Here is a 144179-nt window from a genome sequence, read left to right on the forward strand (position 1 = left end):
AGGTGACCTGAAATATATCATCACATTTTTTTCTTACAGTACTTTTACAACATATATACGTTTGATATTTTAATCTGCCAGTAACCGTATTTTTACAGTATATATATATATATAGAGAGAGAGATAGAGTGTTGGGTTGGCGCATGTTACAAAAACATTGGATTGGGGTTTGGGCTATACCATAATAATCCTTGCATTTGATACAGCGCCTGCCTTATCATGTTGTCGAGACGTCTCAAAGTGCTTCGCAGGATTTTACTGTTAAGTGGTTGTATGGCTGTGTGCGTTTTGTGGGCGATCATAAGATTGCGAAGGTTCAAAGAATTGATCTGTTTGGGTCAACTGAGCACAACTGGCTCTGTAACTAACTCCAACACAACTGTTATTTTATACAATATATAGTGCCTTTGTTTTAAAACAAAAAAATTAAGGGAGTTAAGGGACTTTTAATCCATTACTGTTAATCCCAAAGAAGGATTGTATCGATCTATAGAACTCTGATGTGTCTATCATTGACACAGGTCAACATCAAGATGCAAATTCAACACTGCAAAGAGGGCGCTGGGGATGAAGAGAGGAAGCGTGGGGGCCAAGTTCTGTCAGACACTATATATTATGCGAGCAAAATAGATGGCACCACTTGTGCCACAAATTTACAACACTTGCCTCTTAAAATAGATATCATACATGTGTGTATCATATATATATATACTGCAGCTTTAAATAATAAGATTAGAGCTGCCTTTAAGGGAATGGTATTCAGTAGTAAACACAGGAGTTTAAAAATTAGGATCCTATCAGCATTAACACCATAAAACAACAAAACTTCCCCCCACCCCCCTCCTCCAAGTACTCCAAAAATGTACTAGTTTGAACTTGGAACATCTTTTATTTTTTTTTAAAAAATGTAATTTACACCAAAAAGTAGATTAGCTTAAACCTTGAAACGCAGATCTGTTCTGAACAGCAGCAATAAGCGTTCTTCCATAAGAGTTCGTACTTTTTTTTAAAATGTTTTTTTCTTGCGCTTTTACATTTATTCGATAAATGACAATTGTTACAAAAAAACTTCATCATCAAGTTAACAAGATTGACATTTACAGATACCGTACAGCATTTAAAAGCACAAATATCTCGAATCATTTGCAACAGTTACAACCAAAAAACGAAGGTCAGAAAAATTTACAAGGAGGAAAGTTTATAAAACAGCAACAGGCCCACAAATTTTTGCATTTTTTTGTGTGTTTTTGATTTTTCCCACTGGATCACTACACTCATTCACAACATGATTTAGTTTCATTACAAAACCTCAATAAAACGCTCGCCTTTTTCCTCTCTCTCTCTCTCATCTCCTTCCTATACCTCTTCCACTTCAGTATTTTGGTTTTTTTCCAGAGCAGTTAATGTAACTTCTACGTCCTTTTATTAACACCCTGAGGAATAAAAGGGTTACTCGCACGTCCAAACACATCACGTCACTTCTAAGAAAAATATACACTTACAAAATATATTACAAATTGGCACACATGAAAAATATACAAGAATTTATAGACGTCAATGTTCATTTAGAATAATTTTCAACTCTACAGATCAATATTTATAAAGCTCATTCTAAAGAAAGGCAATCAATACTAAAACATTTTAGCATTGTAGTTGTAATACATCTCGAACGTAATTTTTTTTACATTCCTGTGGAATAGTTTCTTTCTCTCTGTAGTTTAGGAAAATGCATCTCTATAGCACCGTGAAACGCTAGCAGCTCAGTGGTACCTCTGCTTCTATTTAAGCTTGTGTATGTACATTCAAATCTCAGTAGGCAGAAGTTCGAAAGGCAACAAGCAAAATAATGGCCAGCACTGTTGGCAGCTGAGTTCAGTGTAGCAACCCATTCAATTTCAACCTGGTTCCTGGTGTGCGTGGAAGCAAAGAAACAAAAAAACAGTAAAGGAAAACGGAAGACACTAAACACTAGACTAATAACCCAGTATAAACACAAGTCAATTGGAATCCGTGAGACCAATCTATCATACAGTACACAAGATCCTAAAGATGACAGATAAACCGAGCTCTAATGATATGTTTAACACAAGTCAAAACATCTGCAACAAGGGGACATGGGGCTCAAGCTCGGAAGAGAGAAGGTGAACAGAAAGTTTTGATTTGACCGGGGTTACATAGTTTGTTTCACCAAATTCAAGTGTGAATTAACTTAGATCTCTATGTGGCAAAGATGTTGATTGACGGGTATAAGAGAGAGAGGGTTTTAGGGCAATGTTTCTCCCCTACTTTGGATCAGGCAAACGGACATCAATGGCCTTTTCCAGTGCTGCACAATCCTATGTTCCCTCATCTTGCTCCACATGCTTCTTGGAAGGTTCAGGTAAATCCACTGCAATGGAATCAATGTCCTTTCCAAAGTTTTACTCCGTTGTGTGGCTTAGAGACACCTTGGGACGTCCTCCCGACGTGAAAGGCGCTATACAAATGTAATTTTGTACTGTATTAGATATTTTTAAAAAATGACCTCCAGGAACAAGTTGACTGGAATCTGAATCAGATGAGACTATAAACCAAGATTCTGTCTTCCTGTTCAGGTGTACGCGAAAAGATCCAATAGTACTACCCGAAAAGAGAAGGATGCTTTTCCACCGGTTTCCTGGCCATCAATTCCCCAGATAAAACTGGTTATTCATTTCATAGGATGGATGGTCAATGTCCATTGTAAAATAAGGGGGAAAAAAAACTTATAGCAGCAACGGATTATTTTACCGACTGGTCAGATGGACCGCAATGGTCCTTTCTAGCTCCATACGTCCCTATCTATGCTTTCTGAGAGGAACATCACACATTGTTTACTAACACTGACTGACAATTGTTGAAAATGTTAGCAAGTCTCATTTGGGATGGAACTAATAATGGCTCTAAAACTGGTTAGAGGGCAGAGGCTGCTGCGTTAAACCAGAAAATGGCAACCACTGGAAATTTGAACCCCCTCCCCATTAAAACACTGGACAAGCATAGTAAACGTAACTCTCCCCCCTCCCTCACCCCACAGGACCCAGGAATGAGCAGCTCCATCTGAGAAATAAAGTCAAGAGACTTGAAAAGAAATGGGATGCGCACAGTCCCCTGTGAAAAATAAAGATTACACGTGGAAACGTGCAAATATGTGTAGTTAGTTGCCCGGATCATTGAGTATCAGAAAGACTGGGCATCGTTTTGGGAGAGAATCTGAATCAGAATGTGATTTTCGCTGGGTGGGAGAGAAAGAAAGATGGGGAGGGGGTGGTTATGTTTTGGAGGAAGAACCTTTCTGCTTAATTGCAAGAAACAACCTCCTCTGAAAGCTCAGCTCTGCCCGCACAGGGAGCTTCACCCATTTACTCAAGCAGATGTTTGCAGGGCTAACTGCTGCATTGCGGTTTTCAATAATTCTTTCATTGAGGAATAGATTCAATCAGCCACGCAATAGAAGGAGGAGAGGGTTAAATCCTGTCTCTTTCCTGCAAGGTGGGGAGGGTGTCGCCTGCTCCAGGGTAAACAACCTTTCTGGATATCGCTCCTCTGCACTTCCCACAGCAGCACTGATGAGACGGGTCAACACAAGAGGCGCACGCAAAGAGGTACTTGACTCCTCGCATGCCCTCCTCACTGGCCTCTCACATTCACATCATCTCACATCCAGCTCACCCAAACATTCGGCGCCTGCATCCTTACCCACGCAAAACTTGGCTTCCTTCACCTCCCATCACCACCTAATAAAATCCAATCACTCCACGTCACAGTAAAAGCTGTGAAGTACTTTGAGACATCCTCCTAATTATTATTCAAGAACAAGTGAACTCCTGATAACTCGACCCTGGATTAACTTGTCAATACCACTTAAGTCATCATACTATCAATATTCCAGCCATATCTATTTATGTGCTTATACATGTGCCTAACTCGTTACTCCAGATAACTTGTCACTGAGCCTGTTCCCCCAGGAGTGATGAGTTATCAGGAGACTATAAATACAAGTTATTGCTGTTGGTTGGCAAGGCAAATAAAATGGGCAGAAAGTTAAGTGACAAAGACAACAAAAGGGTTTCAGTGCCCTTCATTTTGGGTCATTCCCACACAAATCTAGTAATAAAGCAGATGTGGAGCCAGTCTTACTTGGTGCATGAGAATAATAGGATTTCCACAAAAAGGACACAATGGTGGAAGAGAAGAAAATGCACTGACTGTGTTCTTTGGAAAACAAGCATTTCTGAGGGAATTCAGAGCTGTCCAGCTTTAAAGTGTGAGAAGGGACTGAGGTCTCAAAATGACTACCTCACCCAGCCATCATTCTTGTTTTTGATTCCAGTCCGATTTCCTTGTGGAAATTAAAATTTGCAAGCAACAGTTAGAATCGCAAGGAAATATTTGCTGCCTCTGAAAAATATTAAATTTTTGAGCGCTTGGTTCGAGTCCACGGGGAATTCTTTCACTCAATTAACTTCCAACTCCCTACAGTAATCGATCCACCAGCAGAGATTCTCATTTATATCTTCTTCATTCCAAGGTTGAAATGCAATGAATTAGATTAGTGTTTAGTTACTGTGTTGACACACCCTCCCTGCAATGTTTGACTTTTTCCCCTTTGAGACAATCGGTGGCACTAACACTCCCAACAATAAGATACTGTTTGCGCTGAGTAAAAAACTACCACACAGTACTAGGTAGGCCAGCATCAGAAACAATGTCAAATAATGATTCCCCCGCCCACATTTTAAACCCTAGTTAAACCTCCATTGTTTTTTTAAAAAAAATTAAAAACCACTCAATGCACTACAAACAATTCAGAAGCAAAAGTTTAACTTGAAGGACTCTGGGGTGAAAACTGCAGCAAGCAGTATTTAGAACAACAGAGAAAATTCCAACCTGCACTCTCTCCCCATCCCAGCACCCAAACACAACACACTCTCCCCCACTGTGAGTTAAGTGTCGAACACCTGCTTGGCAAATTGTTACCGTAGCACAGGTGAGACCAGCGCTCTGGGATGCTACCCTGTGTGAAGGACACTATATAAATACAAATTGTTGTTGTTGACTCCTGGCACGAACTGTCCTCTACATTTCCTACAAAAGAATTAAATGAGAAGGAAACCAATGGACAAGCTACTCTTTTTGTGGGACTCCTAAAATGAGCTTCCAGGTGATGGAATCTACGGTTCGGACAGTTATGAATTTGCGTACTTTTTACCACCCATCTTTTATTTCTTCACCCCCAACCCACTTCGGATTTTCCAAAATTTGCACGTACCTTTGCCAGCCTCCCATTGTCCACTGTGATCGGGTCACAGCATACGCACTGTAGGAATGTCACAACTCGGCACGCGGACAGCACTTCATGCTTCTTCCCAATCTGTTCCAAACACAGAATGTTCACTGCTTGAACTTTCAGCGAAGTTCAGACTGAACATGAGCTGTTTACAGTCCAGACTCTTTTTACAGAGGAGAGAGAGGGAGACGCACACATACACCGAGTTTGCATTTTTACGTAAAGATGAGGTAAGCACATTTTGGCAAACTGGAACCACAGCTGAACTTGGGTTAGTTGGCAATGGGTTTCTTTTTGGCAATGATTTTTTTTTCCGAGGTGCCATATTCCACTATGAGCTGAAGCGCCTCAGGGAACTTTCCGTAATATCACTGGAATAACAAGTTCAAGTTGTCCTTATTTATTTTTTCTTTCTCTTATCATTTGTTTTAAAACATAAAGAAAAAAATTACATCAAAGCTGGTACGCTCCTATAAGTCGTAAAATGTTAGTTAGCTTTTTACACTTGTTCGTGGTTTGGCACAGTTTGTTTTTTGCAAGTAGTGCACTGTGTGATCGTAACATCATCATCCTCATCAACGGTGAATATAAAGGAGCTCTACGGCTCTTTGGAGTGTAGAGCCTTGCAGTCTTTAACTAAAACCTACTTTTATCCTGTAAGATGCACAATAGTAATCACGTCTCTCTCGCTCTCTCTCTGGATTTTTTTTTCCCCCTCACTTCCCCATCGTTTTCCATTTTGTTTGATCACTGACAAGGCCTCTGAAATAACATCTTCTTGTTTTTTTTCCTTTTTTTGCGTAAACATGATCCGAAGTACACTAAAAACAAAAGCGCTAAAGAAAAGTGGGGTGGTTTTTTTGTGTGTGGCCAAGTAAGAAATTAATCTTCTTCAAACATTGGGAAAACCCTCAAAAAAGGCCCCTTTTTTGCTTTATATTATTTTTATACATAGAAAAAATTACAAGCAGCTCTGCCCTTCTGCAAGGAAAACAAATCAATTCATCCTGTGGTTCAAGGAGTATTCTTTTTTTTTTGCAGAAACTGTAGAAAAGTGTTTTTTTTTTAAAAAGAGAAGTGAAAAAGCAGGTGCTAAAATAACCATCGGTAACCGAACCACAGTCAAGCCAAAACAAAAAGACTACAGCTTTTAATACTATTATTAGTGGGGGGAGAGGGGGTTGTCGTTCGAAGAAGGATTTGTTTTTCCATGCAAAAAAATCATTCCTTTGAAATGGGGATGGGAGAGAGGGAAGGTGGGGAGCAGAGGGGGGGTGGGGTGGTGGTGGTGTGGGTGGAGGAGGGGGCAAGTAAAAGGCTACCTCTGACATGCAATCGTGCTCCAAAAAAGGTAAGGTAAGGGGCAGTGCCTCGGCCAAAAAAGTGCCAGGGAAAGTAAAGGGGGTGCGTTTGCAGCCACTGTATTACCTCAGTTTTTCAAGAGAGGCTGTCACACACGGCTCCTTACGGTGCTGCTCTTGCTCTGCTCGCTTTACCTTACTTTTCTCGTCCCCTGACAACTTTAACGTTGCTTTGTGGCGGTACATTTTTTTGTGGACGGGGACGCCGGGGGCGGCGGCAGGCGGGTTGGAGCCCCTGTCGGCAGCGCCCGCCCGCGACGAGGACGAAGTCGACCCCGGTACGAAATTCAACCGGCCGCCAGCCGGATCGGCGGGCGACACCTTGCTGGGATTCTTGCTCGAGGCCTTGGCTGTCGACCGCCGTGTCTTGGCGGGCGCCGACACCGCCGGGGTCGCCATGGTTGTCACCGCCGCCGCTGGGCAGCTGGGTTTCCTCTTGACCTCGGACGGCGTGCCGGCCAGGATGTTGAGCGTTTTCCACTTGAGACTGTTGGCCTCGAGCGAGTGGCAAGCGCCCGGTGCCGAGGCGGCCGGGGAGACGCCGTGCTCCCACACCGGCTCGATGGACGCCATCATGAAGCGCTGCACCTCGGCCATCCCCGAGGCGATGTTGGACAGGATGTTGCTGGGCTCCTCGAACTCCCGCTGGTCGTCGAGCAGCAGCTGGGGGCCGGGAACGCCGTGCTCCGACCAGCCGGGGCCGCTCTTTTTACTCGAGGACCAGCCGCCGCCGCCGTTCTGCTGCCTTTTACCCCGACCCGGGGGCGACACGTGCAGCGACTGCGACTCGCCGTTCGCGGTCTCCGAGGCGGTCTTCCCTTCCTCTGCGGACAAGAAATCGCTCCTCTTGCCGTGCGCCGGCCGTTTCCCGCCTTTGGGCGCCGCGTGAGCGTCACTCCTGCCGCCGCCGCCGCCGCCATTTTTCTCCGCTCCTTTACCGGCCCCTTTCGGCTTCCTGCTCTTCTTGGCGGCTTTGGGGGCCGGGTTGGCGGTGCCGGCAGCGTGCCGACCGGAGCCGCCTTTTTTCCTCCCCTTCGGGCCCTTCGCCGGTGCCGGTGAAACCGGGTCCGCCGCCTTCCCGAAGATCGCTATCCCCTCGCCCACCAACTCGCCGGGGTCTTCGTCGTCGAACGTGTGGAACTGAAAGTGATCGCCGTTCAGCAGGAACCGGCCCGCCGCGGGTCGCCCGTCACCGCCGAACGCTTTCCTGGGGTCGCCCGGGGCGCAGGCCTCCTCCTCCTCCTCCTCCGCCGCCGCCACCACCACCGTCACGCCGGGCGACAGGTCGGGCGTGAGGGGCGGAGAGAACTCGGACAGCGAGGCCTGGCGGAAGCGGTCGGGGGTGAAGTTGGAGATGTCCAGCAGGTCGGCCGATTCCTTCAGCGGCGCCGCCTCGTCCACGCTCTGCGGGATGACCAGCTTGGGGCTGCAGTGCGCCAGGAAGTCCTCGCCCATGTCCTCCTCGCCGTCGTCCTCGCGCGGCGGCTTCAGGCTCAGCGAGGCGAAGCCGATCAGCCCTCCGTCGCCGGTGGCCTCCGCCGCCGCCGCCGTCGTCGTCTTCTTCGGGAGCCGCCATGGCGTCCCCCGCGGCCAGCCCGAAACCACCGTCAACCGGGAGGTAATCGGCGCCCGGCGGCAGCGAGTAAGTCTTGCTCAGCTCGTCGTCGTCGTCCACCTCCACGCCCCGCCGACGACGACGACTTCCATCCCCATCGCCCGGTAACCACCGCCGGCTTCCTGAGGCACCGGCGCCCCCAGGTCGGGGGGTTTGACGCACCACAGCTTCTGGAAGCTTCCGTCCGCCCCCTCGTGCCGCTCGAGCTCCGTGGGCGGCGGCGGCGCTGACGTCATGACGCACGCCTGCCCGAGGCGCGAAGCAGCGAAGGCCTCGTGGGCCTTGGGGACGGCCATGGCGGTTGGAGGAAGAGGAGGAGGAGGAGGACGGTGGTGGTTTTGGTCGGGGAAGTAAGCGATGCCGGCGGGGCCGATGGAGTCGGACGAATCGAGCAGCGTCTGCAGGTAACCCCCGGGGATCACGCGAACCGTCGTCGCAGCCGCAGCCCCGCCGGTAGTACAAGATGGCGGAGGCTTGTGAGAACAGCAGGCGGCCGGGTGGAAAGCACAACTCTCAGCCGCCGCCGCCTCCTCCTCCTCCGCCTGGCGGCACGGTTCAGACACACGGGTGCCGGCGGCGTCGGCCCGGAGGCTGCCCGGGCTCCTTGCGCCCGACGCCATCTCGCTCGCGTCCGTCACCCCCTCGCCGCCACCTTCGCTGGCCGCCATTTTATTCCTCTTCCCGCCGCCCTTCGGCTTCACCCGCCCGAGCGGCCGGCTCCTCTCCTTCGCTCTGCCCTCGCCCTTCCCGCGGTACGTGCTCCTCGCCGGCGGGCTCCCGGGCGAGGAGGAGGCGGCTGAGGGCAGGCCGTCGAGGCAGCCGCCGGGGATCCTGGTCCCGGCCGTCGCCGACGCCGACGCCGCCCGGTCTTCCTCCTCGTCACCCTCCGCCTCCACCCGTTTCGGCCCCCGCGGCCGTGGTCGCCGCCGCCGGGCGCCCGCCGCGTGGAAGGAGCAGGCGACGCGCTCGCTGGGCGCCAGCTGCAGGCGGACCCGGCGGCTCCTGTGCCGGTCGGCGATCTGCTTGCTTTTCCTCTTGGCCGGGTGGGAAGGGAAGTCGCCGGACTCGGCGCCGCCCGCGCGCAGCCGCCGCCGCCGCCGCCTCTCACCGGACGCCAGCGCCCGTTCCCGCTGCCGCTGGCGCCAGAATTCCTTGAGGGGCGCCAGCCTCCGGTACCGGCGCAAGGCGTCGTCGGTCAGGCGCACGCTGTCCCGGGCCGCGTCCACTTTGCCCACCTTCACCCGCATGTCCTTCTGCCCCTTGAAGCGGTTGATGATGATGTACTTGATGATGACCGGCGGCTCCCGCCGCGCCGACTTGCGGCGCTTCCTCGGGCACCACTCGTCGTCGTCCTCCTCTTCCCCCGCCGGCTTCTCCTCCTCCCCCTCCTCCCCCCCCGGCCCGCCGTCTGCCGGCCATTCCTCCTTCTTGCCCGCCGTCCTCTCGCCCTGGTCCAACGAGTCCACGTCGTACAGGTAGTCATCGCTGTAGCGCACCTTCCTCTTGGCACGGAGGGCGTAGTTGGGCCGCCCCGAGCCCGCCGCCGCCGCCGCCCCCCCCCACCACCCCCTCCCCCTCCGTTTGCCCCGGAGACGTGCTCGCGCCCTCCCGCCGCCTTCACCGTCTCGTACGACGACTCGGTGCCGTAGCTGTCGTCGCTGAACTCCCCGGAGTCGTCCGCCGAGCGACCGGGTTCGAGGAAGTGGCTCCTCTTGGCGGGAGAGGCGAGCGCCTTCGCGTTCGCGTCGCCAGCCCTCTCGCCGGTGTCTTCCCAAGCGTCCGCCTCGTCCGGTTTGGGCGGCGGGGGTTGGGGGGCCTCGGAGCCCCTCTTGGCCGCGGCCGGGCTCTTGCCGTCTTTCTTGGCGGCGCAGCTGGCGATGACGTTGGGGAAGAAGTTGAACTGCGCCTCTTCCTGGAGGGCGTTGCTCTTCTCCCTCACGTTGTCCTGGAAGGACTCGTACCTGATCTTCAGCGAGCACACGTCGCTGCTCAGGGTCGACTCGTCGTCGAACATGTAGTTGTCCACCTCCTCCTCGGCGAAGAGGTTGACCGACAGCTCGTTCTTGGAGCACAGGTCAAGCAGCTCGATCTTGCTCTCGCTGATGAAAGACTCGAAGTAAGCCCAGTCCTGGCTCGGATTCGCCAGCAGAGCCTCCTCCCCGTTGCATTTGTCCAGCAGTAATCCCTCGTAGTAATGTTTCTGAGCGATATCCTCTGACTCGCTGTCAGATTTCTCCACGTCTCTTTTGTCTGTAGTCCTTGATTTGTGCACGGTAAAACTCAATAGCTGGTCGGAGAGCAGCTGATCGCCGTATCGTCCGCCGTCCCCGGTGCTCATGCCTATATCTGAAACAGAGCAGGTTTCGCAGTCCCTGTTCATGTCACCTATTTTCATGCTTATCCCAGGCTCTGCATCGACGCTTTCTTTCGACTCAATGAAGCAGCCCAAACAGGTTCTGCTCTGTTGCATCAAACAATCGCCGGCCAGAGATGAAATGCCTTTGGGCTCCATGTACGTGAATGGAGCTTTGTCGAAATCCTCTGGGACAGACAAATAACTGGCACCCTTTGTAATACAAGATGTAAGGGAAATGGCGTGAGCAGAGGAATCATTTGAAGTGTGCTCAGACACATCGGCGAGTCTCAGCGGGGAGGGAGGGTCCAGCACGCAGGAGTCTTTTGGTGTCGGTACCGGCGGCGGCGGCGGCACCCTGTGCCCCGGCTCGCTCTCCTTTTGTGAAGTGGCCGAGGGCAACCCAACCACAGGGTCCACCCCGCCATAAGGCTTCACGGTGCTCCCTGTGCCGCATGGTTCTACGTGGGGGAGAAGAGGGGGTAGGGGGAGGAGGAGGGGAGAAGAAAGTTAAAACTATTTCAAAAGCTAACCTTGGCCTTTTTGCAAACAAACTTTCTTCCTACAAAAAAATTAGTAATAAATAATTCTTGCATTTGATGCAGCGCCTGGTCACGACCGAAGGATGCCTCAAAAGTCCTCACTTGCCTAGAAATCGCTTCAGGTTCTACAGCCTCCCTTTCCCATCTCTGAAAGATGCCATAGGCTGTTGCATTCATCCACAAAACACATTTGTTGCACCTTACCGTATATCTTATGAAGCGCTTTGGGGCATCCGATGCGGAAGTTGCTATACTAAATGTAAGGATGATTATTATTATAATTTAAAAATACTGCTTCAACCATGATTAAGCATCACTTTCTGTATTANCCCCCTTCCTCCACCCCCAAAACGCTTCGAGATGTTCTTCTACATAAGGGGTGCTGTATAAATGCAAGTTGTTGTTGCTTGTTACATACATTTGCTCTGGATTTCTAATTCTCCTTCACGAGCAGACACCAAAAGTATGAGAGAGAATAAAAAACATCAGCTCCAACGCCTTTCGCCATAAAACAGAACAGATTCCTGATCAGCTAAGACCCAACTCTCATGAAAGATAAAAGCCATTAAGGGCCAGTTAAACAGCAATGGTACATCTCAATCCTTTGCTCGGTTCTCTTTGAAATGATGGCTTTAAAGTGCCACGATTTGTATGCAGTGCACACCATCCACAGTCTTACTTAACCACGCTGTTCGAGGTTCATTCCGCTCTGTGCGCTCAATGTCACATTTCCTTTGATGAAGGCTAAGCGCCATCATGCTACGTTCGTTAAGTTTGGTGTTTTTTTTTGTCCCCATGTGCTTATAAATAATTAGAGTGTAATTTCATCTGCATCATTTAATTCCCATTTATTTATTTTTATTTTTCTGCTGTCACTCTAATAATTTCACTGTGCTCCTCTTGGGAAAGGCAGTGGAATTTTTTTTCCTTTGAAATCGTGCCCCCAGCCCAACTGCCTCTCTCCCCCACACCTCCCCTGCGTCACTCAACCCCCCCCCACCATCAACCGACTCCATCACCCCCAATTTTCCACCCTGCACCCTTTTAACTTGGGGTGGAATTGGGATGACATTACAGAGTGAATTCAGTGGAGGACGAAGGGGGAGAGGAGAATCAGTTACCACACTGTATTTAAATATAAGTGTATAGGTCCGTGTGCGCATTCAGCTATTTCTCAGTGACAATGGGTCTAAAATTTCAGGACGGACTTGTGGGCCGTAGACTGTACAGGTAATCTCTGTCAATGGTGGTTAATTAAGTAATTAAGGGACCTGAGCATGTTCAGCCCGTAGGTTATTAGCCCATTATTATATTATTATAACACAGTTTGTTTAAGCCCATTAATTCCCCTTACAAAACAAAAAGTGTGAAAATTCAAATTGCTTTTGTGAGATTTTATCTTTCTCCGCAGTGGCGACACGCACACCACAAATTCAATTTTCTCATTTCAAAAACAAATATTGTATGCGTTGGTGGCAGTGATCAGTGGCTTACCCTCGTCATCAACCCCATTAGGTTCCACGGTACTTTGGTCCTGGTCCTGTGCATCCAAGTCTTTTTTTTGTTGGTCATCCATCAATTGCGCCTGCTAGTCTTCATTCCACAACTTACTGGTCCCATCCGCTCTGCAAGTGCATTGAATAGTCCATTTTACAAAATACACATTTTAAGAGCCACACAACAGGAGCAGCTGCTTCAAGAGGAGCAGGAGAGAATATCCCAGGCACTAAACCATGACGCCTTTTGAGCTAAATAATTCTGCCCCCAAACACATTCCTTACATACCATGAGCTCATTCTCTGCAGCAATTAATAATAATAATAATCCTTGCATTTGATATAGCGCTTTTCACGTCGGGAGGAAGTCCCAAAGCGCTTCACAGAATACACTGTAAAGTGAATTGACTGTATATTTTGCTTGGATTTAAGACTTTATTGGGGGTGGGGGGGCAGGAGAGAGATGGGGAGGGCACAGGTTAATAATTGTATTGTCATGAAAAAAATACGAGTGTAATTACTGCCACTCTACTTCCAGCACACGTGAATAAACGTATAATTGAACCTTTCTTTCTCAAACCACACGTGTGCCTACCTACCTGTTTGCCATAGCATTTGTGAAACGAATTGGCCACTCAAGCCCAGCTGAACAAAATCAGCATTTCCCTCTCTCTCTCTCTCTCATTGCCGTTTTTCAGTGTCATATTCTTCGCAAATAAATTCTTTGTTTGGGTGTCGGCGTCGTGCTCCGCCACTGTCAAGCGCTCTGGGATGCTACCCTGAGTGCAAGTTGTTATTCTAGCGCTGTGCCAAGTCACCTGATCCCTGTGGGCTCAGCAGCAGAGGATTTCCTAAGTTGGCTTCAACAGCACTGAGGTAAAGAGAGATAAAAGCACCCATGGCTGTGCCTGTTCAGGTGGACAACAACAACAACAACAACATTACATTTCTTTAGCCCCTTTCACATCGAGAGGACGTCCCAAGGTGCTGGACGGACAGAATTCAGACAGGAGCTGGGGTCGGGATCGGGGAGGGTNGGGGGGGGGGAAAGCAGGGTGATCGAAAGCACGGTCGAAAAGGAAGTTCTTGAAGGAGGTAAGGGAGGGACTGCGGGATGGTGTGCGAGGCGGAGGGACTGTGGGAGGGTGGGGGCAGAGTAACAGAAGGCCCGCCCGCTATGTTAACTATCATGGGACTATTCCATAAGTAGGAGGAGTTTCTCCAGGGATCCTGGCCAAAAACCCTCCAGATATTTGAGACATTCCCTTGTGCAAATGTGATGCCAAGTTTGCCTAAAGTCACTCCATTTTACTGTAAAATCCTGTGAAGCACTTTGAGATATCAACAACAACAACAACAAGATTCCATTTATAGAGCACCTTTCACGTCGGGAGGACGATCCCACGTCCCAATCCTCCCAACATGAAAAGTGCTATATCAAATACGAGGATCATTATAATAATAAATTAGCCATCTTCTTCATGGCTGTCTGCAAGGCTGGTCACTACATTCGATGCCAATGACCTGTAAAACACTTGCAAGATGTTTCATCATGAGCACTGAACGCCGCTATAAATTTAGAGACTTCAAACCAAAAGACATCTTCCTCATCGGGGAAAAGAAACTCCTTTATAATAAAGTGAAGCAAGAATCTACTGGCACGAGTTTAGCACTTCATCTCTGTCAGAAGAGCAGACTGCATTCAGACACTAATTACCTGCATTAACATCGGTTGCCCACACTTCTGCTTTCACACATTAGGCTGGTGCTGACCTGGGGAACCTGCCCGGGAACCTGCCCCTGAACCTTTGCATGGTAACACACGGGCAGTGTTCAGACTGGGATTATGTCACGCCTCCCGTTGGCAAAGACAAATGAGATACTGATGTGAGCCAGTTTTATCCAGCACCTGCCAGGTTGGATTAGCGCACAGGGAGGAAAAAACACTCTACAGAAACAGCAGCTTATAGAATTTAGTTTTAATTTTTTTCCCCCCACAATTCCTTTCGTAAGATTCCATGCCCTTCGCTTGCAAGTTGTATGCCTGATTCCCCCCGCTCAAAAAAAAGCATGCAGACTGAGACCAACAAACAACAGTGGGGACGAGACGGAAAGACATTCTAGAAATTACTTTTGGGGTCTCTGCTTCTTTGGAAGATAAGTGGGGGGAAACAAAGTGGGGTACAGGAACAGCCTGTTCCATAGATCCTTTACAAGCTTTTCTCCATACTTCTGTAGGCCCTTAATTCTCAGGCAACTACCTTCCTTTATTATTAATGATAATAATCCTTGCATTTACGAAAGTGCCTTATTAAGTTGTCGAGACATCTCAAATAGAATATGGTGTGAAGTAGATTGACTGCATATTTTGTGAACAAAATGCGGCAGTCATTTTGCACACTTCATTGTCTCACAAACATCCACGGAGTAACCAATTTAATTTGGAGGATTGTTGTCCAGGACACTAGAAGAAACTCCTCTTTTTGAATGGTGCCATGGGATCTTTAACATCCACCTGAACAGGCAGACAGCGGCTTCGGTTTAACTTCTCATCCAAAGGATGTACCTCCAACAATGCAACACCCCTCCAGCATGGGATTGGAGTGTCAGCTTAGACTATGTGATTCCAATTTAGGGCTTGAACACACAACCTTCAGACTCCCAGAGGCGAGAGTGCTACCACTGATCCAGGCTGACACAATAATAATACAAGAATACATTTGTGTAGAGGCTTTCACGTAATAAAGTATTCACATTTAATTTAGTAATCAGTAGCCACATCATCTACAATTTCTTAAGGCCTTCAGGGCAGAGGGTGTTAAACAACAATGACTTGCCAAAGGGGTTGATTTATTCACCTTCCTTTGGCCCCTCCAACCACAGGTACCTAAGATCACAATGACCTTGTATTCTTGTGACACAGTGCAAGTGTCATCCCAACATCCGTACTCATGAGTACTGTACAAAGCAGCTTAAACACAAAAATTACAACCTGGTCAAGTAGTATTGGACCTGAAACTCTTCTTCATCTGTTCTGACTTTTTTTAAAAAATTGGGCTCTCATTTATTGCAATATTTATGTAACCGTACATCAATGCCTAAAAACTCTACCTTGAATATGCACTGTGTGTCCTTTTCAAGAGCTGTAGCAAACTGGCTACTAAAGTTACCAAAATTGTATAGAATGTGAAATTTTTAAATAATAAATTATAATAATAATAATCCTTACATTTGATATAGCGCTTTTCACGTCTTCTAGACGTCCCAAAGCGCTTCACAGGATATACTGTAAAGTGAATTGACTGTATATTTGTGGGCGAATCACTGTTTTACTCTCTTCCACTTGTTTTTTCACTCGATATAAACTTCCTGTCGTCTGTTCTGATATTGTCCTTTGCAATGCTAAACCTATGTCCTTTTTTTTACTATCTCAGTCCATCCTAAAGTATTGATCTGGGTTTACCTTTTTAAGCCCATTTAAAATGTTATCCACTTCTTTGAGATCCTCTTTGGGTCGTTCACTCTTAAGACTTTCTTTGAAATAGTAGTAGAACTTTCAAGAAGTGTCAACTGTGGCGGTGGTGGTGGTTGGGGTGTGGGGGGAAATAACAAGAAAGGTCTCGGGAGGAATTTGAAGCGAGCCGTGAAAAGTAAGAGCCAACCTGCAGATAGCAGGTTAAAAATTAAGACTCGGAGGAGTCCAACGGAATGAGTAAAACCCAATTAAAAGCTGTTGGCTCTGGCAAGTTGGGTCAGGAAAATTAATGATGAAGGGGAGAGGGTGCTGCGAATTATGGAGGAGGAGAGAATATTTGACCTGAAGAATAATCATGGTGACAGGGATTGCATTAGAAAACACCAGGTGTTTTTTTGAGCGGGTGATATGAACTACAGGAGACCCAGGCAGAAGTTAGAAGTGTTCACTAACAGGAATTAAAATCATTCTGACCGAGAATGCGCTCACTTTGTTGCTCCCGGGAGTACTGCTGAAAGGGAAGAGTGGCCTGATGAATTTGTTCTTCAACCTGGGCCGATTCGGCCTGGGCCTTCCTCCCGCCGCCCCCCAAGTTAGTCCATTGGCGGAAACGGCACTGAATTGATGGAAGGAAACGCAGCTCGAGTCTTCTTGCGTAACCACAAAGCCGATTTGCTGGAAGCTACCCATCCACCACTGCAGTCTGAGTCAATCTTCTGCCTGGAAATGGCCCTCGAAAAAGGTGCTCGGAGTGATTCACTGAAGAACCTAAGGTCTCAAAGCACTTCACAGGATTTTACTATGAAGTGTATTTTGTTGGTGAATACGGCAGCCAATTTGCACATAGCAATTTCCTGGGGGGTGGGGGAAGGAAGGTGATTGTTGGCAAGGTTTGGTAATTCAGGAACAAGGAGTGACAAAGCTGCACTTGTGGAGTACATGTGTAGTAGCACAGGTTGGGTTGGACCAGCTGTTAATAGTTCCAGTGCCAAATATAAGTGGGCAAAGCATTCAGAGGAACATGTTGTCCCAGCAACTGAGATATAACCTTAGGTAACCATAGTGTCCATCAACCAGTTAAGTGCATGTTCAAAGTACTAATATTAGCGATAGCGTGCATCAGAACGGTCCAACCTTTTGGCTGCTGAGGGCCGGAAACTGGATTTGACAAATGCCCGCAGGCAGCATAAGCAATCTTTTTGTGTTTCCATTTCCAGAAACACAACCCGTAAGAATCTTATAGAAATCCTGTGTTTTAAAGTGTGTAACGATATACCTTCATTTCCCTATATTTTAGTTGCAAATTTCAAATAGGCAATGTAAAAAAAATTCATACAAATTTTAAAACGATAACACACTTACCAATAAAGTACATACAAGAAACATTAAATCCAGAGTAAATAATGAGTGTGAAAGAAGTAATTAAGTGAATTAGAATGCACCTAATTTAATAGCCCTAACAATAAACAAAATGATGATAACACTGTGAAAAATGAACCAGAGCTCAAATGCCCTCTATTTTCCACATCTAACTTGTGTTTCTTATTGAGATTCATAGTTTTGTAGTTTTAGAATTGCAAAATATGTAAAAATATCTTTTTAAAATACTCCTGCTGCGTTTCTCTTCCTGTCACTCTCCACGCTATCTCTCACAGGGTTGTAAGGTGGTGCGGAGAACGAAGGGAAGAGAGGTGCGGCCGGGAAATAAAACAATGAAGTTGGAAATAGTTCGCGGGCTGGATGAAACCATCCCTCTGGCCAGATACGGCCCGTGGGCCACCAATTGGACCACCCTAGTCAACTTGACTTTTATAATCCGAGTACTGAATTTCCTTCAGAATTCAGAAACCATGCATTCGCTCCAAAGACATGCCAGTAAAACTGTTGTCTGCAAAAATTTCACGTCATCTTTTGCCAACCAGCACTGACAGAACTACGTATCTCAAAGCGTTGCAGAATTTAGTGAGTTGTAGATTTCACTCTCAACTTCAAGATTGTTTTTTATAATGAGTATGTGTGTGTGAACGTTTTTTAAAAAATTTTAAAAAAAGCTTTTACAGAAAAAACCCAGCTTCAAAAACTAAGACTGGTTAGTGGTCCAACTGGTCCAGCTGGTCCAACCCAACCTGTGCTACTACACATGTACTCCACATGTATTTAAGAATCAACGAAAACTCCAAACATTGAATGTCCTGCCTTTGTCCAGTAATATTGATTCCACTCAACCCTCCACACCCCTTGATGAAGACTATGGAGGAGATTAATATACAGATACTAACACTGTGAGAGCATAAAGCTTTTAGTTCTCCAAGGGAGATGATTACTTTTACATTTTTATTGGTGAGAAAATTCTAAAGACTAGTGGCAAATGTCACAATTATTTCAAAGCAACCTGAACAATACCGCTAACCTTTTTTTCTTGGCTATCAATTTAAGTATACTGCGGAGGACAACTTGCAGGATTTTACCATCATCTGTAATCCAGTAAATATAATTTTGTGATGAAAGGAACCAAAGACCAGATTGTCTGTACTGCAGTTTTTCTGATCTCTGCTCAACTACAAATGAGTCGAAAAACGAACGGTTTAAAACATATTGAGCACGGCCTGCTAACCTCTTTTGTGCCCATAGCAACATAACAGACAGCCTTCATTTCTATCACATCCTCCCAGTCGCTCAGAATCGCCTCAGTCTAACACTGTCGTCAAGATACCAACCCAACAGATGGTTTAGGAACCGAAGAGCACGTAATTCCGGTCTCTCAGTACAAATGAGTAACGTTCGCCAGTTTCCTGACATTCCAGTGAATGAATTTTGTTTTGTCTTCTCTGCTCTTGAAAGGCAATGCTGGGCACAGTTCGATCGCTGTCAAAGCCCTTCTCGTTAAATCCCACCTGAAAACCTATCTCTTCGACCAGGCCTATATAGTCACCTTCCTTCACCCCCCTTCTCCCTTGCTTGGTGTCCAACCCCACTAACTGCAACCACTCTGAGACTTATCCTATGTGAAGGGCCCTATGTAATAATGCAAGTTGTTGCTGGAAAAGCAGCCCCAAACTGTAACTTGTACACGTGGCGTAATTGCACCTCAGGGAATTATGCACAGAAAAATAAAAATGTCAACATAAAATGAAAATTCTGCAAAATCACATTTTTAAAAATCATTTAAAAACAGAAAAACTGTCTTTAGAAAGATATGGAAGAATTTTTATGAATTTTGTATTTATTTAGCATATGTTTGTATTTATTCATGAAACATCTCCTGCTCTGTGTTGCCTTCAGAGGCAGCATGGAGAGCGACAGGAAGAGAGGCGGCGCAGGATGTATTGGACAGTTTGGCCACATTACGTAATATTCCACGCCTACACGGAGTGAAATGTATAATGCGCGAAATCACGCGGGCACGTAATTGCGTAATTCCCTGGCGTGTACATAATGCTCAACAGTGTGGAGATATCTAAGGGGTACAGTACATAAGGTTGCAAAAAAAAAGCCAAGTAGTGACTTAGTCACTCAATTATTAAGCTGCCACCAGCTGCGCTATCAACCCCTATGCCATCACTTGGCTCCAGTCACACTGTGCTGCAGCCAAACTCCGACAGCAAGTCAATTGGCCAAGGATACGACTGATGTCAGCTTTGGCGTTATTCCAATGCCCCAAAAACCTACTCATGTGAAAGCCAGGTTCTAGATATCACAATCCCTCATTCGAAGGTTTTCCGCCCGTTACTTGAGTTATTTGGGAGAAGCCAGAACTTAAGCTCACAGTCCACGCTGACATTCCTACAACAACAACAAAATTACATTTGTATAGCGCCTTTCACGTTGGGAGGACGTCCCAAGGCGTTGGACAATTTCAGACCCGAGCCGGTGGAAGGATGATCGGAAGCACAATACTGGGGTGAAGTCATTCTATTGTTGGAGGTGGGGGCTGGGGAGGTTGAGGATGGATTAGGGTCCTTCGGGATGAGGCATTAAAACTGGTCCTGTCTTAAGTGTTTAAGTTGAAAGTTAAAGATACCAAATGAAGAGAGAAGGGAAATTTCTCCCAGTATCTTGACACAACACAATCCCTCTGGATAAATAAAGTCATTCGTTTCGTAGCTGCTTGGGGGACCTTGAGGTGCACAGTTTGGACACAATGTTTCCCTACAAATGCTCAGTCACTAGAATTGGGGGCAAATCCATGAGAACCATTTTGCGACATATCAGTGTTATAGGCGCTGTACGAAAATGCACGGATGATGATGATTACAAGAATAATAATCCATTGTTTCAACCAACATTTGAACTTCTCTCACTGCCCAAGTTTCAGATATCCTCGTCTAACGTGCCTTGTACGTTGGCCTGCAAACACGCAGTCACGACGCTCGAGACTCAAAACTGCGACGTTCTTCGGGACAGCTGGCGAGGCTGTTACGAGGCACTGTACCAAGTGCAAGGATGCACGATTGGATTTACAACACTCGTTTTGAGGTTTATTTCCATTACTGTTTGCAACATTTTACATCTGGTGCCAAATCAATTACCAAAAACAGCTGTTGGTTACAACACCACCCGCGACAGCTGGGTCCTCCTGATGAAGACCAGGGTGGAGTCAGGAAGCGGATTGATGGCTGTAAATCCATCCATTCAGTCAGTTTTTGATGTTCCGATTTATTTTTCCACAATAATGACACTGCAGATCCAATCCAGATCCAAAATCCTTCCAATAGGGCTGAATTCCCAGATAGAATTCTCTCCTCAACAAATTCACTGCACGTCCCTCTTTTTGTTTGTCGTTTGATATGTTATTTGTCTGATGCTCATAATCCTAGCTGGGAGCTCCTCCCAGATTTAAATGTAACACGTGTTTTTTTCTAAAATAAAAAATTACCTGTCCATCATGTCAAAAGTTATTTTAATCATGAATCTATAAATTATTATTTAAAAAAATTCTAAATCTTTTTGATTAATACCTTTGTATTAATGAAAAAGTCAACTGAGTCAACTGAGAGTGTTAGGAGGAGAGAGATGCAGTAGATACATCCATAGATATGTGGGAAGCGAAGGATAAGAAGAAAAGGCGTGGGAAATGGAATTAAAAGGTCTGCTACGATTTAATAAACTGGCAGAAAAGGCTTGATGGGCTGAATGGTCTCCTAATTATAATAACAATAATCCTTACATGTGGTACAGTGTTTTTCACATTGGGAGCACATCCTAAAACGTTTTGCAGGATTTACTGAGACCTCGCTGCCTCATGTGCGTTTCTGCTATCAACCCCCTTTCTAAAAATCTAGTTTCTTCAACTGTACCGAGTACCACCTCCCTCTTACCCCTCCGACCTCTCCGTCTTGGGCCACTTCTGCCACAGCAATCTTGGAGAGGTGTCAGAAAGGAAAGGCGAGGCTCCTCACTTGGAGACCCAACCCAAAAAAAACGCAACAAGATCCCCTGTGCAAGATTTCTCCATCTCCCAGAGATAAGCATAACATTTGATTGACGTCACCAGACGCCTGGGATCAGGACACTTGTGTGCTGTATTGGGAGGGCAAGGTGATTGATGCAAGGCACGACCTGGGCAGGTGGCAGGCAAAGCAATTTTTATATGAAAGGGAAAGTGCGAGTCAATATGTTGAAATCACTCTGCAAAGGCGTAATGCACTTTTCCCAGCATTCATCAAAGGGGCTAAGTGCAGAGATGGGTAGGTTTGTAATTAAGCAGCAACGTACAGTAAAGATATAGACCACATGTTGGGTCCTGCAGTTGACCTACCTTGACTCAATTCAGTCCAGCGCAGTGCATGATTGCAGCCATTCAATCAAACCCTTTCATGGTTCAAAGCAAATGCTTCCAGCTATAACAAAGTGAGTCCGGCCTTTAGGATCTGAAAAGCAGCACTATGCACCTCCACAGAAAGTCCAATAAGAACCATTGTACCTTAAAAGAATTAAAAACTCTTCAAATGCTACAACAAACACACACAAGCACTTGCCAGCGCCCATTCAAGTAGGAGGAAGTCTCAAAATGCTTTAACATGGATGGCCTTGGGTTAGTCCTGCAAAGCGCGGGTGGACAAGCAGTGGCAAACGTGATAGACGAAGTAGTGTTGACAACAGCAAGCTGCATGGTTTTAGTCAGTTAAAACTCCTACAGGATTCCCAATGCACACTCTGCCATTCTATGGGAGGGTCAGCCTAGACTGAGCTCAAATTCTTCCACGTGGAGGTTGAACCAAAACCTTCTGACTCGGGAGGCGAGAGAGCTACTGATGAGGCCAGGCTGACACCTTTCACTGAGATATCGAACACCTTGAAATTCCTCAAAGCTCTCGCCTCAAAGCCTCCAGACTTGAACGTGAAGAGCCGTGCAGAGTTCCGAAAAAATCTCAAATTCAGATCTTTCCCCCACTCGCCACGAACTGCGGAAAACCCTCTTCCAATGTAAGAATTTTTCAAAATTCTGCCCAATCATAAAATTTGAAGTCCGCGCTCTCAAGGTCGAGAGCATGGGGAATTTGGACCCCTTGAGTTCCGCACACAAGAACCCAGCTTCATTAAAAGCTCATCACATCAGACAGTAGTTGCAGAAATGTATGGAAGCGTAGGATGTCTTCTCTCACCCACCCAATCGACGATATTCTCTGAACGAATTAGACGTAGAACAACAGGCACCTGAATGCGAGGCTATAATCCAATTGATAGGTTCAGATGTCAAGAACAATAGATTTCATTCTTTTTCAGCTGTATTGCTTGCTGATGACAGCTGACAGCCCCTTTTTTGTGCTTTATTTCATGCCAAAAAATTTAAGGAGTGAATTATTTGAGGACTGCAGTTAGCTTAGTTGATGAATGTACAAGCCACTCGTTTTATATACATACAAACACTGACAATACAGAACAATAAGTAATAACGATCCTTGTATTTGATGGAGCGCCTACAATATCTCAAAGTGCTTTCCAAAGTTTCTGCGAAGGGTGGTGAATGTATTTTTGTGGATCAATGCAGCAGGTAATCTGCACACGGCAACGTCCCCACAAACAGCCGTTAAGTGAGCGATCAATTTTATCTGAGGGATTGTCGGCTAGGACACCGGGAGAGAGAAATTCCGTTCTCTTTTCGAACAGCGCCGTGGCATCTTTAATGCCCACCTGAACAGGACAGGAGCTCGATTTAATGTCTCATCTGAAGGACCCCTGCAATGCAGCGTTCTCCCCTCCCCCGAAACTGCATCGAAGCGGCAGCCTAGACTGTGAGCCTCAGGTCCTGACCGAGGGCTTGAATCCACAACTCTGACCTGGAACCGAGAATGCTACTAACTGAGAGCCAAGCAGTGAGTATACTGTGGCATTTAACAAGTGTGAAATAGTGCTTCCTTCTTTTGGTTAGAATTTATTGCCAAATGACAAGAGCAAAAGAAAAGCAGCTGATTACCAGGAGATAATACTGTAAATACAGGATTATGTAGGGTGGCTAACACTGGAGGAAATTGAATGGGAATCCTGCTGTTAATTTACTGATTGCCACTGTTCTTATTAAAATTGTATGCAGATGAGCGAGATTTGTTTTTGACACTGAGAAACTTTGTTGTGGTTCTGAACGGAGCACAGGTTTACGGGCACGGTGGACTAAATAGCCCTCTGTCTGTGCTCCATGCACGGTCAGACCTGGCTGACAATCCCTTCCCCCCACCCCCCGATACAATCGACGGTTCACATCGCGGCTTACGTTGCACATTGCTTATATCCAAATTGGCTGTGCTTGTTCACCGAGAAAACGCACAGTCACTATACTTTACCGTAAAATACCATGCCAGCGCTTGGGAGGCGTCCTCCTGCCGTGAAAGGGTCCGTTTCAAATTTGAGGATGATTATGAAATAATTAATGATATTATTAATATTTATTTTACCCAAAATTACACAGCGTATTAAGAACGTCAGTTCCCTTCAGACACAGCGTTCAAAACACATGAACACAACACACTGGGTTTTCAAAGCAATTTTATTCCCTAGTAATATTGGTTGCTTCTCTCTCTCTCTCCCTCTGTCTCCACTGCTCACAGACCAGCGCTCACCATTTGTTCCCACTCCCAATGCGTGTCAGCAGGAATGACAGTGCCCTAGCAGATTAGTGCTGGTCTCCAGACACGGATTTCACCTGCTCACCATTGACAATACCTGTCTGGAAACTCCTCGGCACTCCTGCCAAATGGAAGTGCCAGTCTCCGTGGGATTTCGGATGCCGGATAGAAATAGCCCTGGCCCTCTCCCAACTCTCCTGGATAACCGAGGAGAGACGATAACCTTCAGTTTGCAGTCTTGTAATTTTGTGGGTGAACGCAGTAGGTAATCTGCACGCGGCAATGTCCCCACAAACAGCTGTGAAATTCTGTTGCTGTGCGATTCCGTCTCTCCTCCAATACAATGCAACACGATTTACATTCACACAGCGCCCTGCACATCGCCAGGACGCAGCAGGGCATTTCATAGAGCTTCTCCAACTGCATTTTACAAAGAATCCTTGCGTTAGATACAGCGCTTTTCACGGCTTCGAGACGTCTCAAAGAGCTTCACAGAATATACTGCAAAATGAATTGACTGTATATTTGTGGGCAAAATTATCATTTATAAATAACAACAATAACCTTGCATTTTGATATAATAATAATAATAATAATAATCCTTGCATTTGATATAGCGCTTTTCACGTCGGGAGGACATCCCAAAGCGCTTCACAGAACACACCGTAAAGTGAATTGACTGTATATTTGTGGGCGAACGCGGCAGCCAATTGTGCCCAGCAGCGTCCCACAAACAGATGTGGATTGAGTGACCACATATTTTTTTCTTTGGAGGGATTATTACCCCTGGAAAGCGATCCGCCAATCGACTAACAACGGGGTTCCTACGTCCTGCCACATAAACAGATGTGTACGGAGTAAGGAAACTTGCCTAAGGTTTCGCCCCAGAATCTTCTATGAGGAGCAGGTACTCAGTATATCTGTCAGTAGAATAAAGTGGTTGCCTTAATCATGTACAACTGAATTGACACCAGCAAATCCAGTACACTTCTGTAAAATGTGCATTCCAGAATCAACAATAACTTGGATTTACATAGCGACCTTCACGCAGGATGGTGTCTCGGTGCGCTGTGTGTATGCGAGTTGTGAGGTGTGAGCAATTCACTGCACTGCGTCCCACTGAGCCCCCTTGGAGGGATAATAAATGTTGAGGACCCGAGGAAGGAGGGGAAGCTTCACTCTAGCAATGGCATGCACCTGCTTGCCTTAGAAACACACTATCATCCATTAATTAGAAGTTCTATCGGCGGTTTTAAATAGACTAAATTTACGTTGAGCTAAACTGTGTCTTGCCACATTGAGTTAGCCTTGATTCACGGCCCAACTCCTTCCACTCATTTCCTTTGGGTAAAATTAGTGGATTTTATTTTGTGCTGGAAGTTCACACAATGCTCTGCTCTACGCAGTGTCTGTCTATCAAAATCCCTGACTGTCCAGCGCCTTGGGATGTCCTCCAGCCATGAAAGGCACTTTACAAGTGTAATTTGTTGTTGTAACCAAACTGCAACCACAGAGGGGTGAAGTGAGCAATCTACTGTACTACGTCCCAACTGAGCCAAGACCCAAGGAAAGAGAGGAAAGCTTTAACTCCAGCAAAGGCTAGCTTTAGAAATACAATACCGTCTATTAATTAGACGTTTCCATCACAGTGCAGGTCATGCACAGCGAGTTACTGCCAGATTTATAGGCGGCCCTAATGAAGGCAATATTCAACGGGGAAAAAGGAGTAGAGATCACTTAGAGGCATCATTCCTGGTTCAGTGATCAGCGCAGACAGATTTACGCTTCCTCTTACCAACCAATCTGCTCTCCGGTTAGATTAAAATTACAGAGATGAGTATTCTACAGGCAGAAAGTTCATCACTTCCAGTCCTCGCTTTCCTCCCATAATCTATAGGCTTTTGAGACTCAAACTTTGGTGTAATGTGACCACAGCGTCTCCATTCATCTCACCCCCCACCCCCCCCTCCCCCAGATATCCCTTCTCTTCTAAATTGGACCCAAGGTTAGGGTGGGTGGGTGGATGGGTAGGAATCAGCCAGGGTTCCTACTGCTGGTACCTCTTCACCACCCTCTACTGGTCGTTCACTCCATGGCCCTGCCCTACCTCTCCGACCTCTTCACTCCGCAGTCCACCACCCAATGCCTCCGCTGGACTGGCACTGGCCTCTGCTTGTCCCTCGCACCCTCCGCTCTACCATTGGAGATCGCGCTTTCAACCACTACGGCCCGAAGCTTTGGAACACTCCCCCTCAATCCCTCTGCCTTGCCCCCACCCCCTCCCCTTTTTCAAGTCCCACCTGAAAACCTTCCTTTTCGACCGTGCTCAGTAGGATTGAGTCTGGAAACCATTTCCTAATCAATAAGTCATTTTCGATCAATTCAAAGCCCAATATTTAGATCTATCGTTTGGTACCATGAAATAAGTAAACCAGCACATCATCCCTGTTCCGTTTCGCCCACAAAATATACAGTCAATTCACTTTACAGTATATTTTGTGAAGCGCTTTGAGACAACTCCGAGATGCAATAAGGCGCTGTATCAAAATGCAAGGATTATGATTATTATTATTGATATACAACTTTTGCGACAACGAGTCAAAGGGCTTTACAGGATTCAACGTAAAGCGTAGTTGACTTTGCTTTTTGCAGCCGGACGCGGCAGCCAACTTGCGCAGAGCGATATCCGTCTTCTCCGACGGGGCCAAGGTGATCCGGTGATACCATTCGCAAAGAGGAGGGAGTTTCTCCCGGTGTCCTGGTTGCCCACCCTCCTGACAAATGGAACATTCCTTTTGTGGTTGTTTACTGCAAAATGCCCACCACGTTTGCCTACAAATGCAGTCCTTACGCACGTGACAGACATTCCCCGTGAAGCTCTTTGGAGAAATTTCGACATATTAGGCGCTACGTCAAATGCGAGGATTATTAAAGTGCAGTGCAATTAGGGGGGAAGTGTACTGCGCTGAATTGCTCTGTAATTAAATGTTATGTTGCAAAAGCTCTCTGCACTTACTGTGTCTCATACTTGCCTCTCTCCACCAGAGTTCAGCTGCTGGTTAAAAGGTATAGCAATAATAATAATAATAATAATAATCAGCAGCAACAAAATCCTTCCCTCGACATTAATTTTGATGTAGCATTTGCAAATCGAAAGGTCTCAAAACAACCAAAGCAATTACTGTCAGGTGTAGTGACTGTGTATCTGTTGGCCAATTTATTCGCTACAACCTTCTGCAGGAGCAGCAACAACAACTTGCATTTATATAGTGCCCTTCACATAGGGTAGCGTCCCAGAGCGCTTAAACAGCCAGGAGGGAACTGGAAAACCTTCCTCTTCGACCGTGCCTACGGTCGCCTCCCTCCTCCCCACGGCTCGGTGTTGTGCTCCACCGTCAAACTCTCTGGGACGCTACCCTGGGTGAGGGGGGCTATATAAATGCAAGTAGTAGTTGTTGATGGAAGATCTGTTGTTGACTAGTATATTGGTGAAACGCCCTTCTCTTTTCGAATAGTACCAGAGGATTTTTAACGTTCACCAGAGCCGGGTTTTACATCCCATTTGAGGGACGGCACCTCCGACGTCTCACTGGAGTGCCAGCCGCCTGGACTGCGAGCTCAAAGTCCGCCAGACCGGTACAGTTTCAAACCCACTGCCCTGCCCTGCCCCAATATACCTCCAAGGTTTCATCTTTCATCTACTTCCCTCTTGAAATCCACAGGAACTGAAGGAAGGGAGGGCAAAGGGAAGAAGAAAATGGGAAGAGGTTCGAAAAAGGAACCAAAGTGCGTTACCATCATACTTAAATACACAGGAACAGCTGTGCTTAGTGCGTCTAGCAGTAAAATCAATGGTTGGCACAAAATCTGCATAGCTTCCAGCTGTTTAAATACCAGCACAAACAGCACAGGATCACGTTCAACAGATGGGGGAAAAAAAAATGCTCCGAAGATAAAAATAATAATAATTCTTGCATTTGATACAGTGCCTTATCACGTCTTTGCGACGTCTCAAAGCGCTTCACAGAATATACAGTAAAGCGAATTGACTGCATATTTTGTGTGCAAAACACGGCAGCCAATTGCGTACAGCAGTGTGCCACAAACAGTCGTGGATTGAGTGACCTCATATTTTTTTTCAGAAGGGATTATTACCTCTAGAAAAGCGATCCGTCAATCGACTAAGAAACTGGGTTCCTACTTACTGCTAGGTACCCAACGTTTCACCCTGCCGGGAATCAAACGCAGGTCTTCTTGCTTGCGAGGCAAGTTCTCTAACCACTATGCTACTAGACTGATGGATAAGGAATCAATCAGTCTTTCAATGATTCTGGGCTTATTCAAGGTAGTTGTATAAAAGCTTTTGGTTACGTGCCAGGTTCCCTTTCATAAAGAAATCCGCTACCTTTCAATTAAATCATCCTCCAAGTACAATTGAATCCAACTCCAGATGCTCTCAGGCAAGTAATCACATAGGTGTGATTGATCATCAAACAATAATCCTTGCATTTATAATTTATAATAATTTATGAAATCAAAATGCTTTGCGATGTCTCAACAACGTGAAAAGCGCTATATCAAATGCAAGGATTATTATTATTATTGTTATATTAAATGCAAGGCTTATTATCATTATTGTATTTGATGCAGCGCCTTTCATCAGTGTTGGGAAGACGTCTCAAAGCGCTTCACTGTGAAGTGTAGTGGAGCACTGCATTGCAGCATCATTGGGTTTGAACCCACATCGATCAGACTCGGAGGGGAGAGTGCTAGCGACTGAGCCAGGCTGATTGACACCTTTAGGCTGCAAGCAGTTAAACGTGTGCATTAACCACAGAGAGCTCTGCAGCCACACGACTTGCCTGCCTGTGTATTCTAATTGAGGCCAAATCAACAAACGCTTTTACCTTATCCACGTTGCTCACCATAATGTGAAGTTAATTTGCTCGGGCGAGGCGGAAAATCTACTGAACGACTCGGTTGGGGTGAGAGCTTCTGTTTAGATCTGCTCCTTTGATTGCCTTGAAAAAATCAGATTGTGTGTGTTGTGCTAACAGCAGGCTTTGCAGACGGGAAACACACACACACACACTAAGGGTTTGGGGTTGAAATGCACATTGCACCCCCAAAACACAAGAATAACATTCCCCCCACCCCAATCACTGACACTGTGAACGGTGGGGGGGGGGGGGGTCACAGGTGTCAGTGATGGGAAGGAGGGGAATAACCGTGTCACTGCTAACCATGTCTCCCCCTACACGCACATGTGCCCTCTCCACAGACACACACATGACCAACACCTCTCCCTACACGCACACTACCAATGAAAGATTAACCCTGTAATCACCACCAAAGCCAAGTCACAGGCATAAGCTTCACAGGCAGCATCACAGTCTCATCATTCATGTACAAAATACTGTTTGATAGAAGATAAACTAAAGCCTGCAAATTACTCCGGCTAATGAAGAGGCTGCTGCATGTTGCTGCGAGGCACTGCAAACAACACCACAGACAACTTTTACTCACACAAAACGCGGCTAGCTATTCTGAATGCGAGTAATAATAATAATAATCCTTGCATTTGATACAGCGCCTTATCACGACTTCTAGACGTCCCAAAGTGCTTCACAGAATGTACTGTAAAGTGAATCGGCTGTATGTTTTGTGGGCGGAAGTATATTAATAATTCTTTCTTCACATCAGGGTCTCAGATCACAGTCGAGGCTGACGTCACAGTGCAGTACTGCTGCGTTGTTGGATGGCGGGAGGGGGCGGGTGGTGGGGGGCTCTGCTGGGTCGGGATTCAGTCAAGATGTTAAACCGAAGTCTCTGTCTGTCAGGTGGACGTCAGATATTCAGAAGATTAAGGTAACTTTTCCTCTCTCTCTCTCTCCCCCCACCCCCCGAGTCGGGGCCAACAAATCCCCCAGATTAATTTGTTTGTTCACTCGGTGGGTGGGATGTGCTTTCACTCCGAGAGGGATTGATATGGCTGCGCACAAAATGGCTGGCTCGTCTGCCTACAAGAAGAAAAATAACCCAGTCCTTACGTCTATCCCCGCACAGTATGTTAATTACTGTGAAGTAACTGGAGACCTTTCAACGTTAAAGGTGCCGTGAATATTCAAGTCCTTTCTTCCTTTCTGTGCCAACATGTTCCAATCTTTGCATTTGATATAGTGCCTTATTACGTTTTTGAGACGTTTCAAAGCACAGGGAGAAGTTTTCAAACCTTTCTCTTTCTGAACATCTTTAACATCCCCCTAAACAGGCAGATGGATCTCTGTTTAATGCTAATGACGGCACCTCATACCACACCCAGCACTGCATCGGAGTGTGAGCCTGGTACTGTGTGAGGTCAGAGCCGCAAAGTGGGTGCTCGAACCATACTATCATCACTCCAAGCTTAATGGTCCCATCAATATGGTACAAACTCCAGGGAAAACACAAAATAAATCAAAAGATGGCAAAAAAATTTAAGATACAAAAAAAATTCTTCAATATTTGGAGGAAAGGATCGAGACAATATCTCATTTACAGCTCTGCCTCGAACACCTCTTGACCTAACACTACGTAAGAACCACAGCTCTCTCCAATGAGCGCTGCCCTGCTATCGCAGGATGAGGGTATTCCTGGGCTCCTCTCCATTCTCAGACTAGTTCTCAGTGGTTGCTAATGAAGCCTTGCCAGCTCTATTGAGCTTTCGTCCTTAGTCAAGCCAATCTGTCCCATTCACATCTCTCTGGCAAGCAGAGCCAAGCCACTGCCTTGAATCTCTCTCTCTCTCTCACACACACACAACGCTCTGGTATCACTGAAATTTTTGGCTGAGAACTGGGCACCATCGCCGGGAACTATGTTTGCAGTTTTTCATAGCTTCACTGAGCCATTGAGGCCTGACATCTGAAACATTACCCGGGCAAGGAGGGCAGGGGAAGAGGAAAGAGAGGAAAAGGGGTGGGAGAAGAAATGGAAAGAGTGAGGGGGGAAGGAGGGGTGTAATATTTGCATTGCACTCTCATTTCACATCCCAGAACAGAACAAGAGTTCAAACGTGCTTCTTGGCCAACAGAGACTCAGCTCAGTCTGCACAAGAATACAAAGTGGAGAGTAGAAAAAGGTCTTTCAGCTTTGTGAGTCTAATCCTTCCAAAGGCCACGTACAATTGTATCGCTCGTGGACTCCACCCAACACCATTTAGTCTTCTGAGAAAAAGCTACGCCAACTTTCGCTCGAGCCCCCCTCCTCATCACCACAGAATTAAGTGAATTTGGTGAAATCAAGGTGTGTCAGCCTGGCTCAGGTCAGAAGCACTCTCGCTTCCAGGTCAGAAGGCTGTGGGTTCAACCCCCCCCATGTCAGGATTATGATAATTTATCATAATAAATTTCCTTGGCAGGCAGGTCCACAGTACTCCAGGGCACAGCTGATGGCAGATCAGCTTATCGATAGGACTTGAAAGGGTAGATGGAGGTAGGTTTCCTTCCCACTCAGCTCCTGTTAACCCTGCAAGCCAACGCCCTAAAGGGTTCGGGTGGTCCGAGCTGGATAAGCAGTGGGAAGCTCGCCAGACAGTGCCTTTGAATGGCAAGCTATGCAATCTTAGCTGGTTACACTCCAGCAATTACCCCCTTAGGGGCACACTCTGGGGTCCCTAAAGCTCTTGCCAATCTGAGCCTAATACTCTCCAGAATTAGATAATAAAGTGCGTCCCTCCGGGGGAAGAGAGTGGGCATTCCATTCCAGACACAGGAAAACTTCCACGTGGAGGTGGGATACATGGAATTCTCAGTTTGGTTCGGATATTTTTAAGCACAGTGATGGGTTTCCGCGTGTGTCAGACACCCGGCTGAGCAAAAAAAAATCTGCAGTGCAGCTGCAGTGATACTGCTGCACAGTGCCTGGCTGTGAAGCACTTGTTCCCGATCACTACATTAATTGGAATTCAACCAGTGTCCTAACAACTATATATACTGACCAGTCCAGAAACAGCTTTTCTGTTTTCCAACACCTGCAATCTGTAAGCTTTCAAAGAGTTTTCCTGCTCAAATAAATCCTTTTTTGCTGCAGTATTTTCAGCAAGCACGCGGGGGGGGGGGGGGGGAGGATTCAGCGCTAAATTCTCTCTGCACCCCTGGGGTTGAACGACAGCTTTTCCTTTGAACATACGGAGCCAGCTGAAATCTCAAGACACATTGGTCTGGCATAGTCACTGGGCAGCACTCTCACCTCGGGTCAGAAGGTTGCGAGTTCAAGCCACCACTTGAGCTCTGGACTTTGAGCTCCCGGTCCAGACTGACGCTCTAATGCAGTGTTGTCGGAGATCTCGTTCGAGAGATGAAAAGTTAGACCAAGGTCCCACCTGTGCTTGTTCAGCTGGATGTTACAGATCCCTTGGCACTATTCGAAAAGAGGAGGGAGTTTCTCCCTGCGGCCTGTCCAACAAATCTCTATGGCTATTTGTGGGGACATTGCTACGTGCCTAATCGCTGCCTACAAAACACACAGTCACTACACTCGTCAATGCTTCCCTGTAAGCGCTTTGAGAGGTTGCGATGTTTACAAATGCGAGATCAAACCCAAGGACCCTGTTTTTTGTTGGAAGTTTGGAATATTTTTTGAAGCACATTTGTTCTGATGGTGGTGCTCTGCGTTTGCAAAGAGCCTCTCGCTTGTAGGTCACGTTAGCAAGAGCGGGGGCCAATTTGCGCCCAGCGATGTCCCCACAAACAGCCAGCAGATGAAGTGACCAAATTGTATCTGGAGGATTGCTGGCCAGGAACACTGGAAGGAAGAGATACTGTTTTGATCAGTGCCGTGAGATCTTTAACAGGGTGTGTGGGGGGTGGGGGACGCTATATCAAATGCAAGGATCAGTATTATAAATGAATACCTCAGCCTCTCTGAGGAGACAGAGAGGGAGGGAGGGAGGGAGGGAAAGGGTGAAGGAGGGAAGGAGGGAAGGTGGAAATCCCACATAGCCTGCCTTTTGCACAACGCAGGTATATTCATTATCACAGTGCGCACATTTGCAAAACGTCTCAGATGGTAGGAGTGGCCTTGTTGCACCACTTAGCACCGAGAGAGCCATGCTTCCTTATAATGCGGCTCTTTCTCTCTCTCTCTCTGTCCTCCTATAGGCGCACACACACACACAGAGCAGCTGCAGGCACTTATCCAGCACTCGCTCGGAAACAGCCCCCCAGCTCCCTGGCTTCCTTTTCATTAACCTCACCACCATCAACCAAAAATAGACAACCACCGCAAATCTCCTCCCGAACCAAAATCACAGCACGCTTCATAGCTGGTTTTCTCCAGCAGCCAAAAATGACATTTACGGAGCACCTTTCATGTCGGGAGGACGTCCCAAGGTGCTGGACAGTCAGCAATGTGGACTTGAGCTGAGGGTTGGTTATCAGGAGGGGTAGAGGAGGGGGTTAGGAGGGTGACCCAAAGGCATAGTTGAAGAGGAGGATCTTGAGATCTCGCCATTCCCTCCTCCCCCCTATATTTTTTATATATTATATATACATATATATTTATATTTATTTTTTTAAAACATGCAAACACACATCGGTGACGGCTTGGGGAAAGAGGATCAATCTGACAGGCAGATATCTCCCAGTGCGAGGCATTTGCACGTTTGTTTTTAAATCCAAAAAATAAGCTGCACCTTTTGCACCACCAAATCCATGAATTCCACGCCCCCCCCCCCCCCCACATTCAAAACCTCGAATGAGTCTGGGCTAAGGTGGGGGAGGAGAGAGAGAGAAACAGCCCTCACTAGAATTCAGCAAAAAAAAACAATAAATATAATAGGCAGTGTGTGGGGGTGGGGGAGAGGTGGGGGGGGGGAGAGAGAGGCTGAAATCTCCCAGCATTTGTTCAGAACAATACTGCAATAAGCAGAGCCCTGTGAATACACTGCAGAGGCTTCAGCGAGAGACAGCGGGAGATGCTGTTTCAGCTTCGTGTTATTTCCGGAATCATCATCGACGGCGAACCATTCAAGCAGACAGCTGACTGGTCTCCAGTTAACCGAGCACCAAAGGTGAATATTTATCCGCTGAAAGCTCGGAGCCGCAACACACCGTTTGTCTCACAACCTGAAGACCTCAGGTCTCCAATGAATCGTCTGTCTGGGTTTTTCCTTTACTCTTGCACTGGTGCGGGGAGGGGGCGGGGAGAAGAGTCCGCTCTTTTCCCAAAGCAACCGAGCAACCACCGGCTTGCCAGAGAGAGAGCCCCCATGGCTGTCACAGCTCTCTGGCAAGCCGCCCAATGTGACAGCATTGACCGAATCCGGGGAGAAGGCTGGAGCCTGTGCGAGAAAGCTTACAGGCTGGGCAGAGAGTGTGTGAGAAAGGAGAGAGAAATTTAGATAGATAGAGAGGGAGAGAGAAACAGACAGATATATGCAGAGAGAGACAGAGACAGACACAGAGACAGACAGACACAGAGACAGATAGATACAAGCAGAGAGGGAGACAGATAGATAGAGACAGACAGATACAGACAGAGGGGCAGACAAATATATAGACAGATACAGGTAAACACAGCCAGACAGAGAAAGAGAGAGACACATACACACACAGACAGACAGACAAAGATAGACATAGATACAGGAGGAAAGAGGGAGACGGATAGAGAAAGGTGACAGATAGGCAGACAGGGGGAAAGCCTGAGAGAGAGACACACACACACACACACACACACAGAAAGAAAGAATGAGACAACAAAGGCAGAAATAAAACCACAAGCTAAAGCTGCAGAATCATTAATGTGAAAAAACGTTATTTTGAGGCTCCTGACTGCAAAAATCAATAAACACTGTTAGATGGTTGGGGAGGTAATCCATCTGCATTGACATCCGCTCACCAACCTGGTTTCTGCCTGCAAAGCCTGAGTGATGTTCAGGTCTATTTTCCATTGTTCAAACCAGACCATTTCTCTCCCAGTGTCTGAACTCACTCCGAGTCGACGGACAGCCGAGCAGACAGAGGATGGCACCAGCCACAGCCACCGATCAGTGTGACGCAACGACAACGTACGTTTATGTAGCGTCCTTCACCCGGGGCAGCGTCTTGGAGTGCTCGACAGTGGCGGAGCCTGACGCACGACACACGAAACGCGCGGTGTGTAAATGGTGAGGTTCAATCTCTTGAATAGCAAGATTGGAACAGGAGTAGGGCCATTCAGCCCCTCTGCCATTCACGGCTGAACTCACTGTACCTCAACTCCAAATAACAACAAACCCCGACATCTGAAATAGCATCTTTTGCGACGTCTCAAAGGATATTGTGTAAAGTGCAGCGACTGTAAAATGCCTAGACTAAATTGAGGCATTTCACACTGGAGCAAAGGTATAGGATGGAGTTCCTACTCTTCTGAGAGGGAAAGGCGAGGGTAGAGAGGGGGAAAAAAATATTTCCTGCGCTCAGTTTTACACACAGCAAAGCCAGAAGTCTCAAGTCATAAGGATGACGTGTTCAAGCCCCACGTTGGGAACTTTGAGCTCACAGTTCAGGCTGATGCTCCGGTGCAATGCTGGGGAGGGTTTGGGTGGCAGAGGACAGCAATGTTGGGAGGTGTCGTCCTTTGGATGAGATGTTGAACTGAGGACGCGTTTGCCTGTTCAGGCACATGTTAAAAGACCCCGTGGCACTATCCGAACCGAATGGAGTTTCTCTCTCCCAATTGATTATTCACTTCGCTGCTCTGTGCAAACTCGCTGCAGCGTCCGCCTATTCATACACTTTACAGTAAGATTCCTGTGAAACGCTTTGAGACTCGAGAAGTCTCCCAACCAAAGGCAAGGTTTATTGTTGTGTCGAGAGAGGCCGAGCTAAATTGAGGTATTTCACAATGGCGCAGAGGAGATAAGGAGAGGGGATAGGATGGAGTTCTTTACGATTCTCAGAGGGCAAAGCAAGGGGGGAAAGGGGGTGAAACTATATTGCGGAATTGGTGCATTGATATAGCGTGGGGTAGAGGCTCGGATCACCCAGTGAAACAGAGCATAGAAAGAAGCAGGAGGAGACAGCAGGGCAGAGATGGGCAGTAACCCTTCACTCCGAGGGCTGTTGGGTTGCGGGATTCATCGCCACAAGTGGCTGTTGAGGCTAAATCGATAAAATCGTTCAAAAGGGAACCGGGTAGGCATCTGATTTGCCTAACAAAAATCTTAAGATCTCAGTCTTAAAAATGTGAAAGGATCCAACACCTACAGCCTTTTGGGGGAGGGAAGAGAGTTTCAGATTTCCACTAACCTTTGTGTGAAAAGCTGCCTCCTGATTTCACTCCTAAATGGCTTAGCTCTAATTTTAAGATGATGTCCCCCTTGTTCTGGATTCCCCCAACCAGAGGAAATAGTTTCTCTGTAGGACTTGAGGTACAGATCGGGGGGGAAAGGGAGCATTAGCTTTAAGGAGGTCGTAATGTACATTGTGAGGAAGCTGAATTATCAGTACAGACAGTCTTAACCCCAGGGTGCTTGAGCATCAATGGTGTATGTTAATACAGCTCCCTCGCATTGTTGGGTCCACAAACCCCTTCAAGCCAGATGATGCCAACAGCGCTTACTGTTTTAGGATTTTTGGTTAAGACAGGAAACAATACCGACATAATACAGAGAGTAATTCTAATCCTTCTGAAACTGTACGATGCCATCGATGCTCAGTGTTCTTTTGTGCGGATTTTGATTGCCTGCTATTTTTGGGATAGTAATAATACAGTATTTGCATTCAGTGTAGCGCCTCATCACATTGCTGAGACGCCTCACGGGATTTTACCGTGAAGTGTTGCAACTGTGTGTTTGTAGGCGAACGGAGCAGATGACGTGGGGCCTGAACTCACAACCTTATAATAATAATAATAAACCTTGAATTTGATATAGCGCCTTATCACGTCATTGAGACCTATCAAAGTTCTTCACAGGATATACTGCAAAGTAGATTGACTGTGTATTTTGTGGGCGAAACAACATGTTCCCCCCCCTCTTTCCCAAAGCCCACCCAATGAAAAGCTAAATATTAATTATCTGCAGATTAACACGGTCGTAGTTCCGATCCATTTTTTTTCCCCTTCCTTTTAGCCGAATGCAGCTGTAGATTGCCTGCCATCGCTCCCCCGCCAGGCAAAGATAGCAACAGAGGGGCTCAGTCGGGGAAGGAGGGGGGAGGGGAGGCGGTGGCGGGGGGGGCGAAGGGGCTCGTCCATGTAGCTGCAGCAAGTCGGGCAGAAAACGCACCCGTTTCCGTTCACACATGTTTTTTGGGATGACAACCTCACGCTGAGACGCTGATTCCGCTTCAGGTGCGAGGAGGCAGACACCAACAATTAAAACAATTCAGCGCTAATAACTATACTCCACGCCAACAAAACACGTCAGGTAAAAAGATACAACACGGGGAAACTGTGGTTCGTTACTCGTGAGAAACACACAAGGATCCAAGTGTCCAACCACCTGCACTGAGGAGCCTTTGCCTTCAAACTACTATTCCTGGTAACCTGTACCCGTTGTTAAGCAGCCTCTGTAAAGATAAGCAAATTGAATGTACATTTTGTGGGCGAAACGCGGCAGCCAATTGCGCACAGCAGCGCCCCCCACAAACAGTCGTGGATTGAGTGACCAAATTTTTTTTTTTTTCAAGGGATTATTATCCCCGGAAAATAAATTTCTCCCACACCACAGCCACAATCCGCTAGATAAAGCAGCCATTCCCCTCATCAGCGTTTGCCTACAACAGTCACTGCCCTTGACAGCGTTTGTGATCGGAGCAGTTTCTTTTACAATGAAAGGCAACACAGCGCTGGGGGAGAGCTACACTGTCGGAGGTGCCGCCCTTCGGATGAGACGTTAAACCGAGGTCCGTCTGCCTGTTCAGGCGGATGTTAAAGATCCCACGGGGTAATTCTAAAAGAGAAGGGCGTTTCTCTCGCTCAGTGTCCCGGCCAACAATCCTCCAAATAACATTGGTCACTCACTCTGTGGCTGTTTGTGGGAACACTGCTGTGCGCAAACGAGCTGCTGCCTTTCACCCACAAAATACAGTCACTCCACTTTACAGTCTATTCTGTGATGCGCTCTGAGACGTCTCAGCGATGCGATGAGGCACTAAAGTAAATGCAAGGATTATTGTTATTATTATTAAAACAAACAGTCACAGGCAACAGCGAAGACAAGAAGTTTACTTAGACGGCAAAAGTTTGCTCTCGACGTGTTATTTAGCCGCAATGAAACCAATTTAGATCGGTATTGTCAAGATAGGGTTTGCTGGTAGGAGACAAACCCATTTACTGCACTGTAGCCTCATTTAAAAGACCCTTTTGTCCTTTTTGTTTCAAACAGACGTTGGTTTAGTATTCAGCTCATAACCACAGTGTTACAACAGCAACTAAGATATGCAACAAAAAAAAATCAAAAAAAATTTGCACAGTGTTTTGACTTGGTGAAATGTTCCCTCCCGATCTTAACCCATTGAAAAGAACCATTTGTTTCAAAGTATTAAAGCATACCTAATTACAACAGTAACAGCTTCTAGAAATTATGCCGGCAATTCAATAGCGTTTGTTGAACCTCTGTTCTACCACTCAATTACGCCACCAAAGCTCTGGTTTAATATTGATTAAAATGCTGCATAGACGCCTATAATATTGCAGCACAGAAGGATTTTTTTTCATATTACTCCAGCAAGGCGGTACTGTAGTGCTGCAGTGTTTTTCCGAGTCAGATCAAAACGCTGTCTGACAGGCACAAGCAATCCTGAGCTCTGGCTATACCACACACAACCACCCACCCACCCGCCCACACACCCACCTATCCACCCACAAACAGGTGCGCACAGACACACACAGTATCTCAACCTGGTTGAGACTATCCTTGCAAGAAAGTAAGGTGGGGTTCATAAGCTTAGATGATTGCCAGTTTGAGCCCCTTTCCCCCAACACCCACCCCCCACATCAACTCATGCCCAAGCCTGACTGCTCGAGCAGAGGATGCCGGTGGAAGGGGACAGTGGTGCATATGATAACAATACTTATCCTGCATTTGATATTGCGCCTCATTACGTCATTGAGATGGACTGACAGTGTGTTTTGTGGGTGAAACGCGGCAGCCAATTGCCCACAAACAGTCGTGGATTGAGTGGACAAATGATTTTTTTGTTTGTTTCTGAGGGACTATTAACCCCCTGGAAAGAAGCACAAACTCCGCAAAACCCTCCCAAACCCAGAAGCAGGAGTAACCGTGTCCCGATCTGCTGTCCCAGCCACGAACGCAGACACGCATGGGGACGCGTCATTCTGGTCTCTTTGACCATCTTGCCTCTGAGCCACCGGAAGAGAGTTTACCGACCGTATTTGATTTAGCAGCTCTGGAAATGTCAGCAGGAAACTCATGTCAGGGAGACAAAATAGCAAAGATCCTACAGAGTGTGTGAGGCAGGACAGCAAATGTCATACAGCATCTGCACAGTTACATCTCAGCCTTACACTTTGAAGTGTTACATTTGTGTTAAAAAAAACTAAGCTACAGAAAAGCCTATAGCTGAATCCATCTGCAATGGACCAAACGGGATATAAAGTGTTCACAAAAAACATTTCTAAATAAGGCTCGATAAGGATTATAATATATATGTATAGTATTATTTTATTTTGGTGTGTCTGACACATGCGGAAACCCATCACCGTACTTAATAGTCTCCAAACCAAACTGAGAATTCCATGGTCCCACCTACACATGGGAATTCCAGAGATAAGATTGTTGGAATGGAATGTGTGTGTGTGTGTCTCTCTCTCCCTGGAGGAATGCCTCCTGCTTAACCTAATCGTATTATAGTAGTACAATCCTCGCAATACAACTCAAAATGAGGGCAGGACGTCAACCTGCGTACGCCAAGGTTGCACGAAGAGCCACGAAAGACGGCAACTCCTGACAATACGGGGGAGGCTCCTCTACAGCACTGCTTCATCCACAAAATATACAGCCAATTCACTTTGCAGTATATTCTGTGAAGCGCTTTGAGACGTCTCGGAAGACTTGATAATATCGCTCTTATCAAATGCGAGGATTATGGTTATTATTACTGCGCTCGAGTGTATTTCAGCCCAAATTGTGCAACCTCACAAAGTCGCTTAAAAAAAAAACCCAAACTGGTAATTTGATTTTTTTTTAATCCAAAACTTATTATTAAGAGCACGGAGAGAAATTGGTCGAAACCCAGAGTGGAAGCTTCAGAGTCATGGCCTCTCCTTCCTCTCCATTCCTCCCCCCCTCACCAACACCCACCAACCTGGATCTCAGCCCATTTTCTAGAATGAAAAGTCACGTTTTCACACACTTCTCGTTGATCAACATTAATTTGCTATCGCGGAACACAGTATCCACTCACAGGGCTCTCTTCACACCTTTATCTGATCGCTGCTCAGAGGATTGTTTCACACCCTCAATTTTTTCTGGCAACACACCTCTTAATTTGAACACGCAACATAAATGCCACTGAAGCAGTGAAGCGATGGCACGGCAGCTTATTGGGGTAGTATCGATCGGTGAGCCTCGGGGCGCTTGACAGGGGTACAGTTTGACGCTGAGCTGGAAAGAGAAGAGGTGACCGAGGGCACGGCCGAAGAGGAAAGTCTTCAGGCGTGATTTGAAGACAGGCGGTGGGGGGGGGGCGGAGAGGGCAAGATGGAAGGGTTGAGGCAGTTGAGGTTGGGGCGTAGTGACTGAAACCACGGACCGCGGAGTGGAGGAGGGATGTGCAGCAGAACCGAACCAGCTGAACGAAGGCAAGCGGGTAGCGGAGTGGGGCGAGCAAGGTGTGAGCAGATCAGAGAGAGAGAGAGAGAGAAGCCAAGAACTTCAAGGAAGGAGGGAGGAAGCCGACGTAGGTCAAAAAAAATATTGTAGTGGGAGAGAGAGGGAGAGAGAGAGAGAGAAAATTGAGATGCAAGCACACGACGTCTAAAGCAACGATACGATGATCCTTTGTTATCCGGTTTTAATCTGCTCGAGCGTAACGACAGACAGGTTTCCAGCACATAGACAAGTTTAAGATCTGAGAAGATTAAAAAGACACATTAATTGATATTCCGCAGGGAAAGGCGGGAAAGTTGTCCAAGTCTGTGGAGAACAGAGATCGCCCCCTCCCCCCCCCCCACCACCACCGCACTCGAGCTTGAAAGGAGACTGCTGCTCAGCTCTCTAAACTCCTTCCTTATGTATAAAAAATTAATTAACAGTAGCTTTGAGTTTTTAAATTAGTGAGGTTAAAAAAGATCACCTACCTATCAGCACACGGAGACACGTGACTGACTGTAGCCCAAATCACAAGGTAAATTTAAAAAAACTCAATACGGAATATCGCTAACGGTGACTTCTCGCTTAGTTCAACGAGGAGGGAGGGAGGGAGGGAGGGAGAAAAAAAAATGAACGTCTTCCCTTATAGGTGCATAGTTCAGAGGAACTTCCCGTTTGCTCAAACCGTCTCCTTTCCTCAGTTTCCTGACCGAAAATAACAAGGAAAAAAATATTGGGCATAAACAACAAAATTGGATTCATACAGCGCCTTCAATGTTGGAAAGACGTCCCAAGGGGCTGGACAGTTAAGGCTTGGCACCAGCAAAAAAGAAAAAGAGGGGGTGTGGGGGGAGGCAGAGGGTCATAGTAATTTGTTTTATTCCTGACATTCCTCTCCTCTTGCACCACAATCCGCCACCGCCAACACCTCACGCAAAGATTATTATTAATTATTAACACGACTGAAGGCAGACAAATCTTGTAGATCAAATCCTATTCTAGATACACACAAGAAAAACAAAAAAAAATCTGGACCTGCATTTGAGATTTGTAGGTTTGCTGTCTCTCTCTCTCTCTTTTTCTCCGTCTCTCCCTCCCTTTTCTCTTCCCCTTTTTATCTCTCTCTCCTCCCCACCCCGTTTCTCTCCCCCCTCCCCCCGTATTTGGAATTTCAGGAATACAGCTTACGTTGATCGAACCAGTGTAACATTTATACAGTATGCACTTGAACTGTGTAAAAAAGAAAACACAATTTTAAGCTTGGCCTTCGAATGCGAAGCTCAGGAGTCTGTCTTTCAACCAAGACAATGGCAAAATGTTGGCTGCAGGTCTGACAGTCACGGCGGGGACAAATGAAGTGCCTTGTACATTGAATGGTCCTGGTTTTAGTGTAGTTTTCCCACACTACACAGGCACCTATACACCATACTTGATTCAAAATCACCGGATTCTATATTCTGGATCACACGGAATTTATAAATGTTATATAACAGTCTCTGTATCAGACGGGTTTACGTGCTCTATGTTGCACTAACGTACAGATTCCACGCAATATGCTGCCTCCCACTGAGTGACATAACATTCCACACTGAATCTATGCAACATCCTATGTTACACTGGGTGATAGCTCGATAGGATATCCTATGTTAGACTGGGTTTATATGTAACTGTATAGCATCCCGTAAGTGGAGCCTTGTGGCGTATTGGTTAGAGCACTCGCCTCGCAAGCGAGAGGACCCGGGTTCGATTCTTGGGCAAGGCGAAACCTTAGGCGAGTTTCCTTACTCCACACACACACACACACGCCTCAGTTTACCAGCAGTAAATAGGAACCACGTGCTTGACAGTGGCAGAGCACGACACTGAGTTGGTGGAAGGGGAGGTGACCGTAGGCACGGTCCAAGAGGAAGGTCTTCAGGCCCGATCTGAAGATGGGGAAAGAAGGGGCAAGGACGAGGGATAGAGGAAGAGTGTACCAGATACCCAGCGAGGGTATCCAGGTTTCACAGAGATGGTGGGGAGACGGTCAGCTCTCTCCACAAGCGCTCGAGCTAATGTAGAAATAAATATTTTCCAACACTTGCTGGTGCATTTTACAAGGTGTTGATTTGCGACAACACATCTGGTGGATTTTTAAAAAAAAAAAATCATTTTGCAGCGCTAGTGAAACAGAAAAAAATTGTCAAATCATTTACAATTTCACCGACGGTAGGTAATGTATAATGGGAAAGAGAGCAGTTTATTGTCACTGTGAGGTAGGACAAATAATAATAAAATAATAAATAATAACCCGGGCATTTGATACAGCGCTTTATCACGTCTTCGAGACGTCTCAGAGCGCTTCGCAGAATATAATGTGAAGTGTAGTGACTGTGTATTTTGTGGGCGAAACGCGGCAGCCACTCGCGTACAGCAAATCTTTTTATTCACGTCTATATTTGACAACCAGCTTTCTCAAGCCAATTTTTTTTTCAAACGCTTGTCATTTTAGGCCCAGACGTGTGTGATGTTTGCAAAGGGTTCGTTTGCTTTGTAATCGCGTTGCAACGTTGTTCAAAACGTTATTCTTCACCTCAACTGCGAAGGGAATTAATTCAATTCAAGGCTACAAAGTGTCTCACTCTGGTTTCTTCCTAACAAAAATACAAAATTACGCCACTGTCAAGCGCTCTGGGACGCTATCCCGGGCGAGGGACAACGTATGAAAATGCAAGTTGTTGTTGAGATAAAGAAAAAAAAAAAAATCCTGACCCTTGTTCAGTGAAACGAGGAATCCCGATGCAAGTCAGAAACTGTCGGGCAAAAAAAAAGGTATAAGTTTCACATCACTTATCGCACACCTGTACGTTAAAAATCTACAACATTATGTACAATATCCCTCTTTATATGTGCAACAATCATCCCACTTGGCACTCCGCCAGGAACAGGAACAGCAGTGGACATTACACAATGGCTTTTTCAGTTAGTGAGTGAGTCCAAACAAAGACATTGGTCAAGTGTAACTTATAAGACAGAAGCAAGAGCAATTAACAAGAGAAGACCGTTTGGCCCTACGAAGACCACACACATTCATCTACTCGCTGCCCAAGGATATAATAAAGGGCAGCGTTTTGTGCGGTCCTACCAGTGATCGCAGGAACGAACCGTTATTGTGCGACCATCATAAAACCGCGGGGTGAGGCTATGTGCTTAGGACTGGCTCGTGCTCTCGAGGATTGGTTTTATGATTTCTCATCAGCATCAAGTCCCCCGAGGTAAAGTGATTGCTGCAACCGCGATGACAATTTACATTCGTGCAGCGCCTTTCACGTGGGGAGGACGTCTCAAAGACCTTTGTGGAGCTGAGTGGACTGATTGCAGTATCTGAAGAGTGATGTGGATTCCGCATTTTGCAGAGGAAACTGCAACTTGTATATGCACAACTATCCCATCGTGGACTTTCTCTCTCTCTCGCGTTCGCTCTCTCTCGTCTCCCCACCCACCCACCCACCCACCCTGGAAGTACCCCTCCGTCTCTGCTCAGCCCCAAGGGACATCAAGCAAATCTTAAGAACTTCTATCCTTTCTCCACCTTCGACCATTCTCCAACATACACTGGGTTCAACAAAACATGTCCGGAGGAGTTAACCAATCCCCTCCCTCACGATAGAGCGAGATCTCTAATCAATACTAGTCTACAGGACTTCACAGTGGAACACATTTCCAGACGGAGCCCAGATCAGTGCAAGAGACAGATCGTAACAGTAACATCTGCAGATGAAGCCCATGAGTTCACATTTTCTGTTTGGCTTTCGTTTCCACGTCAGGATTTTAAGCTGTGCCATCCATCAGCAGGATCGGGGGAGAAGAGTCAGTGTGGCAGACGAGAGAGGAGATGAATGTGCCCGCCCAGAACTATGGGGTGCCAATTTAATTCACACAGCGTTGGAAGCAAGAGGACCCATTGGTTGGGGAGTCGGATTGGGTGGCCTGGCCGTGGATCACTGACTGTACAGAGAGCTGTGAAGTCTTCAAGCAGAGAGTGCAAGGAAGCCAACACTGGGAAAGCCAACGAGTACGGGTGAGGATTTGGAAAACTTTGGCTCCGACAACCAACGTTGAAGAGAAACGACAAGGAATAAAACCCCACAAGAACAGTTAAACCATGAAGGATGCCGGATGGAATTTATGTTTAAAAATATTTCCTTGGAAAGTAATAATAACAATCCTTTCATTTGATATGATGCCTTATCACATCATTGAGACATCTCGAAGCATTTCACAGGGTATATTGTAACGTGTTACACTGTGTATTTTGTGGGAGAAACATGGCAGCCAATTCCGCACAGCGGTGTCCCACAAACCGTGGTGGTTTGAGTGAACAATTTTTTTCGAGGGGGAGGGATTATTACTGCCGCAAAGTGCATCACTTGGGGATCGAGCCCAGGTCCTCTGCGAGATGGCTACAGGGCTCAACAAAGTGCAGAACTCCTGCTAAGTGCTTGGCCATGAGTGGACTCCAGTACCTACCTGTCTGCTTGATCACAGAGAACAGCATGAGAGACTGAGCACACACTGAGCACATATGCGAGTCTTCTCGCTGCTGTGCCAAGAATAAACGGGGATGAGGCAAGACTACAAAGCAGAGCAAGGAAGGAAGCTCAAACTAACTCTTCCAGGTCACACTCACTCCACACAAAGGTGCGCTGACTCCTTTAATGATTTGGGCATGAAGATCTTTATTGCAGTGCATATTTCACACATGGAGTACCGTACTATCGATCATTAAACTTCACACCCATTCCAACAACGGCACAAAGAATAAATGCTACTCTGGATCTATCCATCCGATTCCGGTTCGATTCCCGGGTGGGGAGAAAGTTTTCGAGCAGTGAGTAGGAACCCGGTTGGCAGTGCATCAACTATAGATCCTGATTGGGATCAAACACCAGAAAAGATTATGTGTGGCACGGAAATCTGTGGAGACACTGGGAGCCCCAGATGAGGCTTAGTGGTGGCAGCAGTTCCTGATTATAAGTCATGACATATGTCCCATATACTACTGCACTGTTAAAAGTCTGCAATACACGGCAGGTCAACAAATCCTGCAGTTAAATTGATCATTTACCTGTGCGTAGGATATTGGTGTAACGCAAATTGTCTACAAATACAGTCAACACCACTAACAGTAATTACTGTGGTGCACTTTGAAACATTGAGATTGCGTTCAGACTTATTTTTTCAAAAATTCAGAACCAAAAGTCTCCATGAAAATATTGTACATCTCACCAGCAATCTTGCCTTGTATCAATGTGCAGCAGAAAGCATTCAATTCACACAGGGGAAAAGCAACACCAAATTGCTATTATTATTATTATCTTAAATTAAACGATTCAGCTGCAAAATCCAATACATGATTAACATCCTGAAACCTGTTCTGTATCTTCTAAAAGGTTCAAGAACATCTGGGCAGCTCAGGTTGAGGTTCAGCACTCAACTCATTTGTGGTTTTCAAAATGAGCGTCAGATTTATATCGTACATGTTACATATACCGTATATAATATCTTTGGTAGAATGGAATTTGAGTTGGCCTTTGAGGAGACTAGCCTGGCAAATGCAGCCGTGCAAGCTCCGCAGTAATCCAAGGCACTGTTGATGCTTAACCCAAGCTGTAGACAGGTTCTCCAACCTCGCAAGCCAAACTCCTACAAGTCGGGAGACGCTGGCTGGATAGTACAGTCACAATCTGGAGTCAGCAAGATGACTAGTTACCAGTCTACCTCATACCATTTGGGGAAAAAAAGTCAAGACACTGAGACAACTTGCGATCTTTCCAAAGGGGCAAGTCTGAGAAAAGGGTGGGATAGGTTAGGGGTGGAAAGCTTAATGAATATGGACTTGCAAATGGGATAAACTATTATGGGGTTTCCACACTTGTATTCAGACATGACCGGGAGGGGGGACGGGGGAGGTGAGGGGGATCCATAAGGGTGCACTGCAGCCTATTTTAGGTGCAAAGCGTAAAATATTGCTTTGTAATATACAAAAAATAGAAAGAGATGGACTGGGTTTACATAGCATGGCTCCCAAAGCAAACTAATAGACATCCATTCACCTTTTCGCTGCTCAGGGAGTCAGTTCTAAGAATAGTTTTTTTTAAAAAAAACAGAAAATCAGGAGAGAAAATCATTTTTTTTAAAAAAATATATATATATGTACAACAGTGCTGAGCTTCTAAGTGATGTAGTGAAACCACACCTCCCACCCACCCACCCACCCACCACCCACCCACCTCGGTTGCAATGTGAGACAGACATGCACTGAATCCACTATTTCTCTCTACCAGAGTACATGATGTGCTTTGTCTGAACGTTGCAGATGTGCAATGTGTTGTGTGCTTTCCTTGTCCGTTGATGACCGACTGCTCAACCACAAATATATTACACAAAAAAAACACTTCCATGTGTGAGTGTGTGTGTGTGTGAGTGTGTGTGCACCTTGTGTGCAGCTCAATCGTCACTCCAGGACTCTCTCCCCCACTCCCTCCCTCCCATCACACCAGAAATGAAACAAATCCACACAGAAACAGGCGTCGCGTTTGCTATATGTATATATATATATATGAAAATAAAAAAAAATCAATTACAACCATCGTCACCATTTTTCTCTCTCTCTCTCTTTGAAAAGGTTTTGGTACAGCAGCAAAATATATATATATATATATATATATATATATAACCCCCACCTCCAAATGCATTGAACATAACGATCGATAGACTCAAGACCTTTCTGCAGTCTATTGCTACATCACACGTTAAAACTCCCATTTACCGATATGGGTAAAGAAAATCTCATTCCCTCTCTTTTCTCTCTCTCTCTCTCTCACACACACACACACACACTCACACTCACACCAATTCAGATCTGTTGTAGGCCATTTATATTGCAAAATAAAGTCAATGGAACCCAACACTGCGGTTTGCAAATGAATAGATTACAAACGGGAATCATTGCACTGCAGATACACACATAACACACGACACACACACACACACACACATTGCACACACATTGCACACGCACTTGGACACGCAGCAAACACACACATTGCACACAAAACAGACTGCAGTTTTAACGTTGTGCCAACCTTCCATCCAGTCTGAAAATCACATCCCCATCACTGACAACACACACAGACATACATATCACTGGCATCCACTGACCTGGACCCCCACCCCCCCCCACACACACACACACACCCCCACACACACACACACCCCCCCACACACACACACCCCCCCCACACACACCCACACACACACACACCCCCCCCACACACACACACACCCCACCCACACACACCCACACACACATACACCCCCCACCCACACACCCACACATACACCCCCACCCACACCCACACACACAGGGCATTCCAAATAACATCATGACCATTAAGATACGTTTTGCTTCCAAACCAAGAGGGGGAAGAGGGAGGGGAGGGGTGTGTGTGTGTGTGTGTGTGAAAAAAGCAGAGAGAGAGAGAGAGAGAAAGGAGATGGAGAAGAGAGGAAGAGAGACGAGAGAGAGAGGAGCCACAGGCACTCAATGCGAGTGACCATCCAACAACAAACAGTATCAGAGGGGAAGGGAGAGGAAAGAAACCCTCGCAACATTGTTAAAATAAAATAGTCAATAACATAACATAACATAACAACTGCGGGTGTATCAAATAGCAAAGAGGTTCCCATACCTGTAGATCCCAATGCAGCATTTAACATCAGTCAGACTTGTGGATAGGGGGGGGGGGGAGAGGGAGGGAGGGGGATGGAGAGGGGATGGGGAGGGGGGGATGGAGAGAGAGAGAGAGGAGGGGGAAGGAGAGAGGAAGGGAAGAGGGAGTAGGAAGAGATGCCAGGAAGCTGGGGGGGAAAAGGCCTCTGGCAGTGTCCAAGCTCCAGAGCTTTTTTTTTCCTTCCACGCCTGTTCCCCCCCCCCCCCCCTTTAGTGCAGGTGTCGCCTCTCTCTCCCTCTCCCTCCCTCCCTCTCTCTTTTCTCTCTCTCTACAAATGCAAAGAGGTTTTCCCCCCCTCTCCTCCTTCCCCACAACAAAAAAAAAGGCTTTGCTTTTTCCCCCTTTCTCTTCGTTTGTTCCTATTTTTCTCTCTCTCCCTTCACCTCTCCTCTTCCCCTCCACACAACAGCACAATAATAAATCCCAAAGCAGTTTTTTTTCCCCCCTTCCACCCCTTCCCTCCCTCCCTCCTCTCTCTCTCTCTCTATATATAAATATATATATATATTAGATAGACATTTTTTTGGAAAAAAATACAAACACTTCAATTATTTTCCCTGTGATGACTGTAACCTCAGACTGCAAAAAAAAAGACATCTGTAATTCCTTTCTCTCTCTCTCTCTCTCTCTCTGGGTTGGTTATTTTTTTCCTCTTCTTTTTTTCCCCCCTCTTCTCTCTCTCTCTCTCTTTCTCTCTGCCCTATTGCAAAAGGTGGGGGAGGGGGAGGGGGGGGGGGTGTTGATGGAGAGAGGGAAAGGGAAAAAGGAGGATAAATGTGGTCGTTGTCTCTCTCTCTCTCTCTCTCGTTGCTATATGTGAGCTTCTGCCATTGTTCACAGCGTTGTTGCTGCTGAATCCCAGACTCTCTCTCTCTCTCTCTCACTCTGCACCTCCTGTCTGGCAATGCTCGTCCCCGCCCGACGTGCACCCACCTACGTGCGCGCCCCCGCCTCCTCCTCCTCCTCCCCATTTGCGCGCTCCCGACAGCCAAGGTGCACGGACACGCGCACCCAATCCCCAACCCAACCCAACTCAGCCCATGCACCTGCCTTCACTCACACAGGACAAGACCTTTTGCTGACTCAGCGGCACCCAGGGGTGGGGGGTGGGGTGCGGGGGGGTCTCTCTCTAGATTTCCCTAACACAGCAAAAGCAACAACAGTCTTATCCCCCCACCCCCACCTCCCCCCTTTCACTCACCTCCATTCCCTTCTCTTTTCCGATAGCCCTGCGGGATCTTTAACGTCCACCCAAACAGGCAGACGGGACCTCGGCTTAACGTCTCATCAGAAAGACAGCACGTCCGACAGTGCGACCCCCCCACCCACCCACCCCCCAACCCCTCCCCACTTCCGCGCGCACACACACACACACGCACACGCACGTACACGCGCACAGCGCTGCATTGGAGCATCATCTTAGACCGTGTGATTCCGAGTCACGGTAGGGAGGAGACGAGATGGGGGAAAGAGCAGCGCTATATCAATAGAGAGCGCCGGTGGGTGGTGGGGTGGGGGACTGGTACCAACACACAGAAAAAGGTCAAATGGCCTCTTTCACGACTGCAAACGGCTGCGCAGTTTTACAGAGCGTGATGCTTAATGGGAGATGCAGTCCTGGAACGAGAAAACAGAAGAGCAATTTATAACTTTTTATAAAATAAAAAACCTTTGGGATATACGATCTTAAGAGCTGAGCCAAGTCAATGCACGCCGGGCACCAAACCAAACCACTACCCCACTAAACAGCACCTGTCAGCCTGCGAGGCAGGATTTTCAGACTCAGCATGGTTCTGTTCTGCAAACAAAAAAAAAAAAAAACCCCACAGATCGACAGTTTGTCACTTTATGGCCAACCCAGACTTTTGAGCAAACATTTTTTCTTTTAATAGGAGAACTCAATCGGAAAAATAAATCACACATGGTAAGGTGACAATAAAAACGACAGCTGCTCTCCTCTGAATTAGGTGTACAAGCTGCTAGTAATATACCTGTAATTGCTCTTTCTCTCCCCTCCCTCCCTCCCTTGCGTTGTCGTATTAATCATGGTAAGAAAAATCCAAGGAGGCAAATAAGGCGTAACTCAACTTTGGTCCTTTTCAATGGCATTTCCTTTGGATGAGACGTTAAACTCATGTTAAAGATCCCACGGTACTGTTTGAAAAGGGGAGTTTCTCTCTCCTGGTTTCCCGGCCAACAATCTCCCAAATAAAATTGATCACTCACTCCATGGCTGTTTGTGGTACATTGCTGAGCGCAAATTGGCTGCGGCCTTCAGCCACAAAAAAACAGTCAAACCACTTTACAGTATATCCTGGGAGGCGGTTTCAGACATCTTGATGAAGTGATCAAGCCCTGTATCAAATGCAAAGATTATTATGATTCGGAACACCTTGCACCGTAAATACCATTGGTTCTTTCACTTAATTTGGACACCTCGAAGCACTTCACAAAGATGGAGAGAAAATCCAAGGAAGGAGGAGGAGCAATTTAACTGGGGAGACAAATTGTTATGCTTTAAGATGGTTGTGAAGGTTGGGAGAGAGGGCACAAGGCAATGGGGATTTGGGAGAGTTCGAGTGAGTGAGGGCACTCATCGTTCCATTGAGACGAAAAGAGTGAAGAACAGTAGGACCCAAGTACTGGCAGAACAGTATAAGGTTGTAGAAGTAGGCCAAGATCGCAGAGAGATTTGAACACAAATTGTAGTCTTATAGAAATAAAATTCCTTGGCACCAATCATCCCCGACTGATGCACTGGATTTTATTCAACTAGTCCTTACGTGATTTTGCCAGAACAGAAACACATGATTAACAAACATGCCCTGAGAGTATGGAGTGTGAGTTATTGCCCTGGAGCTACAGAAAGCTCGGATTTGTAAATCCAAAAGAAAATAGTCTTTTGTATCAAAAATGTTATACGCCAGGGTAGATTAAATAAAAGTAGGAAAAAATTGATATGGATTAAGAGACACAGAAGACTTGGTGGGGGGGGGGAATTCAAGTATCCCCCCCCCTTGCATCTCCTAACTAGACTGTAGCTCATAGTTATTAAATATTAAACATTTGAAATGCTTCAGCCTCATTTAAATATTCCACGTGCCTCCTGTACATGTTCAGTTTAAATGCTACCATATAGTTTTTACTACCTCTATAAAGATAAAAGCAGCCTTTCTGCAAAGTGCCTTGGGATTATAGCACTGGATGATCCACAATAGGGCAACATCAAATCCAGTTGTTAATCGACTGGCAGAACCCTTTCTGGGGGTAATAACCCCTTCAAAAAAAAAACGCTCAATCCACGACTGTTTGTGGGACACTGCTGTGTGCGATTGGCTGTCCCGTTTCACCCACAAAATATAGTCAATTCACGTTACAGTATACATCAGAATTTAATGAAGTAGTGTACAGTGCACGGGTTTACATGTGAGAATTCGATCGTTGGTCCTCTTGCAAATATCCTGACCGCAGCGCACATTAGTTCAGGTCAAATCGAACAAGCTATTAATTGTGGCTGCTTTGCAAGCAAGAAGCCACTTCGGGATGACTTTAGAAGAGCACGTGTTTCCAACTTGGTTTTAATAAAAAGTTTCTCCGAAAAAGTCCGTTGTCGAAGTATCATTTGGCGCGACTTACGCTTGATACGTCAGGTGCAACTCGTGGGAAGCCCAGTGCAGTAAATCAGCGACCGGGCATTTGAGTTCAAAAGCAGAAACAAATGGCAAACGAGATTTTATTTGAGGTTGAGCAGTCCTATGAATACAGTACATATTCCAGTTTTACAGGCAAAGTGTACTTTGAAAAGACAAGCGGTTCCCATCTGCTCACCTGTGACAATGCAAATGGAATTCATCTGTAAATTGAGATTACAGTGAGGGAGAAAGTCTTTACGACAGGAACAAATACCAATCATTTTTACCATTCCACACTTTCAACACTTCCTTTCTCCCCGGGTTCCTTCAGCCTTTTCCACTGAGGGAGTAGAATGGAAAGGCACAATGTCTGGTTAAGAAACACAAATCTAATTCCCTCCCCAAACCCCACCCCACCCTCAAAAAAAAGATACTGCAGAGCTATCCATTTACTAGTCACTGCCTTGAAATTGTTCACAGAATCGTGCAGATTAAATGCACTAAATGAAGGATTCTCGATGGTTCAGACTGAACACTGCCTACTTGGACCAGTTTTGAATTAACACACACGATAATAATGATACTTACATTTGACACAGTGCCTTATCACGTCTTCGAGATGTCTCAAAGCGCTTTACAGAATATAATGTAAAGTGTAGAGACTGTGTGTTTTGTGGGCGAAACACAGCAGTCAAGTGCGCACAGCAATGATTTGCCTCAAGGTGTGCAGGATGGCTCAGTCTGGGTCTATAAACAAAGCTTCAAGTGATGCCCTTCCCTTCGCCCCTCTCCCCCCACCCTCCCTCAACCTGCCCAAAAATAACCCTACAAGTCATGGTCAGTCTCACAATTAGTAATAAACAAAACATTTCCATTTCCGCAAAGCTTTGGATTGCACCCTTTTTTTTCCCCTAAAATTACTTATTAGTTTGTTTTAAATTGCAATATCCCAGGAATAGGAACAACAGTCCTCGCAAAGTGTGCTCACCACCTTCAACCCAATCCAGTCTGTGTGGATGTTGCATTCCAACCCCCACAGTTCTGAGTCCACACTAAGTCACGGGTCAAAACCATTGCACTCCTCCCCCACCCACCATCTCGTTTTCAGCAAAAACTGGACCTTGACACGGTGAGCAGGTTTGAAATGGGCAGAACTATGTCACAACTAATAATAATAATCCTTGCATTTGAACAGCACCGTATTACGTCTTCAAGATGTCTCAAAGCGCTTCACAGAATATACTGCGAAGTGAATCGACTGTTTATTTTGTGGGCAATTCAGGGCAGCCAATTGCGCAGAGCAGTGCCCTACAAATTTGTGGATTGACTGAGTGACCAAATTATTATTTTTCTTGTTTGTTTTTTTATTAACTCCGGAAAAGTGCTCTGCCAATCAACAATCAACCAGGTTCCTACTTACTACAAGGTAAACGTTTCGCCCTGCCCGGGAATTGAACCCGGGTCCTCTCGCTTGCGAGGCGAGTTGCTCTAACCACTAAACTACAGAACTCCACAAATAAGGGTTGCATGCTGCCATTTGTAACCAGCACACTGCAAGTCAATGTGCATTTTTATGAAGTCCATCTGAACAGGCAGACAAGACCTCCGTTTTATGCCTCTGGGAACGTGGTGCTGTTCCAGCAATGCCCTGGAGTGTCAGCCTGACCATGAGCTGTAGTTCTGATGCGGGAACTGAATTCGCAACCTTCTCACAAAGTAGTGAGAGCGTTATCAATACTGAGCCAAGCTGGGCACGACAACAGAACAGCTACAAGATCCTGAGGACAGAAACAAGTCTGATTTGATTTCGATGCTAAAAAGAAAAAAAAAAAGAAAAAAAAGGAGGAAATATTGTGCAATTTAATATTCCTAGCCAGGGCCACGTCTGAATGTGTTAGAATTTGCATCCATTGCAATATTTAACACAACCGCCATGTCACACCTACAGGGGAAAGAAAAGCACAGAAAAACACACTGGTGTAGAAACTGGAAATATGTCAAATGTTTAGTAAAGTAATTTCAGAATTGGCTACGGTGCATTCATAATGTCGAAGAATGGGCAGGTTAGTACTGTCTACGTAAATACCTATAACTCAAAGCATCTGAAATGGAAGGCTGGCAAAGGAACCCAAAGAATATTTTTGCCTCCTCACGCACAACCGCATTACTCTAAAGATTAGAAAGATGATCTTGGCATCACAGAGGTTAGTTTCATAACACGCTGTGGGGGTGGGGTGGGGTTGAGTGGTGGGTGGCGTGGATTGAAATGGCTGATCTTTGCCCCAGAGTTGCCCGGAGAAGCCAAGATGCAAGGCGCGTTCCCAGATGGAGGGAACAGAGGAGGAAAAAAAAAGGAGATGAGAGTACGTTTCCTTACATATATACAAGCTTAAAAGCTCAAAGCAAAACAGCACTGAAAACCCATCGCATGCCCATTCAGTACACGGTGTCCATCCACAAGGACCTAACTCAGAAAAAGGCTGTATCTTAAAAAACAGAGTTATGCAATGGTCGTGGGCTAAACCCCGGAAAAGATAAACCTTTTCAAGCCTTTATATGATAATAATGTCATTCTTTCCTTTCAACGCAGTCACCCTGAATGAGTAACCCGCGAAAATGATCCATCCTTAGTCAAATTGCTCTGGAAGTATACCCGAAACAAAGGCAACGTTCAAAGTGCGTATTATTATTAAAGCAGAGTTTGTGAGGATGCAATCCATGTGTACAGCTTTCCTCAACTAGCCCCACATGGCGCAGTCCAGTGTAGCAAATCCCAGTGTACGAGATTTTACCAATTGGAAGAAATGAGTATCGTGGTCGTACAACACAGTGTGTACCGGGAGTGTCGAACTACTGAACCTTCACGTGTATAATTTTACAGGATCCTAGTTACCCTACTTCTCTCTCCTTAAGGTACGTTCGATAACGAATAAACGCAAGGCTGCCAGTATCAATCGCCCTCACCTCACAGGCCGAAATTCCGGTTGGCGTTAGGCGCCTTTGGCGATGTGCAATTATACTCGAGGAAATTCCATTAGCAGCCGACATTGCCAAAGATGCCGCGCCTAACGCCAAACAGAATTTCAGCCTCTTAGCCAGTCCGCATCCTTGGTCCACGCTAATACTGATACAGTACTGGCTCATCACTACATTGCAGCAATGTACATCCATTAGCTCCAGGGTACATTTACAACACAAATGTACAAGATGCAATCCACAATAGAATTGTTTGCTTGATCCGTCTCTCTCAAACCAGGCTCCAGTAAGGCATTTGGACCTGGCTATAGACTCGCCTCACGTAATCTCTTCAAACACACCAAAGTATTTTTCGACCATTTCTTTTGGCTACAAAAATAAATTCCTTTGTTAAACATTTAGTTTGGTTTCTTTTAAAATTGGGGTTGACTGTTTGTGATGAGATGGTCTATCTATAGGTATGTACCAAAGTGTGACTCCAGTGCAAAATGCCAATAATAGTCTAATCTCGAGCGGACAGATTTCTAGCAGGAGCAGTTTCCACAGCCTTTTACATTGTTCATAATCTCCTCCATCACTTTCTTCCTCTCCTCTTCTTTGGATGGCATGGTTCTCTTCTCGTCCTGCTGCTGTGTGCTTATCAATACTCTGCTGTGCTGTGTGCGCCACAGTTCAGAGTAGAGGCTGTCAGCCTTGCTCATTAGATCTAAATGGGTTCCACGTTCCGCTACTTTACCCTGCAGTGAATTACAAAGTGTTAGAAAGACACCGACTATACTGTAATCTGACATTTAATTGGGAGACGTCAACTTCCTTTCAGATACGATTAACGCTTCCACAAACCTATGACAGTTTTAAAGTAAAACGTCTCCGAGAGTAAAGGTCTGAAATGACTCAGAAGAACACAGGTAGTCGCTGAGACTACGGAAAGGTGCTCTTAACGTTTGGACTCAATACCTCCTGTGGCTAACTAGCTGAGGGGTCGAGAGAGAAAAAAAAACATTAGTCAGTTCCCTCTCCTCGCTTGCTACTGGAACACTCATGGTTATGAACATTTTGAGCAAGGGAAGGATCGAGTTCTTACTGCAGTATAAACGGGGTGCTATTGCGAGGAAATACGTTCACACACATTCGCTGTAATAGAGAACGGACAATGAACTGATTGCACGCTGTGTGAGAAGCGTGTTGAAAAATCATGCCTCCGACATTGAAATAAGGATATTTCAAATAAAAGACGCACAAACCACAAACACTTTGTAAAGTGCTCCCCTCCCCTATCCCACTCTNAAAAAATATTAGACACTAAAGCTCCAGTTATCACCCAGTAGTTGGACGTCTATAAAATCCCAACCAATATTGCCCCAACGGGGGAATATTGCTGGTCAGCACTTCCGCAGTCAACAACAACAACTACTTGCATTTATATCGCGCTTTTCGCCCAGGTCAGGTCTTGGGAGTGTTTCAAAATGCCGGCTGGGTCATCAGGCTGCTGATACCCAGCTTTCTGCACACGTTCTGGATTGTCTTTTATTTTTGTAAGTAAATGTCGGGATCAGCAACACTAATTCCAAAGGGGTTCGTTCTCCTGTAATCTCCCTGGAGTTTCATGTCTTCGCTCAGGCACCCTAGTTCTATAAATATTCTAAGAGAGAGAACCTGGGATGCCTTACCTGATGCAGAACGAGGATCTCATCTGCATCAACGATTGTCGTCAGTCTGTGCGCAATGAACACAGACGTCCTGTGCTGAACCAAGTTCTTTGTTGCGTTGAGAATATGCTGTGCAAAGGAGAATAGAAGAAGAAGAAAAAAAAATCGGTCCCTTTGACTCTCAAAAGCTTATACATCATGCACCCAGACTGCAAGGCTTTGCAGGATGGAATTACAGGGTTGTAATAAATCTTGGAAGTTAATGCTGTTTATTTGTAAGCCCAAAATCCAGTTTACGAATATTAACTTAATCCTAACTGCAGTCTGTCATTATCATCTGTTTTATTTCTAACAACACAATTGTTTTTCATCACAATTTAAAAGCAGCTTCCACTGCCCTAATGATAATAATCCTTGTTTTTGATATAGCGCCTTATCACATTAGAGACGTCTCAAAGGGCTTCATAGGATGTACTGTAAAGCGACTTGATTGTATATTTTGTGGGCGAAACACGGCCCTCAATTGCGCACAGCAGCGTCCCACAAACAGTCATGGACTGATTAACCAATAATTTTATTTATTTTAAAGCGATTATTATCCCCCAGAAAAGCGATCTCCCAGTTGACTAACAACCGGGTTCCTACTTACTGCTTGATAAACAGAGGCATTTGGAGTAAGGAAACTTGCCCAACATTTCGCCCTGCCCGGGAATCAAACCCAGGTCCTCTTGCTTGCGAGGCGAGTGCTCTAACCATTGAGCTACAGAGATTTTAGCAGATAACTTCAAGGCCATACCTCTTCCGTGATTGAATCTAAGGATGAGGTAGCTTCATCATACAGGATGATGGGAGGGTTCTTCAGCACAGCTCTGGCGATCGCAACTCTCTGCTTTTCTCCTCCTGAAAGAAGCAAAGAGTCACTTTAAAGATCACTCCATTCCCTCCTCCCCCCCCACCCCCCAGCTACAAAAGGCAAAAGGCATCAGCTCATTTCAACAACAAAAGAAAAATTGGTGCCATTCAAGGCAGAAGCAAAGAGAAGAAATCAAAAGGTTTCAGAAACTTACAAGGCCGTTAAATCACATTATATTCCTCATTGGTTTTCCATAATGCTCAGTTTTAAAGCAATGCAGGTTACAATGTGAAGCAAATCTCTTTCATCTTCCTTTCCCCCCACACCCCCGAACATGAATTGATCTTTACATCATTTCCAACACTAGACTGTATATGAAGGTAGTGATGTGATGATAGCGGATTTAATCAGCCAATGACAGTTTGGTGACGGATTTGATTCCTTCTTGATGCACTGATTTCTTCTCTTTTTTTTACAGATAAAAAAAATGATGATATCCACTGAAGACATTCCTGTTCTTGTGTAATCACTCACAAGGATGATTAGGCACAAAAAAATTAATGGAAACAATAGCTTGCACTCAAACCGCCCCCACTTACCGCTCCGCTCAGTACAAAGTACTTCTCCGGGGCCGCGTGTATAGAGAGCCCAGCTCATCTTTACCCCAAGCCCGCGGCAGACTTGCTCGGCCATCAGGGCTGAAATTCAGTGCCGTTCCCTCCAGACTATTATTCCAGACTCTTGAACATTGTGGCAAAACAACTGTAATTCACATGGCTCTCAACAGCCAACAAAGCCATGCTGCCAACTTTTGCTGCTGACCCCATTGATTCTTTTATACCCTGTGCTTTCCCGCTCGCCACATCAGGAGTGCGGTTTGACGAACACCCAATGAAGGCTGGAATAAAATGGTTTCCGAGGACAGCGAGTTGTCAATCGAAGGAAGGAAGGCAAGGAAGGCACATTCCCTCGTGCACAGGACAAACAGGTCAGGCTGTCCTACTAGTGCAAAGCCCCACCTAGTGGTGTGGTGGAGAACGTTATCTTGGAAATCTTAATTCAATAGGAATCAAGACCACCAATCCAATTGGAGACTCTTAGGCGTGGTGATGGGTCTCTGCCCGTGTCAGACACTCGGCTGACAAAATAAACCCACATGTTAGTCCAACACCGCACATTGCACAGGCGCCAAAGCCGCGGTGTGTGACCAGTTGTTCTCGTGTGTTAAACTCACCCGACAGCTTCAGTCCCCGTTCGCCAACCTGAGTGTTGTAACCATGTGGCATTCGGTGAATGGCGTCATGAATGCCGGCAAGCTTGGCCACGCTGTAGATCTCTTCGGCTGTCGCGTTAATGTTCCCATATTGGAGATTGTAGAAGATAGTGTTGTGGAAAAGAACAGCATCCTACAGGTGGAGCAGGAGAGAATTCCAACTTCAATAGTCAAACATTATAATATCCTAAGCCAAAAGCACAGCCCGACCCTGACACCCAAAATACGATGAAACCTCCACCAATGTCACTCAGGATTCATTGTTGGCCTCGTCTTCAGCAATAACATTTCATCTTTTACAGCACAAAAGAACATTTCACACTGACGTCATTAATTTCTTCCGTGCTTATAACTAGACTATTTGACATTGTCTAAAGAACACTTTCCACGGCCCCAGAAAGATGGCGGGCAGCGACCTCACCATAGAGATACAGGACAGATTGTCTGTACTGAGAGGAAGAGTTAACAGGAGAAGTGCCAAGTCTACTTGAGGTTGTGAAGTTTTGGGAGATATCAAGTCAACGCAAGGTCACAACACTGACAAGAACCCAAGAGCCCCGACCCGATGCATTCAAAATATACACAGCCCTAAATCTGAACCGCCTTCCGTGGGACACTTGTCATCTACTTCTACATTAAAATTTGCAGGAATAGATCTCAAAACAAATCTAATTATAGCATTGACTGCATTGAGAACATCCATCATGAATATTTATTGCAATATTTGTGTGCCTTAAATGAGCACAACAGACCCAAGTGAATATTAAAATTCCAACAGCTGTTTCCCTTTCATCTGCATGCTACAGTAACCACTACACTAAGCAACACTGCCTTAGCCTTCGAACTGCCACTAGCCAACAAGAGAGCCAACTTAACCAACTTAAATGATCCTTAAATCAAACAATATAAAGCCTTGTAGTCTCGCTACTTTCAGATGTTATCTTCTCTCGTGCCTATCTCTATGTTTAAAAAAAAACAATAATTTGACCACTCAATCTACGACTGTTTGCTTTACGAGAGGACCTGGGGTCGATTCCCGGGCAGAGCAAAAGCAAAAGGTTGGGCAAGTTTTCTTACTCCACAAGCCTCTGTTTACCTAGCAGTAAGTAGTAACCTGGTTGTTAGTCGATTGGCGGATTGCTTTTCAGTTCGTAATAATCCCTTCAAAAAATAATAGTTTGGTCACTCAATCCATGACTGTTTGTGGGGACACTGCTGTGTGCAATTGGCTGCTGCGTTTCAACCACAAAAATATACAGTCAATTCACTTTACCGTATATTCTGTGAAGTGCCTGTGAATGCTTCTTTTATTAAACTTCCAATATGCATTACCTTGTATTTTTATTGATGCTGAACTGCATCTGCCAATAATCAGCCCGGGTGCCTAACCCCGTCGAAAGCTCTCTCGGCTTCCTTCATTAATACCACGGTCTCTCTTAGGTCTTAGGTCTCTCAACATTCTTGCATTTTGACTCCACGTCACTCACAAACATTAACAACTATCCTTGTGTTCGATTAAGAGCGCCCTTCACACCGGGGGGACACCTCGAAAGCGCTTCACGGGATTTTACTCTGAAGTGCGGCGGCGGCTGTGCGTTTCGTACACTTCGTGTGCATCGTAAAGAGGAATGAGTGACTTTGCTTTATACGTTTGCAGTTAGAAACCGGACTCCGACGTCGCCTTCCTGACGAGCGCACTTTCTGAAGCGTAGACACTGCAATCACCACAATGCCCGTTCACTGTACGTAGCTCCATTGTGTGGAGCTCCATCTTGTGGCCTGGCCAACACCTGAAGGGCTTCAATAACGAGATCCACACCGGGAAGATTTGCTCCATGGAGCTGTTTACACGTTTCAAAGCCCCAGAAGATTAGCATGCGAGGCAGATTCTACCAGCACAGTTCGTCATACCTAATGTATTTATGCAGTTAAATTATTCCGACACAGAAGAACAACAGTCCACCATCTGTCATTGCAGTCTTAGCATCAAGTTGGGCTCCCACTTTTAGCAGGTTAAGATTGCCTGGAGCACAAATAATTCAGAACATTGCCAAGCTGCCAGAAACATCTAACCAACTGTTTATCATCTCCCCCCACCACCCACCCCTCCTAAAGAAAATATTTTATTGGAATTGGCTCGAGTCTTCAAGGCACTGAGAAAAAGTCATGTTATTTATTCAGCTCAAGACAAATTGGCTTCTTCTACCAATTGCCAAACTGTTTCTTCTCTCACCACTCTCTCTTCTCCCCCCCACACCCCCCTCAAAAAAATAATTATGGTAATTTATGGATGTAAAATCCAGACAGATTCTGCGACTCTCTCACATTCAATGTTTCACGTTGCTCTTCCTTAAACCATGTTATTTAAACACTTTTAATGGATTCCAGGAGAAGCCTTCCCCTCCCCACACCCAAAAAGACACCCACAGAAATAGTGTCACAGTTGTCATTACCTGTGGGACTATCCCAATAACTCTCCTTAGGCTATCCAAGCTGACATCTTTGATATTCTGACCAGCCACATAGATGTTGCCATGTTGAGGTTCGTAGAAGCGGAACAGCAGCCTCACAATTGTGCTTTTCCTGAAAGCGACGTAAGAAAAGGTTTGCAGAATTATTGTTCACAATTTATTTATCCAAACAACACTGGGGACTAATAACAACAACAATGACTGTTGACTAATAATAACTTGCATTTGTATAGCACCTGTTAAAAAAAACATTGTGAAAGATTTACAAAATATAATTGATTAGAATTGTGTCGTAACGCTGACTCAGTTAGTAATAGTCTTGCCTCTGACTCAGAAGGTTGCAGGTTCAAGCCCAGTATCGGGACATTGAACTCAGTCTAGTCTAGACACATCAATACAATGTTTGAGGTAGCATCCTTTGGATGAGATGTTCAGCTGAGTTTCTGTCGTCCCATAAGGACATTTTAGTGAATTCCGTGAAGCGCTTTTGAAATGTCCTCCCGACATGAAAGGTGCCTATCAAATGGAAGGATTATTACTATTATTAATAATTTTTTTTGATAATTATAATGATAAATCATTTATTAATAATAGAGGATTTTTATTAATAAGTGAACCTTGATTAAGCAGACAATACCTTATACAAGGACTTCTCAAATGTCCGTAAAGCTGCTAGCTGCACTGATATACAGTGATGGAAGGGGAGAAAGGGGAGCACACACACACACACACACAGGACAAGGTCAGGTATATGTAAAATCATATAATTGAATTCGGTTTCAGACTTTTTGTTAATTAACAGAATAAATGAATGTTTGCATTAATGAACATCTAGAGAGCTTGTGCCCTTACCAGGATACAGATTGGCAGCTGGTAGCATTAGACTTTGATTTCACTCTGACCAAAGCTCCTAGTTTCAGACTGGTCTTTCACCAAAATGTTCAAAACATGTAGCTTTGTGTGTTGTGTTGTGTTGTGAATGATTAAACGCAGCCAGAGAGAAGAGTTTCAAAACACTGGCATTGTGGAGATGCTTTGCTAAATATAATAAATATCGTCTACTCCAGAAAGCAATTATTCAGCTAATCTACATTGCAAAATACCACATTAAAAGTACAAAAGCCCTGGAACAAAGTACAAATAAACATGGTGATATTTTGCAGCCCGCCCTCCCCTCCCTCCCATTTCTGAAATGGATTATGTGTGTCGCTTAGTTAAAAGAGCAAATTTTTTGAACAAGTGAACAATGCATTTGGGAGCACAACATTTATTCCCATGTAGTTACATAGAAACTACACGCAATCTGTGTTCAAAATTATGAAAGACTTCGAGAAGGTGGACATAAAATAGGTTGTTTCCACTTATTGATGAGTCTCATAATAAGGCGGCATAAGTACAAGATAGTCACAAGCAGACCTGAAAGAGTTTAACAGGGAACTTCGGTTATACAGAAGGGGGTGGGAATGTGGAACTCACTACTCACTGATGGAAGCTGTGGTTGAATCAATGGATTCAAGAGAAAAGTTGATGCAGACACAAGAAAGGAATCAAGAGGTGTGGGAGAGGAGATTAGGATGAGTTGATGTTCATGTGGAGAATAAACACAAGCACAGAGTAAATTGGCTAGTTTCAGTGCTGTGAAGTCGAGGTAATTCCACCCGCATAAAATTAAATAGCTAATAGGGAAAAAAACAAAAATAATTAACAGCGAGATATCCCAGTGCACTGTTGATCTGGTCAGTAAACCCTTATAAAAGAAAAAAAATCACTTCAGCGACACGGAACGGAGGAAATTTAATAGAATTTAACCGTTCAAAATTCTTTAAAAATCAATTCGGCTTTTAGGCTTTGGGGAAAAAACTATTAAATCTCCCTCCCCCAAAAATGTATTATTAAAAAGTACATTTGTAAAAATTTAAATCAAAGCAAGTGATGATAGTGACACAAGGGATTTAAATCCACACAGAGGCAGAGACCTGCCTGCAGGGGAGGGTCCGCATTCTGCGGCAGAAGGCGCAGTCGAAGACGAGGGTCTTGAGATGTGCCTTGAAGGAGGCGAAGGAGGCAGCAAGGCGAAGGGACTGAGGGATGGAGTTCCAAAGAGAAAGTCATGAGGCATTGGCTTAATACAATACAACTGAAGCTCTGGGGTCTTGCTGTAGTAATCATGTCCCTGATGAAGAGCGTGCCAAGGGTAGGATGAATTGGAGCCGTTGAGAAAAGGCTTTGTAGATGCAATCCTGCACGTAAAGGTTATGTATGTGCAACACTGAGCCAGGGTACAACTTGCTTAAAGATCCAAGATGTCTGTATCGCAGCTCCATTCTACAACAAGAAGCGCAATTCAACACAAAGCGCGTTCGGTATTTAGGATATTCGACCCAACAAAAATAAAGTGGCACTTAATTTCCATTTTGAACTCCGGTTTCCCAAATGTCTCTTTCATTCAAATTTGGCGGTAATTTGGCCCTTCTTCACGACTCCACACGAACCGAAACAGCACGTTACTCACGCGTCTACTTAAGAGCCACAAACTTTCTCTGGGGAGTCGTGTCTGTCAATGAGGTATTAGCGGTTCGACTGCTAGCGGAGTGAGAGATGGATATTTGTTTAGCAAAAAAAAAGGGATCGATTTGCTCTTGGATTTCCGCCAAGCCCACCAAATTTGGACGAGCACCAAGTTGAGAAGCAGCAGCTGTGCGTCCCTGTCCCAGTGTAGCTGAACACAGTTGCCATGGCAGAGCACAGTGCAAAGAGAAAAGACCGAGGAAGAAAGACTCTCTTAGTTACTACACACCACACAACATTAAATCACTCCAGAGGTGCGTTAACCCGGCCAAACCTGAGGCCACAGCTGCCCTTGGTTTGGAAATGAACCCAATATAAAAATGCTGTGGAAGGATAAGGTGACGTATTGCTTTTTTAATAAAGGAAAATAGTTTGCAAACTTGGGATTTCATTTTTCTCGGCCTTTCAATGTAGATTATATTGGCTCTCATTTCACCGATGTCTATTTTTATCTTTTCATTCCTCGGCTCTGTGCAGCACTCATCCCCATCTCTCTTTTTTTAAAAACAATAACATTCTCTCTCGTTTTCAGTTTGGAACATTGGGGTTGCCGTTTGGGAGATAATAATGATAATCCTTGCATTTGATATAGCGCCTTATAATTTCCCACAAACAGTCGTGAATTGAGTGACTAAATTATCATTTAAAAACATTTTTTTTAAGGGATTAATACCCCTGAAAAAGTGATCCGCCAATTGACTAACAACCGGGTTCCTACTTACTGTTAGTAAACAGAGATGTGTGGAGTAAGGAAATTTGCCTAATGCTTCACCCTGCCCGGGAATCAAACCCAGGTCCTCTCGCTTGCGAGGCGAGTATTCTAACTACTAACTTACAGGATGCAATGGGAACACAAAGGCAAAGGTGGCAATGTACAATGCACAGTGACTTGAGTGAGAGCAGCTACAGAAGATTTTCTATTCTTCACAGAATTTTATAAACTAATAAAAAAAACCTTCATTTGAATGGTACAAAGGTTGACTGTATCCAACGATATATCACACGATATTAATTGACTGTTTGCGAGACCTCGCTTTGTGCAAATTGGTTGCTCCGTATATCTACAAAACCGATCATCACACTTGACAGTAATTACACATCAAGTACTTTTGCCATTTCAACATCATAGGTGCTGTGTCAAATGCAACTAATATTACTGTGAAAGTATTATTATTGTGAAAGAAAGATGGGAATGTAAGTGGCGTTGTTGGAGATGGGTTTTAACTGCAAGTACTGTGTTTAAAATCGAAAACCAAGGCAGTCAGAAAAAGTAGTAGCAATTGGTCGGTCAGCTGTGGTGCAGCTTAGAATATTACGTATTACAGTACATTCATTGACTTGCCTGTACACTGGCCTCGAAAGCGATTTGCTGCATTAACATGTTTCTGCTTCACCCATACATAACAGTCAGTTCAGTGCCTTACTCCCAGCTCTTACTTGCATCTGAATCAGGCATCCTGCACTGTGCAAGTAAATAATTACCTGGTAAAATATGACTGTCACTTTGAATGCTTTTTCACAGACACACTGTACTCTGTGGGAGATGGATTGGTGGAGGGGTTGGAGCGGAGAATGCTCAGACACTTTAATGGAGTGCCTTATAACAGCTCCATGGCAATTTTTGTTTTTTAAAATGTGGAAAATGGAGACAAAAAGAGAGCGATTTTGGAAGCAATTTTTAGCACTTGCGCTGCCCAAGTACAATTAAATCACATCCATATCTTAACAGCAAATCCAGAACACTGCGGCATTAAAAAAAAAATGATTGGCCGGTGAAGAGGACCAAATGCACTGAACGCTTGCTGTTTGGAGATCAGTCCGAGGATTCAGAAGGGTTCAGTTTGAATGCTCAAGTCGACTGATACACAATCAGCAGAGAACCAGCAAGAACGTTGGTAAATGGCAAAACGTTGGGAACGGTTTCAGATAGAAACCGAGACATTTTCAGCCCAGGAGGAAGCCATTCTGTGCAACTGTTACCTCGGCACACAGAATGATATGGGGGATGGAAACAGGCCACTTGCCAAATTGCCCCTCTTTCGTGACAACAGCAGGAATCAACAAGAAACAGCCTTCAAATCTCACATCACCAACGCGATATTCTTGTATATAAGTACAACTTGCATTTATATAACGACTCTTCAAAAAACAAAGCAGAGTAGCGCCCCAGAGCATTTCACAGTGGCGGAGTCTGGCAACGAGCCAGGGAGAGAGGGAGGTGACCATAAGCAGGGTCGAAAAGGAAAGTCTTCAGGCAGTCTATTAAAGCTTCCACCCGAAGATCACAATTGTAAAGGAATCTGTTACCATCACCTACCCTGAGCCACTGCCTCCCACGATGGCTACTTTCTTCCCAGCAAGGACTTCAAATGAGACCCCATTGAGGACTTTCTGCCCGTCGATGTACTGGAAACAAACATCCTCGAAAGTGATGGTCGCGGTCTGTGGTTCAATCTGAAGAACAGGCGCCATATTCTTTTCCTACAAACAGCAAATTCAAAAGGAAAAAAAGACACACACATCCCAGGGAGTTACAACACAGTTTTTTTCATGTAGTATGAAAACAAATCAGCAGTAAACTTACCTTGATTTTGAACTGAATGTAAAACGGTAAAACATTCATTGAATGGGGCAACCGTCATCTGGCTTGCAATCCCCAAAGTGGTGCATTGGCAAATAGCAAAACAATGGTTTTGAATAGCAACACAGAGATTTTTAGCACAGAAGGAAGCCATTCTGAGTGACTTTTACCTCTTCACACAGAATGACAGAGGATGGAAACAGAGCACTTGCTGAACTGCACGTCTTTTATGACAATACAAATTATTTACACAGCGCCTTTCACGTCAGGAACATGGCCCAAGGCTCTGGACAGTCAGGGATTTAGACCTGAGCAGGAGGTTGGGATAAGGAGGTGTAGAAGGCAGGGAGGATAGGGGTAGGAGGGTAACTGACTGGGATGACTAATCCCATTTACAGCCATTTCCCTGCATCCCTTATTATTGCGTGCAGCCAAATGTATATCATACGATTTCAGGTAAAAGAAAATGCCCAACAGCGCTGGTTCTTTAACACTCCAGGATAACAACAACTTACCTTGATTTTTGGGTCAACATCCAGCAAAGTAAACAGCGTGTTCATGTCAATCAGAGCCTGTCGGGTCTCTCTGTACACAGTGCCCAGGAAATTTAGGGGGAGAGACAACTGAAAGAGCAGACCGTTCACCATAACTAGGTCTCCTACAGTTAGGGTACCTGCAAGAGGATAAAATCCTGAAGTAAGTTTCTATGGATTCCCCCAAAAAATGTTTTTTTAAAGAAAAGTTTCATGGAGAAAGACAGTCTTCTAATGTCACATCACTAACGTGATACTCTTGTATAAAAACTTCCACCTGAAGATCACAATTGCAAACTGCATTGCTGAAAGAAATCTATCACAATGAATGTAATAATACTCCTTGCATTTGATATAGCGTTATAGCGCCTTTCCACATCGTTGAGACGTCTCAAAAGTGCTTCACAGGATATGCTGTAAAGTGGAATGAAAGTGTATTTTGTGGGCAAAAGCGTGGCAGCCAATTGCACACAGCAGTGTATGTAGTGAATGTAGGTAGCACAAGAGGCTTTTACACCAGCTGTTAATGTAGAAATGTTGGATAAGCACCTTTCCAGGTGCTCGGTGCTAAGCTGTGCTCCTATGAGAGACACGCTGTCAGCGCCCGAACAGCTCTCTTTCACTCAAGACCCTACCTGGTACATCGTCAGCAAGTTAACATGAACCATCTTCTAATGCAGAGGACGCCAAAAAAAAAAAGGGCATTGGTGTGAAGTATGTTTTACAACACAGATGTGAATCTCTCTCCACCCCGTTGCAAGCCCGCCCACCCATATGTAACCGCTCACTGTAAGGTTTTGGGAGCTTATAAAACTTCGAACCGATTGCGCTTTGAATGCAGCGGTACCTGCTAGGATCTCCTTGCTTGCAAGCACCATGATTCCAGTCAGGCCCAGGCTGAAGATAAGATTCTGTCCAAAGTTCAACAAGGCCAGGCTGGTGGTGGTTTTCAGTGACGAAACTTCGTAGGTCTTCAAGAAGTTATCGTATCGCTCGGCTTCATACTTTTCGTTGTTGAAATACTGTAAGAGGAAGTAAAGATGGGATTCCTTTGCCGCTGAGCCAAGCACGGTCATCATACAGGCTTGATAATAATAATCCTTGCATTTGACATAGCACCTTGTCACGTCGTTGAGACGTCGCAAAGCGCTTAACAGAATATACCGTAAAGCGGCTTGACTGTGTATTTTGTGGGCAAAACGGAGCAGCCAAACACGGGAACCAATGAAAAGCTTAAACAGTGGAACGTGTGAGGCCCATCTTGTGCTGCCGGATTTATAGTTTGTTCCATTATTTCATGATAAGTCTGCAGCACAGATAATTTTATTAAACAATAGCGGGGAAAGAGAAAAGGAAGTTAATTTACAACACTTCAAAGCCTTACACATGCTCTACCTTAGATACAGGATGCCCGGGACCCCATAAGCGCGAGTTGTGCTACTTTACCTTCACAGTCTCGTAATTGAGCAGCGAGTCGATGGCAGCGTTACCTGCGTCATTATCGGCTTTGTTCATTTCGATCCTGAACCGAGTCCTGCAGATGAGAAATGACACTGGAGCTGTAAAGCCATTGCATCAAGGCACTGATGTGTATGAAGTAAAACCGTGAAAACCTTCAGTCTCAACTAATTTAACGTTTGACAGTACCTCCACTGTGTGACGCCAATGGTGAAAGCTGCATAAGCTGCCAATGTCCCCAGGGTTATTAATGCATACTGGGCACCGCACTGATAATACTGTGAAGAGAAGGCGTAAGAAAAACACACACATTAAACGTGAGCACTTTCCAGCTCATAATTCAATGCTTCCAGCAGTCAAAAAAACACTGGTCTTTTGCTCAGTCTGTGATACTTAATGACCAACTCTGGGAAAGGGCAGACACTCCAAGGCTGAACATGAATTATGCATTCCTACAGCGTTCATTTGGGCCGTGTGTTTATGCATAAATGCTCTTATTAGGGACACTGAGTCCCGATTGCTGTAGAATTGTGTTTCAGCTTCAATTATAACCTCCGAGCAACATTTTTTTTTGCAGCGAATTGTATTAGGCGCAGCTTTTCACACCAATGCCCGTCGTTCAAAAAACACAAGGCAAATGCTTAAAAATCACACAGCAGTCCAAAATGTAGCATCATCACAATATAATTGCACATTATCGTTTGCAAACAGTCAACTTCAACTCAGGCTGTGCTACCTACACTGATAATCTCTGCTTGCTCACCACTCCCATATTTTCTGCTGATGCCAACCTCTGCCAACATTTCTTCTGTCAGCAGACTATCTGAAGCTGCAGTGTGTGTGGAAATGCACTGTTACGATCTTACTTTTGAGTTTCGCTGAGATTGTAAGTTCTGCTGTTTCACAGCGGGGACTAGCTGAGCAGCGGAGACATGCACCCAATGAGAGTAGCGACAGCCAATGCTGGGATTTTAATTTTAATTTGTGTTGAATGGGTGGGGGGAGGGGGGGGTTAGGACACTGCTCCACCATTTAATCAGAGACTTTGAACAAGGAACCCAAACAACAACAACTTGGATTTATGTAGCGCCCTCCACGCCGGACGGCATCTCAGAGCCACAAAGTGGCTTCCGAGAGAGCAATGCTGATTGATTTCTTTAAAATTGGTTTGGTTTCTTCATAAAAAAAATTCAGCCTGCATCTACTGAACAGCATCTCTCAATAGGAACTGCTTAACAAGGTCATGTTGCAGTGGGTTAATGCGCAGTGAGCGATATGATGGGAGAATCCAGACCGAAACCTTAGAGATGAATAACTTGGGTGATGAATAGTACTAATCCTTGCATTTGATACAGCGCTTTTCACGTTTTCGAGACGTCTGAAAGCGCTTCACAGAATATACTGTAAAGTGAATTGTTTTGTAAAGTGTATATTTGTGGGTAAAACGCAGCAGCCAATTGTGCACAGTAGTGTCTCACAAACAGTCGTGGATTGAAAATGACCAATTTATTATTGTTTTGATTTGGAATGCAGTATCCCTACACCATGGGAAAGAAAATACAAGTGAATAAGTCACTCGAGGCAGCACTTAACCATCATTAGTCAGACAGCAACACTGTCAAGAGAGGGCTTAACAGCAGGCTGCTAGTGTGGGCTGATGATAGTGTACATTGATGCCTGAAAACTGGGGAGAATGTGCATTAAAAGCGACTTTGATAAAAGACGGTGCTCCCATTAAGAGATTTCTGCTCTAGCAACCCGGTTGGAAACGGACTGCTGCATCATTCGGTGCAGGCAATGTTGGGCAGGATCACCAGAGTTCAGCTCCAGCATATCACATGGCCGTGTGGGTTAGTTACTTACCAGAAGGCTGCTGACGAGGGCCACCTCAAAGATAGTGGGGCCCAGGTTGAACACTAATGCACTCAGCACAAAACTGATTCCCCTTGTCCCTCGGTCGATGGCTTTGGAGAGAGCGCCGGTCTGCCTGCTTAGGTGGAAGCCTAGATCTAAGCTGTGCAGGTGCAAAAAGACGTTCTTGGCTATTCGCCTGATGGAACTTTGAGCTACTTTCCCAAAGACAGCATTCCTAAGCTCATTAAAAAGGGCTGAACCCACCCTCGACACACCATCTGCAAGGAAAGTTACGATAGATTTGTTTTATATTCAGAGAAAAAACAAACTATCTTTAATACTGCTTCCCACAGAAAAAGCATGGATTATAAGGAATAAGGGACACAATTATTTCACTTTCTTAACCTTATAAAACCAATTCTATTCATAAAATTTAAGATTGCGCAAAGTAATAACGGATTAGAAATTCTTAAATGTCACCTTAGTTTGAATGCCAGTTTTCTTAACAAAGAAAATAACTGGATTTCAATCGTATTAACACTAATTCCTGCAGTTGTGCACAAACTTACATTTCCAAGAGAAAATGGATTTACACTGACATTATTAGGTGTAACGTCTGGCTTCCGATTTGTTACATTGCCCTCAAATTATGCACTCATTATTTTTATCATGAGAATTGTGGTTGCATGTGTGTGCGCGTTTATACATCAGCGTGGTTTTTAAACACACTACACACACACACACACATATATACAGACACACACAAAAAAGACATTGTTTTACTTACTGCACTGGCAGCAAGGGAGTCAACATCTGTCAAGCAAATTAAAACATTTGACTTACAGCCGATAAGGATGGCCGTTGTCATGGTGATGACCGTATTCGTAGCGTCGTTTAGGTTCAAAACGCCACCTGACATTTGGTTGAGTTCATTGACTGCATATTTAAATGTGAAGGGCACCACTATATTCATCAGCTGCAAAGACACAAGAGCAAACATCACAAAGGAAGAATGCTGTAACCTGGTGAATAAAGATGACGGATTTAAAGCTCCCTCAATAATGGTCCTGGAGGCATTTTGAAATGTCAAGTCCTTAACGCTGTAAAAAGTTGGCAGTGAAGATTTAATTCGCTGCAACGTCTCATAGCTGGCAGCTAATCCTCGTGGTATCATCACAGCAGTGCTGTATTTACACATTTGTTTTCGACAACAAAAGAACTTGACAGCTGCAGCGTCTTAAACATATATGAAAGCATGCAGTTGTGCCTTACTTGTCTACCTTTATTAGAGGAATACATCCATACCTGTAGTGTACAAGGCATTTATTTCAGTATTACATCTCATCGTTGAACAAGCCAATATTTCCAGGCTGGTGCAGGTATGTACCTGCTAGTTTTTTTTATATAAAAACAAACATTATATAGAAACGATATATAGAAATATTGACATCCCATTTGTTGCTGGCAATGAATGCTTTTAAACCCATAAGCAACATAAAGTCATTGCATTTCTTACTAACTTGATATCAATGACAACTGAGAGACAGAACAGCTTAAATACAGCGCAAAACTATAACAGCGACAACATCAATCACTTGAATTTATATTGGCTTAAAGTGATAAGTTACGGGTGCATGTCACATGCTTAAAATTAAACTACTTCGCCTATTGCATACATTGATACTGAACCAGACCCCATGAACCAGTGGGAAAATGTATCCACGAGATCAAAACGCACAAGTGGATTTTGGTGCAAACATCTTATCCAATTTTTACCACTGAGTGAAGGGGTTATCTGGCAGTCAATTTACTGAGATGCCCAATTAACAGATTAGCAAGCGCACTGTGTATACAGATTGCAACACTATGCATTTAAAGTCAAAATTATACACAAGAGATCAGGCTTCCTCAGAACAGATTGGGGGTGGGGGTGGGGGTGGGGGGGGTGATTGCTGCCACCTCCTTAAATTGTGGTACACACATCACTAGAGTGACGGCATTCTTTCATAAACATAGTGAGTTGGAACAAAAGAGCGTGAGGTCGAGAGAGTGCGAGAAATATGTTTGGAAGACTACAAATTATCAATTCATGTCAGCATTTAAAATAAAGGCAACCACAGTGCTTGCATTAAAAAAAATTATCCATTCATGTGCAGAACAGAGAACGCCACACTGTGCTGTATAATGAGATTTAGTCCAGAAGGATGCAAGATCAAATTGCTTCGGGGCAATGCAGTCATGTGGATATTATGTAAATCATGCTCCCAAGTGAATGAAACTAGTATTTCAGGGCACAAGGTATACAGTTAATTTCATAATCACTTTTCATAACTGTAAATAAAATACCAGCGTGGCTCTGGAAAGTAGCGTTAATGAGTAAAAATTACACATTCGACCAGAAAGAGGTTTCAGCAATAATTGGGACAGGTTGCAGGATTCTGCCATAATGAGACATTACAAGACTTATAATGCCCAGCTTGAGCAAGGCAAACTTGACAACACTTTGTACACCGAGATTTTTCAGTAAATAATTGAAAACGGTAAACTTCTCTGTTGACATTGGATATGCAGATTAAAGCTTCTCATTCTTTTCAAAACAATAAAACTCTCTTCCTTGGTTACGTCTCCTCTCCCTCCTCTCCCCCCCCCCCTCCACCCCACCTCATTTCACACACAGCTCGACGCACAGGGAAAGCAAACAACTCGCTTTGAAGGCTTCTGCTAATGCTCCACCACTCGCAGCTTCCGATCGGACATGCGACACTGACTCAGGGTTGCGCTTTTCCCTCAAATCAAATCCTCCCTTTGCTCTTGATCCTCACTTGGGTGTTTTGTTTGCAGGTGCAAAGCCACTTTCTTCTCCAAGTTCCATTGCATCTTTGTCCTGTTTTCTCCTGTACTCATCTTCTGAAGACATGGCCTCTCACTGCGGTACGGTTCAGTAGAGGCCGACAGCTTTACAGTAGCCATCGCCGGCAGCAATTTCTCCTCTATGGACTTAAGACGGAGGGTTGGCAGAGTGTGCACGCACCACTGATTACTTCTCCCTGTGCCCAAACCAAATCCTGGCCCAATGTTTTGTCCGCTAACATTCTTTCCCAACACTGCAAGACTGTGTTATGTTTTATTTTCCCCTGGTCTTTCTTTCCTCCTAAAATCTGCTGAATGTTTAAAACTCAAGCTCAGCTAACCACCAATTTCACTCTCTCTCTCCTGGCTTTTATTTTTCACCTGAGTGGTGCCTTGCACTGGGTTCCTCAAAGTATTCTTTTGTTCTATTCATTAGAGTTGGGCATTTTTTTCTTCTTGTTATTGAATATCTCTGTTGAAACAGCGAGTGCTAATTACATCATCAGGGTTGGAAAGGTTAAGGAGCCAGTCCGTGTGAGCGAACGCTGAATTATCCGTGGGTGTATTTCCACTAATGATATTTCAACTCCCTGTTGGCTTGACTCCTTCAAGCTGCTACTGCCAATATCAGCTATAATAATAATCCTTACATTCAATATAGCGCCTTATCACATCTTTGAGACGTCCTAAAACGCTTTACAGAATATACTGTAAAGTGAACTGACTGTATATTTTGTGGGTGAAATGCGGCAGCCAAATGCGCACAGCAGTGTATCAGATGTCACCATTATAAGCACCCAAATAGTGACCATTGTACCTTTATACACATCAACTCCTTCCTGTCCTTTACAGGAGAGGCTCATTCAGACACTCAGTAGGTGAATGTCACTGGCTGGGAAAGTATTTGCTGAAAGGACAAGCTTCTAAAACAAAATTAATTAAGGCTCTCGTACAGATCTACGTTTAGATACAAATTACTAACCTTTGCGCTCACTAAAAGACCAAGTGATACCGCCACTCTTGCTCGAAGATCAGGTCTATCCTTTGGCCACACATGTGATAGCATGGCCTTCAAGATTTTCCCAGAGCCAGCCTCTTTGAACTGGAACAAAAATATATACATATATATTTTAATTATTACCCTTTTTATAATATAAAATCTATTTAGCCATCGTGCGGATTCTTTGGTGAATCATTTTGAAACTAAACCTCAGTTATAACCTGGATTATAACCAAATTAGAGCAGGTGGCTTTCACTCGATTCTACGAAATGTGCAGATTTTCATCACAATTTTGAGCTGTAAAGGCGAAACATGAATCAATGGCATGGATTTACAAACAAAAGTTTTTTATTTTAATTGGCAAAAATAACTATCAATTCAACACACAGCAATTGTTGTAGTTCTAAGCATAGCTCAGTCAGGGATATCTGTGGGTTGCTCACAAACAGACAGATACTCTGTGCCTTGCGTGTTACCTACATAAATGACTGCTAGCATTGTTTAGACTGAAGGCTTTCTCGCTTGTCAAATATGACCCAGGGAGGACTGGGGCCATATTTAGTGGAAAGGAAAGACGTTTGACAGTACTTTTGAACAAACGCCTCCGACAATGCTCCTATTTCAACAAATGTGGCACTTAAAGATAATGAATTGTGGCTGAGTGACTGAAGCAAGATTACCACAACGGTTTGCACTTGCAGGTTTTGATTGCAGCAGTTACTAACATCACACTTAAAATATTTAAATTCGCTCCCAGCCCGTGCTATGTTTTCTTCTCTGGCCGAGACACCAGGCGCAGGCACATCTACAAGGCACCAGCAATACTGCTCTGTGTCCAGTGATGAAATAGTAACTCGCTTTTATCTTTTCTCCACATGCGGAAATGCACTCCACAGTAGAGTGAATCCAGTTACGCCCAATCCTTCTCCCACCCCAAAGACAATATCCTCCTATAAAGTGTAATTACGCACAAGATTTTAAAGGCAAAGAAGTTATTAAATCGGCTGCATTTTGTACACTGTCAAAACTCCATACAATGGTTACCTTTTGAGGGTCAGTGTGAAGGTTTCCGCCTGCGTTCCCATGCCAGCATGTTCGTTTATCTACCAGCTGCCACCAATGGAGTCCCTAAAATAAATCCAAAGGATTATCATTAGTCACGTGCTACATTTCCTAAACGAAAAATCGATCCAAGGCTTGGATAAGAATTTGTGAACTGTCCTGAAAGTTTCTATTCAGTTGTTAAACTTCTGCCTCTTAAAGTTCCAAGTTGTTGCTGTTGTATACTTGAGAACGCGTTCTGAAAAAGCATGCATGTGCAAAACAGCCTTTATTTTAACCATACTCACAATGACAGTGAAAAGGCAGGCATAAGCACTCAATAAACCTCAATATAACACGGTCCTCTGGGCCTAAGAGCTCAGAGGGTGTGCTTTAAGTGAAGCGCAATAAAATGGCCAACTTCCAGGGCATCAGCAATGTCACTTCCTTTACAAAGTGGCATCAGAGATCCTTCCTCTGCGCAAAGGAAGTGATGCCAGTTACTGATCTGACGAGCCGGACGTTGACCATTTCATAGCTGGCCAGACAATGAGCAGGGCTCTGCAGCCCACTTGTCAAAATATCGCAGTGCTTTATAGCAACTATTGTTTCGTGTAGTGACTTGTTTTTTGAGGGCAAAGGATTTTTTGAAGGCTGTGGATTATTAAGTATAATTCAAAGGCTTTATATATTAAGGGAAAGATCACATTGAGGTGTACAGTGCACAGGTCAGGTCTGCAAACTAGTGGAACAGCCGTTCAATCATTCTTACAGACAATATTTGAAGTCTGTATATAGCAAGACTAATTTAGAAGAGCCTGACAGGTGCCCTCACATTCTTGGGAGAGTCACTCATGCCATTATTTCCCAGATTGCAGAAATAATAGTGCACATTTAACAAGATATCTGGTTATTCAGCCTCACATTCTAAGCTCTCATTCCACCTGCACCACTATGTGCGTCAGACATCATTCCTCAGACACACAATTAAAAATACATGAGCTGTCCACTGAATAAGGTCCAAGCAATTCACTAATGATTTTAAAGGTCAAGCAGTCAAAGTTTCAACACCATTTCCTCTTGCCTAGCAATGTTTCATGTCGTGCTCTGTAGAAGTGACCGTTATTAAAAAAAACTTCAATAACAGAAATTGCCGAAAGTGTGACTTTTGAGACTACTTAAATTATACGTTGATTAACAGATGTTCACAGTTAGTGACAGCTCCCTACCTTTTAACCTTACCTTGCTTGTGCTATTCTCCCACCAGTTACAATTATGCCCTATGCTCGGAGATCACAATTTAATCTCCATTTTCTACCGATTCCTTGATGTACAGCTAGCCACACTATATAATGCATTTACCCAGTGAGCCACAAGGGAAAGGGCAAGCCATAAGGACAATGAAAACTTAAAGACTCCATTATTTTAAAACACTTAAGGCCTGAAATTTTCACATAGTCAAGCTATAAGACCACTTAAATTTGAAATTGTGCAGAATTGCAGAAAATTCTTAAAATCCTGATTTAATTTGAAAACAGATTCTTTGAGAATATTGGAAGACCAGTTTCTAGATTAATATTCTAAACTGTAAGACAATACACTGTCCGCCCTCCCCACCTCGTATTATTGCCAGCAAGGATTCAGGGCAGAGGAAAGTAAATTCATCGTATCTACCTTTCCAGCTTGCAATATCTGCCTTGCATTTCCTCCTCTGTGACTGTGCCATGTTCCATGTCTTGCACGTGTCAGAAAAGCCTAGAAAAAGCAGAGGCAAACTAAATGAGACCACAAAGTGGTTTGGATAAAGAAAGCCCTTCGGCCCATTTGTACTCTTATTGCACTATACGCATAAATTACTGTACTGATGCCATCTTTTCATGATACCATGTTCCACCCAAAATATTCATGATGTTCACAGCTACAGCCCAACAGACATGCTTCTTCGTATTTAGTGAGACCAACTAATCACACACACACACACACAAAAAAATCTGGGTTGTAGATTTAAATAGTTAGTGAAGCATTGGTCACAAACTGAGAAGAACAAATAACTCTGACACCTAATAAACAGTCGAAACGAAGGAATATATAATAATCCTTGTGTTTGATATAAAGCCTTATCACATCGTTGAGATGCCTCAAAGCGCTTTACTGTAAAGCGTAGTGACTAAGTATTTTGTGGGTGAAACAATAACCAATTGGCACAGCAGTGTCTCACAAACGATAGTGGATTGAGTCACCATTTTTTTTTTTGAAGAGCTTATTGCCCCCGAAAAGCGATCCACCGATCGACTAACAAGTGGGTTCCCACTAACTGCTGGGTAAACAGTCATTTAATAGGACTTTGGATACTGCACATTGTTAAAAGCATCTAAAAATCACAAATTCTCTTTCAACCTGCCTAAAGGTGGTGTGATCCTTCTGCAACAGAGCGCAGATATTTCTCAAGCAGCCTCAAAATACACAGCCAGAGTTTAAAGTCTAGAGTCCTGGACTTTCATCACAATAACCTGTACTTTTATAGCACCACTTGTGAAGAAGATCGCAATGTGCTGTCCATGGATACTGTGGGACGTCATGCATGGGGGGGGATGAAGGTGGTCGGAGGAAGATGACATGGTCAGAGATAGTTTTCGGTTGTACAGTCCACCTCACCAAGTCAGGTGGGAACCCAGGCGTCTTGTTTGACTCTCAACTGTCCTTTCTCCCCCATATCCGCGCCATGACCTGCTCTGCCTTCCCCCACCTTCGCAACATTGCCCGACTCGGCCACTGCCTTACCCCTCAGGCCGCTGGAACCTCATACATGCACCTCACCTCAAGGCTCGACTACAGAAACTCCCTAACTCTTTCCTCCACAAGCTGCAAATCCACAAGCTGCTCATGTCCTCCCTGCACCAGGCTCCGTAACCCCATCACCCCCACCCTCGCCCGGCTCCCCATCCCTCAGAGGATAGAATTCAAAATCCTCGTCCTCACTTTTAAGGCCCTCCACGGCCTTGCCCCCTCCTACATCTCTGACCTGCTGACCCCCTATCAATCTGCCCACTCCCTCCCCTAAGCAGGCTCCTTTAATTCCTGGAACCAAAGACGAAGGTTTAAACGCCAAAATGTATGTAAAACGCTTGCCTTTCAACTGTGCTATGGTATGAGTCCTGAAACACCTTCCATCAAAGTTTGCACATGGTAACCAAGCAGCCACTCACCGAAACTCTCTCCCAAAGTCCTACCACCTTGGGTCAGTAAAATCTTATTTGAGCAGGACTTTGGTCAGCGTCCTCAAACTCCCCCGACTTTCCTCAGCGCTCACAATCCTTGTAGTAAAACACTTCATTCTCTCTCTGCAGCAGCTGAAGTCTCAGCCCTTGCTTTGTTATTCTTCCTCACGAGTCTCAATTATGCCCAATGCCACTCGCTGGTCTCAGTGTGGTGGTGGGGGTGGTGGGGGTTGAGGGGAGAGGGGGGGGGGGGGGTAAGACGATGAGCGAGAGATGAGAGCGAGGAGGGTAAGTAAGTGAGGGTCGGTGAGTGGGTAAAGAGGAGGGGGAGGGAGGGAAGGGAGTAAAGAGGAGAGAGGGTGAGTAACAGTGAGGGGGGGGGTCGTGCGAGGAGGGGGAGTGCAAGAGGGGGGGAGTGCGAGGGGGGGAGGGGGGAGGGGGAGGAGGAGGGGGGTGAGGGTGAGGAGGGGAGGGAGTGCGAGGAGGAGGGGGGAGTGCGAGGAGGAGGGGGGGGAGTGCGAGGAGGAGTGGGGGGAGGGTGAGGAGGGGGGGAGTGCGAGGAGGAGTGGGGGGGGGAGGGCGAGGAGGGGGGGGAGGGCGAGGGGGGGGGGGAGGGCGAGGAGGAGTGGGGGGGAGGGGCGAGGAAGGGGGGAGGGCGAGGAGGGGGGGGGGGGGGAGGCGAGGAGGAGTACTCACGGAGCTGATGCTGTGGCGGTTGCTCCCCCGGTGTCCGTCGCTGCGGCCCGGCCCGCTGCTGAGGGTGTAGGCGGAGACCGGCGGCCGGAGCAGGGCCGCCAGGAGCCGCCGTCTCGGGAGCGGGAGGCCGAGGCCGCACAGCAACAGCGCCGCCATCACCGCTCAGCACTGTGGGAGCGGAGGTGACGCACCAGCCACTTCCGGTCTGAACCTGAACCAACCACGTGACAATAGTGAACAACTGCTGTCACAGGGACAAACCGTGCAGTAGTGAGCAGAGCCCTGCGATAGTGAGCAGAGCCCTGCAATAGTGAGCAGAGCCCTGCAGTAGTGAACAAGCCCTGTAATAGTGAGCAGAGCCCTGCAATAGTGAACAAGCCCTGCAATAGTGAACAAGCCCTGCAATAGTGAGCAGAGCCCTGTAATAGTGAGCAGAGCCCTGCAATAGTGAACAAGCCCTGCAATAGTGAGCAGAGCCCTGCAGTAGTGAACAAGCCCTGTAATAGTGAACAGAGCCCTGCAATAGTGAACAAACCCTGCAGTAGTGAACAAGATCTGTAATAGTGAGCAGAGCCCTGCAATAGTGAACAAGCCCTGCAATAGTGAACAAGCCCTGCAATAGTGAGCAGAGCCCTGCAATAGTGAGCAGAGCCCTGCAATAGTGAACGGAACCTGTGACTGAACCAATAACAGACAATCCCGGTGACAGTGAGCGAGGGAAGGCGGTCTCTCCCGGGGTACCGGACAGCAGTGCCCCCCCCCCCCCCGCGCCCCCCAAATGCAATGCTTGCGGGACGTCGCTGTAGGCAAACTGCCGCTGCGGGTCACCCACAAAAACAGCAGCTCCTCTCTCTCGGGTCAGGAGGGGCGGACGGCCCAAGGCACTGGACAGTCAGCGATCCGCACACTGCCACCCGCCTGCGAGACGATCCGCCCGTGACAATCTACGGCTGAAAGGTCGAATAGAGGGACGGTCGGGATCGTTTTCACTTGAACCAAAGGCAAGGATTGCCGACATTTACCGATCCCCGGCGGCTCTACCCCAAACTTCACAAAGGCGCTCCGCAAAGCTACCTTGCGGTAAAGCGTCGCGACTTTCGAGCGCTGGCAGCCACGCGGGAAGAGTTTCTCGTTAACTTGTTTTACTGGCAGGAAAATGTGCTCCTTTTACAGTGAGAGAGACACACAAACAGACGTACACACAGACACACACGCACAGACAGACACACACACACACACACAGACAGTCAGACACACACACAGACACACACACAGACAGACACACACACACACACAGACATACACACAGACAGACACACACACACAGACACACACACCCACAGACAGACAGTCAGACACACACAGACAGACAGTCAGACACACACACAGACAGTCAGACACACACAGACACACACACAGACAGTCAGACACACACACACAGACAGACACACACAGACACACAGACAGACACACACACACAGACCCACAGACAGTCAGACACACACAGACAGACAGTCAGACACACACACAGACAGACAGTCAGACACACACACACACAGACAGTCAAACACACACACACACAGACAGACAGTCACACACACACACACACATAGACAGTCAAACACACACACACAGACAGTCACACACACACACAGACAGACAGACAGACAGACACACACACAGACAGTCAAACACACACACACAGACAGACAGACACATCACCAGGACCAGCAGGTGGAGCTAGGAGAAGAGACAGGCAACAGAGAAACGTGGGTCTGTCTCTCTCTCTCTCTCTCTCTGTCTGTGTCTGTCTGTCCTTCTGTGTTAAATATATTTAGAGAGGGGGGAGTGTGGGGGGGAGTGTTGGGGGGGGAGAGGACATCGGGATCTGAGAGAAGGGCTTTTGCTCTTTTCTTATGGAAACGGATTATTTCTCCCCTCTCGACAACAACAACAACAACAACATGCCCTGCCACAACGCCACCCCCACCCCACAGCAGCAGCTGAGCCGCCCCGAGCAGAGCAGCCCCCCCCCGCCCAAACAGGTCAGGTTCGCCCCCCCCAGCCCCAGCCCCAGCCCCAGCCCGGAGGGGACTCCCCAGCCCGGACCCCAACTCAAGCTCCTGCCCATGAACGATCAGATCAGGGAGCTTCAGACCATCATCAGGGACAAGTAAGTAAGGGGGGGGGGGGGGGGGGGAGAGGGGGGGGAGGGGTGGGGGGGGAGAGAGTGGGGGGGAGAGGGGTGGGGGGGAGAGGGGTGGGGGGGAGGAGGGGGTGGGGGAGAGAGAGGGGTGGGGGGGGAGAGAGAGGGGTGGGGGGAGAGGGGATGGGGGAGAGAGGGGGGGGGAGAGGGGGAGAGAGGGGGGGGGAAGAGAGAGGGATGGGGGGAAGGAGAGAGAGGGATGGGGGAGGGGGGGGGGGGAGGGAGGGGGGGAGAGAAGGAATGGGGGGGGGAGAGAGGGATGGAGGGGAGAGAGAGAGGGATGGGGAGGGAGAGGGGGGGTGGGGGGAAAGGGGAGAGAGAGGGAGATGGGGTGGGGGAGAGAGGGCAACAGGGAAGGAGAGAGGGGGGGGGGAGTAGAGTAAGAAGGAAATGCAGCCATTGCGACCGATTTGTGGCCTCTTTTCTTTTAATAAAATAAAGAGAGGGAGGGGTGGGGTGTGTGTGGGTGGGGAGGGGTGGGGTGGGGTGTGGTGTGGGGGGGGTGGGGTGTGTGTGGGGGTGTGTGTGGGTGGGGGGGTGTGGTGTGGGGGTGTGTGTGGGTGGGGTGGGGAGGGGTGGGGTGTGTGTGGGTGGGGGTGTGTGTGGGGGGGGGGTGGGGGGAGGATTGCAGCCTCCAGGCCTCCTCTTGGCTGCAGACAGTGGCACAATGTGCAGGATATCCGTTTGCTCTCACAGAGAAGGCGAGGGATTAAATAAAATACACTGCAAACACTTCCTTTTGTTCACACACAGACAGACAGACAGAGACACAGACAGACAGACAGACACACACAGACAGAGACACAGACACACAGACACAGACAGACACACACACACAGACAGACTGACACACAGACACACACAGACAGACAGACACACAGACAGACACACACACACAGACAGACAGACAGACACACACAGACACACACCACAGACAGACACACACAGACAGACAGACACACAGACAGACACACAGACAGACACACTCCCCAGTTAAACAAACACGTTTCATTTCCATGTGGGATTTCATGATGACAACAAGTGGTGGTGCAATCCCATCACCATTTACAGCAGTGCAGTGCAGTTTTATAGCATAGCTTATGATTTTAAACACACACACACACAAAAAAAAATGCCAAGTATGTACATTGTGATTATCTCTCCCCCCAAAAAAACTCACACCCACACACACACACACACACACACAGTGAGACAACAACAAAATGAAAGCTCGACAAAAACCATGGTTTTTCTGCCAGAGTTTTGAACAGGTTGAGTTGTAAACCCTGGACCTCTGACTCCCAACCACCCACGAGCAGTTGTTGTTATTATTATTATTATTATTATTATTACATTTTGCTACCAATCCCCCCTCCCACAGTAACAATTTCCTGCAAAATAGCGTCGTTTGATACAATTCCCCCAAACCGCAGGACCGAACAAAACTCAAAACTCAAAGCAGTGCCCCACAGACTGCAGCTGTTCTGTGTTTTCTGATAATATTTACACGAAAGAAACGTTCTCGTACCAGTCTCTGGATTGGTAACAACACTGTAAATCAAACAGATTGCGGTTCATTCAATGAATTGATTGATTGATTGATTGATTGATCAATCTTCCTTTAATGCATTGTTGCTAAAGGTGTGTGTTTTTGAATTCCACTGACCCACTGGATGAAGTCTCTCTCTCTCTCTCTCCTCTCTCCCATCTTATTACAAGAATAACTCATTTATTTTTCCAGCGAGTCACCGGGGAAAATAACACCCCGATGATTTGTGTAAATATCGGTGTGTCGCCGTATAGTTACTTTTCATTATTAATAATCAAATCCTTAGATTTGATGTAACGTCTTTCATGCCCTAAATGGAACGGTGTTGTTGTGAAATTCAGATTATGGAAACGCTGTGTTGTGAAGCAACCACAAAAATACAGTTACTATATCTCACACTAAACTCCCGTGAATTGCCTTGAGACGTCTCCACGACGTGATGAGGTGCTAAATCAAATGCAAGGATTATTATTGCAATAAATTATTTAGAGCGCTACTGCCGTTATTTGCAAGCTGTGGAGACTTTTGAGTTAATAATAATAATATGGACGTCTCGCAAGTGCTTCACAAGATATACTGTAAAGTAGCCTGATTTGTGGGTGAAACACCGCAGCCAGATTTGTTATTATTTGGTCATTAGTAGAGAATTGGTGCGAGGGAAACTGTTAGCACTAAAAAGTGACAAATCCCCTGGTCCGGATGGTTTGCATCCCAGGGTTTTAAAAGAGGAGCTTATGAGGAAGTGGAGGCCTTATGTCTGATCTTCCAAAATTCCTTGGATTTTGGAACAGTCCCCATGGATTGGAAGATCGCAAATGTCACACCACTATTTAAAATGGTGGAAAGGAAAAGATGGGGAACTATAGGCCAGTTAGTCTCACATCAGTGATAGGAAAAATTTTAGAATCATTGATTAAGGATGTGGTAGTGCGGTATTTAGGGCACAATATAATTAGGTCAAGTCAACGTGGCTTTACAAAAAGGAAGTCATGTTTGACAAATCTCAAGGAGTATTTTGAGGATATTTTCAGTAAACTAGATTAGGGGGAATCGGTGGGTGTGGTCTATTTGGACTTCCAGAAGGCATTCGATAAGGTGCCGCATAAAAGGTTAGTCCAAAAGATAAGGGCACATGGAATTGGGGGAGCATATTAATGTGGATTGAGGAATGGTTAACGGGTAGGAAACAAAGAGTAGGGATAAACGGGTCCTTTTCAGATCTGCGGGATGTGACTAGTGGTATTAGTTCAATACTTAAATAAAACTATTGTAAAAAAAAAACTTGTTTCTCTCTCTCTCCCCCTCTCAGGACCACCAGCAGAGGGGACTTCGTCTTCTGTGCTGACCGCCTGGTAAGCAGCAAACAGAATAGTTTGCTCCATTTGCTGATTTGGTTGTGGAAAACTTAACATTGCTGCCAGGATTCCCCGGGGCAAAACGAAAGGAAAAAGTTGGGGAAGAGAGGGAGGAGGAGAGAATGGGTACAGTGGACAGTCACTACATTTGAGAGTGAATCCTGTGAAGCGCTTTGAGGCGTCCTCAACGACCACCACAAATTACATTTGTATAGAGCCTTTTGTTTCAGCACCTTAAGAGTTAGGAGATGATTAATACAAGATGAAAAGCACTGTCTCCAATGTAAGGATTATTAAGAGAAGGGAATCAGATTTGGAGGGAATAATAGGCTCGGTGGCCTCCTCTTGCGCTGTAAAGTATAAGATTCTGTGCTTATTGAGACACAAGTGAACCTGGAACAGTGTTTTCAGACAATGCCTTAGTTGCACAATGGTTTGTGTTTGGGAAGCTTGGGGTTATGTGTGTGCTGGGCAGAATCGAGGTGTCTTCAGTTGGGAATGTTCTCTTTCAGATCAGACTGGTCGTCGAAGAGGGCCTCAATCAGTTGCCGTACTCGGAGTGCACAGTCACAACCCCTACAGGTTAGCGACAGTAAAACTCCCAAAAGTCTTACCTTTAGAAATCGTATAATCGCTGAAGTTGTAGCGTACATCTAACAGGGTCCCATTCAGTTTCCTATCAAAACCACTTTGATTTCTTTGCACTAGTCGGATTAATCATCTCCTAACTCGTGATGCTGCTCCCCTACTCACCCTCCAGCACTCTCGCACTTACCGGCTGCGTTGTACCGTGGGAAATGACATCCTGAACTGTCCCTGAATGCGCATTTCCTGGCTGCATTGAATTACACTCGCGCAGTGTAGATTATTGATTGAATCGGATTTTATAAGACTTATTCAAGTTTGGCTGTAACTCGGGACTTCATGTGAGTCATTAAATCTTATGGTCCTGACTAATACAAATTACGTAAGTGTTATTGTACAAGTTACGTGAGGTGGATGTATCTCATCAGGGAAAAGCAGCAAGGTGGCGTTTGGTGAGGGGTGGAAAAGGGAACACACGCCATCAACAGGGACACTAACCCTTTGCTTTAATTTTAACACAGGCCACAAATATGACGGGGTGAAGTTCGAGAAGGGAAACTGTGGTGTGAGCATAATGAGGAGTGGTAAGTTACCCACTGCTGAGTCTTAGCTGCAAAAGTTCAAAATGATCGCTGGCGTCACAGCCAAAAGTCTTAAATATGAGCTGTGCTGGTTAACTGATCTGGGTGTCGGTGGGGAGGGAGGGAGGGACGAGAGAGGGAGGGAGAAGTGAGGGACACCCCAAGGTGTTAAATGCTGACACCAAACTATCCCCTTCTCTTGCAGGCGAAGCAATGGAACAGGGTCTGAGAGATTGTTGTAGGTCAATCCGCATTGGAAAAATCCTAATACAGAGTGACGAGGAGACCCAGAGAGCCAAGGTGTACTACGCAAAGTTCCCGCCCGACATATACCGCAGAAAGGTCCTTCTGATGTACCCCATACTGAGTAAGAACAAGGCCAAAATAGCAAAACTTTGCTTTGCAGCCAGTTTAGATCCGTGGTGAACACATCCGCTTGTCAAAAGAAATAACTAGGAACTGAAATACATATAAAATGTCTAAACGACACACAAAATATCACTGTTTAATGAACACACAAAAGTTATAATATCCGTGGTTCCAGTCTGTATAACTTCAATTAAGCATCTGTCTACATTTGCAGGTACTGGTAACACAGTCATCGAGGCAGTAAAGGTCCTCATTGAACATAGAGTGCAACCCAACCACATAATCCTCCTCAGTCTTTTCTGCACACCGCACGGTAAGTGAGCAGAGAGGCTGCTTGTAATTGTAGTTTTGAGATTTACAATTTGCGTTGAAAGCATCTGTAGTAAGTGCCGAGAGCTGAGGGCAAACAATTGTCTAATATTTGTAGAGTCCTGTAGGGTAGTGGTTAGCGCACTCGACTCGCAAACGAGAGGACCCGAGTTTGATTCCCGGTCAGGGCGAAACCTTAGGCAAGTTTCCTTACACCACTCACCTCTGTTTGGTGCCCTCCTGGTCCCCCGACTTGAAAGGCGCTTTTGTTGTTATTTACCTAGCAGTAAGTGGGAACCCAGTTGTTAGTCGATTGGTAGATCACTTTCCAGGGGTAATAATCCCTTCAAAGTAAATAAATTGTGTCACTGAATCCACAACTGTTTGTGGGACACTGCTGTGCGCAGTTGGCTTCTGCGTTTTGCCCACAAAAATACAGTCACTGCACCTTACACTGTCAGCCAAGTCGTACAGGTTTCTCTACAGGATCCGGGAGCGGGGTGGGGGGTGGGGGCTGTTGCAAGCCCAGCTCCAGGACGCTATCCCATGTGAAGGGCGCTATTTAAATTCAAGTTGTTGTTGTGTTTCTCTGCGCGTTAATCTTTTGCTTTCGCTTCAAAAGGCGCCAAGTCCATTATTGACGAATTCCCCGAGATCACAATTCTAGCGACCGAGGTCCACCCAGTGGCACCCACGCACTTCGGCCAGAAGTATTTCGGCACAGACTGAGACCAGGGATGATCCAGTGCAGTTTTTACCCGGGACAAAGACTGCAGCGACACCCATTCGTAACAAGCATGTTTCTTTTGTGGAGGGAGGGTGGAGGTTGGGGAAACAAGTTTTTTTTAAGTGTTTAAACTGATCTTACCTTATGCGTGACTGGGGGCATCCGATGTGAACTTATTACCTCCCTCCCTCCCGCCTTCCCTCCCTGCCGCCCTCCTTCCCTCCGTACTTTTGGGGATTTTTTAATATATGATATATATATTTAATAGCCCCAAAAAGCCTGCTTTGAAAAGCACATTCCAATTCGATCAGAATAATTCACGCTGTGCTTGCTTTGAATCTTTGTGGCGTTTATTCTCTTCCATCTATTTATTTGTTTGCAAATCGAGGCGGTGCCCATTCGCATTTTAAAAATCAATAAAAATAAATTATTTTAAAAAAGGTGGGGGGGGAGAATTCTTGGATTACAGTCCGAGCTCAATACCCAAGCTGACACGTACAGTGCAGTGCTGGGTGGGTTGGGCTGTGGAGAGAGGGCATAGCATCTTCGGAAATGCCATCTTTTGGACGAAACGTTAAAGCCGGGGACCCACCAAACAAATTTCTATCTGTATATGGATACGCATTTGTTAGATCAGGGTATTAAGGGGTATGAGGCGAGAGCGGGTAATTGGACTTGGAAGTACAGATCGGTCATGATCTTACAGAATGACGGAACAGGCTTGAGGGGTTGAATGACCTACTCCTGTTTCTATGTCTTTGCCTGTTCAGACGGCGATAAAGATCCCACACCTTTTAGATACTATTGGAAAAGAGAAGGGAGTTTCTCTCTCCCGGTATCCTGGCCAACGATTCCCCAGATACAGGGAATTGGGCTTAGGATACAGAGCTTCACTGGAGGAGTGAACATTGACGCCAATACAGTGAACCAAAAGGCCTCTGACTGGAGAGAAATTCCACCTGGGCAGAATGGCTGGATGCCTGTCCACCAGTGGTGAGGCAGATAGAGCAAGGGCCATAAAGCAGGTCAGTGTTCTCAGAGTCTTATGTTCACAGGATATTGAATATCCTGCACGACTGAGTAAGCTGGCATTACCCCACGAGTGTCTCAGTAAGTGAAATACATAACTTAGTAAATATTTCACTTACTGCAACTCACTAAGTGAAATATTCCAAACAGGCCGCAGGTATACTTTTAAAACAGTTTATTTCTTGTAAACATTTTCTTACAATTATTCAAAAAAGTGTTACAAAGTGCAGTTAAAATCCTGTGAAGAACCCATGAGCCTTTCACTGACAAACGCGCACACAGACCCAGGCACTGATTTGGAAAGAAAAAGGACACCTCACGGACGGCCACTGGCTGGGATTCGGCTTCTCTTACAATTCCACATGTTTGGGGCACAAAATGGGGACTGAGAGAGAGAGAAATCCCAACTCCTCAGGGATCACTATCAGCATTAATATCTACAATGCTCAATTATAACGGTGCATTGTGCAGAGTGAAGGCAAGAACTCTTGGGACAGTCCAGCTAAGAAACTAAATCCTGGTGTCCTGACACCACAGAAGCATGTCGAATGCTTACTACAGCAATAAATAGTAAAAGTAAAGTATTATTACCCCCCAGCCCCCCAATTATTTTCTATTGCATTGAGCACCGAGAGCTTCAGCCGACAGGATGATGGCAAATATCTGCCTGACGGGTTGAAATGGCTAAGACTCCTTTGTTGCTATTCTATTTACATGACAACCTTCAAGAGGGTGCTAGACTGGGTCCATCTGGTAAAGACCCAACTGGTTTGCAATCGGCCTTGGCCTCTTCAACTCGAGAGAAATGATTTGCACGTCACTGCCTCAAAAACAATCTCTATTTACCCCTTTAAATTAAATATATCATCCGACTAGGAACCACTGTGCAGGAAGTGGGCTGGTTCAAAGTTTATAGGGGACTTTCCACTTTTTTTTAAAAATCATAATGAGAAAATACTGCACGGGTTTATATCTCGAGACTGAGCCGTCACCTGAAAGCACAGGCATCCACACCCTAAAGTGGTTTGTCTTTTTCCCCCAATTCAATACAAGACAATACCGGTAGACTCGACAAAATAAAAGTCACAGACTTGGTCAGGAATGCACTGCAAATTTTTCAAGCGCAGTTGAAAGAAGGGAAAATGAAGGGAAGAACGTCCAACTGTAGGGGAGGGAGAGTGGGGGGACAAACACACACGGGTTGCAGCGAGAGAAGCCATCTATCTATCTTTTGTAGGTCAGTGGAACTCATTTAGAATTCAGACAATTGGAATACAGAATCAGAAATATCCAGCGAAAAATAGGTTTAACCAACTTAGAAAAAAACAGGGCAGTAGTCTTTTAAGTTTTCAATCTTTCTGATACTAACCAGACCAAAGCAGTTGAATGGTGGTATTGAACAACCTGGGCTGTTTAAAATTTAACACTTTCACTTCCCCATTCACCCTCAGAAGGTCAACACATGGTCCTTTCTTTAACCTAACACCTGGATTCCGAGCACGGTCACAATATTGGAATCGTTGAAAAATTATTGCTTTGCCGATATATAATGTGGGACACGACACGTCACGCGACTGCCAGGATGGTGGAAGGCAAATTGGATGGACCTTGGTCATGTGCCTCGCAAATTCTTCTGAGCTAGTGCATCTCCACCTTTCCTCTCCCCACCACCAAAATTAACTGCTGTGACGCGAGAGGGAGGGTTCCAGTTGGGCAGCTACAAAAATCCCACCACTTGGCAAAGAAGGTTTCTCTATTGATAAAAACCAAATCAAATAACAAAGGCTATTTACCTCCAACTTACAGGACGCATCTCTCTCTCTATATAATGCATATTAAAATTTATATTCCAAGTCTTAGGTGCTGCATGATTTTTGAAGGCTAAAAAAACACATGAAAACAAACGGGGGCAAATTATTTGACCTTCATTTTTCACACCCGACACGCACAAACAGACCTGTGGGCCAACATGTCATTTATGTAGTAGATGCGTATTACAAGAGAAAACATTGTGCGTCAGAGCAAGAAGGCATACAACATCCTCCTAGAATGTGCTTGTAAGCAATTCCCTCAGAAACAAATGATCTCTTCTGCCATCAACCTGCTGCCCCAATCCACCCCCCACACACACGCCATTGCCCAGTCCTCGACAACCAAAGTTACTGGAGAAAACACAGCGATGAGTATAAAACACACGATTTGTAGCCAAACTGCTACCCAGATTGCTTCATTATTTACTGTGAGCTTTTCACTCGAACGTGTCAAAACAACAGAGTAAACGACTTTTTTTTAATGTGATTGCATCAGCCGCAGCTGCTTATTTTGAGGGAGGATCATCGATTTGACCCGAAAGTAGAATTTGAGTTTAATGCAGATTTAAAAATACTCTCTCTTTCTCTGCTTCCCCCGCATTCAACTCTGGTTAAGTACCTTGGGCCCTGCACACCTTCTGCTTGATACTCAAGTAAAATATTGTTCCGCAATTAGCCAACAGGAGGAAGTCCTTTTCTCTTTTGCTCCTCTCCTCCACCTCCAAAGAAACAAATCCTCCACTGCGAAGTTCAATGAAGAAATTCCCAAACTAGTCCATTCAAAGCAGCTGTTTTTCAAATGCATCTATAAAAACCAGTATTGGGAGCGCAACACCTTTTTCTCTAACCACTGAGCACCTTCTAGACATTATACCTTAACCGATAGAAAGACTACAGATCCGGTTAAATTAGTGAGCAGGTTAAACGGTGTCTAGAAAACGTATACAGTAGCTTTAATTAATAATCCTTGCGTTCAATATTGAGCCTTATTGCGTCTTCGAGACGTCTCAAACAGCTTCACAGAATACACTGTAAAGTGAATTGACTTTGTGGGTAAAATTCATGTTAAGATGCTGCAGTGGGCAATCCTGTAAAAGCTACTTATGGTAGACAAAGGAGGTGCTTAATAATCGCAGGCAGAGTTTGTGCCGTATCGTATGTTTTACGAAAAAAGAACTTGAAAAGAACACTGGACAATAATTCCACAAGCGCTTTGAGACATCCCCCAGACCTGAAAGGAGCCATATCAAATACATATTATTATAATTACCTGTGAATTGCTTCGACGCATCAGTGTTACAAGTGCTGTATCAAACGCAGACATTAATTATGGGGGGATTATTATTTTTAACGAGGCTGAAATCACACAAAAAAAGCTGTTCATCATGAACTATTGATTTATAAGTTTAAACACAGAGGGCGACTAAATAACCCACCCAAAGTATTCATTCAGAACCAACATCTTAGTTTAAGACCGTATTTGATGCGTCAGAAGGTGATTATATCTCAAACACACTATGATGTTGACAGCTTTAACAAAAATAATTTTCCACTAAGTGAACAGCTGTTCCAGGAATTTGGGAATTGGAGGCTAGAATATAGCTCGATTCCCCATTCACTCCAATGGATCAATTCATTCCCAATTAACCAGCAACTTGTCCCACTTCAACAATTGTATATTTGCACTCTGCCGTCTGCAGAGTTTCATTGAAAACTTTGTTTTATTTATGAAGTTGAAAATGTAAGTGTAGGTAATGGTTTATATGCACTCGACAAAATCCACTGAAATGTTTGCAAGTCCTCCAGTTAGTGATTTTTATTTCCACTTCTATTTCGCTGTACAAGAATTAAATATTTTATAGACTTAGAACCTAACATGAATTCTCTGATTCACACCTTCCTGACAAACGACAGTAAAAAAAAATCCCGTTATCAAATCTGCGCTTTACAAAATATAAACTGTTGGAATTAAGTCGCCGTTCCATCTGTTAAAAGTTATTCAAAAACATTTAAGATTAGCCATAAAAAAAACCACCGGCAGTCGTAAAATAAGCCATGCAGCGCTCACCGACTGCCACTAGACGTCTCCACGGCATTGAAAAATAATTAAACATAAAACGTGCATCATTCAACAATTAATAATAATAACACTGGAAAATATAGCTAGAAAAATACATTGCTCCTTGTAAATTTGGCCGCTGGTTGATTAATAGTGAAGTGGTTTATCCCGTGTCAGGAAAGCTCTTGTAAAATTGAGCTCTCGTAACGAGTCCGTACCTTGCACGCCCACCAAGGCTGTTGAGGTTTACTTCTTGTGACAAGAGAACATATTTTAATGAAGGAGGAGAAGAAGGGGGAAAAAAAGAGAAAATGCATTTTAAAAGTGACCGTAAGGTCTTTGTAAAGAAATATTCACAATCCTGTCCGTTGCTACAAATCCAATACAAGCCTCTTTAAATACAGGTTAGCTGGTAACAGAATCTTCATTCAAGCGAGCCATTAGATAGACACTTTGTGCGTGTACGTGAGTGTAAAAAAATACTTAGCATGCCAGTCACGCACCAGGAACATTCACTGCAGGCGGTGACTTCGCTTAAACGTTCATTAAGATAATTGTGTTTTTAACCTGACTTGCATAAAGCACATATATATATATATTTGATGCACGACATAGATGGAAGCTGCTCTGTGCATTAATAAGTCCGTTCTTCTGTGGATTGGTTTGAAATCGTGAAGCCTACCAGCGGGTTACTCGGCCCTTGTGGATCAATCAACACGGTGAAGTCTTGCTCCGCCTGAAACAAGCACCAGTCAAGCAGTTCTGGGAATAGCAATGAGACAGTTCCACACAGCTCCTTCCCCCCCCCACCACCCCATTCCTCTCTGAGGCCTAAGGTTTAACCTGGAGCTGAATGATTCACTCCCCACCCCACCCCACATTCAAAGCGATTCAGTGTCACACACCTGGAAGCTGGGTGAAGAATTTACAAATTGCTCGCAGCAACAGCCGGTCAGGTTAATGACCACCTTATAACTCAATCCTCAACTGATCCACAGCCACTTTTGTTAACTAAAAAGGCCTTTGTGCTTTAAACATTTTATGGGGAGGGGGCACGGAAAGCAAACCTCAACTCGTCTGTCCCTCAGCAATCTGAGTGAGATTTTGGGGGATAAGGAGAACTGATGGGAGAAGATTATTAAAAGAAAAAGGAGGGGCGGAGGCAGAAGGAAAAAGGGAAGGTGAAAGAGGACAGAGGTTTTGTCCGGAAATAAATTTTCTACAGGTTTTTTTTGTCAACCATTTTTATCAATCACAAGCGAGGTAAGATGGGGAGGGAGGCAGGGAGAGAGAAGGGATACACCTTGATAAAAGAGCAAAGAATATACTGCCCGTGTGCTCTACTCTTGAGTTGAGCACATCATCCCAATCGATTAGACAAAGAAGTCAGAGCAATTTCTGAATTGAGACCAGTTTCCACCTCGCTAATCTTTGGTCACTCTCTGTACCTGTTAAAAAAAAACTCCACTTTCCGTTAAAATGCCAACTTGGTTTTTTTTCTCGTTTTCTTTTTTAAAAAAAAGCCGCAAACATCCCTGCATCTTCCTGACAGACCCGAATTACACATTTTCCGGGGGGGGGGGGGGGAGAAGAAAAAGACGAATTCAGTCCAAGGACCTTCCAACTCAAACAAGCGTTAAAAACATTCGAGAAATGATCTGATTTGAAATGACCTACTTGATAATAAATACAAAAAGACGAACACACAGTTCTCTTGTTGCAACACAAGGGAGTGTTCCACTGGACACCTCGATATCTGTAGCCCACATTGTAAATCTTATGCAAGAACCCCCTTTTCCTCTGCACTTTGCCCCTCTCCAATGAGTTAAATACAGCACGTTGATGTATGTTAAATGAATTTTTAAGATCTCTTTGATAACGCTCATTCGCACACACTATTTACATCAGAAGTCCACGTTCAGTGTTACCCAGTTTGCAACTGAATTCACAACCCTCCAGCCCCCTCAAAATGGAATTATTCAAGAACGTAAGCACGCATCTACAGTATACATAGCAAAAGGTCTTCAGCTGACTGCCTTAAATAAGGCATGAATACTCCAGTCTCATTTTGTATGAAGTGCCTCGGGGATCTTTGGTTCTCTCATTTGCACATCAAATGACAGCTTGGCCTCTGGAAACAACCTGAAAGAGATGATAATCAGCAGCGATGGTAATAGTGAGATTAGTGTTGGGAGATTTTAATGAACAATAATCCGTACATTTGATGCAGCGCCTTTCAGGTAGGAAGGAAGTCTTAAAAAGCGCTTCACAGGATATGCTGCGAAGTGGAGTGGTTTGCATATCCTGCAAGTGAACGGGGCAGCCAATTTGCACACAGCATGTCCCACAAACAGCCATGTTGTGACTGACCAGTTAGGGATTGTTTTGAAGTGATCTCAGAGGCATCCTGACCTAGCAGAAGTTGGCAATCTTGTTTAATGCTTCTCGTGTAAAGCGAACTCTAAGCTGTTGGATTCGGTGGATGGCATTATGATGGAGCTGCCCTGCGCTTTCTAGCCAAAGGGAAAAGGCCATTAGAACTCAGCTAGCACTACTGAGCTCCGAGAATCATAAATTCAGCAGAACACTGACCTGTTTCAGCTTAAAAACAGCCACTTGACTGGTCATCTAATTCTCCATGTCTACAGTCACAGAGGAACTGACACTCTGTCCTGTGAAATAAATGAAAAAACACAGCATCATCTTTCCTGTGCGTTCTCTGGGTTAAGTCCTCGATTTCCTGATGTTGCTTCAGATTAACTGCTTCTTCAACCTCAACCGGTCACATTTTGCTTCCATTTTTACAAGCAGTGAGTCACGATGGGAGTGCTCCTGACTTATGTTGGCACACAGCATCAAGTGTCTTCCTGCACCTCCTCCAGCTGACCTTTCTTCACGTGTCAGCCCAACCCAGAGAGGCCGCACCATGTACAATCTGCCCAGAGAGAGAAGCGAGATATGCTGTCCTTTCACCTGTGAGAGGTGGGATTGAAAGCAGCCCTGGGCAAAGAATATCACAAGGTGTTGTCCCGTGTTTTATACAGCACTTTGCAAGTGCGATATCAATCAGGGTACCAGACTGGGCTTGGAAAGTGAATGGAGCTGGGACCTCACTGTCCCAAGCCCCCTTGAGATGAATATTAACAATAATCCTCACAATCCTCACGTTGTTGAGACCTCTCAAAGCGCTTCACAGAATACATTGTAAAGTGTAGTGGCAGTGTATTTTGTGGGCGAAACGTGGTAGCCAATTGCGCCCAGCAGTGTCCCACAAACAGTCGTGGATCGAGTGACCAAACTATTATTATTTTTGGAAAAAAAAACTTCCAACTTTCACTATAAACGCAGCGAGTGAGAACAAAAATGGCTTCACTCCCAAGTGATGTCAGGAAATTTCAACTCTGTGAGAGATCAACAATGATGGCCAGCACACACTGAAGCTGCAGACAGTCAAGCTTACCCAGGTTCTCTCCGTCTGATTCGCTTTCATCCGAGTGCTCCTCATTCGCCAGCAATGGGTTTCGACTCTCGTTCATCGACCTCATGGGGAAGAAATGCCCGTCTCCCTGGCTGACGCGAACAAAAACGAAACAGATGTCATTTCATATCGTAGTAATTCTTGAATTTCATGTAGTGCCTATAATGTCAAAACGCCTCAAAGCACTTCACATCCAATTGCTGCCAAATGTAGTGACTTAGTTGTGTAGCAGTGTGCCACAGAGTATCGCGGAAAAGCTACCTACTCTTTCCAAAATAGTGCTGTGGAAACTTTACTGTCCACCTGAGCAGATTGTAACTCTGACAACACGGTGCTATTCTAGCAACGCACTGGATTGTCAGCCTTGCTGGCAGCTCAAAGTCTCGACCTAGGGCTTGATACTTGCAACCGCCTGACTCGGAGGCGAGAGCACTACCAGGCTGGCTAATCTGCGATCACTATTAAACAATGGAAGCTGACACTCTAGGCGGGTTCTGTTAACGGACGCAGAAACGACACGTAAATTAACCCTCCCTCTTTGAACAGTCTGGTTACTCAGTCCCACATCTGTGCTACTGTTATAGGTACATAACGTCCTAATGCACACATAATAACTGGAGTCTGCGTGGCCGGAGGTCAGTACCTGGTGAAGGTGGGCAGAAACCACTGCGTCTTTTCTTGCCCGAACACTTGCTTTAAATTTTTCCCCCGGCCCAGGTTGAAACCGTTTTTATCTGGACCGTAGTGAAAAACTGGTGCGGAGAAGGCCTCTGGAAAGACAAAGGACAACGTCAAAATGAAGAGTACACTTCAGCTGTCACCAAACTTTTAATGAGAAATTCACTCGTAAAATTTATTGGCTTATAAAGTATTTTTAAGTTACTGAGGAAACAGGCCAGAGTAATATACACCCAATGAAAGTTTAGTGGGACAGTGTTACCAACAGCGGCACTGCACATGTAAATAAACCTCCTGTGTTGCACGAAGTAACACTCGACGGCTGAGACGGTGCTTAACTCTTACCTAACGTGGATCTGTTTAAACTGACCAGCCAGCAGTGATAGCTGAGGAGGAACAGGAGACTGAGGAAGAACATGACAGCCACAAAGAGGAGAAAGAGCACGTGGAATTTAGCTCGGCCGTCGGGCAGGCCACCCTGTTAACCAGAGAGAAAGGAACATCTTAGTATCGATTACTTTTGTGGAATCCTGAAGCTTAGCAGTTAGAGCCCTCGCCTCGCAAACGAGAGGACCCGGGTTCGATTGTGAGTGAGAGAGAGAGAGATAGAGAGGGGTTGGGGGCGGGGGGATTGGCATCGAACTTACTGTCCAAAATTTGATGAAATATTGCATAACGGTGGCAGCCACAAACAAGCAATACACAATGGAATAGCCCAAAAAGAGAAGGAAAAACTTGTAGTTTGAGAAGCCGATGCAGTTATTCACCCTGCGGGGAGAAGAGCAGCATTAGTCTTTTTGTTCGGAGTCACGGCCCAATCCAGCAGAATTTCGAATCTGAATTCCAACACCTGCCAAAATTCAAACGGAAACAGGATCTGAAAATCAAAAACACCCTTCACTCTGGGCATGCGGGAAAGGGTTGCAAACTCAAAATTCTTTCTTTAAAATAAATCTTGCGGTAATTTGCCAGGAAATAGCTGCAGTGGAAGGTGTATCTGTCTGAGTCAAATATCCTATTTGATTTAGTAAGAAACCGAATTAATGGACCATGGCCAAAAGTACAGGACATCACCAAGGTTGAAATGTAGGAGAGACGATAAGTGAGATAAGGCATGTGGTAGCTAGGGGACACCCAGCTTGGATATTGCAAGCCTGAGGAGGAAATGAAGACTGAGGGTGATCTGGGAGTGACTGTTTTTTGAATACATGCGATCAGATATATGCAAATAGGAGACAGCCATTTTGAGCCCTTTCTAAAGCAACCATAGCATATAAGTTAAGATTCCTTCAGGAAGGGCGAATCCTAAATTAAATGTTTATTCTACATAAATGTTTAAATTCTCCCTATTAATAATAATAATCCTTGCATTTGATACAGAGCCTTATCACGTCTTCGAGACGTCTCAGAGAGCTTCACAGAATATACTGAAAGTGAATTGATTGTATATTTTGTGGGCGAAACGCCCTCATATTATTGATGAGAGTGCGAACAGCTCATGAAGTGTCTGACCTACCAAGGGCAATGATGGTCCATTTTCAGCACACACCTAAAATAAAACACAAAGGCAGAAAAATATCTAGTTACTGTTACATCCGGCAACAGTGAATTTAAACATGAGCTCCCAGTCGGGAGAAGCTTTATTTTGTCAGTGAAACGGATTTCAAACTTAATATTTAGGGTGGCTTCCTGGCTGCTCGTCAAGTTTATCCAGTGCCTAGCTGCTTGATACAGAAATGTCCCTGGAAAGTCTCAGGTTCGATACCTGATATGTGCTGAGTTAGCTGATTTCACTGGGAAGCAACAGAGACTCTACAAATGGCCTCAGCTCCTGGAGGAAATACTGAGTGGAAAATCAGCCAGGCTTCTTGCTTCTCATCGCCATTCAGAATCCTCTGCAGGAGATTCATGTGCCCGGACCTTGGCTGAAGACTGACTAGGGCTCACGTCCAATACCGCAAAACAAAATAACACACGTGGCTTGTTTCTGAACACTGTATCAGATACATGATATGACAATTCCAGTCAGACCCTGTTTAACATGGTTATCAAATGACCAGCTAGTGAGGAGAGGAGGGGGAAATGTGGGTGGGGGGCGGGGGTGGTGGGTGTTGGAGGGAGAGGTAGCAGCCTCTTCTTGGGACTGAGTTGGCTCCAAGGTGATGCGCTGTCAATGGAACGACGGAATCAAGTGTGCTCTGAAGGGCAAGCTATGCAATTGTAGCTGAGTAAACTCCAGCAACTTCCCACATGTATACCCTTGTACATGGAACTCTCCTGGCTTGGAGTGCACAGTGATGGATTTCTACATGAGTCACAGACAAGTGGATACCCAGAAAAAAATGTGGTGGTTTGAGTCCATGAAAATGACGGGTATGATATAAAAACAGCAGCGCTGGCGATACTTCCTGTGTGCACTGTGCGTGAAAGCCATCACTATAAAGGGATCCGACTGTACACGGCTAATACTTTGCACAATGGCACATTCAATCCTAACAATTCCAACATTTGAAGCGTCAGCAGTAAAGAGATCTTCCTGACTTACATGTCACAGATGGAGCAGTGGTGGCAGCGATCAGGTTTAATGACCTGACATCGGTCGCAGTACCGGATAGCTGAACAGGGAAGCAAAGCGAGAGTTAAGGAGATCCAGTGCCTTTAAAAATGTCTTTTAAAAAAAAACTGATAGCGTCTTATCACTTCATTGAGAACATATTGTAAAATGAATTGACTGTATATTTTGTGGTCGAAACGCGGCAGCCAATTGCGTTTAGCAGTGTCTTATGGATGAAATGATCAAATTATTTATTTTTAAAAAAAAGGGATTTTTACCCCCAGAAAGCGATCCGCCAATCGACTAACAACCGGGTTCCTACTTAATGCTCGTTAAACAGAGGCGTGTGGAATAAGGAAATTTCGGAAGGTTTCCCCCTGCCCTAGGAATCCAGATCCTCTCGCTTGCAAGGCAAGTCCTCTAACCACTACGCTATACAGAAAGGGATACATGGTTTGGGGGAGAGGACTACTCAGCAAATACAGAAATATGACACAGAAAATGCTGCAGACGACAGGAACGACGAGTGCATAATCAAATGCAAGGATTATTATTAATCTGAAATATTACATCAGTCGTACTGGAGCTGCTTTGAAAGATATTGTTGCCGGTAAAAAAAGTGTTTTAAGAGAGCGAGAAAGGCACAAAATCCAGAGCATCACAGTCATCTCACCGGTTAAGGGCAGTTTGGGGCTGCATGTTACAACTAGTCACAATTTCAACTCTTGCTTTTCCTGGGGATTCATTAGATTGAGCTCAAAGTCTTTAAGTGCACTTTTTAAAAACAGTGGTGCAGGTTTCAGATCAATGCTCCATCATTATATATTGATAAGCAACTTGGGAATTATAGAGAGCCTTTCACGTGGGATGGTTGTATCAAAGCACTTTGCAGAGACTATGGAGGGCCCTGAGCAGGGAGAACAGGATGGGGAATTCAATAACCTGTACGTGTGCCATGGTGTCACTTATACCGAGCGTCAATACCATCTCAACCACACTCCAGTCAGTCTAACCCTGATGATGGATTGCTTTACCTCCAGCGCTGGTCCTAGTGTACACAGGTAACTGTCTAGCAACGTCCAAGAGGATTTGTTTCTGTATTTCAGGCCTCTCTTCTCGTTCATACTGCTCTCTGTCGGTTCTGGGCAATTGGAACTAAAAGCACACACAGAGGAAAAGGTCATTAAAAATGCAGCACTGAAGGGACCTGCAGCACAAACCAAGTTACCCTCTGGTGTGTGTCACACCCCCAGCCTATGCCACAACATCTCAATACACAAGCTCCTCCATACTGGTTATGCACAAGCAGGTACTAGAAGTAATTTCTAAAGGTCTGCTAATGGCCATTTAAAAATGACAACAGCAAATTACATTTATTCAGCGCCTTTTGTGGCGAGAGGATGTCCCAAGGCGCTGGACAATCGAGGACCTTAGCTGAGGGTTGGTTTCGAGAGGGATGGGAGCCAAGGTGGGAAGATGATTGAAAGCGCAGTCAATAAACACTCATGGAATTACCTTTCTGGAGGGTTGAAGTGGTTCTGTAAAAATAGCCTTCCAGTAGGTCCACAAAAACAACACAAAACAGATATGGAACATCACCAGATATGCACCTGTGACAAAAGTACAAATCACAGTCACTTCTCAGAAGATAGCATTTTCCTTTTGATTTAACTCAGATATTCAGAGAATGCCGGCTTCATTCATTCTGACCTAGGGCAGGATCAGTAAATAATTTCTGGAGAACTCTCCTCAGCCTTTGGCAAAGGAGATTTTGAAGCAGGAAATACAAAGCTCATATTTCATTCTACCACTGAAACCAATGTCAAACCGCTCCGGGCCATATGAAAGGTACAAACTCAACAAGGTTAAAGGAGCAATCCAGGAATCATGCCTTGTTCCAGAGTTAGGACAAAAGTACCTAATTTGTTTTTAAAATAAACAGAATCTAATTATTATTGTGTACTGATGGCTTAACGAGCGTTATTTGGAAATGAATCGCGACGAGAACTACCCCTGGCAGGGTTTCGGAAGTGAATAAATCCAACTCTTACTCTCAGACGAGTTCAACAAATAAAACTGATGTGTCGCTTATGAAATTACAATAGTGATGACAACTTAGCAAACACAATACCATCAACTCTCTCCCCCCCCACCAAATCACCCTCCTCAGCTCAGAGCACCACTCTCTCTGCTGTCCTGGCTGAGATCAGATGTCTGAAAGAAGACCTGTCAGGCATCTGATGGAGCCTAGGCCGTTTTGGGTCCCCATGGCTCCGTTTTGCACTGGGTAGCAAATACAGTCTCGTTCCTTGCGCATAGCACAGAGAATGGCCACGACTGCAATTTGTTAAATAGAACACTGATGGTGGAAGCAGATTCGATAGTAGCTTTCAAAAGGAAAATGGGAAATTGGGACGTCCTCCCGACATGAAAGGCGCTATACAAATGTAATCTTGTTGTTGTTGTTGGATGAGTACTTAAAAAGGAAAAATTTGCAGGGCTGTGGGGTTAAGAGCTGGGGAGTGGGATTAGTTGGTGGCTCTTTCAAAGAGCCAGCACAGGCACGATGGGCCTAATGGCCTCCTTCTGTGCTGTAAGATTCTATGATTCTACACTGGATTTTAATCTGTCATGAGGGAAAGCAAAAGAGGAGGCGTTTCTCCTCCACAATGCCATGAACTGTGTAACTAAGGTCCTGAGTCCAGCAATTGGCTGAATAGAAGCAGGCAGGCGTTGTTAATCTCTCGTGAAGATGCACGTGGTAGGGAATGGGGCAGAAAGGCAGCAGTGTTAGGACATGTACACTGTAGTTATCCAGACAGCAGTCCTTTTGTTTGGATTCTGGCTTCCATCTCACACTTTTTTTTTAAAAAAATAAAGAAACACATCCAATGAAATAAATCCTGTACATCCATCTGGAAGATTCTGCAGCATTTTTAGACAGCTTGTGGACAAGTTCCCCGCCGTGCTGAAAAGCGATGCCAGGGAATAATTCAGAACCTAAAGCATCTCCGGGATTAGACGTTCCATAGCAAGTTAACACACCACCAAATGCTACTACTCTGTGCATCAGTTAACTATGTGCATTGCATTCCGACACACTGAATAATAATAAAACAAGATGTCCAATTCTAGAAACACCCCAGGAATCATAATAGGATTCATATTGTGAAAGCTTCCTCTTTATCTGATTAGCTATGTAACACACACCAGCAAAAACATTAAGACTGGTGAAGCATGAGAACTTCGAATGCGACCCATTAATAAAAGGTGCAAATTCTAAAATATAGCCATTTAAGGTTGGTTTTAATTCTAATCAGTTGCTGTTGCAACTGGGTGCTCCTTTTCAGCAACCAGAAATATATTTAACCGCCAACCTATGTACGACGCAGATGTAGTTATTATTAATAATAATAATCCTTGTAGATATAGCGCCTTACCGTGTCTTCAAGACATCTCAAAGCACTTCACACATATACTGTAAAGTAAATTGACTATATTTTGTGGGCGAAACGGCTTCTCATTAGAAATTCCAGTTGATAAGAACTGTGAATATCTAATACACTGGTTGGCATTAAATTAATGTTAATTAGCATTAACATCCATTTGAAGGAAGCCACAGAAGAAAATAACCATTGATGCAGACTTGGAAAAGGCATGTCTGTGCTGACTTTTCATCACAGGAGGAGGGGAAGGGTTGTATGTCTGAAAGAATCTTACCTTTCTCAGCAGGATTGCTTATGGTAACTGTAGGGAAAGAAAAATAAAAAAAGAGACATATGGTTAACCAAAGAAAATACCACTCAATAATATTAACACACCAAAATTTGCATTTTATACAACACAATTTACGCTTAAATAGCACCTTTCTCACCAGGAGGATATCCTAAAGTTTTTTTTTAAAATTACAATCACAAAACAAGCACATAGCTTTTTTTTAAATGTTTTTATGTAGTTTGCTGGAAATGTTTCCGCTCAGCTTAGAACCACAGACCCAGACTGACAGAGGCAAGCTATTGAGAGCAATGGGTTGGTGCTGCATCAAATGCAAGGATTATTATTATTATGGCTTATTTCTTGAGATTTCTCCAGAAGTTCGCGAGAATCAAAACAAAGGCAGGTGCATTTTTCCACTGCCATATCTTGTTACGACATCTCAAATCCCCTCAGAAATAATTATTGTCAAGTGCAGTGACTCTTATTTTTTGTAGGAAACTCAGTAGCCACTTACGCCACAAAAAGCTAAGAGGTGAATGAATAATTTATTTGGAGAATGGTCAGTCAGCTGACCATAGCTTGCTTGCTTGAATAGACAGACAGACAGATAGATAAAATTAAACAAAAAACTTGGTCACTCCTGTTTGTGGGAAGCTGCTGTGCGCACCTGCCTGCCGTGTTTCCGACAGAGAATACAGTCACTGCACTTGACAAGTTATGGGGTGAAACTGGCTTCTGTTTTAATTTAATTTAATCCTTGCATTTGATATAGCGCTTTTCACGTCGGGAGGACGTCCCAAAGCGCTTCACAGAACACACTGTAAAGTGAATTGACTGTATATTTGTGGGCGAACGCGGCAGCCAATTGCGCACAGCAATGTCCCACAAACAGTCGTAGGTTGAAAATGACCAATTTATTATTGTTTTTGGTTTTGGAGAGATTATTATTAGGCTCTGTGTGGAGTAAGGAAACTTGCCCGAGGTTTCGCCCTCTGCCTTGAATTGAACTCAGGTCTCTCGCTTGCAAAGCGAGTGCTCTAACCACTGAGCTACAGGACTCCACAAATTATTATTATTTCTGATAATAATAATAATAATAATCCTTGCATTTGATTGAGCGCCATATCACGTCTTTAAGACTTCTCAAAGCGCTTCACAGAACATATTGTAAAAGTGGATTGGCGGTGTATATTTTTTTTAGTGGGACATTGCCTCATATTACAAGAACAGGCAAGAAAGACTTTGGTTGATGTGGAAGATACAAGATTCAACACGAATAGGAAGTAGTACCTGACCCTCCCAGCCAAGTTGAGAGTGGCAATATGTTTTTCTACGGTTTCAAAATTAGTCAAAGAAAACCACAGCAGCCCTTTTTTTCTGCTTCATCAATTTCCAAAATCGACAAACGTGGAAACAATTTCTGTTAAATCCAATGCAAGAATTGCAGAAAAGCCGTACATACGTCTGAGTGTGTCAGTCACCCGGCTGACTAAAAAAAAATGCAGATTTTTAACTATATGTAAAAGACGGACTGGTTTACTGGTGCAAAAGATCTATTGCATCTGAGGTTTCGGCTGTGTTTAGGACAGGAAGTGTTTCGTCACACAGGAAAATCAACAGTTGGTTATCAGAAAGGATGGTTGAAAACAGCACATGTGGTCTCTTTTAGATCACTTTGGATTGCTATCTTACACGATGGGCACTGCATAAATGCGAGTTGTTGTTGTTTACGGAATAGTTCAAATGCTGTAATAGAACAGATGACAGTGCTGGTGTTCTTAAAGAAATGATGCTAAATGGGCCTGATTCATCCAATCCTCTCTTGTGAATCACTATAGAAAGGGGAAGCAATGTCAATATCAGGAGTTCTCTCAGTACACGATCACCACACTTAATTAGTTATTCATCTCATGGGTCCTTGCTACTGCATTTGCCAGCCAACCACTTGACAGAAATTAACCACAAAGCTTTTCTGAAACATTTCGACCTGATGGGGTGCTATAAAAAGGCAGGTTCCTGCTTTTCTCTTACAGGAACTCGCTGGACTTTCAGTTGAGAAAGCTCAACAGCCTCAAAACTCTAACATTTATAATAATATAATCCTTGCATTTGATATAGCACCTCATCACGTCATTGAGGCATCTCAAAGCGCTCCACAAGATTATACGGTAAAAAAGAGTTGACTGTATATTTTGTGGGTGAAACATCCGCTCACATAACATTCTTGCAGAGCTTAACATGAACCCAGTTATCTGACAACCTTAAGCAACCCTGAAAGATTCCCACAATTTCCAAGGTTTTGATTGTCACTTGTAGTGGTGGAAATTTGATGGCTCAGAAGTAACACGTTACATGCAACTGGAGACCGAGTTATAATTAATAATTTATCAGTATCGCTCACGCTACACTGGAAAAAAATAAGAAAACAAATAATCCTTGCATTTGATAATAATAATAATCCTTGCATTTGATATAGCGCCTTATCATGTCTTTGATATGTCTCAAAGTGCTTCACAGAATATACTGTAAAGTGAATTGACTGTTTTATGGTTGAAATGCGCAGCCAATTTCGCACAGCAGTGTCCCACTAACAGTCGTGGATGGAGTGACCAAATTATTATTATTATTATTTTTTTTTTAAGGGATCATCACCCCCGGAAAAGCAATCCACCAATTGACTAACACCGGTTCTTACTTACCGCTAGGTAAACATATGATATAGCGCTTTATCACGTTTTTGAGATGACTCAAAGCCCTTCACAGAATATACTGTATATTTTGTGGGTGAAACGCCAAGAAAAATGTTCTTCTCCCTCTTTACAACTTAGTACAAATATTTAAATTTTAAAGAGCAGTTCAATTTTCAAACGCAAGCATTTTCCGTTCCCATTTGGTTTGGAGTTCAATTGTAGTTAATCTTTATGAGATTTGACTAGTATTACAGCAAGGTCTGAGATTGGCTCGGGCACATCCTTAAAAGAGCAGAATCAATATCTGTGGAAATGCAACCCAACAACAATGCAAACCGTCTCTTCTCCCCCAAAACCCAAGCGTATATCCTGCCCAAATCCTGACCAATTTGGAACACAGCACCAGGTAGAGAATTCACTTCTAACTGCGTCAGTCAGGGTATAGCCCAAGTGATAAGAATGTTCACAAAAAGCAAGGCCTGTCCCCATCTGTGTTCAACACACAACAACGTGCATTTGTATAATCCTTCACGTCGGTCGAGTCTCTGAGCAGTTAAAGCTGCCATCCCGCTTGAAGCTCCTTGAGACGCCTTGGATGACATGATAAGGGCTATATCAAATGCAAGGATTGTTATTATTATTATATATCCCCACGGCCCTTAAATTTGCCATTCTTGGAATAACATTCCAAGACCTTATTCTGCATAAAGGGCACTAGATAAATTATCAAGCTGTTGCTTAATGGAGGCATTGCTCAACATGTTGTTGTGTAATTAATTGTGGGCTTGCTTGTCCTCACTGGTCTCATTTCACCAGGTTCAAAATCCTGGTCCTCACCTACAAAGCCCTCAATGGTCTCGCCCCACCCTATCTCTGTGATCTCCTACCAACCTGCCCGCTCCCTTCGCTCAGCCGGCTCTGGCCTGCTCCACATCCCCCGACCCACCCGCCCCACCATTGGCAGGAGAGCCTTCAGCCACTCTACCCCCAACCTCTGGAACTCCATCCCCCAACCACTCCACCTCGCCCCCTCCTTAGCCTCCTTCAAGTCCTGCCTCAAGACCCTCCTCTTCGACCATGCCATTGGTCACCCCCCCTTCCCCTCCCCTCCCTTCTCCCCCCTGACCCCAGCTCGGGTCTGAAATGTTGTACTCTGTCCAGCGCCTTCGGACGTCCTCCTGACATGAAAGGCGCTAAACAAATGTCATCTTGTTGTTGTTGTGTACACAGTGAGAAGTGAGAAACATATTCTGATCCTGCAAACTATTCACACATTCTACTTTCCATGTTCTAACAATTTCTAACAAAAAGTGCTTTTTCATCACTAGACTTTTTCATCCCTCCTATTCCTACCCTCCCTGCCCTCCACCCTCCTGATCCCAACCCCCTGCTCAGGTCCAAATCCCTGACTCCCTGGCGCCTTGGGAAGTCCTGACAACATGCAAGGCACTATACAAATGTAATTTGTTGTTGTAGACAGAACATTGCGATGCATTTAAGGAACTTGCTAATGGAAGCCAAAAGTTGGGCAATGCGAACCAGTTCCTTGAGTCACTGCCTCCCATTTCTGTCCTGAATCAGACAATATCAGATTCCCTATCCAATTCATCAGCACATCACACAGCCCAATCGAGCCTGAATTCAATCCATTTGTTTCATTCAAAACCATTTTTTCCAACCACCAAAACCAAAACATACCAAGCAATCATTTTAAAAACTTCAAGCCCTCCAGAAATTTGCATACTTTTTACCTTTCGACTACAAAACACAGAGAACCAAAAGAAAAGAAAGCTGATTACTCTGGCGTGAAAGGGCAAGTATTGATGTCAAAACAGCTGCAAATCTGGAACGTAAATCACAGGGGACAGGGCGAGAGAAATGTGCAGCTGTGGTGGTTTCTACATCTGCGGGGCTGACATCTGACAAAAGCGTAGCAACCCAGTTACCAATCTGTAAAGACACATTTGCTAAAAAGAAATTCCTTTCCTGGCGCCTAATTTTCCAGATCCAAAAAGGTAAAAGGATGGAGGGGGAACCTTTTGAAAAGCACTGTGAGGTTGTTGAGGCCTGTGGAGACTAAAGTCAGGTGGGATATTATCCAGTTATTTGGATACCACCTCCTTCCGTGCTTGAATACCCATCTAAAAACCTCCCTCTTACACTACACCTCGCGCCTGACTCGCCCTCCATCATCTCACCGCTCACTATAGCTCAGGCTCCCACTCAGGTCACGCTTGAATCATCCTGCACCGAAAGGCAGTTTGCCGGTGCAATCTGTTACAGCGCCGTTGTTATTGCTGTCTCGACTCTACGAGACACGGCCGGATGCAGACGCTAAGGTCCTGGCCCGTTTGAGCAACGGTTTTGCCATCACGAAGAGATAAGAAGGTTAACATTGCATCCGACACAGCGTGTCGTTGAGACCGCTCAGAGAGCTTCACCACTGTAAAGCGGACTTGACTGTATTTCGTCGGCGAAACTCAGCAGCCAGTTTACAAACAGCAATGTCCCACAAACAGCCGCGGAGCTCGCGGCCAATTTTATTATTATTTTCACCCGGGGCATTACTTGTTTCGAATCGTGCCTCGGGACCCGGGTTTAACGCCTCGTTCAAAGGTCGGCGCCTCCAACAATCCAACGCTGAACCCCCAGCACTGCGAGGGAGCGCCAGTTTGGACGAGGAGATTCCAAGTCCCGGGTCGGGGCACAGACGTGCGCACGCACACACGCACACACACAGCGGACAACAACAACAATAATACTTGCATTGGACACAGAACGTTTCAAGTCGGAAGGACGTCTCGAGGCGGTCCCGCGGGAGTTCGATGTAAAGTGCAAGGACTAATTCCGGGTGGGAACACCGCGCAGTCAATTTGCACACAGCAATATCCCACAAACAGCCACAAATTATATATATATATATATATACATATACACACACACAGTACACACATATCCGTACACTTACAATGTATACACCTATACATCTATATAAAGTACATATGGGGATGGCATTTAAGTACAAGTCGTTGTTGTTTTCACTGATACACACAGTAAAGTCCCAAAGCACTTTTACAACAGCGGCGAGAAAGTCACAGGGAATACTCTTTCGGAGGGGCCCCCAATAAGACACCGGTTTGAAAAAAAAACAGAAGCCTTTATAATAATAATAATAATAATAATAAGCCTTTATCGCTTTTTCTTCTTTTTTTGTCGGGTGGGGGGGGTGTGGGGGTGAGGGGGAGGTGTGGGGGGGGGGGGGGGGAGGTGTGGGGGGAGGTGTGGGGGGGGGTGGGCTGTGGGGTGTGGGGGGGGTGTGGGGGGTGTGGGGTTGGGGTGGGGGGGAGGTGTGTGGGGTGGGGGGGTGGGGGGGGTGTGGGTGGAGGTGGGGGTGAGGTGTGGGGGGGGGTGAGGGTGGGGGAGGTGTGGGGGAGGTGTGGGGGGGAGGGTGAGGGTGGGGGAGGTGTGGGTGGGGGAGGTGTGTGGGGGGGGGGGGGTGGTGGGCGTGTGGGGGGAGGTGTGGTGGGGTGGGGGGGGTGGGGGAGGTGTGCGGGTGGGGGCCGAGTCCTAACAAAACGCAGCGAAATTTTTCTTTAAATGAAATCGGACCGAAGTGTCGCGTTAAGAAAAGAAAAAAAGGAGAGAGAGAAAAAAAAATAAGAGCCACTCACACACACACAACTCGAACACATAGGCGTAGTAGGACCAGAGCACGACCAGGGTGATGATGAGCACCGGGACCCAGGCCAACACCCGCTGGCAGCACCACACTCCCCGGGAGATCGCCATCTTCCCGCCGCCGCCGCCGCCGCCGCTCCTCCTCCCGTCGCCCTCGCCGTGACCGATGCCAGGCCCCGGCGCCTCACACCAGGGCCGGCCTCCAGCGCCACAGAGCGGCCCGCCCGCCTCCCACCGCCATCGGAGCCCGGAGCCGCCGCGTCAGGGGCTTCACTCACGCCGAAGGGAAGGGGGGAGGACCGGCGCCGGGTGGGGGGTGGGGGGCCCTGGGCCTCGCGTCTACTCCGCCTCCCGCTCCCCGGTGGGGGTGGGGGGTGGGGTGGGTGGGGCCTCCCGCTTCGGGTGTTTCCGTCACGGCCGCCACTCGCTTCGGGTGTTTCCGTCACGGCCGCCACTCGCTTCGGGTGTTTCCGTCACGGCCGCCACTCGCTTCGGGTGTTTCCGTCACAGCGCCACTCGCTTCGGGTATTTCCGTCACGGCCGCCACTCGCTTCCGGTGTTTCCGACACAGCGCCACTCGCTTCGGGTGTTTCCGTCACAGCCGCCTCCCGCTTCGGGTGTTTCCGGAGCCACTCGGTTATTTCCGGGCACAGCGGCTCCCCCTGGCGGCCGTCTTCACAGGAATTTTTTTTGGGGGAGTCTCTGATCCAGAAACCCATCGCAGTGGCTTTGAGGGTCTCCGAACCAAACTGAGAATGATCCCAAACATCTCATCTACACGTGGAAATCCCAGAGACAGACTGTGGGAATGGAACGCGCTCTCTCCCTCTCTCTCTCTCTCTCCCTCTCCCTCTCTCTCTCGGGGGACGCGTTCTGTTACCTGATTGCGGACAGTATGGGGCGCAGGTTGGCGAGAGCCAAGGCTTTGGGGGGGAACCCAGAGTGTCCGTTGGGGTAACCGCTGGAGTCTGAGCGGCTAAACCCACGTAGCTTGCCATTGATATTGCTGACCGGCAAGTTTTCCCACTGCCTGTCCAGTTATTATTATTATTATTATTATTATAATAATAATAATAATAATAATGCATTTGATATCGCGCTTTTCGTGTCTTCGAGACGTCTCAAAGCGCTTCACAGGATACACTGTGAAGTGAGTTGACTGCGTATTCGCGGGCGAAACCCGGCAGCCAATTGCGCGCAGCAGCGTCCCCCCACACCCAGTCGGGGATTGAGTGACCAAATGTTATCGCTTTTTTTTCTTGAGGGATTACTGTCAGGCGTGTGGAGTGAGGAGACTTGCCCAAGGTTTCACCCTGACCTGCCGGGGATCGAACCCAGGTCTCTCGCTTGCAAGGCGGGTGCTCTCACCACTGAGCCTCAGGACTCCACAATCCTACCTGGGAGGGCTTTGGCTTTAGACAGGTATTGTATTCGGAACAGGTAGGACTCTGCAATGGTGGGAGAATTCAGAAGGGATTCAATCGACTGTACTGTTATTTTGCATATTGAGAATAATAATAACAATCTTTACAGTCGATAAAGCAGCCAAACGATTCACATGAAACCGTCTCGAAAGCATTGAACAGTCACCCACAAAATACGCAACTTTACAGTATAAAACTACAACGACTACTAATAATACAAACAGCAGTTTGCTGGGAACGCTCAGAAGGGAGGAAAGTGGGGGATACTGCTGTGCGCGATTGGCTGCCCGCAAAACATACGCTCCACTTCTGTGAAGCGCTTTGAGACGTCTCGACGAAACTCTGAGGCGCTGTATCAAATGCCAAGATTATTATTAAAGCAGGTGATAGCTGACATTTTGGGCTTCAGGCTACCTGTACCCGAGTGCCCATATCACCTGTTGTCTGGGTTCCACACTCACCTGTTACAGTGAAATCCTATATCAAATGCAAGGATTATAATGATTATTATATACCCCCAGCAGCACCACATGACTATCAGCAGTAGATGGTGCTCTAAGCCTTTGATACAAACCATTAAACATCTCAGATTTGTACAGTTAATTTCTCTGATACGGATTCCAATGAATTGCAATCACGCCGAATAATAATAATCCCCCCAAATAAAAACAAAACAATAATAAATTGGTCATTTTCAATCCGCGACTGTCTGTGGGACATTGCTGTGCGCCATTGGCTGCCGCGTTCGCCCACAAATATACAGTCAATTCACTTTACGGTGTGTTCTGTGAAGCGCTTTGGGACGTCCTCCCGACGTGAAAAGCGCTATATCAAATGCAAGGATTATTATTATTATTATTAAGGGAGGAAAGTGGGGGATACTGCTGTGTGGGGATTGGCTGCCCACAAAACATACGCTCCACTTCTGTGAAGCGCTTTGAGGTTAATAATTGGTTGAGGTGAATGAATTTCTGACCAATATTATAATAAATGATGATTTTGCCTGAAAGAGTCAACGCAAGGTGTGGTCCGCCTGTCTGGCCAGCAGGTGGCAGAGTTGACCGGGGGGTGGACTCCCCGTCACTGGACAATGGTCTGGTTGCCAGAGGGCATCTGAGCCTCTGTGTTGAGCTCGTTGTGAACAGGGGGAGAAAGGGGGAGGGGTGGGGGAAGGGAGAGTGGGGAGGGGGGAGAGGGAAGGGGAAGGGAAGGTCGTCTCTTAAAACAACGCCACCGAGAAAATGCCAATCCTCCTCCTCTCGCGCTTCAGGTGTCACCACCCCGGCTCGGTCAACGGCTCCCTCGCCCTCTCCCGTGGGTCAAGCTCCGACGCCGGACCGTTGCCACGTGCGCGATGCACCGTCACTACACCCGACAGCCAACGCAGCGAAGCGCGCATTTTGGAGGCATTTTTTTTTTTACCGTGACAGGCACTCGATGCAGCGCCTGACCACGTCGTTGAGACGTCTCAAATTTGGCGCTTCGCGGGATTTTACTGCCAAGTGTAGGGACTGTGTAGTTTGTAGGCGAACATTTGCTGCGGGCAGTTTGCGCCCAGCGACGTCCCCACAGACAGTCGTTAAGCGAAAAGACCAATTTCATCGGAGGTGGTGGTGGGGGGGAAATTGTCAGCCATTGATATTGGGAGAGAGAAACTCTCTTCTGCGTTTCAAACAGAGCGACGGGATCTTTAACGTCCACCGGAACAGACACAGACACGGAGGGGAAACCTCGGCTTAACAGCTCAGCCGAAGGACGGCGCCTCCGACAAAAATAACGCACTGCGTTGCATTGTCAGCCACATCAGATTACAGCAATTACCCGCCAGGCGCTGTGAAAAACTCTGCAGCTATAGGCGAAGGTTATTATTATTTATCATTATTATTATTGCTGACAATAACTCCTATCTGTGTTTTTTTTCCTTTTTTTTAAAAAAAAATCCCACAAAGTGAAAACTGATGGTGGGGAATGTTAACGAGGCTGATGTGTGCACATCTGCCACAGTTGTTGAGATGAATCCTTTCATTTCTCTCCACACCACCCCCCCCCCACCCCCCCACCCGCGCCCCCCAGCCTTTGTAATTGTAGTGTGCGTTACATGAACAAGCAGCAAAACCTTTAATTTTTCTCTGTCTGAGGTTTTGCTAGACAATTTTGTTGCCAGAAATACACAGAGGAATATGTACACCTCGTCCACAATGTTTGGTGTACAACTGGCTACCGGTTTGGTGTGTCAGCCCGGCTCAGTGGTAGCGCTTTCGCCTCTGAGTCAGAAGGGAGTTTCTCTCTCCTGGTGTCCTGCCCAACAATTTCCCCAAACAAAAAAATGGTCACTCACGCCACGGCCATTTGTGGCACACTGCTGCGCACAACTGGCTACCCCGTCGGCCTACAAAATACACGGTCACTCCACTGAACAGTGCATCCTGTGAAGCAATTTGAGATGTCCCAATGACGTGATAAGGCGCTGTATCAAATGCGAGGGTTATTATTACTATTTATTACGTGCGCAGAGGGTTACGCAGGTAATGTCCTGGCCAGTACTGCATTGGCAGGGCGTTAGCCTCGCAGGGGGCCTGGGCTTTGTGCGAGTGTGTGTGTGGGTGTGTGTGTGTGTGTGGGTGTGTGGGTGGGTGGTGGAGGGTGGGGAGCGAGAGTGTGAGAGACGAGGATAAGAAGTAAAGTTAACTTGCTTCAATTTAAGTGGGCGTGGGTGGGGTGGGTGTGGGTGGGCATCAAGTGCCAAGGGTTTAACTCAGCCCTGCGTAACACCAACAAACCACTTTGAGTGAGGTTTGCATTTGATCTGCCCTGAGAACTCACCACAATGTATTTTCCAGGGCTCGAAAAAAAAATGCCAAGCAAAATATAACATCACCAGACAGACAGACATCAAAGGGCCTGGGGCCGCCGCCTGGCTAGTCATTGCTCCTGTTCGCCCAACAGCTGCCAAAGCACACACAGGGCAGGGACCGAGGGAGAGAGAGAGAGAGAGAGAGAGAGAGCGCGCGCGCGAGAGAGAGAGAGAGAGAGAGAGCGCGAGAGAGAGGGGGAGAGCGCGAGAGAGAGAGAGAGAGAGAGCGGCACTGTACTGCGCTCTGCTCTGCTCTGCTCTGCTCAGCAGCTGCTGGCAACACAACACATGTTCGGCAGCTTTCCCGAAATGCTGGAACGCTTTGCGTAAGAACTTTCCACTTTGGGCGGACTGAGGCGGAAGTGGGAGGGCGGGGGTTGGGGGGGGGGTGGGGGCTGGGGTGTGTTGGGGGGTGAGAACGTGGGGGGAGAGAGAGCCTTCCCTCCTCGCTTCCCGCCAGCGACGCTCAGGGACGCGCTCTCTGTCAATTATTACAGACAGACGCACGCAGCTCGAATAGAGAAAGGACGTTTTTCCCCCCCCCCTGGATTATCGGGTGTACAACCCTCCTCCCCCAACATTACATGCACACACGCACAAACGCATGCACACACATACAAATATACACACACACACACACATACGTGCACACATACACAAAGATACACATACACTCATGCATGCAAACACACGCACACACACGGATAAATCAGCCATTCACTTCACCGGTGTTTGTATGTGTGTGCATGCGTTTGTGCGTGTGTGCATGTAATGTTGGGGGAGGAGGGTTGTACACCCGATAATCCGGGGGGGGGGGAAAAAAAGTGCCTTACAAACACAGTCAGCAACAACAACTTGCATTTAATGCGGCGCTCTTCCCCAGGGTAGCGTCTCGGCAAACATTAACAACGGCAAAGCTCGATGCTCAGCCGGGGAGAAAGGGGAGGTAAAGGAAAAGGGAAGAGTCTTCAGGTGCAATCTGAAGACAGGCAAAGAGGGTGAGGATGGGTGGGGTGGGGGTGTGGAGGCGGAGGGATGAGGCACGGACTTCCAGAGGTTCGGGGGAGCGGTGGCTGAAAGCACGGTACCCCAATGGCGGAGCGGAGGGCAAGAGCACAAGCACGAGGGACTTCGAAAGAAAACAAGTTATTTTTAACACGGCCGAGAAATGTTGGCGAGAAGTCCACGAGCCTCGGAATTGATGTCATTTGCAGGTTTCGAACCAACCAGATGGCCGACTGTTGTTTTAGAAAAGATATATATATATATATATGTATATAAATTGTGATTGATTGGATTAAAGGAGCTGGAAAGACAACACACAGAGTCAGATCAAAAAACACACACACAAATAGAGGGGAATCGCTGGCTGGCTCGCCAGAAATACGAGGATGATTGGCGAGCATTAAATCCTTTTACATCTCTAGCAAACTAGGCGTGAAGTAACACCGCTGCGGTTTGTATTCACGCTGCATCCAGGCTCGTGGCTTTTCCATTCAAGTCCTGTATTACAATAATATAAATAATATAAATAACAATCCTCGCATTTGATACAGCGCCTCATCACGTCGTTGAGACGTCTCAAAGCGCTTCACAGAATATATGTATTTTGCGGGCGAAACGCGGCAGCCGATTGCGCACAGCAGTGTACCCACAAACAGTCGTGGATTGAAGTGACCAAATTATTATTAGTAGTATTATATCTTTTTGGGAGGCATTATTACCCCCCCCCCCCTCCGCAAAGCGATCCGCCCATCGACTAACAACCGGGTTCTTACTTGCTGCCGGTGTAAACAGAGACGGGTGCGCGTGTGGGGAGTAAGGAAACTTGCGTGAGGTTTCGCCCTGACCCGTCTTGAGAACCGAAGCCGGGTCCTCTCGCTTGCGAGGCGCGTGCTCTAAATGCTTCGCTACGGGAGGCTGGCCAGTTGGGGTAGGTCAGCGTATGCACAAGCTTCGAGGCAGCCAACGTGGAAACATGTGCCTGTCAGCAAGAACTGTGCCAACGGCAGTCAAAGACTATTGCATAGGACAGGGTCAATGGAAAAATCATTCAAGGTTGTCCACAAGACATCCACGCTAATGCTTGCAAATTCGCTGCGTGATTTTGCTCTGCTGTCTATCGCATGATGTCAGCCCGGCATTAGATAGCGTCATTCTTTCCAGCCCGTGCAATGCGCACGGCCTCTCTCCGACCGTCAGGAAGCCTCCGAATTTCTCACGCTCCTAGCCTTGAGGTCCCTACGATGTTCTTAAAATCAGGCTCAATCCTGTGAAATCGCTTTCCCCCAGGTCTTAAAGGTAGAATGAAGCGTCCTCTCAAATTACACTCAGTTGCGTGTTTGTGTGGGAGGAACCCGCGTGTTTGTGGGGGGAACCCACGTGTTTGTGGGGGGAACCCACGTGTTTGTGGGGGGAGCCCACGTGTTTGTGGGGGAGCTCACGTGTTTGTGGGGGGAACCCACGTGTTTGTGGAGGGAACACACATGTTTGTGGGGGGACCCCACATGTTTGTGAGCTCCCCCACAAAGCCGCAGTCACTTATAGAGACGAACAGTTCTCAATATTAAGGGTGTGGTGTCCGATGGAAGGACCATTATTATTATTATTATTATTATTATTATTATCTTATTGATGCTGTGGTCATTGTCAAGCCACAGAAAGTAACCTCAATATGACACAAACTGACATTGGCACAGTGTTGGGAGCATGTCCCAAGGAGCGAAACAGTCACGGCTTGGGCACCCGAGCTGGGGGGTGGTGGGGGGGGGGGTAGGAAACGAGGGGTGGGGGGGGGTGCAGGGGAGAGAAGAACAAAAAATGCAGTCAAAGAGGTAGGTCTTGAGATGGACCTGGAACAAGGTCAATGCAGAGACACGGAGAGACTCTGGGATGGATTTCCAGAGAGTGGGGGCATTATGGCTGAAAGCTCACCTACTCACTGAGAGTGGGGTGGGGTGAGGTGGGGAGGGCCGGGGGACATGAAGCAAGGCCGGTGCTCGCTGAGCGAAGGGAGAGGCCGGGTCAGTAGTGTTTGAGGATATGGATGAACAACAACAACAACAACAAAATGACACTTTTAAAGCGCCTTTCACGTCGGGAGGAAGTCCCAAGGTGTCCAACTGGCAGAAGAAAAAGTCTGACCTCATCCCTCTAGAAAACCCACCCTCCCGTCCCCCTATCACAGTGTTGAGCTGCTTTTTAAATGAGTCCCAGGTCCTGGCCTCAACCACCCTTCTTGGCCACCTGTTCCAGTCATCGATCACCTTCTGTCATCTGTCCTGAAATTGCCCCCTTTACAACTCTAAACCCATGTCCTCTTGTTCTCCTGTCTTGTTGCAGCCTAAAGTATTAACCTGGGTTTACTTTTTCAATCCCATTTAAAATTCTACACACAAATCAAAGAGTTTATCCTTTGGATTCAACTAAACCCGAAGATTGCCAAGAGACTGAGAGCAAAGCTTTGAATATGTAGAGGATTGCAGACAGCTTTGCAATCTTCTGGTACCAAATTAAGCCCCTTTTGAAGGGTGAGGCAATACACACAATACACAGTCAATTCACTTTACAGTGTATCCTGTCAAGCGCTATGAGACCTCTCGAAGACATGATAAGGCGCGATATCAAATGCAAGGATTATTATTATTATTCTTCTATAAATCCTGCAAGAAGCCAAGCTGTTATATATTGTTCGCTATTGTTGTTGTTATAAATGCTCGTTGTGTGTGTAAAACAAGATATTCAGAAAGTCTTGTGTATTGAGAAATATGGTTTTGTTGATGTCTTTAATTCTACTCTAAGGCTCTTTCTTTTTAAACATTGGGATTTTGTTGTTACAGATGTTATTCTGATAGAAAGCAGATGTTTTTCCTCAGTGCAAATGAGCTGTATCACTCAATTCCCACCCACCCCCCCTCCTCTCAGTCCTCCTTCCTTCATCCCCCCCACCCTATCACCCCCATCATCACCATCATGTTGGGACTTTGAGCTCACAGCCCGGGCTGACACTCCAGTTCAGCGCTGGGGAGGTGGTGGGGGGAATGTGGGGGGATGTGGAGGGGTCACTGCATTGTCAGAGGTGTCGTCCATCGGGTGAGATGTTAACCCAAAGTCCTGTTCCGGTTTCCTTGTGTCCTGGCCCGACAATCCCCCAAATGAAAGCGGTCACTCACTCGCTGACTGTTTGTGGAAACGATGGTGTGTGCAAATTGGCTGCCAAAACGCACAGTCACTACACATGACAGTATATCCCGTGAAGCGCTTTGAGACATCTTCCCAACATGAAAGGCGCTGTGTCGAACGCAAGGATTATTATTAGTATTATTATAAGGGTCGACCCGTCACTGTGTGGTGTAATTGGAGAGGTCCTTTCTTACCTGTCGGCAAAACACAATGAAGCTTCCGTAAGGAGAGCAATAAGTGACGAGTTAGGCTCTGAAATCAGTCGAGTGCATTTGCCTTTTTTATTGTTAAAGCGTGAACCTGGAAACAGTGAGGGGGGGGAGTTACAACAACAACAACAACACCCTAATTACATTTGTATAGCGCCTTTCATGTCGGGAGGACGTCCCAAGGCGCTGGACAGACAGAGTTCCGGACCCGAGCTGAGGGAGGGTGGAGGGCGGTGGGTGGGGGTGGGGGGAGAAGCAGGGAGATCGAACGCACGGTCGAAGAGGAGAGTCTTGAGGTGGATCTTGAAGGTGGTGAGGGAGGGGGCGAGACGGAGGGACTGCGGGGTGGAGTTCCTGAGGGTGGGTGCAGAGTGGCGGAAGGCCCGCCCGCCAATAAGTGGGGCAAGCGAGGCGGGGGACATGAAGCAGGCCGGAGCCCGCTGAGCGGAGGGAGCGAACAGGATGATAAGGGGTGAGGAGGTCGGAGAGGTAGGGGGGAGCAAGACCATGGAGGGCTTTGAAGGTGAGGACCAGGATCATCAACGTGTGTGAGAGAAAGCGTTCCGAGACCCTACCCCACGTGAAGGGTGCTCTGAAAATGCAAATTGTTATTGTTGTAGTTGTACGCGAGCAGTCAGATGTGTCTGACTGTGTGAGTGTGAGGTGTGTGAATGAATTTGAGCGCCCGGGCAAGAGTGTGCTTGAGCGAGTGAGTGAGTGTGCGTGAATGAGTGAGTGAGTGAGTGAGAGCGCCTTCGGGCGGGAGCACGAGCGAGTGAGCGAGCGTGTTTGCGTGTGAGTGCGAACGAGTGTGAGAAGGACAGCCCTCTCCTCAAAGGGTGTGAACATCTGCTGTTTCTCCCCAGCACATTTTTACTGGAAGATCACCTTAGAAATGTTTTCTTAACGCAAGGAAGGCTAACCACCCACTTATACCACTGGTTCCTTTCCAAGTATGACATGATAGACCCGCGTATGGTTTTAATCAGGTTGAGGCATTGCAGCCCTGCAAAAAAATAAGAGCGCGCGAGTCATAACAACACGGTTGAACCTACGAACATGCTGCATTGGATGTCAAGCATCAGCGAAGAGGCGTGCAATTGTGTTTCAACAGGAGATCTTGGCTAATAACATGACTGGTTGTGCTTTTCTCGCCTGTTTAATGGGCCTCTGGTTTACATTCTTAATGTAAAGCACTTTCCCGTGATTATTGCTGGGTCGGGGTATCGAGGGATTACTGGGCAAAGGCGGGTAACTGGAGTTGAGGTGCGGATCAGCCGTGATCTAATAGAATGGTGGAGCAGGCCCGTGGGGCTGAATGGCCTCCTCCTGTTCCTACACTCCTACGTTCCCATGATTAGCCAATCGAGGATTTAAATGGAAAGGGTCTCTCAATCTCACCGGCTCAGTAAAACACGCCGAGTATTTTGACAACAGCCCGGTGTCCTTAAGATGCCGAGTTCTGTAACTATGCCCCGAGAACTCTCGTAATAATTAGAAGGAATAATAATTATCATGATTAATAATAATGGTCCTACTACTAATAAGAATCTTTGCATTTGACGCAGCACCTTATCTCATCGTCGAGACGTCTCAAAGCGCTTCACATATACTGAAAGCAAGTTGACTGTGTATTCTGCCGGCGAAACACGGCAGCCAATTGCGCACAGCTGCGCCCCACAAATCCGGTGTCGTGGATTGAGTGACCAAATTATTTAGCGCATGAGTCAGACGCATTTCTATTTCCTCCGGTGGGGGAGTCCAGAACAGAGGGGGCATCATCTTAACGTTAGAGCCAGGCCGTTTAGGAGTGAAATCAGGAGGCAGTTTTTCACCGAAAGGCCAGTGGGAATCTGGAACTCTCTCCCACCCCCAAGAGGCTGTGGGTTAGGGCTGGATCCATTCACATTTTCAAGACTGAGGTGGATTTGTTAGGGTATCAAGGGATACGGGGCAAAGGGCAGGTAATTGGACTTGAGGTGCAGATCAGCCATGATTTTATTGAACAGGCTTGAGGGGCTGAATGGCCTCCTCCTGTTTCTAGGCTCGTACTACCACTGGGTTGTCAGGAGTGGAGTGTGAACCTACACCTTACGTAACTGGCCCGAGCAGGGCAGAGATCCAAACCAGGGCCTCTCTGCCCATCGAGTAAAACCTTCATGTAGATGCCAAAGACTCAATTTCTCCCTCCCCAACTAACCTTCCCCACCCCTCCCCTCCCCTCCCCTCCCTGGGGCAGGACTGCCAGACAGGTTCATTATTTTCGTCCCGGTTTCCTCTCCCAGTGCACGTGTCAGTGTAGGGTTTCCCTGCCTGTCTGGAGGTCAGTGTGAGCGGCTGTGCTTATGTAACAGCGAAACACTCGCAGATTTAATGGCTCGAGTTCAAAGCGAATGCCACTGGCCAGTACTGTCTGTCACCCTCACTTCCCTCTGTCTGTCTGTCTGTCTGTCTGTCTGTCTCTCTCGCTCTCTCTAAATTTGTGGAATCGTATTGGTTAGAGCGCTCGCCTCCCAAGCGAGAGGACTGGGGTTCGATTCCCGGGGCAGGGCGAAACCTGAGGCGAGTTCCCTTACTCCACACACACACACACACACGCATGTCTCTGTTTACCGAGCAGCAAGGAGGAACCCGGGTTAGTCGATTGGCGGATCGCTTTTCCGGGTGTAATGATCCCTCCAAAAGAAAACAATAATAATTTGATGACTCAATCCACGACTGTTTGCAGGGACGCTGCTGTGCGCAATCGGCTGCCGCGTTTCGCCCACAGAAATACGCACTCAAGTGACTTTACAGTATGTTCTGCGAAGCGCTTTGAGACGATTAGAGGACGCGATAAGGCGCTGTATCAAATGCGAGGATTATTATTGTTGTTGTTGTTATTATTGTTATATCCTAGTAACTGTGAGCGCCAGAGGGGCCGAGTGATCGACATCCTAGCAATAAAGCAGAGCTGCGGGGAGGTAATTGTTCCTTGTGTGTGTGTTGCAGACAGGGCTTCCGTTGGGGATAGAGAAGCATGTGCCAGTCATGGTCTGGATTATTAATTTATTTCGGTTTCTCAGCACACGGAGCTTGACAGTTAACCGAACAGGGTCTGTCGGCCTCTCGGCGGGGGGGTGGCGGGGGAGGGGGTTGTGGGGGGGGGTGGGGGGACGGCCTCTCACACACATGCGAGGGTGGGAACCTTCGTCCTAACTGGTGCTCCGGCCAGTCGCAGAAGCCAATTGCACAGCCGAGCGGAGGTGGTGGTGGTGGTGGGGGGGGAGGGCGGTGGGGTTTCCGTTATAATCAGCCCCCGGAGCCAAGCCTGCTCAGCGTTGAGGGAGCAACACCGACCACAGCCGACAGATAGGGAACGCCGGGGAGAAAAGCCTCGAGAGAGGAGAGCGGGGAACGGCCTGCGCTGGTGAATGGGGAGGACGGAAACGCACATCAGGTAACAGCCGTGAAACCACATCGCTGGGCAGTCGGCCGTAAGTCCTGTAGCTCGGTGGTTAGAGCACTCGCCTCGCAAGCGAGAGGACCCGGGTTCGATTCCCGGGCTGGGCAACACCTTAGGCAAGTTTCCTTACTCCACACGCACGCCTCTGTATACCAGCAGTGAGTAGGAACTCGGCTGTTAGTCGATTGGTGGGTCGCTTTTCCAGGGGTACTGATCCCTTCACCAAAAAAAAAAATGCGGTCACTCAGTTCACGACAGTGCACATTTCGCCCACGAAATACACAGTCAATCCACTCAACAATATACTTCGGAAAGCACTCTGAGATGTCCCAACGACGTGTCGAGGCGCTACATCAAATGCAAGGATTATTATTATTATTATTTATAAAGCAGCTCATTTGACATCAAAATCCCTCTCCGTGCTTTCATTTGCGTAAAGCAGATGGACTTTAAAGGACTCAAGAGATGTTTCGCGTCTCTAATTTGCTCTATTTCTTATCATGAAACATGTATTTCTCCCCGCACTCTCCCCTCCCCGCTCCCCCCTCTCACCCCATCCCCCCCGAGTGAAATCAATAGCGTTTTCCAGCTCACGGCCACTCCTTAGAATTCCGATGGTTACATGTTTCCTGATAAGAAATCCTCTGAAATTCCGAAATGTTCCTCCTCTCTCAACGCAGGAATGCTCAGGCCAATTCCAGCACCTCATCGCCTGCCCTGTCTCAGATAAAGATAAAAATAATAACTATTATTAATAGCGATAATAATCCTTGCCTTCGATTTTGCTGCAACGTGTGGTCGCAGTGCAGGTGTGTGTAGGCGGAGGGCAAGCAACCTCCCACGACATGAAGTGAGCGATCACTTTTATCTGGGGCATTGTCAGCCCGTGCTACCCTGTGAGTGAGTTCGAAGTCCCGACGTGGGGAAGAGAGCTACCAAGTGAGCCAGTCTGACCCATCATTCACTGGAAAAAGACTGTACATAACCGCGCGCACACACACACACACACACACACACACACAAATACACACACACGCACACACACACACACACAAATGCACACACACGTACACACACACACACAAATGCACACACACACACACACACACATACATCTTCTAGGTTAACAATATGCTGCATATATATATATATATATATATATATAATAATCCTTGCAGTTGATATAACGCCTTATCACATCGAAAAGAGTCCAAAGAACCGACATGGGAGACTGATCCCACAACCTTCTGACTCAGAGGCGAGAGCGCTAGCGACTGAGCCAAGCTGACACATGACGTCTGTGGGGCGTTCTGTTTTACGATCAGAGCGAGCTTCTTGCCCACTGCAGTCCTGAACTTTCCGAACACACACAAAACTTTCCCTCATCTGCGTTCGCCTTTTGTTTTACCTCACAAACCCCTGGCTCCCAGCCGTCCCGTTCCCAATGACGGTTTGCCCTGTAGGAATCTGTAAAGCCACACCCGAGAATAAAAGAACCCCCCCCTTAAAAAATTGGAAAAAAAAAAAACACGCTGTTGCTTAATATTTTCCCACAAACTCTGAGTCGAGCTCGGAAACTCAAGGCTCCCACGTCAAAGATGCCTTAAAGTGCGGCACACAGGATACATGACTGTTCGTCTATTGACCAAGCAGACACCTGCTCTACAATACGTGCCAATAACCGGCTTTTATGATACCACATTGTGAACCAAACTGTTCCCATGGTGTGCGTGCTCCCAACGCTTCAGCAAGGTTGATTTTATTCCGTGCCTTTTTCTGAGAAACATTTTAATAACAATAAAGGGAGGGAGGAAATAATGGTGTCATCTGCTTGCTTTTTTTTTTGCTATGTGGTTGAACTCTTTTCATATATTTTATATATAATAATAATAATATAATAATAATAATATACCGTGAGATAATAATAAATTGGTCCCTTAACCCACGACTGTTTGTGGGACGCTGCTGCGCGCAAGTATCTGCCGCCTGTTGCCCACAAAATACACAGTCACCGCACTTTGCAGTATATTCTGTGAAGCGCGTTGAGACGTCTGAACGACGTGATAAGGCGCTGTATAAATGCAAGGATTATTAGATACAGTATATATATATATACATATATTTGGAATTGGCTATTGGCTGCTGATTTGGGATTTTTAGGAGGGGAGCTGGGGAGAAAGGGAGTCATTGAGAGGAAGAGGGAGGGAGGCAGGAGGGGGTCACTGGGTGGGAGGGAAGCGAGAGGTCTCGTTGCTGGGCTAAGCACACATCGTCACCTCCTGATAAACGAGCTGCAAACACTGGCTCCCTGCGAGGCAGGTGGTGTGTTCACCATCTGTGACGGGACGACACATGCTGTTGCCTGTTAGTGTCCGGACTCTGAGCTGGGGGGAGAGAGAGAAAGAGAGAGAGCGAGCGGGGGGGGGGTCTCGCTCAGCCACGCACTGCGTCATCGGGGGGCTCGGCTGACGCTAAGGGCGGAGGGAAAGGGAGAGAGGCTGTCAACAGAGCAAGCGAAACAGCGGTCATCAAAGGGTGGGGGCAGTGAGCATTAACAGGAGCCTTCAGCCTTTCTGTCCCCACCCTCTGGAATCTCTCTCCCTCGCCTGTCTCGAGGCCTCACTCTTCGACCGTGCCTTCGCTCACGCTCCTAACCCCCATCCCCTTGCCTTCCGTCGCTGTGGGGCTCAGCGGCAGACGGTCTGAAGCCCCTGATCTCAGGCGGGTGGGCAGGCAGGCGGGCAGGGCTGGGACACTCACACTGACACCAGCACTCGCTTCGCAAGCGAGAGGACCAGGGATCGATTCCCGGGCAGAGCAAAACCTTAGGCAACTTTCCTTACTCCACACACACACACACATGCATCTGTTTACCTAGTAGTAAGCAGTCAATTGGCGGATCGCTTTTCCGGGGGTAATAACCCCTTCAAAGCAAAAATAAATTGAAAAAAATATCATAATATAATAATATAAAAATATATAATATAATAATGTGGCCACAACTATTTGCGGGGACGCTGCTGTGCTCAATCGGCTGCCACGTTTCACCCACAAAATATACAGTCAATTCACTTCACAGTTTAGTCTGCGAAGCGCTCTGAGACGTCTCGAAGACGTGATAAGGCGCTGGATCAAATGCAAGGATTGTTATAAGGATTATTATTATATCCCGCGAAGCGGTTTGAGACGTCTGAACAGCGTGATAAGGTGCTAAGGCGTGATGAGGAAAGGGAGGGCCACAAAGCCTTGGGCAGAGCGCACACACAGAGCCAGAGAATGCGCGTTAAATGCCGCCTGTAAGAGGGAAAGGGAGAGGGGATTTCTGCCAGGAATTGCGAGACCCAAACAGGAAGCAGTGACCATCCCTGTCTGGGAATTTTTGGAGAGAAAGGTGGAACACTCGCTTTGTTTGCCATCGCTGCTGCTTTTTGTTTCAAAGTGAGAGAGAGAGAGAGCGAGAGAGAATTTAAGTGGACTTTAAATGGCAGGTGGTGGGTTTAGGGGTCAGATCCCAAAACAGGGCAAAGAGGCACGTGGGTTAGAAACCCAACGATTTGGTGACCGCTTTGGCGGAAGGCTGGATCCCCAGACGAGCCAGTCTTCTCCGTGTGTCAGCCTGGCTCAGCGGTAGCGCTCTCTCTCTATCTCTCTCTCTTGCCTCTGAGTCAGACGGTCGCGGGTTCAAGCCCTCATGTCGGGACTTCGGATCACATCGTCTAAGCTGATGTCCCGATGCAGCGCCGGGGGTGTGTGTGTTGTATTGTCGGAGGCGCCGTCCTTTGGACGAGACCTTAAACCGTCTGCGCCTGTTCGGGTGGATGGTAAAGATCCCGCGGCGCTATTGGAAAAGAGAAGCCAGTTTCTCTCTCTCCTGGTGTCCCACATAAAGTCCCCAAATAAAATTGGTCACTCACTCCTCGACTGTTTGTGGGGACGCTGCTGTGCGCAATTGGCTGCCACGTTTCTCCCACAGAATACACAGTCACTACACTTCACAGTATGTCCTGTGATGTCCTCCTGAATAGGATGCCAGATTCCTTAAAGACACAGCTTAGACGCTGCGATGTCTAAACCACCAAACCGAGCACAAACTCAGCAACACCTCAAGGCTTTTGCTTAAAGTCTAACGGGGTGGTGGGGGGGGAGAGCAGGGATAGGGAGGGGATGGAGCGGTGGGGGGGGGGTGCGGGTTGCAGTCGAACACCACCCATGCAAGGTGGTCATTTTTCCAGTCTAAACAGGCGGAGAGGGCGGGGGAGAGAGACCGACACATTTCCCCAGCGTTTTCCTTTTCGACCGCGTCTCCGTCTGATTGTGGGAAACGCAGTAAACCTGAGCTCACAGGGCAGGGCCGGACTGCTTTCTGCTTACGCCAACAGGAAATATCCCGGCACCAAAACCCCCAAAGTAAACGCCGGGGGCTATCATTTCCTACACAAATACACCACAGGAGCAGCTGCGCACACACACATATACACACACACGCCGGTGTGGGGGTGGGAGGGGTGGGGGGGGGGGAGAGAACTGCTGGCTAGCCAAAGCCACCAGTTTATATTAATAATAATAATAATAATCCTTGCATCTGATACAGCGCCTTATCACGTCTTCGAGACGTCTCAAAGCGCTTCATGTACCGTATGTACCGTATATAGGATATACCGTAAAGTGAATTGGCTGTATATTTTGTGGTCGAAACGCAGCAGCCGATTGCGTACAGTTGTGTCCCACAAACAGATATACTGCACATATATATATACATATTTACATAAATCCACATTTTAAAATATTTTTTGGCATAAAAGTGACGATTGATGATAATGGCATTTCAGATAATTTCACCGCAGCCAAATGTCCACTATAATTATTTTGATTTGAGTAGAAAATACCCAGTTCTTGATTTGGTCGATACAGTTGACGTCTCTAATGGGTTATACGCTGCGGAACCTTTACTGCTGATGATTTTTTTTTGCGTAGAAGAGAAACACGGGAGATCACGGTAGGAAAATATAGAGTTGCCACACTCTGTCATCTCGCCATGGAAACCAAATCAGCGGATAGACGGCGTGAAGTAATGGGGCAAGCTTCGAGGTTAATCAAACAAGCTCCTATTTTTTGTGGAGTCTCCACATTTCTTCATTACATTTACCTACTTGGTGACTTGGAGCTCATATAAGTCTAGGCTGCCTACACCAGCGCGGTGCTGGGGGTGGGGAGTTGTGGGGGTCGTTGTCGGAGGTGCTGTCCTTTGGATAAGACAGGGTCTTAAATCTCCTCTGTTCAGGTGGGTGTTAACGATCCAACGGCCCTATTCGAAATGTGAATGGAGTTTCTCCCTCTCTTTCTCGGTGGCCTGGCTGACAATACCCCCAATTAAAATTGGTCACTCACTCCGCGGCTGTTTGCGGGTCACTGCTGTGCACGAATTGGCTGCCGCGTTTCACCCAACCCGCAAAAGCACACAGTCAATCCATTGTACAGCGTATCCTGTGAAACGCCTTTGAGACATCTCGACGACTTGATAAGGCGCCGTGTAAAGCGCTAGGAGAGACCAAAGCGTGAGAGCAAGGAGAGAAACAGGACCAGAGGAGGAGAGAAAGAGGGTCACAGGAGAGCGAAAACAGGCAGAAGGCAGAGACAAAAAGGCCTTACGAACCCACACAGACAGACGTACAAACTGCAGATCATTCCAGCTGCCACCACAGTCCACGAGACAGAAGCAAAGCGGAAACGTAACTGGAAGTGACGGGGCAGTGGGGGGAGTAGCAGCGGGGGAGTGGGGGTGGGGGGGGGCGCAGGGAAGAAAGGTTAAAATTTGCGGCTTGAATTTCTGAGTTGGAAGCGAGTTTGCTCTTTTGCCGAAACAAATGTGTACTTTACTCTCTGGCGAGGATGAGCATAGCCTTCGCTGGAGGACAACAGGGCACACGCATGTATACACACCCACACACACACACACACACACACACACACACAGGGTGACCAAAATGTTGTGATACCATTGTAATGTCTAACAAGAGTAAAATATTTTTTTTTTAGATAATAAGGTAGATAACATGACTTTTTGGTCACCCTGTACACATATATACATATATATATACACACACATACGTATACAAACATACCACACACACACATGAACACACACACAAGCACACGCACCTACATATGCGCCTACAGACTTACTCTCACACGCTTGCATAAACTCACACACACACACACACACGGAAGGGTTATCCGAGCAATTGCAGACCGAGAACAATACGTATTTTGCGACTAATTCTGGACAAAGCTGTTCAGTATACCCTGGTGGCTATCTCGCTTTCTCCGCATAGAGTTACGTAGGGCACGGAAACAGGCCATTCAGCCCAACCAGCCTGTTGCTGGCTCTTTGAAAGAGCTACCAACTAGTCGCACTCCCCCGCTCTTGCCCCACAGCCCTGACAATCACGGGTGCGTCAACTTTCCTCTTAAACACGTTGATGGAAGGCCCCTAACATGGCGTTGACAAGGAGCTGTGAGGGAGAAGGCCCAGGTGCCCCCTCGGTCGGGAGGCAGTCGCCTGTGCTAACTATTTCCCGAATAAAGTTCCCGCAGGGGTCGATGGGAATACAGTGCTCATGGGATTCCTGGTGAAGGAATCCAGTTAAGAAATACCGCCATTAAGACCCCCGCACCTCCCCACAACACAAACCCTCTTAAAATCAAAGCAGGAGCCTCGAGCCACCAGCCTTTGATTCTGTACCACTCACACTGGGGTCTGTCTGAGAGCCAACTTTTTCTCTTTCTATATTTAATATGAAAGATATTTGAAACGGTTCCAGCCTCAGTAGAGAGCAGAGCGAGACCGACGACTGAAAACCTACCCACTCGAAGGGTATTTTGCTGGTAAGCTCCGTTCCGTTGACACGCCTGGGTCTTGCCTTCAACACCGATTACTTTCGACAAAGCCCTCGGCTAAAGGCAGCTGCTTTCAAGCGTAGTGACTGCGCATTTGTCGGCGAACTCGCACCGCCCCGCGAAAAGCCATGGAAGTGAATGAATTTATCTGGCGGACTGTAAATACTGTAATAATCGAATGATACTAAAACAATCCTTACATTTGACGCAGCCTCCTTCGGATGAGATGTCAAATCGAGGTCCCGTCTGCCTGGACGTTGAAGATCTCGCGGCGCTATTGGAAAAGAGGAGGGAGTTTCCCTCTCTCTCTCCCGGGGTCCCAACAACCCCCCAAATAAATTTGGTCACTCACTCCACGGCTGTTTGTGGGACGCTGTTGTGTGGCAAATTGGCTGTCGCGTTTCGCCCACAAAATGCACAGTCACTCCACTTTACAGTGTACCCTGTGAAGCGCTTTGAGACGTCTCGATGACGTGATAAGGCGCTACACCAAACTCACTCATTATTATTATTGTACATAATATAAATAACTACTCCCTACAATATTAACTAACATCTACCAACAAATATAATTACTAATTAATGTCACCATCAATAACCCAACGCACTTGTTGATTGCGTCGTAAATAACAAAACAATTACGAGACGCTATCATCAGTAGGTACAGTAAGTCAGATACATGGAAGGCACTTTGGGGGGGGGTGGGTGGGGGGGTAGGTTGGAAATGCACTCCCACTGATGGCATTTGCTTTAAAAATCAATTACAACCTTCCCAGCAATGTTGCACATGCCTCTGTTGAAAAAATTCCACTGATTTGGTTCCAAATTGCTGCAACAACAGGTTTGGTGCCTGGGACCCATTTATAATGGAATGTTCTTTTTAAATAGAAAATACACGCTGGTGAAATCTTGGGATTCCAAAGAACCGGCTAATGATGGATTGTTGGGGACCAGGGCACAAACTCACACCGACAGGAGCTACAGCCTCCTATCCCCTCACCCCCCCCTCCTTCACTCACTCACTCACTCACTCACTCTTTTCACTCACCCACTGCTTCACACCCTCCTTCGTTCCTTCTTTCCCTCCCTCCCTCCCTCACTCACTCAGTCCCTCCCTCCCTCCCACCCTCCGCCAAAGGACATCAACCAAGGTAACAAGGAGCTCATGTCAGTCAGTTCAGGAACAAACTTAGCCCCGACAGATGGTTGTGGAGGGGGTGGGTGGGAACAATACAAGCGATTTGGGATTGTAAACTCCAGGCGTGTCTGAGGTAAAGGAGATAGCTGTTAAATACCCAACGCAATGAAGACAGCCACTCTCTCTGTCCAGAGTGTTGACTTGTCAGTAAAACAGGAGGTCACATTTTGAACAGATTAAACGTTAACCCAAAACAGAGGTCCTTTCGTAACCAATGTCTAATGTTATTATGTGTTAGCTCATGGGATTAGACACAAGGGTTTTGTAAATTTTAAGTGAAATGAACACAGCTGTTGTTCCATTACGCTATGTTGATTTAAAACCATTAACCATACAAAGAGTTCCACTTTTAACTCTTTGGAGGCCGGTACGAGGAACGGGCTGACCAGAGACTTCATTCAGCCGGGCTCGGGAAGCTAACGGGTCGGGTGGTCCTAGCTGGACAAGCAGTGGGAGGGAAAGTTCACCAGACAGTGCTCTTCAATGGCAAGCTATGTGGTTTTAGCTGATTAGATTCCAGCTGTTACCCCAACGCCCACTCTGGGGATCCCCCAAGCCTTGGCTCCTGCCAACCTGCGCCGATAATAGTTTCTGGGATTAGGTAAAGCAGGATGTGTCCCTCTGGGCAGAGAGCACAGCAATGTCCCACAAACAGCCACGGAGTGAGCGACCAATCTTATTTGGGGGATTGTTGGCCAGGACACCAGGAGAGAGAGACTCCCATCTCATTTCGAATAGCGCTGCGGGACTTTTAACGTCCACCTGAACAGGTATTTGGACCTATCCCACAGCACGATCCGAAAAGAGAAGGGAGTTTCTCTCTCTCTCTCTGTGTCCTGGCCGACAATCCCCCAATAAAATTGGTCACTCGTTCCCCGGCTGTTTGCGGACATGGCTGTGCGCAAAATTGGCTGCTAATTATTTTGTTTCACCCACAAAATAAGCAGTCGCTGGCACTTTACGGTAAAAAAAACTCCCGTGAACTACTTTGAGTATGCTTGACGATGTGATGTGGCGCAGTTTCAAGAGCGAGGATTAATAATTATTATTATTATTATAAGAAAGACAGTGATCACAGAGCAAAGTGAGAACCGGGGTGATTGTGCAAAGCAACTGGTTACATAAACAGTGCACTACCCAAAGCCTGGGACCGAGCGAGAGGTGCACTGATGGTGGTTAAAGACACGCTGTGATCAACATGTGGAGTCTGCGTGCTTTGGTGAGATGAAAAGACAAAGAGAAACAGTTATTGAGAAGCAGGATTTGCCAACCCTTGGTGGGAATTCCTGTCTGTGGCAGCGGAAACACACACACACGAACGACGAACACCAGAGGGTTTTCAAAAAAAAACAGAAAAAAATGTTATTTCGAAACAATAATAATCCTTGTATGTGCGCCTTATCACGTCTTCGAGACGCCTCAAAGCGCTTCACAATATGCACCGTCAAGTTAATCGACTATGTTTTGTGAGCAAAACGCAACAGCCGATCGCGCACAGCGGCGTCCCACAAACTTACAATCAAAGTCCAGCAAAATTAATTCTTGTGAGTGTCAAATGCCTGAACCTGTGTTCCTCCGCACATCTAAGATCCGAATCATCCTTTAGACCGAAAACTCAAATCATTCCACAAACGTGGAATCGAGTAACGCGATTTGAGAGCAGTTAAGTCCTTTGACTGACACCAGGCAATTTTTTTCTTTCCCCAAAAAAAACACAGGAGAAACAAATCTGCCGCTGTTAAAGTACATTAAAATGCGGTATTAAAATACAAATACAGGTCACGGACACGTCGCTTGACTGTGAAGTGCTTTTGAGACGTCTCAACCACATGATAAGACCCTGTATCGAATGCACGGATCGTATTAAAAATTATGCAAACTTGACAAAAATGATATTTTTTTCTGCAAAAGTCTGCTTTTAAATGTCCGAGTCATTTTCTCGGGCAGTGAGGGTGGGGGTAGGAGGGTGACCGAAGGCACGGCCGAAGAGGAGAGTCTTGAGACGGGCCTTGAAGTAGGCAAGGGAGGGGGCATGGCGAAGGGACTTTAGGATGGGGGCAGAGAGGCGGAAGGTCCGACCTCCAATGTTGGGCGGAGGAATTGGAGCAGGTTGGAGCCCACCGAGTGGAGGGAGCGGACAGGTTGGTATGGATGTAGCAGGTCATACAGGTAGGGAGGAGCAAAGCCCATGTTAGGGCTTTGAAAGCAAGAGATTACCTCCGAGAAGTTTTCTTCTTGCAAGCCAAGAATTCCTGATGGCAACACCCCTTTAAGGGCCACTCGGTACCTGAATAAAATAGTGGGTGAGCTGAATTCCTGACATATCCCAAAGTTACTGCCCTCTCCTGAAGGTAACGCCTCGAATGAATCAAAGTTACTGTGACCCATAAACACGTTTCCAAACGTTTTAAAACGTTCTATTAAAAGAACAAATTTAATGAAAATCATACTGCCGAGGGATTTTTTTTTGGGAGCGAGAGGCGGGATTCAGTTCACATGGCTCCATTTAACAACCCAACCAGGTTGGTGGGACCCATATTCCCGACTCAACCTCGTTGCTTGACAATTGCAGCACTGTTACCCCTGCTCCCTCCCCCCCACCCCTCTCTTCCCCGATGGATCATTATCTTACATGAAAGCTTTGCAAAGCGAGTGTTATTTCAGCCTTCTGCATGTCTCCGTTCAACCATCGGTCGCTGCACTTTCAGCCACTATTTCCCGAAACTCCTCTATCCCTCCGCTTTGCCCCCTTCCTTCCCCATTCTTCAGGTCGGGGCCTGAAGACTTCCCTCTTCGACTGTGCCCACGGTGACCTCCCCTCTCCCCTGCTCTGGGACGTGAGGGGCGAGATATAAATACAAGTTGTTGTCGGTGAAAATGATGGGCACTCACACACACTCTCACACACACACACACACACGCCAATCCTCTGGACATCTGAATACAGTGAAACACTTGTACTGAATAACTCAGTAACTTCTAAATACAATTGTCATCGTTCTTCCACGTGTTTCAGTCGTCGGTCAGTGCACAGTGAAAAAAAACACCTGGGGTGGGGGTGGGGGTAACAGGACTTTGCGAACACTCTGTAGATTAATACACCCTCAGAAAAGAGACAGAGAGAGTCTGAAGCTAATCTCACTAATTCACTTTAGGTTACTCGAGGATTTCATGAAATCACAGCGCTTGCCCAAAACTCTACGGTATGTCGTTCACGGACACTGAAGCAACACTCGCTTTGCAAAGCTATCAACTTCAAATCAGTGACAAATTCACAGACTCTCTGAACCCACCCCACCACCCGCCCCATCTCCATCTCTCTCTCTCTCTCTCTCTCACACACACACACTCCACCCTCTCCCTTTAACTCACTAGCTCCAGACAAAATCTCCACAGCAACAGAACGATAAGGGAGATAAACTTACAGCGAAATAATTGAGATGGTCGGCAAATTAACAATTAACAAGGGCAAAAAAAAAACCCCGCACAGGGAGCGGAAAATATGAAGACTTGAAAAGAGCAAGACAGCAGCCTCATCGGATCATTATAAGGCAACTCCCAATCAATTAATATAGTGCAGATGATTTGGATGTATTTTTTTGTGTGATACACATAACAGAGAGGAAAGGGGAGAGGGGGGAGAGGGGGTAACATGACAGGTCGGAGTTAGATGCTTTTCTGTGTGTATATAAAAAATATTCCAGCATGTTCCAGCCTGGTTTCTGTGAATGGATTTCTTGATTACCATGACAAAAGGGCAGTGAAAATATCGATGCTCTCTTCTCCTCTCCTCTCCTCTCCCTCTCAGAAACTCCCTTCTCTTTCAGGATGGTGAAAGAGCTTTCCACGACACTATCGAAGGACGCTGCATAAACTTGCTGTTGTTTTGCTGTTTTGGATGGGGGGCCTTTGACATCCACTTGAAGAGGCAAAGGCAGGACCCTGGGATTTAACATCTCAACAACAACAACGACGACGACGACGACAACGTGATTCTCAATCCACGGCTGTTTGTGGGGGACGCTGCTGTGCGCAATTGGCTGCCGCGTTTCGCCCACAAAATACACAGTCAATCCACTTTAGAGTGGATACAGTGAAGCGCTTTGAGACGCCGAGAAGACGTGATAAGGCGCTAAATCAAATACGAGGATTATTAATAAAATTAAAAGCGATACAGACAGGCAGAGAGGCACACACATACACTCACATACACACACATTGATATATAATATAGATACGTACAAACACACACACACACAGAGGGAGACACAGAGGCATACAAGGAAAAGGAAAGGAAACAGAGAGGCACATACAGAGTTATAGACACACAAACACAGTGTTACGGACACACATACGCAGACAAATAAACCTTACCCCATGAGAGAACCCCAGCGACTGGTTAAGCTGTTAAAGGATGAGGTTCACCATCACCCAGCAATTGTCACAGACAGATTTAAACGTCACAAACAGGAGCTGCCATCAAGCTTTGGAAGGAAGTGCTGCCTGCCCTGACGAGGACGACGACGACGACAACAACAACAACTTACACTTGTACCGCGCCTTTCACTTCAGGACGCTGTGTTCTTACCTCTCAAGAGGTGAGAGAAACATCTGGGCAACAAAAAAAACCTGCAACAACCCGAGAATATACAAGCACCGAAAACCTGCTACTTTCCCACTTCATACCAAAGGATTTCTGGCACGAGAACATAGAGTTTAACATTGCCCGAGGGCAGAACAGGCCGAGGCTGTGTTATTGTAGGTATCACTTCCAGCATGTTTGCATTACTCATTTGCCCAGTGCCAGGGGCTAAACAGGTGCAAAGACGCCTTAACATGTAAACGCTAAGGTTATGAACACTGCCCTGCTTTGCAAACGTATTAGACACATGTTCCGGAGAATGGAAGGTAGAGAGAGAGAGGGAGGGAGGGTGGAGAGAGAGAAGAGAGAGCTTGAATGACACTTAAGTTCGCTGTGAATGCTTATTAAAGGATCGGTGGAAACCAAATGGTTTTTTGAAGCGAACAAATTATAGTTATTATCGCTGGGTTCGCCACAAACTGATGCTCAAACGCGAGGCTACTCATACTTCTCCACCGGCCACATCAAAGGAGCTTCACGTCTGAAGGGTTTTATACAATGAACAGAATCCACCATTTCCTCGACGTGTGGTAAGGAAGGAGCCTGAGGGCACAGGGCTCAGCACCCCCTGCTCCCCTGATCCTTCCCCACACACCCTCCCGCCCAAAAAAAATGCGCTCAATATGGCATTGACTTGCCCAGTGTTTTGATCACTGAGAGACACAGAGCGGCGTGGGGAGACAGGCAGCCAATTGCACACAGCAATATCCCACAAACAGTCGTGGATTGAGTGACCATATTTTTTTAGGGGGGGCCGGGGGGGGGGGGTGGGGGGGAAGAAGGATTATCACCCCCGGGAAAGCGATCCATCTGCCAATCGACTAACAACCGGATTCCTACTTACTGCCAGGTAAACGGAGGCGTGTGTGAAGTGAAGTAAGGAAACTGGCCAGAATTGAACCCGGGTCCTCTCGCTTGCGAGGCGAGCGTGCTAACTGCTACTCTCTGGGACTCCACTTACAGTAAATAAACAGCAACAGAGCTCAGTGTGATAGCTGAACACCAGCGAGCACACAAACCTTTTGAAACTTCACGTCCAATTTGCACGTGCCAACCAAACTTCCTTACACGCTGACAAGATAGGTAATGTGGTCTTGCTAGTCACAGCAGGATATTAGTCTGACCCCCGGGGGGGGTCAGATTGTCACCTGGGAGTTGGGGGGTGTGGGTCAGGGAGAGATAAGTGTGTCTATTCACGGCCCTCTTAACATTCCTGTACCTTTGACCCTCATTAGATCGCTCTAACTTCCTATTTTGATGTCACGAATACTGTGCTCTCCCTCATTTCCACAGCTTTTAATTGACCCTCAAAATCCTAACCGAGACCAACCGCTCGGAAATCAATCCATCTCTGTCCCCTCCCCTGTGCTTCCAAAGGCAAGCTATCCGATTGCAACTCTTCCCAATCTCTGCAAACTGATCGATTTCTTCCGCTTCTTGACCCCCGTTGGCCATCCGACTGACCTCAAACCCCCTCCCCCCTTTCCCATTCCCCCCCACACAACCCCTCCCTCCCCCTTCTTCTCCACACCTGGGCCAGGTAACTCATCCTTTCCAATTTTGCACACAGCAACGTCCCCCACACACAGACATGGAGTGAGCGACCAAGGAAAGAGAGCAGGTGACCACAAATGGTTTTGTGTGTTTTTTTTAATAGGTTAACGCACAGAATTATAATCGGACAGTTTTGGTGAGTTATCTGTCAGGACCCGTCTTAGACCGAGGGTTTTGTGAGGCTCTATCACCGCCTTGTAACAGGAGAGCACTTTGAGCTCGGTGGACTTGCACAGGGATTTTATTCTGATCTCCTGCTTTCCTCCCAACACAAGAGTGGCCAATCTTGCAAAGATAATTCTCCTCACTAGGTGTCAGCGTGTCTCAGCCGGTGCTACACTCACCACTTGGTCAGAAGGTTGCAAGGATCAATTGCCATGTTAGTACCGGACTTGATTCAGGTGGCTGTGAAAGCTCCCGCAAAGCTATTTGCTGTGGGAGAGAGGAGAAGATCATGAGATGAGTTTGGATGAAGAAGGCTCCTCGACCCATTTGATTCCATTCTTCCAGGACACTGTCCTTCCCTCACAGTGTCAAGCTCAAATGGATTGAAGGGCGTTCTTTGAACCTCTGGCGATTGTGTGTGTGTAAGCTCAGTGTGGTAGTTTGGGACAGGAATGAGCTTTCCTGCCGTGTGTCTCTCTCTTTCTCTCACACACATACACACACATACGTGCGCATCAATTGGCTGCAGTGATTCTCCTACAAAATATAACCAGTCAATTCACTTTACAGTATATCCTGTGAAGCGCTTTGAGACGTCTCGAAGACGTGATCAGGCGCTGTATCAAATGTAAGGATTATTATTATTATTACCTGGCTTTTAGTTGACTCGGAATTGCCAACAGCAACAAAGCAGGGAGCCAGCAGAGCAGGAAATAGAGGGGAGGGGAGGGAAAATAAAATGTTGGGAGGAGAGAGAGCGAGAGAGAAAGAGATGGAGAATCTCTCCCATGGAATTGCCATGGTGTTTCAAGGCATTTCCACAAGTTTCAGATAAACCTATTTCCACTTTACTCTTGAGGGGGTTTATTAAGGGATGGAGGGGAGGGGCGGAGACAGGGAGGGGGGGGCAGAGGGTGGAGGGGGGTGGGGGAGAGCGCTTAGTTTCATAGGGTTCAAGGGAAGAATCACCGTTAAAGGAAGACACGGGATGGCTAATCTGTGCAGCTAAATCTGATGCAGACGTGAAACCGAAAACGTTCGACACCGCGATAAGGGCTTGAGCGCCTTGTGGTCGGGTTACAAATAATCCTGCAGCTGTGAACGTTTAATTACAGGCAATCCATTCTGTGGGAATCCAGCGAGAGAGAGAGAGAGAGAGAGAGAGAGCCTTTCCTTCCCATACAGCTCCCACCTTCATTTCCCAGCCAGCACACCTTCTAGCCTGTGTGTGCCCAGCGAGCTCAGGTTACACATCTATAAGTTCATTAATGAAAGCTTCCCAGCGAACCCAGAGATAACACACACTCACACTCACACACACTCACACAGCTCTCTTTTTCTCGCTGGCTGTCCTTGTGTTTAGCCTTTCCCTTTGGAGCATTGTACGTTCACAGAGAGTATCTGTTACCTCTTTGCCGTCCCCTCTCCGCTCCCAATACCTTAAGGCCGAGATGCTCAAGATTGTGCGGTTTTTGTTCTGAGTGACAAAAAGAAAGACGAGAGAGAGGAAGAGCGAGAGAGAGAGAGAGAGAGAGAGAGAGAAAGAATTTGCAAGCAGCATTTATCCTACACACAGCCATGAAGCGAGCGACCAATTTTATCTGGCGGATTGTTGGTCAGAACAGCGGGAGAGAGAAATTCCCTTCTCTTGTTAAATATTGCTACGGGAATCTTCGACGTCGACCTGAACTGGGCACAGATGAGGGAGGGAGGGAGGGAGGGGGCGGAGGAGGGAGGGAGATGTCACCTCGGTTTAACGGTACCTCTGAGAATATAGAATGTAGTACTTCCCTCACACCCCACCCCCCCCCATCACCATACTGGAGCATCAGCTTGGACTGTGAGCTCAAAGCCGTAACGTGGCGAGAGAGTTCCTTAAACTTTACGGTGCAAACTGTGAAACGCTTTGAGAAGTCCTCCCGACATGAAAGGCGCTGTATCGAATGTAAGGCTTATATTATGATTGTATTATCTGAGGGCTCCTCGGGTTGATGAAGGGGTTGCAGTTGGCTGACACGCAGAGAAAACCCTTCGCGATATCGATTTCAAAACGTTCTAATCCTCTCAAGAATTAGCAAAACAACTGGTGCTGTGGACTTCCTTATGAAATTACACACTGCTTAGATACTGGTGGTGGAAGTGTAGAGGTGGAAGGTGCAGGGCGGGTGGGAGGGTGGGTGGGTCGTTCGTTGGGTGGGAAGAGGAAAGAAATCTTACATCGTATCGTAAAAACCCACAACAGCTACAAAAAAGGAACCGCAGAATATTCCAGGCCGGAAGAGCAAGATTCAGCTGCAGATCTTAAGATGAAATTTTGGTCACTCAATCCACGACTGTCTGTGGGACGCTGCTGTGCGCAAATGGCTGCCGCGTTTCGCCCACAAATATACAGTCAATCCACTTTACAATATATCCTGTGAAGCGCTTTGAGACGTCTCAATGACGTGATAAGGTGTTGTATCAAACACAAGGATTTTTATTATCGTTATTAATGTAACAGTTGGGAGAGAGCGTGGACATGAAAAATTGGAATCGATGTTGGAGCCATTGAAATTTTTTCAAGACTGAGGTGGATAGATATTTGTTAGGTCAGGGTATCGAGGGATACGGGGAAAAGGCGGGAAATTGGAGTTGATGTCCAGATCAGCCATGACCTAACAGAATGCCTGAACAGGTTCGAGGGGCTGAATGGCCTCCTCCTGTTCCTATGCTTCTTCGAGGAGGAGAAGAGAGGCTGAGATTGGAATATAGACACATGTCCTAAAGGTGCGTCCAGGGCTGGCCATCGAGGCAGTTATTTGAGCTTCTGCAATGAAAAGTGCAATTTGTTTTCATAGAGTACTTGACGGAGTATACAAAATATTTGACTGAATAAAGTCCAATTCTCAAGCAGGCATCAAAGCATACCAGGCGTCAATAATAAGTCTACCAATGCCATTCCAAATAGCTTCCCTTCCGGCCTTGTATTAATAGCAGTAACATAAGTGTTTTCATTTTTCTCTCTATAATAATAACACTTGCACCTGATAGCCAGCATACAGCAGCTAACAACAACAACAGCAACGACTTTGAGCCGTCTCGACGAGGTGATAAGACGCTATGTCAAAATGCAAGGATATTATTATATTATTATTATCATCATTCACCACAAATCCTTTTATAATCTTCCCTGGCCTGTTCCTATTGTTACCAGGTCCATCTCCAGTTAATCATTCAGAGAGCATCCCATCAGGAGATTGCAGGGGGAACACAACAACAACAACTTGCATTTATATAGCGCCCCTCACGCAGGTTAGCGTCTCAGAGCACTTAATACAGAACGCTTGACACAGCGGTGGGGAAATGGGGAAGAGGGGAAAATAATGTTGGGCGGGTGTCCTGGAAGGATAAGGTCGGAAGGATGAGGCCTTCTTCATCCAAACCAATCTTGCACTAAAATAACATGTGTTAATAAGAGTCAATACCTGAACACTTAACGATGTTCAGGTATAATAAAAAACATCCCAGACTGAATAAGTTCAGCGAAGGGCTGTAAGAAATACTCTCTCCCGTCCCCCCACTCCCCTCCCCTACTCCGTGTCTTCGCCTCTCATCAAAGACAATGTTACGAGCGGCTGATGCAAATAATTTTGCGTCTCGAAGGAGTTCCCTAACAATATGTTTTGTCCGTCCATCCGTCCCAACGCAGACACACCAACAAACGGATCCTGTGTAATCGTGCCACGGAACATTTAACTCAAGATTAAACCTCTCCCTGTGTATTCTTGTCAAACACTTACTTCACTCCTCACTTTCTTTATTACTGTAAGACATCTGGCACCCAGCTTTTTTTTTAAACACACGGACACACATGTTGCCTACGTTTGCTTCCAGAAATATAGATATATATGATATAGGTTTATATATATATATTGATACCATAATGTGCCAGCCACCTGGTTGACATTACCTCCCACCTGAAGTAATTGGCTTGCGATGGATGGCTTCGCGTGTATTCCTTCCCGGGCTACCTTGACCCAAACTCAGCTGTTTGATTGCTAAATCATGACCGAGATCTCCAAGGTCTTCACACAGCATCATTCCCGCGGCTCGGAGTGTCGCACAGCGATGGGATTGGACGCTGAGCGAAGGAGCAATGGGAGGAGGTGGAAGAGTTGAGGGCTCGGTCGAAGAGGGTGAGAATTAAAGGTAAATAAAGAAGGTGTGGGGTGCGGTGGGTGGGGGGGGGTCGAACCTTGGAATACAGAGGACAGGGCAGAGAGAACATGGACATTCCACTGGGAAACACTCCTAAACCCTCCATCGCCACAAGCAAAGGGGATGATTCCACCCACCACTACTCCCCCATTATTCCAAACCTTCAACCTTTTACACTTGCCTCTGCCTACGGTTGACGTCCGGGGAGTAAGGAACGAGGCCAGAAGACACGCGGTCCTTGGAGCGAGTGCTCGGAATTCGCTTTCTTGTTTGCTCGTTGACGAGCCTGTGGTCTTACAATGTTCTTAATTAAAATAACAGAGAGAGAGAGAAAGTGACAAAACCATAAACTAAGTGTTAAGTGGCTGCAGACAAGTAGCACGGCAACTTTTACAAGAAAGACAACAGTTTAGTCCAAGAGCAAAGAAAAATTTGACCCCCGAATGCGTTCGCCAAACCCCGACTGAGAACTTTGACGGTAGAATGAGCACAAATTGTGTTGAGAGCGTTTCACACATCGGGAGGACGTCTCAAATCGCTTTGCAGGTTACACTGTGAAGTGTAGTGACTGTGTATTTTGCAGGTGAACCGCGGCAGCCAAAAGGGGCGAGTGACCAATTTCTTATTGTTTGGGGGATTGTTGGCTGGGACAGAGGTAGAGGGAAACACCCCTTTCTTTGTGAATAGCGCCGCGGGATCTTTAACGTCCTCCCAAATGGACGGTTTAACGTCTCATCCGAAGGACAGCGTCTCCAACAAAGCAGCGTTGCCCCTCACCCACCCCCACCCCCCACCCGCCTGCCCCCCCAACCGAGAGGATGACTGGTAAAGGAGGGAAAACAAGAGATAATAGTCGCATAATCCTTGCACTTGATACAGCGCCTTATCACGTCTTCCAGACGTCTCAAAGCGCCTCACGGAATACACCGTCAAGTAAGTTGGGCGAAAGCGTACGCAAGAAAGCTGGACTCTGTGACCAAACCACGCTGACAGCCCACGCTGGAAAGATTATCCTGAAAGATCGTTTCAGTGAGAGCGAAAGGGCATGAAAGAGACAGGTCGGCTGAGGTGCACAAAGCAGATATTCAGGTGGAAAATGACAGCTGAAAAAGCCTCTGAAAATAAGCCATCGGAAGCCGACCGAGGGAAAGAATAGATGAAAGCCTTCAATTCAACTGGTGATGACGGCCTGTGAATAGCCCCGAGATCGGATGAAGGGAAGATGGCGAGCTTGATAAAGCGTCTGGACTGATCAGTGCGGTCAGTGACACCGGCACCAACTGACAGCCACGGCTTCCAGACCAAAGTGCCTTTGCCGTGACCGTGGCATGTCGCTGACCGGCTCCACTCGCTGGTTCCAGTAACCGGAGAGCACGTGGGCCGGGGGGCCGCGGACGGCAACCGCGGCGGACCAGCCACCAGCGGCTCACCTGCGCAAGGGGGCGAGACTGTCTGCAGCGAGTCGCGAGAGAACAGAACCGCCAGTGGTTAGGGCGCTCGTCTCGCAAGTGTAGAGGCCCCTGGTTCGATTCCCGGGGCAGCGAGAATCGTTGGGCAAGTTTCCACGCCTCTGTTTACCCGGCAGTAGGTAGGTTGTTAGTCGATTGGCAGATCGCTTTCCGGGGTAATAAGCCTTTAAAAAAGAATTAAAAATTTGATCACTCAATCGACAGCTGTTTGTGAGACGCTGCTGTGTGCAATTGACTGCCACGTTTCTCGCCCACAAAATACACAGTCACTCCACTTTACACTCTATCCTGTGAAGCGCTTAAGAGACGTCTCAACGACATGATAAGGCGCTATATCAAATGCAAGGATTGTTATTATTATTATTATAATTCCAACCTGTTGAGGAGCTCTCCAGTATCTGATCTGAACAATAACAACAAAGAAATTACATGTGTATAGCGCCTTTCACATCGGGAAGACGTCCCAAGGCTCTGAACAGCTGAGAGATTCCCTGCCTGCACATCCCTTAGCTCATAATAATAATAAAAATCAGCAATCATCATCATCACCATAATAATCCTTGGTTTGACACATTCCCTAAAACATTTAAATGTCTCAAAGTCTTTGCAGGGATTTCGTCTGCAAAATACACAGTAAATCCTGCAAAGCGCTTTGAGACATCCGCTCAACACATTACAACAATTGCAATGATTATTTAGTTATTTATTACTTATATTATAATTGCTGACAAGTGTAGTGACTGTGTATTTCGTGGGCGAAACACAGCCAAGAAGCGAATGATTTTCTTTGTAATCGTGTGTGGGGGGAGCATCAGCATAGACTGTGAGCTCAAACACAGCTCAACGGGGCTTGAACCCACAAGCTTCTGGTAGACGAGATAAAACGGTAGATAAAATGCCCTTTGGTCTTTCTAGGTGACTGAGTCGGGCTGAAATATTTCCAAAGTTCAATCGTAACCAAAGAGAATGCAGATACTGACGTCCCAGGGCGCAAACTGACTCTAATTCTGACTCGCGAAAACCACTCCCATTCCTTTTCTTCCATTCAGCGATTAGGTCGATGTGTCTTCGGTGCGTGTGTCATCCTGACAGTTCGTGATGTCAAGGAAATGGAGAGAGGTTGCCCTTGAAATGCACCTTTTTAGCTCCATCTGCTGGCTTTAACAGAACTGCTCGTCCTCTGTCCTTTTTTGTTCACTCATTAAAAAAAATCCTTGTGCCTATGCGTGCCGATAAGACTGCTGGATTGTGCATATTGGTACCTGTAAGCTCGGCATGTATATTCACACAAGCGCACACCCACACACATTGGATCTTCACCAAGCGCTTACTGTTATTAATTTACACCTCGAGACCCCGGAACTCTCTGTCTCAATCCCCCCCCCCACCCCCAACCCACCTCGCCCCCTCCTCGCCTGTCTTCAGATCGCACGTGAAGTCCTTCCTCTTCGACCTCCGCACTCTCGCACTCTCTCTCTCTCTCTCTCTCTCTCTCTCCCCAGCTCGGATTCAAGCTCCACCAAACGTTAAGCACTCCGAGACGCCACCCTGCATGAAGGGCGCTGTATAAATGCAAAACGATGTGGTTGTAATTTTCTTTCACTCTTTAATCTAAAGATTTAAAGGTGATTACTGTTATTATCACCGGTATTGTTATTCAACTCGAATGCAGAGCCCTGTGAGGGACTGCGTTAATCACTATTGGTATTATCCTAAGTGCAGGGCGCTACATAATAATAATAATAATAATAATAATGCAAGTTGATGTGGAATTGTCCATCGATTTTAATATTCCCACAGTTAAGCTCCGTCTCGCTTTCACTCTCTCTCTCTCACACTCTGTACATATGCTGCGGATGATGTCACCTGGATCTAATGTCAGAGTTTGGCATCTGCCCAGAAACCAGGGTTTGGAGTAAAGTGTAGCAATGAAGTGGAGGCTAATGTGTACAGACAACAAGCTCTCGAGTAACTGGGACCAGCTTTAAGCCACACGAGAGCGAGAGAGAGAGAGAGAGAGAGTGGAGTGAAGTTGTGTCGAATCATTTCAGATACGTTAATAAAACCGAGGGGCTGAGAGACAGCCGAACCCCAAACGTTCCCTCTGCTGGGCTGTGCCAAGTTCCCTAGTTACTTTCCCCACTTCGCTCCCCCCATTCACATCAGGCACTCCCCCCCCCCACTACACACTTAAGTGCCCCGAGACCCCGTCCGGCACGAAGGGCGCTATATAAATGCAATTTGCTGTTGTTGGTCTTGTCAGACTCTTTCATCCCGTGTGCAAATGATTTGATGTAATAATAATAATAATTCTTGCATTTGATACAGCGCCTTATAATCCTTGCATTTGCATTTGATATAGCGCTTTTTCACATCGGATCACGTCGTTGAGACGTCTCAAAGCGCTTCTCAGGAGAGATTGTAAAGTGGATAAAGTCGATACATAGGACTGACTGTATATTTCGCGGGTGAAAACGCGGCAGCCAATTGCGCACAGCAGCGTCCCCACAAAGAGGGTAAACAGAGGTGCGCGGAGTAAAGAAACTTGCTTAACGTTTCCCCCTGCCCGGAAATCGAACCCGGGTCCTCTCGCTTGCGAGGCGCGCGTGATAACCACTGAACTACGGGATACGAGGGCATTCTCCATCTCTCGCCCAAGTGGCTGCTCTCCACCCGTTCAGAAGCAGAACCGCTTCCCCCCACCCCCGCCGCCCCACCTTATTCCCCCCCCTCCCTTATTCCTCCCTGCCCCCCTTGCGTTCCTCTCCCTCCCCAAAGTGAGGGGGGAATTAAGGATGAGACGGGTGTATGGACCGGATGCAGTCTTTGTGCCACCGGAGTATGTCACGTTTCGCCCATAAAATACACAGCCGATTAGCTAGTGTATCCTGTGAAGCGCTTTGAGACGTCTCAATGACGTGATACGGCGCTGCATCAAATGCGAGGATTATTATTACTCAGTTTAGCCCCTGCACTTTGCTCTCCCCTTGGCTCTGGGTCAGTTGGAGTGTGCGTGTGTGCGTGTGTGTAAAAACACAAGGGCGATCCCTTAAAGAAATAAAAATCAATAAAAAAAAAAATCACCTAAAATGAGATGTAGCTGAGTCTTACTTTGTTACGGGAGCCAA

At 46.3% G+C, this 144179-nt stretch overlaps 4 protein-coding genes across 4 annotated transcripts; 1 reads left to right on the top strand and 3 right to left on the bottom strand.

Moving 5' to 3' along the window:
- Positions 1 to 6732: 6732 nt before the first annotated feature.
- nexmifb (neurite extension and migration factor b) lies at positions 6733 to 48803 on the bottom strand. Its single transcript, XM_042340830.1, has 5 exons — positions 48745 to 48803; positions 12674 to 12804; positions 9879 to 11098; positions 8362 to 9828; positions 6733 to 8229 (listed from the first exon to the last, which is right to left on the bottom strand). The coding sequence occupies exons 2-5, from the start codon at positions 12753 to 12755 to the stop codon at positions 6733 to 6735; spliced, it is 4266 nt and encodes a 1421-aa protein (XP_042196764.1). The 5' UTR covers positions 12756 to 12804; positions 48745 to 48803.
- A 5080-nt stretch (positions 48804 to 53883) lies between these two features.
- abcb7 (ATP-binding cassette, sub-family B (MDR/TAP), member 7) lies at positions 53884 to 79596 on the bottom strand. Its single transcript, XM_007893774.2, has 16 exons — positions 79441 to 79596; positions 77201 to 77281; positions 75530 to 75613; positions 74467 to 74586; positions 71478 to 71610; positions 70644 to 70912; positions 68970 to 69058; positions 68769 to 68856; positions 68170 to 68344; positions 67305 to 67462; positions 66526 to 66689; positions 61623 to 61752; positions 59131 to 59302; positions 57840 to 57943; positions 57065 to 57172; positions 53884 to 56131 (listed from the first exon to the last, which is right to left on the bottom strand). The coding sequence occupies exons 1-16, from the start codon at positions 79594 to 79596 to the stop codon at positions 55919 to 55921; spliced, it is 2244 nt and encodes a 747-aa protein (XP_007891965.1). The 3' UTR covers positions 53884 to 55918.
- A 1808-nt stretch (positions 79597 to 81404) lies between these two features.
- uprt (uracil phosphoribosyltransferase (FUR1) homolog (S. cerevisiae)) lies at positions 81405 to 87561 on the top strand. Its single transcript, XM_042340831.1, has 7 exons — positions 81405 to 81613; positions 84505 to 84547; positions 85063 to 85132; positions 85657 to 85719; positions 85922 to 86083; positions 86300 to 86398; positions 87017 to 87561. Exons 1-7 carry the CDS (start codon positions 81405 to 81407, stop codon positions 87121 to 87123), a joined length of 753 nt encoding a protein of 250 aa, XP_042196765.1. The 3' UTR covers positions 87124 to 87561.
- A 4201-nt stretch (positions 87562 to 91762) lies between these two features.
- Positions 91763 to 109058, bottom strand: zdhhc15b (zinc finger DHHC-type palmitoyltransferase 15b). The gene is made up of 12 exons (XM_007893788.2): positions 108809 to 109058; positions 102451 to 102477; positions 100246 to 100340; positions 99765 to 99885; positions 98722 to 98791; positions 97693 to 97725; positions 96824 to 96944; positions 96522 to 96654; positions 96142 to 96268; positions 95481 to 95590; positions 94613 to 94692; positions 91763 to 94162 (listed from the first exon to the last, which is right to left on the bottom strand). The coding sequence occupies exons 1-11, from the start codon at positions 108924 to 108926 to the stop codon at positions 94649 to 94651; spliced, it is 999 nt and encodes a 332-aa protein (XP_007891979.1). The 5' UTR covers positions 108927 to 109058; the 3' UTR covers positions 91763 to 94162; positions 94613 to 94648.
- Between the last annotated feature and the right edge of the window lie 35121 nt (positions 109059 to 144179).

Source organism: Callorhinchus milii, unplaced genomic scaffold (genome assembly GCF_018977255.1).
Source record: "Callorhinchus milii isolate IMCB2004 unplaced genomic scaffold, IMCB_Cmil_1.0 Scaffold15, whole genome shotgun sequence".
Taxonomy (NCBI): Eukaryota; Metazoa; Chordata; class Chondrichthyes; order Chimaeriformes; family Callorhinchidae; genus Callorhinchus; species Callorhinchus milii.

Excerpts from the sequence above, each read along its gene's own strand:
- nexmifb (XM_042340830.1), bottom strand. The coding sequence starts at position 12,755 with ATGGATGACCAACAAAAAAAAGACTTGGATGCACAGGACCAGGACCAA. Across the intron at positions 9,829-9,878 it reads CGGCGGGAGGGCGCGAGCAC|GCGGCGGGCTCGGGGCGGCC; the intron begins GTCTCCGGGGCA and ends GGGGCGGCGGCG. Across the intron at positions 8,230-8,361 it reads TGGGGATGGAAGTCGTCGTC|AAGACGACGACGGCGGCGGC; the intron begins GTCGGCGGGGCG and ends CGGCTCCCGAAG.
- abcb7 (XM_007893774.2), bottom strand. The coding sequence starts at position 79,596 with ATGGCGGCGCTGTTGCTGTGCGGCCTCGGCCTCCCGCTCCCGAGACGG. Across the intron at positions 67,463-68,169 it reads AAGCAAGGAGATCCTAGCAG|GTACCCTAACTGTAGGAGAC; the intron begins GTACCGCTGCAT and ends ATCCTCTTGCAG. Across the intron at positions 56,132-57,064 it reads AGATCCTCGTTCTGCATCAG|GGTAAAGTAGCGGAACGTGG; the intron begins GTAAGGCATCCC and ends AATTCACTGCAG.
- uprt (XM_042340831.1), top strand. The coding sequence starts at position 81,405 with ATGCCCTGCCACAACGCCACCCCCACCCCACAGCAGCAGCTGAGCCGC. Across the intron at positions 84,548-85,062 it reads TCTTCTGTGCTGACCGCCTG|ATCAGACTGGTCGTCGAAGA; the intron begins GTAAGCAGCAAA and ends GTTCTCTTTCAG. Across the intron at positions 86,084-86,299 it reads TCTGATGTACCCCATACTGA|GTACTGGTAACACAGTCATC; the intron begins GTAAGAACAAGG and ends CTACATTTGCAG.
- zdhhc15b (XM_007893788.2), bottom strand. The coding sequence starts at position 108,926 with ATGGCGATCTCCCGGGGAGTGTGGTGCTGCCAGCGGGTGTTGGCCTGG. Across the intron at positions 99,886-100,245 it reads CACTTCAACCCTCCAGAAAG|TTCCAATTGCCCAGAACCGA; the intron begins GTAATTCCATGA and ends GTGTGCTTTTAG. Across the intron at positions 95,591-96,141 it reads TTTCTGCCCACCTTCACCAG|CCAGGGAGACGGGCATTTCT; the intron begins GTACTGACCTCC and ends TGTTCGCGTCAG.